Source organism: Parasteatoda tepidariorum, chromosome 1 (genome assembly GCF_982258835.1).
Source record: "Parasteatoda tepidariorum strain Cologne lab strain chromosome 1, Ptep-v5.0, whole genome shotgun sequence".
Taxonomy (NCBI): domain Eukaryota; kingdom Metazoa; phylum Arthropoda; class Arachnida; order Araneae; family Theridiidae; genus Parasteatoda; species Parasteatoda tepidariorum.
The window spans coordinates 22,673,720-22,784,297 of record NC_141755.1 but is presented as its reverse complement, the minus strand read 5'-3'; the positions used below and the strand labels follow the sequence as shown (position 1 = coordinate 22,784,297).

The window sequence follows — 110,578 nt, the reverse complement described above, 5'->3', positions numbered from 1 at the left end:
CGAGATTAAGTTCATTTTACAAATTATTATTTAAGTTAAAATTTCGAAGTTGGTATATTTTTGACAAGGTGTTTTATGACGAATCGTTTTTTCAAATGGCGATTTTTAGACACAAATAATAAACCAGGTAACAAGTACACATATATAAAAAATACTACTCAAGAGAGTCTCAAACTTTAATAACTTAAAACTAAATAACTTAAAAATACACCGGAAACAGTAACTCCAAAGTATAGGCTGTAAAGAACACCATCCATTTGACGTTGACGTGATAATTCTATTGTTTTTATAATCAAATTTTCGGATATTTCCGACACCTAGAATTTTTTTTTTATATTCAAAATCATCAAAATAGTTAAATGATTTAAAGAAAATCATTTATTACCTCTAATAATTACCGTATACAGAGTATTACAGTTTATATTGCAAGAAAATTATTTAAATAGAAATCGGCGAAATTTTTAATGCCAGGAAAATTACAAAGAAGTTTAGAATTAGAATTATTAGCAGATGTGTGATCATACTTAAATAACGTACCACATACACAATTATAAACCATAAAATAATTTTCAAATAAATAAAATACAGTTATATTAGAAAATTTTTATTTAAATAAAAGATATTTGGGAAGTTATAGCAATTTTATTACTAAGTTGCTAAATCGGAACTGTGATCTTTCGTTTTCTTAGGGATTTGAGGATATTTTCTTCCTCTTTTTTTTTAGACCTTGTCGAAAATGCCTTCTTTTCTAGAGCCAATTCAAAAAAGTTCTTCTTTCATCATCACACTTAAAATGCCGAGATGCTGTACGACTTTTTTTTCTGTGTACAAAGTATAACTTTCGCTCATAATTTACTGCGTCCCACACGCACATTCTCCTATTTTAAAACTATTAAAATGAAAGACTGGAAATAAAATAGTATTATATTCATATATATTATTACCAGGGGCGGATCTACTTAAGGGCTTTTTGGGCTGCAGCCCAGGGCCCCGTGGATACAAAGGGCCCCAGTCCCCACTGAAAACAATAGGTGATATTTTGAATTAAAAAAATATCTAATATTAAAAAAAAGATATTATAAGGTTGGCAACCCTGAGATCAATCAACCCATGCATGTGCGCGTCTATAGAACGGAACGAGGAATTACCTGGCGTTTGTTTTTGGTCAGTGTATTTTTTCGCGTCTATTACGCCCGACGTAATTTTGTTTTTTTCCCCCCGCACTTCTGCTCTCGTCGTCAAAATGACAAACTTGTTTAGTTTACTAATAACTGTCTTGACTACCAGAAACCCTCTGATCCCACTGAAAACTATATTGGTATTCAGCAAGAGGACGGTAATACCAAGGCGGAAAGAAATTTAGAGAATATTAAGTTTGAGTTTGAGAAATATGTTGACGTGGGCTTGTGGCCAGAATTGCTAAATAATGATTTTATTAATGACATACTCTCACATGAAATGACTGACTTTTAAAATAAAGATCCGAAAAATATATATTCAGCTTCAATAAAGAAATACAAAGAACAAAACAGAACATTTTCAAATAGGTATTTCATTAGGAAAATGAAAAATGGTCAATCAGTGGAAAGATCTTGATTATATTATTCAACCAGGATTGGTACTGTTTTTTGTTAGACTTGCAAACTTTTTTCTAAAATCCCTTCTCAATACACAACCGGATTTTCTGATTGGAAACACATAGGAACTTGTTTAGAAAATCATGAAAATTTTAATGAACATAAGAAATCAATGTTAGTGTGGTTGACACGTGAAGGCAACAAGTTATTTGTGAAGGCAACAAGTTAATTGTATCATTAAGACTTCGTGAACAACATAAGGCACCAATCAGATCGGAAGCTAAAAAGTTAAGTACTAGTGTGGGTATAGATTACAATGACATAAACAAGAGACGCATTACTCCAAAATTTTCAGATAAGTCTACAGATAAATTCTCAGTATACGGCGCAAAAAAAATTTAAAAGAGACACGCTAAACGTTGCGTTGGATAAGCTGATTATGGATTTAAACAAAAGGAGCCAAGTCTATGAGATGTATAGCAAGAAATTCAAATTTGTAATGGATTTGCAAGAAAAAAATATGGAAATTATAGATTTGGAAAGTGTACGTAATATTGTTGATTATCATCCAGATGACGTAGACGAGCATTTTGTGAATGAGTGCGTTCAGTTAAAATCTTATTTACTTCAATCTAAGCCAGAGTCTTACACCTCTTGCAGTGAAATTTTTATGCTAATTTATGAAAAGAAATTTGTTGATGTTTTCCCAAATTGTTACCCTATCTTGTTGTTGTAGTTGTATTTCATTTACGTCGCACTAGAGCTGCGCAATGGGCTATTCGCGACGGTCTGGGAAACATCCCTGAGGATGATCCGAAGACATGCCATCACAATTTTGTTCCTCTGCAGAGGGGATGGCACCCCCGCTTCGGTAGCCCAACGACCTGCACGCGAAGTCGAGCACTTTAAGGTAGCACAGTTTAACGAGGACCAATACCGCACACCCTCGGTCCCTACGTATCCTGATCCAAGTGGTCACCCACCCGCACCCTGACCGCAGCCAGTGATGCTTGACTTCGGTGATCTGATGGAAACCGTGTCTTAACGATCAGTCCACTGCGGGACGCTACACTATCTTAAAGATTTTTTTTAACTTTGCCAATCACTAGCTGTGAAGCTGAGCGCTCTTTCTCCAGGATGTCATATATAGAAAACAAATATAGGACAACAATGTCGAACCATCGACTAAATCATTTATCAGTTCTTTCCATAAATTGTGATTTAACGAAGGACTTACAATGTGATGAGCAAATAAAGGAATTTGCAGCACAAAAATGCAGAAAGATTGCTTTATAATTTATATAACATAGCTACACATAACCTGTCAATTTCTTTTGTAACAATGTTGTACAGTTGCTGTTTGTATAGACAAATAAAAATAAATAAAACTATTTTATTGTGCTATTTTTTTTTTCTATATACTTATCTACATCACTATAGAAAACAGTTTTTTGACAAAATGGCTATTAGGGCCCCAAAGTAGTTTCAGCCCAGGGCCCCACAAATTCACGATCCGCCCATGATTATTACTCTTCTTTTACACTCATTATACTCATCTTTAATATATATATATATATATATATATATATATATATATATATATATATATATATATATATATATATATATATGACAACATAAATTCCTACTTGCTTTTTTATAAATGGATTTTCCTCTGAAATTCTCTTTTCTTTTCCTATTGGAAGATATGTTCAAACTAAATGGCTTACCAATCATGCATTTAAACAAAAATAATTAAAAGGTAGCGCCATTTACGGAAGTTATGTAAAAATTATTGACTGAAAAAGTTATTTTTCCGAAATATTTTGGAAAGTATTCCTTATGCACTTACTGACGAAGTGCTTTTATAGTTTAGATGTAAAACATAGAAAAGAGTAAAAATGTATATGGATTTTTAAAGCAAATAATTATTATAAATATCGTTTGTGGCATACCAGAAAAACGACATTTTGAAACTCAACATATATTTTTACTTGTGTTTAATTCTTCAAGCCAGTGTAAAACCTTTCTTAAAAGCTATAATTAATGACATTAAATAAAGTTTAAAAATATTTACCATTCTACAGTTTAGACTTTGATCCCTATGGCGAATACTGTAAATTGTCGCATTTGGTGAGAATTCGGAGAGCTTGCCCTTTAAGTGTGAGGGTGAGATAGAGTGATATGTTTTTTTTTCTCCTTAAAATAGTTTCGCCCATTTTCAATGTTTCGTACAAATGCATTTTAGAGCCGCGATGGCTCAAGGGATAGAGCATTCGCCTTTCAATGAGGTGAACCGGGTTCGAATCCCAGTCCATACGAATTCCGCATCTGGCTTGCACCGACCACAGTGCTGACGTGAATTATCCTCAGTGGTAGACGGATCATGAGTTAGAGTCCCCTTGTCGTCAGGCTAACCGTGGGAGGTTCTCGTGGTCTTCCTCTATATGTAACGCAAATGCGAGTTAGCTCCATTAAAAAGGCCTCCACGAATGCAAATTTCCCCAATACTCGTTCCAGGAGTTCCCTTGTCTTTTGGATTGGGTTCAAAATTACAAGGCTACGGAGTTGAACATTAGTAGTCGTAAACCCATAAAATTGGGTTGGCTGTTCAACGACGGTTACAAAATAAAATAAAATGTATTTCATAAAATTTGTTTCTTCAACTGTTGCATTATAATATAAAATTTAATTTTAAATAAACAGTATTTTTCTTGCTCTCATACATAAAAAATAAATAAAATGAAAATAAATAAAATAAAAATAATTGAAATGAATGAATAAAAATACAATAATAGACAAGAGACCTGACCATATTTTACAATTTGAAATTAACAGTTACTTCGAAATAATACTTTATTGGGATTTGAGTATAAGTTGGAGTCGGATATTTCGACTACCGATCGCCTCTTTTCACTTTAAATTTAAAGAAATAAAAAATTCTACTAAAAATAGTCTATTACTATTTTTATTATTAACCATTAAAGTGAAATATTAGTTAGTTTTACTTCTCAACAATAGTTTACTTTACATAAAAGCTCATCGTGCAAAAAAGATGAAGTTTCTAGAGCATAGCCTGCGGGCTCCAGGTCATTGCGTACCTTATATTCCGCCAGGTGGCAGCACCAAAACTTCGTCTTGAGGCCCATCTAAGAAGCTCCAGCTTTTCAAAAAGAACAATCTTGTAGAAGATTGTCATAAAGCTACAATGGATATCAAAGCGGAGGAATTAAATGATTCTCAGGTACTTGCATTTTTTCATTAATTGTATAATTATATTTTAATCATTATTATGATTTTAATAAATCATTCTTTCTTTATTTTAATCACTAATTCTTTCTTTTCATGATAATAATTTTATTAATAAAAAAAGCTAATTAATTTTATTATATTTAATTTAAGGAGCTGAGATTTGTAAAGGGATGTGTAATCAGAGATAAATTTATTTAAATTTTACTCTTTAACTACATTTGTGAAGGTATCTTCCATTATTTATTATTTGCTAAAATACGATTTTTCTTAAAACATAATTAGTTCATAAAAAAAAAAAAAACTAGCTTATTGATTGACTTAAAATCTTAAAAATTATTTTCCCGGGAAAATTCTAGATTAAAAATAAATGCTCTTGATATTCTGTAATTAAAACATTTCTATCTCTAAATATATTAGAGCGAAAGTCTGTCTGTCTTACTCTAGTAAATCATAAACGGGAGCACCGATTTGTATTGTTTGTCAAATCTGAAAAATACTTTGAAGTTCAAGATCTGAAAGTGTGAACATGCGGCAAAAATGAAATACACTATCATGTGTTAATGCTTACACTAGGGGGCTAATCCCTCTGCCGCTCATCTACCCCGATGATTGCTCCGCCACGATTGCTGTTTCTTGGAATAAACGGTTTTTTCAAACGGTCAAACGTTGAAATTCACTCAAAGTATATATACTAAACAGAATTTTGTTTGCTTACGCTTCTGTTCTCACTTCTCATGTCCAAACATTTCCCTGGTGATTCTATTAGGGAACATAAATAATTTTGCATAGCAATCATTTTTAAAATAGCATTTCAAATTAAAGGTATATTGATACTACAAATTTGAGTGCACAAGCGTAGTTTATTTTCGTTTACCAAACAATATGATATATACATTTATATTATTGCATATATCAGCATGCATTTGTATTATACTACTATGTAATTTATACTATTATATTAATGTAGATATTTTGCACCAAAAAATACCAATTGTAAAATGGTTAATAAATTTAGACACTGATTTAAATGAGATTATCTTAAAATGTAGCGTATTAAGGTGATCTGACAGAATTACAATAAAGTAGCAACTCTTTTAGTTTAAAACTCTTAATTTAGAAGACAATCCGAAAACAAAAAAACAGAGTAGAAAAAAAGGTATTACAGGTTAATATTTTTAATTAAGGAGATATTGAAATATTTCATAGCAAAACTATACCTTTCTGATTTTTAATACAACTTGAGGACAACCAAAAATATATGGAAATTAATGTGGGAGAACTAGATCCTTCCTTGTTTCCGGCTAATAAAAATGCACCGACAACAATAGAAAACCGTGTTAGACCATTCTGTTTTTAGGTTATATAAAGATTTATAGTTCGGTATATATTAAAGTAATAATTTCTGATTAGCTGGTTGATGCATTTAAAGCGTAAGACTTTTGTTTTGATAACAATTTCATTGAATCCTGCAATACAATTATGTATAGCTTATGCGATTTTTATATATAGCTAGATATTGTCATGATTTTTGACAATATGATTTTAAATATCAAAGTAGTACTTAACATTTTTTCTGTTTAAAGAGACTGACCAGCTGGTCGTCGCAGGCGGCTTATATTATATATATTGCAAAAAATATTAATAAAATAACCAAGTATTTCAAATTACTTAAGAATAGAAACATTGCTTCGATGCAATAAGTTTTGTTTAATTAACTATTCAAGAAGTAATGAACCGCTGAAATCAAATAAGTAACTAAATTTGAAACTTGCTAAAAATAAAATAAAATGGTATATAAAATAAATATGATATTAATTAATAGCATTAAAATTAATTAATAAATATTTAAAGGAAGTTGCAATACTTATACTGAGGCGTTTGGTTTCAAAAGCTTTTACATTTTACTTCTATTGGAATTGATTTAAAATTGTGCCTAATTGCCTGAGTTTTTTGAATGATTCTGAATAAATACAGTTTCTTTCTTTCATAACATGTTTTTTCATTTATTTTTAACATAAAGCATCTCTTTATTCATTTTTATAATCCCAAAGGTAGGCTAGATAAAAATATTTTTAAAAAAATGAATTCAAGTTTGTTAGTTTTTTATTTATTTTATTTGCGTTGAATTGCAGCTCAACACTGAATAGAGTTTATGCTCTTTTTCTTATCTTTTTTTTAAAAAAAAAATCGAAATTAAATGCCTGATTTAGTTTTTTAATTTTCTTCTTTATCCTCTAGGTAAATTTTCTGAATTGCTTAGATATTTGAAGAAAAAATAGTTGTAATGTATTTTGCAATATTACAATAAGTTTCTCTACTGATCTTTAAGTTAAATTTTTGTTGATCGTGTGTAAGCAACAAAAATGAAAACTTAAAGTATTAATAAATATTAGTAAAACGAAATTCAAACAATGAATTTTTTTTCAAAAAAAGTTTAATAATAAATAAAATCTGATGAGAAGTTGGCTGCTTTCAAATAACAATAATAATGACAAAAGAATCGCTGACTTTTTATATTTTTTTTGGAAATTTTATGAGAAATTCTTGCAACAGATTTTAATATAAACTTTTTATAAAATGCACACATTATCTGTGACTATATCAACTCAATTTTTATAAAATATTACCATTATTTTATTTATTACATGTTCGTGCAGAACCAGTGATTTAAATAAGAACCAGTGATTTAAATTATTTATTTCATGCTGTTTCGTCTTAGCCGACCGGTGTAGCGGTCAGGGAGCTGACCTCACATCAGAAATTTCCTGGTTTCGAATCCCGGACAAGGCATGGATGTTTTTATGTTCTCTGTATCATCTGTTCTTACCGTGGGAGCAACGTTGGTAAACCTAATATGTTGCCCATGAAAGAATGGCCAACAAATTTACGCTAATGAAAAAAATTCTGTAAGAAAAGAAACTGAAGCAATATCTTGTTTAGATGCTGAGGAAAGGAAAATTTAAATAGGTCAGTTTTAGCATTATTGGTATATGCCCTGCCGAAGTTGGAAAAAAAAATATCGCTGAGAAAAAAATGTCTTTATTGTTCTAAGTCTCATTTGAACTTTAACCTGATGGTACCAAATCTTTAAATAATGGTAAAAAATGCGATGTTTACTTAGAAATATGTAGTTTAGAAGAAAGTAAACTCCACATCATCAAAAATAAATTAACTCTAATGATCTTACAGCTTTACCATATTTTCTAACATTTGGAAATCATTAATTTTTTTCTTATTAATTTTTATTCTACAAGTTTTATGTTCTCACTTTCAACTGTATAATTACCTCTTTAATAAGACTTAACCTCCGTTGAATTGCAATGCTCAGTTTCGTCATTCCCCCCAATTATCTTTCTGATGAAGGTATATCAAAAAGACATCGAAGTGCGTATAGGTTTTAATAAATTTCACTATTCATGATTTTTAGAGGTTGTAATTTTTAATCAAATTCAATTTTATCTTCAAAGGTTTACTCTCATTATTTGATCATTACTTTTTATTGTATAACTAAAATTTTGATTAGTGATGACAACTTAGAGAATAATACGCTATGTATTAGTGTAAATTTTTGATCGTTAAGACACGGTTCCCAGCAGATCACCGAAGTCAAGCATCACTGGCTGCGGTCAGTGCGCGGGTGGGTGACCACTTGGCTCAGTCTGAGTAGGGACCGAGGGTGTGCGGCATTGGTCCTAGTTTAACTGTTCTACCGTAAAGTGCTCGACTTCGCATGTAGGCCGCCGGGCTACCAAAACGGGGTGCCATCCCCTCTGCGGTGGATCAAAATTGGGATGGTATGTCTTCGGATCATCCTCAAGGACGTTTCCCAGACCGTCGCCAATAGCCCATTGTGCAGCTCTAGTGCGACGTAAATGAACAAATCAAATCAAATATAGTTTCACATAGATTCACATAGTTTCGCATAGTTTGACATAGTTTCGCATAGTTTGACATAGTTTCACATAGTTTCGCATATTTTCACATAGCTTCACATAGTTTCACATAGTTTTACATAGTTTCACATAGTTTCGCATAGTTTCACATAGTTTCTAATTTCACATAGTTTCACATAGTTTTACATATTTTCACGTAGATTCACATTATATTTCGTGGTCCATAAAATTATTTTCAATTTTAGAGTAGAGAGTACCATTCTGAAACCTGTTTCAATGGTTTCAATTGATTGTTCAATTTCAGCCCAATGAAATTTTGAGTGTATAAAGCTTGGAGAACAAAGAACAGAACCTTAGGTATTCTTTGGCCAAGGTATAAAGTTTCAGTTTTTTGAAACATTGTTACTTTCCGGGCCTTTGTCGTTGTCAGTGGTCGGAAGTAGCGAGCAACGAGTAGCGAAACTACTGTAGTCGCTACAGTAGTTTCGCTACTAGTGTGTTGTTTTCTTTAAAGAAAGTAGTGTAGTGAGCAGTGTGATACAAATAAAACAGTAGTTTGTAGTGATCACTTGTAACTAGTTTCAATATTAGTTTAGCAAAGAAACACGACTCTAGTGCTACTAACTTTTCGAATTTGATGAGTACAAATCTTTGCGGCTTCGTCAAGGGAGGCAATGAAAGCCCCTGTAACTGCAGTTGAGCGTTAACCGAAATTACATATTTAGAATCACGTATAACTAATATTCAAATTAGTTATAACGAAAAATAGATAATTAATCACTTTAGTCACACTTTGAATGTACACTCTTGAAACATTGATGTTATTTCAAGGGAAGGAAATATATTTTCGATGTACTTAATATCTCAGAAGAAATAAAAGAGCATTAAACAATCAACAAAATAGCAAGTAATTGATAATTTCCTAAATTTTTTTTTAATTAATTATTAGATGTCGAGAAAGGCATAAAAATTTGGAGGTTAAATTAACAAATTCGAGAAAAAAATTTTTTCGAAATAAACTGGTTCATGTAAACATGGATTAATGTATCTTAATAATTCTCTTATATTTAATGTAAGCCAATTTTTTTTTCAAAACCCTTTTTAACATGGGTATACATTATGTTCGTCTCATTAAAGTAGTGAAGTAATTTTACAATTCCAAAGTAATTTGTAGTCACTACATTAAAAAAGTATAGTTACAGTTAACTACATTTGTAACAAAGTATTTGCAGTAAACTAAAAAAATAATTTCGATTTTCTGACCACTGATCATTGTTCATTACACTGTTCAAAATCCCTTCCTCTGCGGGATGAACAGTTCTTCACCCACATCTAAAATGTTGGAGAGAATTACATTATTTGTCATTCTTCCATTCCTTTCAAGTTACTTCAGAAATTTTAAATTTCAGCTGCAAAATGATGAATAATTAAAATGACAAAATCAAAAGGTTAAACATCTGAAAATTTCCATAAATGACTAAAATGGGAAAGTTTAGCTCCTGAAAAGTTTTAAAAATAGACTAAAACGGAAAATATTTTAAGCTGGGGGGATTTAACTCCCGTTTGCTGATATTTCCCAACACTCGAAAATTTCTGCGCAATATACGGTTTGCTCAACAAACGTCTCGCTCGGTACTAAATTAAAACTATTTGAAATACATTCTAGGGTAAAATTTTACAATTTTAAATTAATTTTTAAAATCTTTAAGAATAATTCCCCTGTAAAATAATAAAATTTTTAGTCAATAAGTTATTGAAATAAAATTTTTTAAATTGAAATGAATGACATGCAATAGAAAAACTCGAAGAAACAAAACAAATAGTATTATGCCTTTGAAAAAATAGTTACTATTACAGATTCACAACTTTGTTAAAAACACAATTATAAATTTCAGAACTTTGAACTATCACTGTAAAGCTATTATTATAATTATTATGAATTAAATTATAAGCATTGAACATGCGTAAGTATCATTAAAACACAACATAGAAAATTTTTTTTTGTTGATAAAACTATTCGCTTTTAACCTTTCAATTCTTTCCAACTTATAGCTCAGTTTGAGATTGTTACAGTTTTTCATTGTCTAAGCATGAAAATAGGTTTTATTCAGAAATTTGTAAATATGTACCTTTACGCTTTCATCCTTTTGATGGCTTATACCCTTGATATTTCAATTCTTTGTTACCAACACGAAAAAAAATAAAGACTTACTTTGTCACCCTGCAAGAGAATATATATATATGTATGTAATTTTTTAACGATAAGAGCTCAAAATTTCGTTATAAAAAATTTCTCTGTATGGAAACTTTTTATTTATTTTGAAATCATTAGATGCATACTTGATATTCAATCGAGAGCACAGTTAATTTAGCTTCCCTAAAAAACTGGCTGTATATCATTGTAATTTTCACAGGGCTGTTGGTTCTCACGGTTTGTTTACTTATGCTCGAGGATAAAAATATTTTTTTCTCATGCATATTAAATAGATTAACAATTGATAATTATTTAATTGTTACATATTCACCGTTGAAATTCATCTATATATAAACAGGAATATGTCTGCTAATTGTATGGCAAAAGACATACATATTGACCGATAACATGTTTGTTTCAGGAAAAATAAAAACACATGTAATGTTCTACTTACCATTTTAATTACTCCATCATAGGTGCTCAAAATTCAGTTCCCACCATGTTGAGTTTGGTTTACTGGGAAGTTATTTTTTCCTCTTCTCCTAAAGATGTTTTAGTGTATAATTATCGTTATTCAAGTATTAATTTATATGTCATTCATCGAAACCACAATCAGGATATATATTATTATCTTTCTAATGGATTGATAACATTTAATTGTAGATTAGTTGACAATACAACGAGTATCTAATTAAATTGCATCCTCCTTATTGTCATTGTGTGTCATGTGACTTTAAGTTAGTGCAACTGAAGCGGTTGCAGTCGTAGTTAATAAAATAAAGACTCGATTTGATTCGGAACAGTAGAGTAAAAATTTTTTGTAGTAGAATTTAAATTTGCCAGCGAAAAAAATAAATAATAATCAAAACAGGCGCATAAAGATTTAGTTATTTTTTGAAACAAAATATTGATTTTAATTGGTTTTTAACGAATAAAATTTATCAGCGAATATAAGTTTTAAATGTTCAATAGAGAGGCGACGGCTCAGAAAATTAAAAAGGTTTGCCAACCGCACGCAGTGTGATCACCCTCCCAAGTACTGACCGCGCCCGATGATGCTTCACTTCGGTTATCCTTAAATCGAAGTTTTATATTGAGTTCTCTTAACTCTGTCATATTAAATAGATCCCAAGTAAAAAAAGACTCTTTTCCATGAACCTTATACTTTTTTCTTAATTAATAAAGTTATAATTATAAAATTTAATAAAGCTAAGGTGGAGCGTTCGCTTTCCAATGAGGTGAACCGGGTTCGAATCACACGATGGCAGGTCGATACGAATCCGCATTCGGCTTGCACCGGCCACTGTGCTGACATGAAATATCCTTAGTGGTAGACGGATCATGGGTTAGAGTCCCTTTGCCGTCGTTCTATCCGTGGGAGGTTCTCGTGGTTTTCCTCTCTATGTAACGCAAATGCGGGTTAGTTCCATCAAAATGTCCTACACAAAGGCAAATTTCTCCCAATACTTGATCCAGGAGTTCCCTTGTCTTCTGGATTGGGTTCAAAATTACAATGCTACGGGGTTGAATATTAGTAGTCGCAAACCCAACAGTTGGGTTGGCTGTTCAACGATAGTTATAAAATAAAAATATAAAATAAATGTTCAATACTGTGTTATTTTTTCTGAATGAACTGTAACTTTTAAATTCTATTTGCCAACTTATGTAATATTTAAACTGTAATTGCTCAAAACCTCCACTCGCAAACTTTTAATTTGAGTTTAAATGTCGTTTTTGGGGTTATTTTTTGGATAATTTCGGTGTTGGAAATATACATTGAATTTAAAAATTTAATTGTATGAAAAATATTTTCAATGAAATTAAAATAATAAATTGTATTATCTTTGTTTTTCCGTTTAAATAATTAAGCATGGTTTTATATGGTTTCCGATTAAATAATTTTAAGCATAGTTGAATAATTAAGCATGGTTTCGGAAAGTCATTAAGCATTTTTAATGAAATCATATTCAATTGATAGCATTTGTAACGAGCTGGAAAAAAAAAGAATTTTTCGGCATTTTTTCCCCATATGATTGGATTTTAACGTACTGAGTGCCATTCAAAGGGTTGACATCAAGCATATTGGTTAATTATAACGCTAACAAAAACGACAGAAAAATGAACTTTCTCTAAATAAACGTAACGTACCCTTCGTAACATTTATTCAGAGAATAAACATAATAAATTTTATTCAGATTGCGTTTTATTACATTTATTTATCTTTTACTGCAGATTCGGATATTTGATTATCCAAATATAGCGGGGAAGAGGAATACAAAATTGGGGTGAATGCATAGAAGTATAAGGCCTCATATTATGCCTAAAAACCACTGAAAAAAAATATTTTTTCATTGAATAACTTTTGATCTAGTGATCCGATCTTCACGCACTAGGGCAGGGGTGGCGAACCTTTATACACCAACGTGCCATTTTTTCCAAAAAAATTGTTTAATGAGGTCATAGACGTGCCGTCGAATGATTTTGCCTTCGTGATTATTGGGAAAATAATAATACTAAATACTATCAACTCAAAACTCTTTAATTACATTGAAAAAAAATATTTTGCAATGTCTGAGTTATACACGTAATTCAACTTAAAGTAACATCAGTGTGACTTCTGTTGTTGTAGATCAGATGACAAATAATTTATATTAGGTTGTAAGATGTTAGTTTAAGCAGGACTGTTTATTTTTTGTTTTGTTAGTTATTTATTGTTAGCTTGTTTTTTATGGTTATTAATTGCTTTTTAGCATTAATTGTTAATTTTTTTCATTAATAATTGTTTATTATTTTGGGTGTTTTCTGTGAATTTTAATTTAATTGTTACATATGCTTCATAGTGTAATAGCATTTGAGTAATAACAATTCATAGTGTAATAACAAATGTGATCGGTGGCGTGCCCAAAATATTGTGTCGGGTGCCATAAATGGCACGCGTGCCATTGGTTCGCCATCCCTGCACTAGGGCTTAATCTTAATGGTTTAAAGGGGTGATCTAAAGTTTAATAAATTAGTAAAGACAATATTTTAGGTTACGAAATCAGAACCACAAACCAGTATTTTGTCCGATTAAACTTTCTTTTTCATCTGGTACGGATTCTTGTCTCTCAAAATATGAGGGAGGGGGGAGAAATATGGTCCCTGTAGTTAGGTCAGGTGTTCTATCGAAAGTTAGAGCCCCCTTTTTTCTTAATATCACTCATTTCACATGTCGCCATATCTTGAAAGCTTTTCAAGCATATCGAAAGCTTTTGCACATAAGTATAAAACTTGTTTATTCAAAGATAATTCGTGCAAAGAGTAAATTTTAATAGTTATTCTTTCTTTTTTATATTTTACTTTATGATTGACGAAAAAATCTTGAATTGTACGGCTCTTAGTTTTTCACGTAATTTTTTACTGTGCAATTTTAAATGATAAAATATCATATTTAAATGAAATCAAATAGCTTTAAAAAAATAAATAAAAACATAAGAACACTGAATACATCTTATAATTTTATTTTTCCATTCACAACTTTTCAAAATAAATTCACAACTTTTTTTTACTAGCCAAAAAATAAATTTTTTTTTTAAATGGTTTTTGTGGCGAAATTTTAAATGGAGATTTTACACCAAATCTTTTAAAAGATTTGGTGTTTAGTCTGTTAATAAAAATGTCTTGCTTTTAACTTTTTTTCACGTGGTTGTATCAGCGCTCAATTGTTTGGACGTAGAAAACTTTTGTCTTACGATTGTTGACATCTAATTTAAAAGGAAATATGAAAGATTGCGTTTTGACAGCAATTAGATGATAATTTTTTTAATCCTTTGATGACAAGCTATATCTTTAAATTAATACGAAAATTTTTAAATTTATTAAATGGAGAAACTTGTAAAATATACACAAACATAAGGCAAACATTAAATTAGTATGATATCTTTTTGACAGTAATTCGATGCAAATTTACCTTAATCCTCTGATAACAAGTTTGGTCTTTATTCAATACATTAGATTCTTTTAAATTTATTAAACTGAAAAATTTATATAAACTGAAATCTCAAACAGAATGTAAATGGTACGGCCTAAATACCGATAAAAAGTCTCTAGCCAGGAGTATTGCTGTTAAAAGAATTAAGGAATTATTTCGCATCTCATGTGGAACCATATAATTGCAGGTCTTTGATCCTAAGTCCACTTTTCAGGAAATGTTACAAAGCTTGACTTTAAATGGCTCATTTTTTTTTCTCGGCTTCATTTTTGATATGCTGGTTCTATTAAACCATACTAATCTTTCTTTTTTCTCCATAAAGTAATATGCCAGAAAGTAAATTTTCCAGCTTGATGCGATTTAGGTAGATACGTATATATAAATTTGTAAGCAAAAACAATTCGAAATCGTACATTTTCTTGCTTTAGTAAGTAGTTTTATTACAGTTGTATTAATTTTAGAGTTCAAAGTTAGCTGAATTATACAAAGTACTTGCCTTGCATGTTCTTACTATACGTCATGTACTCTACTAAAAAATTCCTGATCAAATTACGATCTACCCCTGAGAGCCGATACGAAGTGTCGGCTCTCAGGATACCAGTACAGTACTTTTTGCCGGAACATATTATGGACCATAAAATCTGATATTCCGTAATTTTCACACTTATAACTACTGTAAAATCACTGAATCACTCTAATTAAATAAATACTGTGGCCCTAGCTAGATCTTGGGGGGTTTAAAATAAGGGCAAAAGCTTAGTGCCAAATATTTTATTAGTACACATATAGCACACGAACAAACAAACATAAATTTAATTATTTGAGAAAAATAAGAGGAAGGTCCATTCAGTTCGATGTCTGAGCATCCACTGCCTTGTACATGGTGGCGCTGTTGTAGCTTAGTTATGTGGTTGCTACAATACTGTAAAAATTACGGTATAATGTTTTACGGAAAAGTGGACTTCACTTTAAAAAGGAATTTTACGATGATACACCTAAAGTAACAGTACTTTATACCGTAATTTGATCCGAAACTTTCAAGAATGTAGATTGCAGATTAAATATATTGGAAGGCACTACGGATCGTTTAAATATCATTGCTGTAATTTAATTGTGAAAGTTTAAAAAGAGAGAATCGAAGTTTAATGTTGAAAGATTGGATGTAAATTTTGATTTTTGAAAAAATTATTGTGATCTCGTTATGTTTGTCTAGTTAAATTTTGGATAATAGTTTACAGTCGGGGTCCCTTCTCATTTTTGGCGATTTGGTGATATATGTAAGTAAACCAATAACCAATCTCATCAAGGTAAACAATAAAAGTTGCTGGAACCCGAAGGTGACGTCTTTGAAGGCAAAGATCGTAAAGTATATAATGGTAAAACAGTAATTGGAAATCAGCACAACTGAATGATAACTATCGCCAAATCAAGAGGCCCAGATTCTACACTAGAGCCAAATTTTGAATGATTATGTGATTTTCCACGAAATGGTGCAGTGAGTGGTCTCATCTAGCAGCATTCCTCATCAAATTACTATAAAAAGTACCGACACTCAGGGGGCCGGTACTTTTTACCGTAAAATCCTATTTTACTGAAATATGATACGGAACAAAAAGTCTGATATACCATGATTTTTACAGTAATAATTCCAGTAAAATGAATGAATCACTCAAATTAAATAAATATTACTGTAAAAATTACAGTATAATATTTTACAGTAAAAATAGATTTTAGGGTAAAAAGGATTTTAACGATGATGCTCCCAAAGTGTCGGCACTTAATACCGTAATTAATCATTTTATACATTAATTGAAAATAAACTTAATACAACCACTTAATTTTTGAGTAGCAAGAGTAACCTCTTCGTGATAAAATTGAAGATGATTAAAATCAAATATTGTAAATATTATTAAAAACTTAAATGCGTTTCGATGTCCCATAGGTAGTTCACTTTCATCAGCACGCTGCAAAAAATTTTCGTGTATCTAAGCACCAAAGGCAACTGTTTTACACCAAAGTGATGTAAAGAAATACTTTACATCAAATCACAGGGATATTTCCTGGTACAATGGAACACCTAGAATGTACTTTTACACTTCTTGGTGCAAATAAACACTAACTACTATGTTTATTAAGCAACACTGAAACTTATCATTTCATTAAGATATGATATGCGTCAGAATCAGTAAAGTTATTTTAACAATATAAAGTAAGAACAAAGTAAGAATTGGTAATTTAGGTTGCATTCGTAGTAGTCTAATTCGTTTAATAAAATAAGTTTCGAAATCAATCATATACGTAGCAGAGAGAATATTAAGACGAATTCGAACTAGGCTTAACAGAGCAAGAGTGGTTTGAAATTATACGTCATAAATTATTTAATACAGTTTAGAGAGTGTTGAAAATTAAAATATAAATATCCCCTTCTTACATAACTAAAACACACGTAGATCAGCGAACTTTATTTTCTGCAGATGGAAAACCAGACTGAAAACAAGCACTCTCCACCTCGTTATTGATTGCAAGCAATTACAGACGAAATTCAAACACGTCGACATTTGAGTTTTAGAAAGCAAAATTATTTAACATATTAAAAAGAGAGGTTTAAAGGCGAGTGGTCTCAGTGTAAAATTTTTGCATTTTCGGCGTTTACAGCTTTCATACATCTTTTAAGGTTTTTTATCGAAGGCTCCGTCGTATTATGAAATTGTGCTTTTTGTGAATAATATGTTATTTTTATAACTGCTGTGAGTTTGCAACTGTTACTCACGACTGTGAGGTCAAGTTTAGCCAATCTAAAGCCAGCGCTGTCTACGATAATTTTGAAAATGTCGCAAAACGTCAATGTGGAGAAAAGCCACAGTTTTGTGAAAGTGAAAAGCGTTTGTGCTCTAATTTTTTAATATTTAAAAACTTACGCCAATGCTGCATTACTTGGGCTCTTAAAAACTTGCATAAGCTGAGAGTAAGGCTGTGAGTTTGATCATTTTCATCAGGGTGGAAAAATGTCGCCAAATTGGCGATTTTTAAAGAAGTTTAATAATTTTTAAAATATTTAAGTTATTTTCCGTTCTAAAGCCCAGAAAATTCCTTACGTCAAGATTATATATATAGTTTTAAAATAATGGCATTGCTTCAAGGGTAAGGCACCTCACTTTTTACAGTGTTGGACAAACAGCTGGGATGGCAAAGCAGATATAATTTGAGAGAAGTTATGTCACAAAAACTGAAATAAGTATACAGTAAAGAGTAACAATGATATATTCACAGTAAGAATTGACAATTAAGAAAAAATCTAATTACTCATCCCTGCCATTTGGGATACAGATGAAGGTGTACCTAAAATATTACCGAACCACCTTTAAGTTTTAACAAATTCTTACTATTTGTGATTTGAAACACCATTTTTTATTCAATTTCATTCCTTTATTAGTTATTCTTATTAACTTTATTCTTCCTTGGTAATTAAGGAACATAAAAAGATTTCCAATATGAAAACTAAATATAAAATAACTTAAGTTACGTATCTTATTGAAATTATTTTAAACTAGGCACAGTTTTATGTTATTTGAAAGTAATTAATTTTATTAATTTATTAGTTTGAAAAAATGAATACCATAAATATAAGAATAACTGGGTTTAATTGTGTAAGTTGAAATAAGTGCAATTAAATTAAACCGCCAAGCGTATTTCAACGAAAAACTAAAAAACGATAGTACACAATGATATTTTAAAATGAATAAGATATTTAAGGTTCTAGAATTAGATACTGAAGCTTTATTAGAGAACATTTTAGAATAAATTGAAGTATTTGAAAGCATCGGTATAAATTAAATATATGCCCTAAATTGATTGAATATGTAAGAGAATTCATAGATACAATGTCACTCAAAATACTCGGACATTAAAAGCTATTCAGGGGAAATTATTACGGACATTAAAAAATGCAGGTGAGGTGAAATTTATTTGTTCTAAAATACAACCGAATATTCAAATTGGTTAAAACATCAATCAAAGTTCAGGTCATATGAGGACACTAAACCAAAACAAATATTATTTTTTATTCAAAAAAGTCAAAATGTAATGAACTCAAGTAGACAACGATGTCATATTTCAAGTTGCAGAGAAGTTGAAATCCACTTTTATGATGAACTCTGCAGCTGTTTCTTGATTTTCAATTGGTCCATTCAAATGAACCATGAACGCTGTTGTCAATTGAGCTAATTTTGGTTAAAAAGCGGAAATGATCAAGAGAACGAATTTGTTTCGTTTTTTTTTTCAAGCCTTGGTCTTCAACTTAACTTATGAAACATAAAATGTATGGGTTGATGTTTAAATAACGGAATAATCCAGCCATCAATCAAAATTTGGTATACAATGGTATTTACAAAGTGCTTTGATGAAATCATTGTCCCGGAAACTTTTGAAAAGAGAGTGCCATTCCAAAAGAAAGCTCAGCAGGGAACCATTACTAACCTTAAAATTTATTCTGTCTTTTTTATTTTTGTAAATACAACTGACCTGCTTTCAATATCGTAAATTATGAGACAATAGGTTTGTTTGCAATCAAAAGAGTTGTACTCAATGGATTTTCGAGACTGACATTTTCAGTTTGACTTTCAAAAAAAGAAAAAAAAAGAAATTAAAATAAAAATTATTTTAGTTTTGCCTTTTAAAAATACGGAAAAAAGAACACATTGTAAAGGTCATTATGTTAAGTGAAATTGAGTGAAAATATAATCTAATTACAAATCTGTGGAGATATTTTACATACCGGTAAAAAAAGTAATGTCAAAGTTATGAGAGTATGGTAAATTTCACTGATTTCTGGCTATATGAGAACACTAAAAACTCGGTAATTTTTACCGAATCGCTTTGTTAATGACTTTAGTAAAATTGACACTAAAACATTGCTTTATAATGGGTGATATTTGATAAATGTAGTAAAATTTGGTAAGTCTATCATGATACCTTAGAGCATTTCATAGAAACCATTTATTTCTTTATTCCGTTAAATTTACTTTTCAGTTTTGTATTTTTTACTACAGGTGTGGTAATAAAGTATGTATTTCTGAACACTAGAATTTCCTGTAAACCGTTACCACATGAACGCAAAGATTAATAAATAAATGGTTTAAATATTTATATTTTGGTTTTATTAACCAGAATTAAATTTTTTTCCAGAAATGTCTATACAGTATGGTAATTTTACTAAAATTTTTTCTTCGTGTTAAAAGAATGTATCCTAATTTAAATTATAACTTTTTAAACTTGTAAGATAATTTGAAATTTCTAGAAAACTTGGATTCCATAAATTTTTACAGTAACAATACTGTATTAAAGTAACGTAGTCAACGTCAATATGAGGGTTACAAAGGGTTACGAGGGTTACGTCAATATGAGGGTTTAAGGAAACAGAGCTATATAGTACTCGAAAAGATTATGGCATCCCAGTTTACTATAATTTTTCTAGTTAGTACTGTAGTTTTTATTTACAGTCTAAATTTCTGGTCGATATTTTTCATCCGTTTAAAAAGCCTGAATTTTTTATTTGCATAAAAAAAACTAATATTAAAAAAGTGTTTTTTTTTTTAACTAAATGAATATATTTTTCCGTTAGCTACTACTCAATTTTTGAAACGGATAGAAAACATTTGCTTGATGTAAAAACAATCTTTTTTCAGATCCGAAAAATTCTCGTAGAATTTTTTCAATTAGCGTGACGTATCAGGGCTAAAGAGAATAGAAGGGCTGGTTCACTCCTTTGAAGTATCTCTTGCCGCGCCGTTCCTCCAACGTCACTCTAGTGACGTCACTTTGGCGCAAAGCTCGCACTTTTACTTCAAGAACGGAGCGTTTGGCCTTACTAGCTCTAACTAATATTGGATCATTTCTTTTTGCGAGATATTCTAAGACATTTGTTATTTTCTATAATGACTTTCCTCAGTTTTTGCAGTGAATTTACAAGAATTTAAAACTATTATCGAAATGCCAGTTTGCGCGATTGCAACTTGCAAAAATTCTGATATAAAAACAAAAGGAAAAAGTATAATTTTTCGCGTGTTCCCTAAAGTAAATGAACAACTATGTAAAGAATGGATTCCGAAATGACACAGTTAATATAAAACCGCAATACGTTTATTCTGTCGTAAAGAACTTTTATAAAAATTCATTATCTAAATAGAAACCGCCTCGCTATTTCATAAAGAAAGGCAGGTGAAAAGAATTAAAAAATAGATAAAGTCAAAGAAAATTAAAACGTAAGTAAAAAGTATAAACAAAATATATAGTATATAGTTGAAATTCTCCTAATTTCATAACATATTTTTTAATGTAGTTATTCTAAATATTTATGATTTTTTTAAAAAATTATATTCTCTTCAATTTAAATATCTATGTATTATATCATCGTAAATTTAAATGCCTATAAACAATTGTAAAATTTCTGATGTCATTATGAACCTAAATTATTATTTTGTTTCAGTAATTGGCGTTTAAGGTTGATGTTTCCTAATGATTAAGTATGAACAAATTGCTATTAACGACATATTTTAAAATCGGGGATTCTAAATTTAACTTAACTTATCTTTATAAAAGAATATGTAGATAAAAAAAGTGTCGATATATGTCTTCATTTTTCTTAATAGTTAAAGTTAAAACTGAACTTTTTAAAATAAAGTATTTATCGTGTCATTTTCACCAACTAGCAAAACATTTTTATAAGTTTAAAATGGTATTTTTTTAATATAATAACCAAGAAAGTTTTTTTTGAACTATGTTTATGAACGGAAATAATGTGTTAATTACGTAAAGTTTGAAGGTTAATAACCAGAAAAAGTCTAACTTATTTTTACAAGAGAAAGATGCAAAGTTATCATATCTTTGCTTGCGATCTCCGAGATCTGTAGACACAGTGACGTCATGAGGAGGGAAATCGTAGCTTCAGCTCTAAGAGCGGAGTGAACTAGCCCTTGTATTCTCTTTAGCCCTGGTGACGTATATGAAACGAATATGGGTTAAAAATTTAAGAAACTTTCCTCGAATGGGTAAAAGTGAATGCTTTAATTTTCATAGAAATTGAGAGAAATATTTTTTTTCTTCCATCAATGGATAAAATGTGAAAACGATATGAATTTTTTTTCCATAGAACATCTAAAATTTTTAATAAAAATAGTTTCCTTCACAGGCTGCAAAAGAAAAAAAAACATTGTATTTTGAAGTCAATATGTTAGATTGTACCTGAATGAGCTTTAAGATAAAATCCAAGTATAATCCTGTGTTTTATAAACTTATCACCTTAGCATAGAACGTACAATAATCGTAATACATTTTTTTTTTTATAATTTCATTTGTTAACTACAAAAGATCAGGTAATATAAATGCATTATTAAACTGTTAAAAAGAAGTCTTGTCTTAAGTTAAGATGTAGTGTGCTATGAAAATTGTAGAGTGTTTAGGAAATTTTTTTCTTTAAGATATTGTTTTCCTAAAAAGTCACAGCTAATTTCAGAGATGAGTTGCGGCTCTGATTTATTAACTTGTTAAGAATTCTTTCAAAAATACAAATTTGAAAAATGCGCAATAAAACTAGCAATCCACGAAATGACAGTATTACGATGTTACAAAGAAAAAGATTAATCGTATGAATTTTTATCTTGGATATCAAACATTGTAATGAGTTATAGTAAATCTAGTTTGAACGCAACGCATTTTATCAATTCTGTTCCTATTTTGCTTAAGGTATCCGACTACCTTCGGGACAAAATTTTTGAAAAATAAATATTTTTCACAACATTATTGCAATTTATATTGTATATTAATTTAAATAAACATATTTAATAGAGAAAATTTTAATATACAGGAAATTTTTTGTTTAAAGAGTATTTTTTAGATAATTTTAATGAAAATAACTCATTAACGGAAAACACTCTACACAAAAAACTATTGTACATGCAGCTATCAAACTTTTTGAGCCGTTTCGTATAACCCTCTGAAGTGTTATGAACCTCAACTTAAATGATAGCATGAAATTAAAAAAATTTATGGAGTGTTAAGTATATTTTTCCATTTTTTTCACATTTTCTTCGCATTATCTACTGAAAAATATCTCATAAAACAAAAAATAATACAGTTATCTGAATTCTGGAGGTCTGTTACATAACCACCAATACAAGAAACAATCTCTGAAAATTTGAAGACAAATTTATTATAATTAGTTGAGTTATCTTGTTTTCCGTAGACAAAAAACAGCAAAATTGTCATTTTGAGAAAAACACAATTAAAGTTTATAATTACATTTTTTCTAAAAACTATGAATGTTTGTCAGTAGGAAGTTATTATATTTTATAGGGGGCACATTCCTTCACACATTTTCTTAGTTTTATTTAACGTAGCGATATTTTAACGTATTATTTAGCGATATTTTAAAGTATTATTTAGCGATATTTTAAAGTATTTAGTGAATAACATCAAAAGTCTACTACTTATAAAGCATTTAACACAGGAACAATTTTTTATTAAACAACCATCTTACTGTATTTTCACACTTTAATATATGTGTCTAAATATAGTTTTTACTTATAATTAGAAGTAAAAAATATTTTTTATAATATTTATAATAGCTCAAATCTAGAATTTTCTTCTAAATGCAATTTGTTATCATAGTAAACCGGACAACATAATGAAGCTAATATCACCATTAGGATCTCAATATCAATTATTCGATTGCCACACAGATTGTTTTTATCCAAAGGCATCAGTTCTTTATTGACATCCATAGAAATTGATAATTTTGAAGAGCTTGAATTAATAGATTCATCTGCTTTACACAATTTTGAATAAATGGTATAATCAACTTTACTCAAATCATCGCTTTTGGTGGCATGTTGATTACCGTAATATTTACGTTTCTTAGATCGAGAAGTACGTCCTTTACCCATTTCAATAAATTCATCAAATTAAATAACAAATTTTTTTGAAAGAAATCAATAAATTTCTTCAAAACAAATCAAAATCAAGATATAGAAAGTACGCTTCAAATGTAAACAAACTATCAGAAAATATGCTAACTTTTCATGTTACCCACAAACAGTAACCACGAAACGTAAAATCTAATTAAAATATAATTCAGATTATTAGCCGTGAGTTTAAGAGCTTTTAAAAATTAAATATCTAAGAAAAATAAACACACAAATAGAAATGGAACCGAAAGTATTACCTACTACCGGCTTCATTTTTGTAATTTCCGGTAAGTTGGACAGCTGTCATCTGTTACTAAAATAGCTATAACTAAAGTTCTGCTTGACGTGCATTAAAAAACAAAACAGTTTTTAAAACTAGAAAAATTGGGCATTATTACAAAGCAATAAAATAAAAAAGTGATTTTTTTGGAAAATCCGCTTTTTTAAGGTAGTCGGATACCTTAATGTGTCCAGCGATCCTTGACGGATGTCCATTTGCCTCTAGAGATTAGCAAAATGGCATTGTCCGAGGTACTTCACATTAGATTGAACTTTTGTGATCCATTTATGCTTATAAATGAGGTGGTGGATGTGAAGCTTTATTTAGTAGTTTACTTAGCTTTACTAAGCTTTACTTATTTTACTTGGTGTTCACTCTCTTCGATGTAATGGAATTTTTGTCATAAATGAATGAAAGTTAACTTTTAGAAATCTCAGTGAGTTAGGATTCAATTTGATTTCTCTCTCCCTCTCTCACTCACTCTCTCTCTCTGCTCTTGTACAATGCGTGAAAAAAACGGACCACCCTGAATAACTTTTGATCTTATGATCGGAACTTCACGTTCTAGGACTCAATCTTAATGGTTCGTTCTGTCGGATAAAGGCAATGATCAACATGAACTCAATGGTGTCGTGAAAATAACTATACCATTTTTGTTGCCAATGATGATTGGGATGATGATGATGAAGATAAAAGATCAAAATCGAGCTAATGGTGCTTAATTAATTTTTATAATAGACATTATTAATATTATGGTATTTGGTGCAGTTTTTTTAAAAAGCTTCAAATATATTAATATAGGTACAAAGTATTATATTGGTAGAGTTGGTGCCTACTGAAACTTCACCAATTTTAGGCAGTTTTAAGTTTCTTGCAGCTCCCTCGAAAGGAATAAATATCGAAAAAAAAATTGCTAGATTGTGGTAAATGTCAAATACCATGAGTTTTCTTATATCAAATGTTACTGAATACAGTTAATCGCTATTTTGATGGGATGAACTACTTAAAACGTGTTTTGTTAATTCTGTTAACGGAAAACCACTGGGATGGGCAACATATAATAATAAATTAAAAAAAAAATTGGAATTATTTTAGCTTTATTGATTGTTTTGGTATATGTCTTTCAATTTTGAAGATAATTTCGTAATAGTGTTGATGAATACCAATTTATTGTTTAAATTTTTCCACCCCGTACGAAGAACCTGCATTTAGCTGCAGCTAGCTTAGTAAAGTAATGGTTTTAGTTCATGTCTTCTCTACGGAGGATATAAATAATGAATATGTGTTGTTCTATAGTTTCACCGTAATTCTTAACGAAGTAAAAAAAAAAAGTAAAATCTGGTTCTGAATTTTTGCACATGAATGTTCGATTTTCGTATATTTCACTCGAATTTTTAATTACAAAATAGTCGGTTTGGATATTCTTTATGTTAGACCATTGTTGACAAAATCAATTTTCATTGTTTAAAAATTCTAATACTAAATTACTGAGTATTTCAACAATTTTCTAATTTAAAAGCACATATTATTGTTTAACATTGCTTAAAAATGATAATACCGAGATCTGGAATGTTAGAAGCATCCATGGAGTTTGTAGTCAAATGTTTTAATTCTTTATTGTTTAAAAGCGATAATTCCGGAATCATTATTGGAGCGTAGAGGCGGATTATTTTTTTTATTATTTAAAAATGCTAATTCATTATGTTTAATAGATGGACAATCGTTAAAGTTTGAAATCGGATGATTTTTGTTTTTTATTTTGGAAAAATGATTATACAAGAGTATTGAAGATTAAGACTACTGTTAGTGTTTAAATGCAGATTGTTTTGTTTTATTTTGTTTAAAATAATTATACCATAATGTTGGATTTTAAGACCCTTGCTGAGGTTAAATTCTATTTGTTTTATTTTCTGTTCTTGAAAAATTATTATACTAGCATATTAAATATTCGAATCATTAATGTTAAAATGAAGATAGTTTTTTTTAAATAAACTTTATTTAGTGAGTGTAGATAATCATAAGAAATAAACTATTCGATAAATCCTTCATCAACTGATGGACTAAGCCTGCTAACCGCCCAAGGCAACTAATTTTATACATCCAAGCGAATTCTGAATTTTGAAAAATATCCGACCTTGAAAGACATTGTTTTTTTAAACGTATAATAAAAATAAAAATGTTAAAGTTTTATAAAATTAATAATAATAATAATAATATTAATACAAAATTTAAAAAAAAATCGTTTGAAAACAAACTAAAACGGTAATTAAGCTATTTTAGATATATTATTGTTGCAAAAATTAAAAGAACTTTGATTGAAAACAAACAAAAATGGAGATAAAACTATTTAAGAAAATATTATATCGATAGGTATTACCAATACACTTGAATTATTGAAAATCATGGTTTTAATGTTCAAAAAAGCCATTTTGGAAATTTCTATTTCGAACTTTAAATTAGAAGTCATTATTCGTAATAACACTTCATACTAGGAATCATTAAGATTCTAATTAAGACTTCATAAAAGATTGGCCCACTTTAATTCCTTCTAAAATAAAATATTTCAAATTAGAGATGCTACATTGATTGCATTCGTCTTTTCACTTAGACTGCTGTGACCTTTTACATAACTCCACAATTTGCACAAGTGCAATAAACCCTCCATAGACCCTCTCTCTTCATTACTTTCAACAAATGGCACAACAGTCTCTTCCAACAAAATCTAGGCCGATACGAATCGCTGCCTCGTGCTGAGTTGTTTTTCGCCTGATGTGTATTTTTCATGTTTCTTCTGAAGTTGCTATTTAGAGTGCAAATCCCTCAGTGGAAGTTTATTTAGAATATCGAAATTGATCCACGCTATTTCACGCACCGTGGAGGCGTCTTTTTTCCTTTTGCTATTCGGACGAGCGATGTCCAATGGGTCTCTCTTTTAATCTTTATTTTATTTTTAACTTTCCTTGCAGAGAAAATCACTTTAGTCACCAGCAAACCCATTAGGTGAAAATTAAAGGTATTAAAAATGAGTTATTATTGGAGTAAATATCCGCGATTTTGTTTATGTGACTCTTAAATGTTCGAGGTTTAAAAAATATATATAATAATTTCAATCAATGGAAGTTAATTTCAAGTATATTTTTAAATTCCTTTACTATAGATGAATACCGTTGTTTCTCATGAAAATTGCTCTAAATGTTAAAACATTCTATAAAAATGTTCACTGTTAAAATGAAGATCAAAGTTTTTCGTAAAAATAAAATTTTACTACTACCTGGCAATTACGAAATGAGCCCTCTACCTAACTGAGAGCAGTTTCCCTGAGGGCTTATCTCGTAATTATCAGATCATATATTAGCAACTATTAGCTCTAAAATTCGACATTATTGATATTTGGAATTTTTTCAGTCGGTTTTAATAACTTTTTTTTATTCCTATCGCCAAAAAGATGACATTTTGACGTTTCAAAAGAAACTTTCACCGTCAACCAAACATTTATCTATGTAAATTTATATTTATAAACAAAATGGTGTTGGTGGCTTTTTTAAAACTTTTTATGCTGCAATAAATGTTTCATACTAATATTTCCGGAACGCGAAATAGAATTATGCACTGCGTGTTTGATAGCTTTTAAATTGCACCAATAATAAGTTTTAATGAGATCCAAGGTAGTATTTTCCTTCATGTGGTTTTCAAAAATAATTAGATAATCATATGAATAAATGAAATTTTTCAAAATTTAATTTCTTCATATCATTATCTAATTATTCATTATCTAATAATCCATATCTAATTATTCATTACCTTATAATTTATATCTAATATATCATTTCGAATAATTCATTATCTTATTTTTTAGAATCAGCAGCTGCTCAATGGTTTTCTAATACAGATAAAACTTAAATTTAAGTAATAGGTTTTTGAAGAAAACAAAAATGGAAACATTTGGAGAAATCTGTCTTTTTTTTAAATGATTAACAAAGAAAATACAGGGATGTGATTACTATTACTATTATTATTGCTACAATCTGCAAACATGCAAGCAATTTTGCATAAAACTGTTCCTGAGTTGTTCCAATTATATTCTAACTCATTATCGGTGTGCACAATATGATTCTCGAACAAATATTTTTCTAGAAAACTTTAATCAAATGTTCCAACAAAATAGGCATTTTTCTCAAAATTGTCTTCGAAAACAAGATCAATCTAAATATTCTGATTTCCCTAAAAAACAAATTTTTATGACAAAAGAGAAGAAATGCATTATTTGATATCATTGATAAATTATTTATGATGATTTAATAAATTGTTTACTATGTTATTGTTTATGATGACTTCAGAAGCTAGTTGCCGGGTAGGGGTTGCATGGGGGTAGACTCTTTGACGCAGAATTCTTATTAAACATATTTTTCAAACTTTTTCCATTATTTTGTGCTATTTTAGCTCAAAATAAGTGTAAAATATTATATTTAGCACATTAATAATTTATGGTTATGAAATACAGCATGAAACACCGTTAAAAGTAAAATCCTCCAAACACAGCTCACTTCCAAACAATAATTTTTCAAATTTTAACTATTAGATTTTTTTTATAATCAAAAATTGCCAAAATATATTTTTACTTGTAATTAGAGAGTCAGAAAAAATATGTAAAAGGAAATGTCCCATCTTCGTCAAAGGGTTAAGACTTCGCAGTTTCGTGAAAGCTATTCGGAAAAGAGTGTAATGTGCTAAGCAATGCGCACCGGCCTCTTTTACTTCACAAAATTTGCTGGTACCTTTGTATCTGAAAGCTGAGGGATTTTTAAGTCACCGAACCACCGTGGGGTATAGAATCCGGGTCGTTCATAATGGCAGAGGTCAGTGTTTTATCAATTGATACCCAATTATGGGAGATTATTACGCAATTAGATTATTACGTAATTAGGGGGCTCTATGGGAGATTAAAAAAACAAATAAAGAGTAAAATTATTTTCTTAGCATTTTGAAAGGGATAAATTTTATTTAAAAATTGTTTAAAAAAAAAGAAAAAGGAAATGGCCGCTGTGTTTTTATCACAAAATCCTTTAAACTCTATAATTATTATAAAGCTAAGTCGAGTAGGAAGTGGCGTTGGTGTACTGCCTAAGGCTAAAATTTTAACTCGCGATGTATTTTATCATAGTTGTAGAAAGAAATAAGATTTCACTTAAACATTTTTTGAAAAATTAATACCTATAAAAAGGTAGTTAATAAGTATACAAACATTCAGAATTTAGTAAGGTCATTAGAGAAACTAATTAAAAAAATCAGGCGGCCTGCTATAAAACTAGAATAATTTTACAACCTTAGTTTAAAAATACTCTCTCACGAATATATATATTATTCTAGACCAGCTCCTACTGCACTTTTAAAGGGGTCATCGATCTTGTCAAGACTGTTAGAACTTTCATTTTAACAGGAGGCCTCTCTTTTAAAAGCAGGAAGTACAAATATTGAAGTTGTAATAACTCAGTAGTGGTGAAAATTTTTTTCATCGGTCACCTACTGTTTTTGTCGTTAAAAAAATATTTCCTCTTTCATAAGTTTAGAAAAAATAGAGACAATTCGAATGATAATATGCGAGTTTTATAATTAATTTATTAAACTACAATTTTTTTTATCAATATCAGTTATTTACAACAATAAAAACAAAAAACGCTCAAAAATAGTTGGCTAACGGTGGTTCATCTATAAAATCTGATTTTAGAAATTCTATCAGGAAGTGATCAACATAATTCTAAAATTTCGATTAAGAGGAAATCAACGCAATTCTAATTCAACAGTCAAATCTAAGAATATTTTAAGTATTTAATAAGAGAAAAGAAAAGAGATTACATTTTTAAAGCTCAACAGCTACATGAAATTCTAAACATCGAATGAATATTAATATTCAGTTCTTTTTTTGTTTTTGGCAGTGCGCATGCGCGTCGTTACTTCTACGTAAGAAGAAAATTGTTACTTGACGGGAACATCCCGCCCCCCGTTGGATGTTAGTCCAACATCATCCGGTAGTGGAAGTATGTTAGAGATGGCTCGGCGAAAAGTTCCTCTAGCTGTTTTGACGTCAACCACTCTGACAAGATTGTCTTCTCCAGGATAAGTTTTCACAATTCTAGCCAGATTCCACTGCATTGCTGTCTTACTAGGATCTTTAAGAAGGACTAGTTGATCAACTTTCAGATTTTCTTGTTGACAAGTCCATTTCGAACGTGTTTGTAGTTGACTCAGGTATTCATGGCTCCATCTATTCCAAACGCTGTCTTTCAGACGTTGAATCAGGCTCCACCTAGAAGAAAGAGAAAAAGAATCTGGAGCAGTATGATGTTCAGGAAATGACATAATCGGAGCTCCAACTAGAAAGTGTCCTGGTGTCAACGGCTGCAGATCGTTAGGGTCTGATGACATGGGCGAAAGTGGGCGTGAGTTGAGAATACTTTCGATCTGCACTACGAGCGTAGTCAGTTCTTCAAAATTTAGTAAGTTAGATTTTGTGACTTTCAAGAGTATTCTCTTCATGGATTTAATATTAGCTTCCCACAGACCACCAAAGTTAGGAGACGCAGGCGGTGTGAAATGCCACTGAATTCCCTCTTCAGCACTAAAGTTCTTCACAGAGTTTGACTGGCAAAGTTCAAGCATTGAGTTCAAAACATTTCTTGCACCTTTGAAGTTAGATGCGTTATCACTCCAAATAATCGACGGTTTTGAACGTCTCGAAATGAATCTTCTCAAACAAGCTAAAAAAGCATCTGTTGTCAAGTCTGAGACAACCTCGAAGTGAGTAGCCTTAGTACTGAAGCAAATAAATATAGCGATGTAAGATTTAATTACAACCTTAGATCTCTTCAAATTAGGTTTTGTTAATATGGGACCAGCAAAGTCTAAACCAACTTTATCAAAGGGTCGTGATGGTACGATCCGATCTTTGGGCAAGTTACCCATCTTTTGATTAATAGTTTGTGTCTTAGTCTTGAAACAAGTCAAGCATTTATGTATGAATCTTCGGACTCTATCTTGTCCAGAAGGTATCCAGTAAAATTGTCTAATCAAATAAAGTGTTGTCTGAACTCCCGAGTGTAATGATTTGTTATGAAAGTGTTCGATGATTAATTGTGTAAGGTGATGAGATTTCGGTAAAAGCATTTGATATTTTTGTGATTCTGTTAACTCGGAGAATTTCAAGCGACCACCAACTCTCATAAGTCCATTGTCGTCCATAAACACATTCAATGATATGATTTTGCTATTTTGAGGAATTGGCTGTTTGTTTTTTAGGCATTTAATCTCAGAGCTAAACTCTATAGATTGCACACATTTTACTAACACCTGTGTAGCATTTTGTAGCTCGAATGTACTTAAATTATCCCTTTTTCTATTTGTATCTTTACAGTTCTTAAGAAATCTTAAACAATAAGCTGTGATTCTAACCAACCTAGTGAAAGAGGAGTATCGATTAAGGAAATTGTTGATGTTTTCGTTTCTCTCTGCGACGTTTGTGTTTAAAGTTAAAACTTTCCGAATTTCTAGTGTCTCTGGATTTGCAATAAGTTCTTTGTGTGTTTCTAAAGATTTTGGCCACGACGATTCATCTTCTTTCAGCCACAGTGGACCCTGCCACCAAAAGTCGCTGCTTTCTAATTCTGAAACCGAAAGTCCACGTGATATTAAATCAGCTGGATTATCCGTTCCAGGACAGTGAAACCATTCTGAAGGATTACTGTGTTTGTGAATTTCCTGAATTCTGTTCTTTATGAAAATTTTAAACCTATCTCGTGAACCTCTTATCCAAAAGTACGTAATAGACGAATCAGTCCAAAAAATTCGCTCAACTGGAAATTCCAAACCTTCTATGATTTTTTCACTCAGTCTAGCAGATAAAAGTGCTCCCATAAGTTCTAATCTATGTAAAGAGAGCATCTTTAACGGCGCAACTCGTCCTTTAGAGGCAACAAAACTAGTAATGATGTTTCCATCGTTTAGCTTTACTCTTAGATAGGCAACCGTTCCATAAGCTTTGATGGAAGCATCTGAAAATAGGTGTAACTGGATATTGTCTATATCTTTAGGTAATGCATGTGAGAAATAGTAACACGGTAATCGAATGTTACTCAATTTCTTTAAATCATCACACCATTTATTAAATGCCTCAATGGTTTTATTTGGTACAACCTCATCCCAATCTAAGCCTAAACACCATATTTCTTGTATCAGGCATTTGATACGAATAGTAAATGGCCCAATGTATCCAATAGGATCAAATATGCGACCTGCAATTTGTAAAATATATCTTTTAGTCCCCTTATTTTTCTTAAGGAATAATTCAACATTTCGAGTATCAAAGTAAAAATAGTCTTCCTTGGGATTCCATGCAACTCCCAGGACCTTCGAAGATATTAAAGTTTGATCAAAAGAATCAGTTATGTCATCTACTTCTAATTTATGTTCTTTCAACTTGTGAAACAGTTCTGGGGAATTTGTTTTCCATTTTCTCAAACACATGCTAGCATCTTTAAAAATGTCATAAATCTCTAAACAAGTAGTCAGAGCACTTTCTACCTCATCTTCGCCTATGAGGCAATCATCAACATACAACGATTTATTTAACAGTTGAACAGTATGAGGAAATTTCTGTACATACCTCTTCAAGTGATGTTTTATGGTGGCATTAAGTAGAAAAGGAGAAGATGTCACACCAAACAGAACTCTTGTCATCCGGTAGGTCTCATCAGGACTGAAATCGTCTGGGCTTTTGTTCCAAAGAAATCTGGTGTAGTCTCGGTCTTCTTCATCAATTTCAATCTGCAGGAAAGCTTGCTTGATGTCAGCAGTCACAGCTACAGGATGAAGTCTAAATCTAATCAAAAGAAGAAAAAGATCAGGTAATAAATTAAGTCCAGTATACAAGCATTGGTTTAGTGAAATCTGTCCAGCAGAATGCGATGATGCATCAAAGACGACTCGTAATCTACTTGTACTCTTGTCATTTCTGACCACAGCTCTGTGAGGCAAGTAGAAGCAATTCTCTTCATTCAAAGTTTCGTTTTCCTTTGTAACAGGCTCTATAATGTGCTCTTTTTGATAATCTTCTAAAACTTTGTTGTATTCAAAAAAATAGACTGGATCGTTGATGAAAGATTTTTTCAAAGACTGAAATCTTCTACTGGCGACTACCTTATTATTATGTAACATACTCTTTAATTCAGGTTTCCAGGGCAACTTCACTTTGTAGCGATTATTTGCATATGAAATTCCTTCTTCAAAATTCTTCATTATCTCTTTTTCGACATTATCTTTAGTTTCTGTGTCCACATTAATCCCTAAGTTTTCCAGCTCCCAAAATTCTCTTAGTTGATCGGAGATGGATTTTTCTTCGACGATAATTTTGAAGCTACATAGATCTTTATGAATGCTTCCTTGTCCCTGAAGACACCAGCCAAAAATGGTTTCTGAAGCTACCAGTTTATCGTTCAATCTTCTAATTCTACCACTGACAATGTCAAAATAAAAATCAGCTCCAACTAAAATTTCTATCTTATTTTCTTTAGAGTCATAGGAATCAGCTAACTGTAAGCCTCTCAACTGCTTATATGCTTTTTGAATGTTGGTATCAGGTGCTGGTAAATTAGTAGCAGATATTTGATCGGTGACTAGAGCTTCAAGTTCAATATTTAAAGAAGGTTGATCCCTATTAGCTAATCTTATTTTAACAACATCATAAATTTTCTCTTGAGCTCCATCAGCTCCGAAGGCATAAACAGATAAGGTTTCCGATCTTACAATGGGAAGTTTTAATCTTTTTGAAACTTCTTCTAAAACGAATGTTCGCATGGATCCATTATCTAATAATATTCTAACAGGTGAAGTTTCTTCATTTAATGATGATTTAATCATAGCGGTACATGTTTGCAAATAAATTCCAATAGTGGATTTAATCAACGAATCAGTTTTATAAACTTCATGGCATTGCGAAATAGCAGTAACAATTTTAGTTTCGTTTTTATCCTCAGCTTTACCAAATTGATAGCAAATTGTTCTGTTGTGTTTATGATTACATATATCGCAAAATGTCCTTTTCTTACAGTCTCTAATTCTATGATTCTTTTGAAGGCACAAAAAGCAACGAGCTTGTTTTCTTAACAAATCCTTTTTTTCATCAATATTTACATTGTTGCAGTGTTCCGAACTATGAGTTTCTTTACAAAAGATACAATTACTTTGTGTGACAGGAGCTAAATATTCTACTGTTTTGTTTACATTTGAATTGAAAGGGCGATTTTGATTTCGAGGTGACTCACGCGAATTGCCAAATTGTTGTTTTGCGACAGTATTATGATTAATGAAGTTTTTCTTTCTATCTACCCTCGAGTTTTGGAATGAAACAGATTCCCTACATTCTATTTCAATTTTTAGAAAATTTATCAGTTCCATTACATCAAAATCACTTAGATTTGCTTTATCTAATTTTCTACGGTTAAAGCTTAAAGCTAATTCTTCAGGAATTAATTTCATCAAAATGGGGTACAATAAATGTCCATACATTCCGGAAGTTACTTTTAAAGAGTCCAAACTTCGAATTTGTACTTCACAAGTGTCATATAATTTTCTTAATCCTAAAACATTATTAGCATCTTTAACAGGATAGAGATTTAACAATTTGTTCATATGAGCATTTATAACTAATTCATCTCTACCGAATCTTTCTTTTAATAGTTTAACAGCTTTTCCATAATTTTCCTCAGAAAGCGAAAACCCATTAACAACATTAGCTGCAGCACCTCCTAAAAGTGATTTTAAATACGAGAATTTGTCTATTACAGATAATGTTTCATTTTTATCAATTGTACTTTGAAATTGATTCCAGAATTCTATCCAAACACACGGATCTCCATAATATTTTTCTATCGATAATTTAGGAAGTTTAACATTATTATTTATTTTCCGATTCAAAACTTCTGTGGCTATAGTATTGTTGGAATGTTCTTGTGCCTGAATTAAATTTACCCTATCATAATTATTAGCAGTTGCATTACGAAGAAATGATTTTATCTTAGAAGAAAGTTTCGAATTCCATAAAACAATTTTCTGACCATATTCCATTGCAGATTCAATTTCTGCATCAAAATCATTTTCATCTACAATTAGAGATTGTATAGTATTATCTAAATCATTTATTTGTTTTAATCTACTAGTCAAAAAATCTAAATGTTGTTCTAGTTCAGCATCAGTATTTATTTCATCAAATTCTTGTTCTAATTTGTTAATATATTTTGTTATGCTAGAACGTAAAACGCCTCTAATTTTTCTCTGTTTAGTTAATTCTTCCATATTTTAAAAATTCTTATCAACACTAATAATCAAATTTATAATTTGTATGATGCTTCAATATTTAGTAAATATGTAAACAAATACTGCATCACACAATCAAAACAAAACAACTTTTAACAAAACAACTAACAACTGCTTTAAATTTGAAGCATCAAATTATCTAAATCTTCATATAGATCAAATTATCAAATATTCCTACCTTTCTTTTCTTTACACTTCCTGATCAATCCGAAATCGAAACAATCTATAACAACAAGAATGTTGTTTCGCGGCGGCGATGCACCAAATGGCTAACGGTGGTTCATCTATAAAATCTGATTTTAGAAATTCTATCAGGAAGTGATCAACATAATTCTAAAATTTCGATTAAGAGGAAATCAACGCAATTCTAATTCAACAGTCAAATCTAAGAATATTTTAAGTATTTAATAAGAGAAAAGAAAAGAGATTACATTTTTAAAGCTCAACAGCTACATGAAATTCTAAACATCGAATGAATATTAATATTCAGTTCTTTTTTTGTTTTTGGCAGTGCGCATGCGCGTCGTTACTTCTACGTAAGAAGAAAATTGTTACTTGACGGGAACAATAGTTTCCCTTCGACTTTTGCTTCATAAATTATTTTCAAAATATACATACGAAGATTTTAAATTGCGGTTTGTATTAAAATGAAAATAGATTCTCGGGTTAGTAACAAACTAAAGAGAATTTTAAAAATTACTTAGAAAATGTATTCAATCATTTAAATTAAAGTGTAAAAAAGTCTCTTATTTAAAAATTCGATTTCTAAGAAACTATTAGATTGATTTCGCTCAAATTTTGACTATTGTCATGTAAAATAACATTCTTTAAAATGATGTAAAAAATTGTATACCTTGCAATTCAAAATTTTTACAACTGTTGTGAAATAAAATAATAATAAAAAAATAATAAATATTTACTAAAAGCTTTTTTTTGCATGATATTATCGTTGAATAAAAATTTTTATATTAACATTAAGGGTCCAAACTTTGGACCGCTCTTTGACCAAATTATCGAAAACATATTTGCCAAATTGTGTCTATCCTTTCTTAACATAATCTATTTTGGGGGATAGAAATCTAAATCCGTCGAAAGGGACGTATGTTTATTCACGGAAAGTACGTTTTTGTGTCTGATTTCTTAACATTAAAATATCGTCTAAACCATTGGTTCTCAACGGGGGCGATACCGCCCCCCTGGGGGCAGTGGGACTATGCTGAGGGGCGGTGAACTTGTTTTGGGCAGTAGGGGGGCGTTGAGTATGTTTTGGGCAGTAGGGGGTGTTGAGCATGTTTTGTCATTCAAATTTAATTTTAAAACTTACAAATAAAATTATTAAATTAAGATTAATTTAATAAAAAAAAATTATAATAAAGAAAGAAAGATTAAATTAATATAATAAATAAAGATTATCCTATACATTATTTGAAACAGCAATAAAACGAACTTATACGACACCTATTTTTCGATACGAACCAACACAGCTCAGCGCATAAGCCAGTAGTTTTTGCCTCTGACTCATTTAAGCCATTTGGTGGAAATTGCAGTACATGCGCTTTCAGTATGAATGTTTGATTGAACCCGTGTTTCTTATAATGGTTTTCGTTAGCTTTCTAGAGGTTTTTTTCCCCAGTTTCGATTAGAACTCATAGTTTATTTGGCCAGGTACGTACGCGAATTAGTTCTTTATAGTCTCATAAATAATTTATTAATTTTGAGAAATAGTTGATTTTCTTTCATCGTTTGTATTTTGCTGACACCAACAATGTCGGTTGACAAAAAGAAGTGTCATCAATACAGTGTCACGTACTTGAAGTTGGGATTTGTTCAATTACTGTTGAACTCTCAATTACCCATGTGTTTACTTTGTAATAAAGTTTTATCTAATGAGGTAAGGAAATCTTACCGTTAGCAAGAGCATTTGCAAAAAAACTAGATATAGATTTGTCATTTTTGACGAACGTCTTTTTTCACGTTTCTGAAGGCACCTTCGGTCTCAGGGTTACTAGTAACGTCATCACAAAAATGCGACGATGGTTTGATCGCTTCTTATAATATATCAAAATTTATTGCTAAATCTGGGAAAGCTCAAACCATCTGAGTAGAGTTGATACTGCCATTTGTCAAGTAAGTTTCAGAAACAGTTTTACATCATCCAATGTAATAAAAAACTATCCCATAAGCAACGATTCAGTGCGGCGACGAAATGATGAGATGGGTGAAGACGTTGAAATTTCTTTATGCAAACTTTTGATGTCCAACGAATTTTCCCTTTATGTTGATGAATCTACCTTGCCAGGTAATGCAGGTTTTACTGTAGGCATAGGTCCGGTTTGAAAAGGAAGGGAAAATTATTCAAGTTATGTTTTTTGCAGGAAGCTTGATTGTAGATATCAAAGGTAAATCTATTTTTAGTACTATCAAAGATTATTTTAAAGAGAAAAACATTCCTCTTGCGAATGTTATGTCCATTGCCACTGATAGGCTCCTGCAATGGTGGGTCGACATCGTGAGTTTATCTCCCTTTTGGAAAGGGAGGTACCAGATATTTTAGCTGTTCACTGCGTGATTCACAGACAGTATTTAGTAAGAACTAGTGACTGTTTCAGTGACTGTTTGCATCAATCATTGCAATATGCCGTATCTGCTGTGAACAAAATTCACAGTAATGCTCTCTAAGATCGATTATTTAGACAACTGTGTAAGAAAAACGACGAAGAATTCAATCGCTTGCAATATGCACCGAGATTCACTGACTTTCCAAAAGCTCCTGTCTCAATAGGTATTGGAATCTTTTCGACTCTGTGCTTGAGTTCCTCGAAAACAGAAATGTAGCTCTAAGAGACAGATTGCTAGAATTTAAGAAAGACTTTGGCAGATTTATCTGTAAAAATTAATGGCATTAACTTACAACTTCAAGGCGACGAGCTCAATTCGATCCCTACAAAATAAGTTATTTTCGCCTTTCTAAAAAAACTGATTTTGTTTTAGCAGAATTTTGGTTGGAATGAGTTCAGCCATGCAGGCAAAATTCTCTCTGATGATGCACATGCACAAGAATATTGTCAACACCTTGACTCTTTGCACATGGACTTTTCTGACCATTTTAAAGATGTTTAATCCCTCGAAGTCCCTCAATGGGTTTATGAACCCTTTTGTAAAAATTGAAACAGCAGAGGTTCAGATTTACGAGGAATTGGTCGAACTTTTAACTAATGAAACTTTGAAATGGTGATCGTGTCACAGAATTTTTACTTAACACTAAAAAGACTGAAATACCTATATTGCTCAAAAGCAGTCAAAATGACTGCATAGAATAACTAATGAATAAAGAAAGCATAACTAATGTATAAAGAAATTTGTTTAAAATAAAATGTAATATTTTTGTTATTATTTTCAGTTATATAACAAGTTATTTGTAAATATTAACGATAAAAAAATTATATGTTGTACAAAAAGTCACAAAATTCTAAGAAATTGTGTTATCATTGTTTTTCTAATTGAAATTAAAAAGCAGTCAAAATGACTTCCATGGGCAATCTAGTGTTAAAGGTAACAGTCGTCTCTATCTTGGACTGTAGACTATCGTTAAAAAATTTTTAATTGCTTTCCCTGCCTCCTAACTTATCGAATGTGGATTCAGTGCTGTTACGGATCTTGTCTTTAAAAGAAGAAATCGACTCGAAATTGTGCAGATGTGGGTATTTGCATCTTCATCTCACTAAAAGTATTGAACCGAGCGTTAAGGAATTGGTTCTAAACCATTAAGTACAATCATCCCACTAACATAGTTACTTGAATGTTTCGTTGATACTACTTTTTAGTGTAACAAAATTATTTTGGGTGTTATTTTAATTATCTAATTTAGAATATATTATTCTTTTTAAGCATAGGTTTCTTAGTTGTATTTTTTTCTCTCCATTAAACGTATTTATTTTGATCATAACAAATAGACGGCGATTACCTGCCGTAAGAAAATTATCGAGTTAATTCATTCTTTTTTGAAAAACCAAACAAATTCAAAGCGTAAAATAATTGCTTAAAAAATTTGCCTCCTATAATTCAGCACACATCCCTCCGTCCCCATGCTCAAAATAACAGGATTTTTATATAGGGGGGCGTTGAAATATTTTTTGCTCCTTAAGGGGGCAGCAACGTTAAAAAGGTTGAGAACCTATGGTCTAAACTAATTAATTAGCATATTTGAGGTTACTTCCTGGAACTATTATTGAGTCCTAGAACGTTAGTATACGATCATTGGATCAAAAGTTACTGAAAGTGTTCCGTTTCTTTTGCTCATTGTACATTGCAATAATACCCAAAAGTACAGTCAAACCCCGCTATAGTGAACCTTCAAGGGACCGAAATTTTGGTACACTATAACCGGGAGTTCACTATATCCGTTCCGCAGGCAATTTAACTAATGGTTCCCAAACTCCTTCCGTTTATTACACATTATTTAAAATAAATGACTGAAAAATATTATTTAGTAGCGAAAATTTTTTTATTTTTCATTACTTTTCGTCTTGCTTACAAAAAAAAAAAAATCATTTAGTAATCTTTAGCTGATGAGCAATCCGGACAGAAAAATCATATTGATCCCACTGACACCTTACAGGTGCACTATCTGCCAGCAGGGTTGGAAATATCTACTTGGCTTGTTTAGGGATGGGAAAGTGGGATAAAAGAAGCTTATCGCTAAATTCCCCTTTATAGATGGCTTTAAAAATCGGTATATGTATTTATTTTAAAGTAAAAATTTCAAAATTATTACAAAAAAATGAAGAAAAAAATCAGTTGAAGACGGAAAAAAGTTCATTATATCCAGCTTCCTCATTTTTTTCGGTTCACTATATCCACAAAAAATAGCATTATACGTGTATAGCAAGGCACGGAACCTAACATTTCGTTCACTATATCCGGGAGTTCACTATAAGCCGTGTTCACTATAGCGGGGTTTGACTGTATTTGAAAAGTAAAGATTTTGTGCATTGCAATAATATCCAAATAGGTAGAATTAAGATTGTGCTGGTAGTAAAATGTAACTAAAATATAAGACAAGTTTATTAAAAAAACGATAGCTAAGGTATTATATTTCTAGATAATATCGAAACGTAAGAAGCTTGTTTATTATAATGTAGACAAATTATAAATGAAGCAAAAAGTAACTTAATTAAAAACAACACATTAAGCACTGTTATGAGCACAAATGAACAGGTGTATTAAGTAGATCACTGTTTTCATATTATTGTATAGTACTGCAATGATGAAGGTACTTTTGTGTAACAACTTACAACAAGGTACTTTTGTGTATGTTGCCTGCTTTATAAATCTTTAAAATCGTGTTTATTACGTTTTGATTTTATCATTACGAAGTTATTTTAAATTTCTTACTAAATCTTTTGTTTTATAAATTAGGTTCACGTAGTTTTAATTCCGAAATGATGAAAGTACTTAAGCATAGTAACTTTAGTATAGTACTTTACTTATAGTACTTTAGCATTTGTGTTTATTGCGTTTATTATTATTATTATTAAACGTTATTACTAATGTTTAACGTAAACATAATGAAGTTATTTTAACTTTTTTATTAATCATCGTGAACTTCATTACGAAACTTTTTGTACTCTTTTTTATATTATAATTAACGAGAATTTTATTCTTAAACATTGTCTATGACGTCATCTGCTTCATGAACAAGTTCATAAAGCAGACGTTTGCTCCAGTGCTATGCAAAAGTACTTCCGTCATTTCATTATTAACAAAAGTACCTCTGACAAAGGTGCTTAAGAACCAAAATGATTATTTGAGTTATGAATCTGTATATTTGTACTTATTACGTTATTTTTCCTTAATTTAACAGTAATATCGTTTAACAACACGCATTATAAATCAAATTTGAAGTAAAGTAAAAAATAAATGAAAATTTCACTTTTCAAGAAATTCATTCATTTACTTCATGAAATTCACTTTACTGTTACTCATTTTAAAGCTTAAGAAAATTAACATTTGGAATGATTGCCAAAAATAATTTTTCCGCATAAAATATGAGAGAAAGGAAAATTCTCTCATATTTTCCGCATTATATTCCTTATGAATGAGTAATGATATGGCGTTAAGGGTAACAGTTTTATTATTAATGTATCTGCTAAATTTTGTAATTCTCTGACAAGAAGAATAAACAAAATAATTCCCACGAGGTTTTCGCAATAGTTAGAGTAATTTTAATTTTTAACGAAATGCAGGTAAACTGCAATAACGAGAAATTTGTTTGACGAGATGATGATTGCTTTTTGAGGTAACTCTTGAAACATTAAGCTTCGCTAGCGCTGCACTTAATAACAGTAATTCTCTTTATTAAAAAGTAAATACAATGAAAAAACAATTCGATTTCTTTCTATGCACTTGCAATTGTTTTCTGTATTGCATCATATTTTACTTAGGCTTATACTTTGACTAATGATGCATAGAAGTTTAATAAATTGCTTTAAATCTTTCCTTTTTGTGTCGAGATATTTAATAGGGGTGATCATTAACAAATGGCACAAGTGACTTGATCACGAAATATTACAATGCTTTTTTTTTTCTTTTAAAATGGAATAAAAATTACAAGGATTCGTCAGAATTTTTCGATGTTGTTATTGGCTCTATTAACTATTATATGTATAAGCTTTCCAACAGGGGTCATGGGTGGGTTAAAATTCTACTTGCTATCGGTTTCGCAATGAAAAAGTTTTGCGATTTTCTGGGCCAAGTAACAATTCGACTTTAGAAGTTCCATTGTTTATCGACTTAGAATCAAAACTGAAGAGTGCCAAGCGAGTGTTTCATACGAAAAAGAAATTGCTCAAGTGTATATGGGCCAAAATATAAAGTTTTACTGCAGATCGTTAAAATATGTTAATTTGTGCGTTAAACTTCTTTTTTAAATATAGACTTAAATAACGGTCTAAAAATTTTTTTAATGAGGTTTTAAAAAACTTTAATAAAATTGAATTTACGAAAATTTTTAGGGCCCCGTGTGCCCAGCGACGATTTGCCTATGCTTATTACTTCATTTAACGTTAATAATTAAGAATTTACTTCTACAAATCTTAGAATTATTCAGACAACTGTGTTATAGAAAATAACGAAAAAAAAAAAAAGAGTTTAAAATTGTTCTCTAATAATGTAAATAGAAAAATGGTAAAGAAGAAAAAAAAAGCAACGAAAATGTAAAAAGCAACGAAAAATGTTTCTCCATTACCTGTGTTGAGAAACAGTATTCATTTATGTTTGCTTTGTAATTTGTCCATCAAAGTCTTTTTTTCTAAACATAAAATTCTGTTCCAACTTCTTGCTTCGTTGCTCATTATGCGTGAAAACATTTTTTTCTGTTAGCATTTTTGTCACTTCGCTCACTTTGTCATGACAACTAGTCTTTTTTTTTCTTCACCTTATTCATGCCTTCTATTTAAAAAAGGAAAAAGAGTCAAATTGTTCATTCGAAATGGTTCGTTTTTCAACGCGATTGCTGTTTCATCCGCACGTATTTTTCCTAAGTTTTATTATTTAGTGCTCACATTTAAAATTCCGTAGTTTAACATATGAACATTTTGGTTTAACTTCTTCACAATTTTGGAGCACGTGATCTTATTTGTTCACAATTTTTAACTGCAGCTAACGTTCAAACTTATTTTGAATTTGTTTGATTTTGAAGGGGGGGGGGAACTTCACAATTATAATTTTAGTTAAAAATCTTCTGTTTACTTTAGGAGGAAAATATTGTTTTATTCAATAAGGTCTTCGAGTGCCTTCAGATATGTGCCAAATATTTTAAACTTATGCTAATTTCTAACATACTATAACTAATATGGTTAATAATGATTAAATTCCGAACTTCGATAATCAAATAGGGGTGTATATAAACTGATATGCATAAATTACTTTATAGTAAAGCAACGCGAAACTAAATACGCATCGTTACACTCCTTTAAGCTGATTAATTTATTTTTGATGTTATATTTTTTTCTTTGATAAAAGTGGGAGATAATATATCAACCCTGAAAGTTACGAGGTTATTCTTAATTGCATTATTTTTAAAAAGTTTGTCATTTTCTATTGCGCAATGAAAAATGCTGTTTCTTAAATGATTCGCCCATTCACTCAATTCTCCGATTCACTGATTCGCCCATTCACTAATATGCCCTTCCAATGATTCTCCGATCCTCTGATTCATCTATTCATTAGTACGCTTATTTAATGATTCTCTGATGCTTTGATATGCCGATTTTCTAATATGTTGATTGGATTACTTACGAATACTCTTAACTGAAATCTTAAATGTAAATGTTTTAAGATTTTCCAGATATAAATTTCAATCCCCGCATGTTTCAATGATTTTAAGAAATTCCTTAGGTTGCTGCTTTAAAGTTGATTAAGTGACAATTTTTTTTAATTATATAAATTAATAATTCAGACAATACATATGTTTTTAAAAATGCGTTGTGATAGAATGAATTTGATGAAACAGCCGAAAATATAAAATAAATACAAAATTACGGTGCAATTGTTTTAAAATTAAAGAACTGTGTGTTGTTTAATTAAAATAAAAGCTGCAAAATATTAGTAGTATGATAATTTTTTTCAAATATTCTTTTTGTTGCCTTTTCTGATTGCTTTTACAAGATTTAATTTTAAATTTGTTTTATAATATTTTAACGCGTGAGATGCTTTTGCATTTGAAAATTAAATACACTGGTGGACAAAATTAAGACAACATCAGAATTGGACACAGCTTCAATGGGCTAATGTGCTCTTCACCGATGAGTCCAGATTCAGTCTACAACCTGATTCTGGACGGTTATTGATATGGAGGGAACCTGGATCCCGATACCATCCCAGCAACATTATCGAAAGGGACCATTATGCTGGTGGAGAACTCATGGTTTGGGCAGGGATCATGCAAGATACCCGCACACCGCTCCATGTGTTTGACAATGGTTCCGTGAATGCCCCGAGGTACAGGTAGGAGATCCTAGAGCCCTATGTGCGTCTTTTCAGGGGCGCTGTTGGCCCTGAGTTCATTTTTATGGACAACAATGCGCGACCACATAGGGCTCTCATGATTGAGGTGTATCTGGAAAGCGAGGATATTCAATGGATGGATTGGCCAGCCAAATCCCTTGACCTGAATCCTATTGAACATGCTTGGGATGCTCTTGGGAGAGCTATTGCGATGCGCCACCCCCCCGAACCATTCTGGAGTTAAAAATTGCTCTGGTGAAAGAATGGGAGGGTCTTCCACAAGTCCTCCTTAACTCCCTTATTACCAGCATACATACTCGTTGTGCATGCTGTCTGTCTGTCAGGGGTGACCATACACCATACTAGAGGCAACACACACTGTACAAGCCCACTTTTATTGTCATCTTTTATCCTTAAGTTCAGACTACATTGGACTTATTGGCAATAGGTCTTACCAGTGAATGGCACTTTCATTTTTGTTTTGCATACTTTATTATCATGGAATAAGCTATATCCATACCAAATTTCATTTATTTATATTCAGTATTTTTTGAGATATTTGGGAATATGTCTTCCATCTCTTAATTTTGTCCACCAGTGTATTTGTAATATGAAAACATTTTTCATACATTCTTTTTGTTGACTTTTCTGATTGCTTTTACAAGATTTAATTTTAAATTTGTTTTTATAATATTTTAACGCGTGAGATGATTTTGCATTTGAAAATTAAATAAATAAAAGATAAGGAAATAAAATGAAATATTCGTAGGTTACTTATCAGTTCAGTGATTCTCTATGTCAAGGTTACGCATTTTCTCTTCCTTGTTTCGTTTTAGAGTAAAAAGGAAAAGAAAAAAGAAGAATAAAACCAAGATAGTTTTAAATGGGTTTCAGTCGAATGTTGAGGCTGTCAGATGCTTAGTTTTTTCTTTAGTCTTTTCTTTTTCCTTCCAAGATGTTCGCTTTTTTGGACGGGTGAATGTTAAACTGGATTAATACTGTGTTTTTACTTCCTTTTTTTATGCTCTCAAAGAAGAAAGATGGCTTTGTTCGTTTTATGCCATAAAAAATATTATGCTTGGAAACTGTGTCAGTAAATTTCGCAAGCTCGGAAGTCGAGTCTTCAACCCGGAAAATATTAAACATAGATGCTGTGTTAGCTATTCAGTTCCGAAATCGGCGGATATTTGTTTATTTGTAACACAGTGTGAGTTAAAGATGATTAGATAATTTTATTTTATAACCCTCGTTGAGCAGCCGACCCAATTTTGAGTTTACGTCTACCAATGTTCAACTCCGTAGCCTTGTAACTTTAAAATTAATCCAGAAGACAAGGGAACTCTTGGATCAAATATTGGGAGAAATTTTCCTTCGTGGAGGACTTTTTGATGGATCTAAAACGCACTTGCGTTACATAGAAAGGAAAATCACGAAAACCCTCCACGGTTAGACGGTGACTCCAACCCATGATCCATCTACCACTGAGGTTATTTTACATCAGCACAGTGGTCAGTGCGAACTGTGTGCGGAATTCGTATCGACCAGCCGACGGATTCGAACCCGGTTCACGCCATTGGAAGACGAACGCTCTATCTCCTGAGCCACCACGGTTCTGATTAGATAATTTATGTGATTGAAAACTACCTGCAAAGTTAAGTAATTCATTAAAACTCGAAAGTGCGTCCTTTAGTCATTTGTCAACATCAATTGGTTGCCTAATGCAAATGATCTCCAAAATGTTTTAAAATCTATAACAACTGCAAAGTGCACAAATGTATCAAAAAGTCCTCCAAAACGTCCTTAGTTACACCGCTAAACATAATGGTGTCCATCCTTTTTTAAACATTACTGTTCAATTTTTACATTCGTTCTATTTTTCTACTACAATGTAGAAATTTCTACAATTCTGCGTTCGTTATTAAAGCCACCTTGCAATTGCGTTTCTGAAAAAATGATTTCGAATTCTATGACTTAAAAATATTAGTAGGCTATCTATTTATTAGAAAGTCATAAAAAAGAACAAAAAAAGGTATAAAAAAGAATTTTTAAATCGTTTAAGAAAACATTGAACTTTTAACAACCATGAATACTAAAACTAAAAAATATTACAATGTTACTTTTGCCAGTATTAGAAAGTAAATTAATTTATTTCAGCGAAGAGTAAACAATGTCAATGTATAAAAAAATAATGTTTTTTTTTTTAAAAAAATGGTTTATTTTGCAGTTACACTGTAACCGAAATAAGGAATTAAATTGAGGCTCGTTTACGTTAACGTTGAACCGATAACAGGGTACCATTTGGTACCCTATCAAGGTTGCAAAAAAATTTGCATTATTCTATTGCTCAATACGATACAAGATTTCCTGCTGCATAAATTTAAAATCTAACTATGAATTGTAAACTAATTATGATTAAAATTTAAAAAAAGAAAAAGAAAAAAAGAAAGAAACAATTTAACGTAAAAGTAAGACAAAGCAGGCAAAAGAAAGCTCTTGATAAGTTTCATCTGATTTGTAACAATTTCTGTGAAGAATCTTTGTATGAAAAATTAAAACGCGTAAATAAATAGTAATTATTCTTACGTAAAAATAAGTAATTAAGTAAAGTAAAATTATCAAAAATGTTATAATAATTAAGTTAAAATTTAGTATTTCGTCAACACTGAAAAATTCTAGTAAATTTTCTATCGGCGTTTACACACTCTCAGAAAAATTGGTACTGCGTTGATCCATAACACCGTGCAAATATGCTAAAACCTTAATAAGGTGCGAAATTGAGCTATGTTTTTATCCAATTGGAACTTAATTTGCAATTAAGTTTAAGAAGCTTTGATTTACCTATGATTTTACTTACGATGATAAGTTATCGTAATAAACTAGTTTCACTGAAAGTTTTCAATTCCTTAATTCGATTTTCGAAAATGCATATTTTCACTTTCATTTGCTAAACATTTTTAACTGTTATCAATAGTTTTTAAACATTAAATTTGGATAATAAAAATTTTAATTTAATCAAACGTTGCAATTTTTAAATATTTTTTTCTCCATAAATTCTGAAATTGTCAATCTCTAAATTAAACAAAAGCAAAACTGCTATAGCGATGTTATTTAAATGACGAAATTTATCCCTACTTAACTAATAGATTTAAAACGTTAAACTCGTTATTAAAGCATAAAGAACAAATTTAATTGTAACAGTTTTTACATCAAAAGAAGAAGAAGAAAAAAGTCACAAATTTATAATTATTGACCCACATTATGTTGCACAAAATAGATATTCAATTCATGACAGTCGATTACGTCACTTGTTAAACAACTAAAAACGAAACGATAATGAAAACAAACATAACCAAACGATCCACGTTTCCTTACCTTCACCCTTTAGCCTGACTCACCAGAGTTGTTCAGTTTCAAGTGCAGGTCATACGAACGATGCGCGGTCATAGTAAAAAAAAAATCTTCAAAACCTTGTAATCATTATGTAATGATTGTATGAAAAATATACCTATAAAAATGGGTCAATCTACTGTGTGATAAGAAAACTTGCCTTGATCTTAATTTGTGTGATACTATATTAAAAAAAGGCTGAAAACATTTCGACAAAAGGTCATCAGGCTGAATATGATGGCATAAATTATTCATTTCACTTTGTTTGTTTTAGATAATATAAATAATAACTTTTAAACAAAGATTTATATAAAAGAGTTGCATTAAATCAAAAATAAAAAGCAAAAAGCTGTTTGATTTAAATTTTTGTGCTTTTATACATCGTTAGCATCATATTGAGCCATACATGAAGATCAAGGGGGAAGAACGGTTTATGTCCATAGAAACTGATTCTGATAATAATAATAATAAAAAAATTTATTTTCAAGTTTTGAGAGATTTTGGTCGCAAGTATACGACTGAAATCGCAAAACCATGCACCGATGTTACAAATATTTACTGACACCCCCTAAAATTTTCAGAACAATTCTTATAATTTTTGATGTTGAAAAAGAATAAAATTTGAAAATCGAGTTTGGACAAGTACCGTTTCTTTTCCCAAAACTCCTCCCCTATCAATCGTATTCTCACTAGTATTGTATATATCTTCTTTCATTATATTCCACCATTCTACTCTTCTTAGTTCATAAAATTCTCGTTGTCTCAGATTTCTCGAAAACGTTTTTCAAGAGCTGTGAATCTTGATCTTTAGCAGCCTTTATGGGGACACTAGTGTCGTAGAGTTTTCTTTTGGGGACGATTTAACCTTGTGTTATCTTTACTGATGACTTATTAATATTGTTTTTCGCGCCTTTAAGCAGCCTTAAGGGCTTAAGAGATAAAGAAGCCAATTTCTTTTTTCGGAGGGTGTCATTTATGCAGGTCATCAAACTGATTTTCCACATTTACTGATTTATCAATACTTAGTCATCCTTAAAATGCAATCAATGGCGTTCCTCCCTTTTGATCTTCATATAATATCGATCAAATTTTCTAAACCACAATACGTTGCCAAGATGAATCGTATTATAGTGCAAGAGCGTTCGCCTTCCAATGATGTAAACTGGGTTCGAATCCCAGCGATTGCTGGTTGATACGATTTCCGCACCCGGCTCTCACCAACCACAGTGCTGCCGTAAAATATCTTCAGTGGCAGACAGTTGACGCGTTACAGTCCTCCTGCAGTCAGGAAAACCGTGGTCGTGGTTTTCCTCTCTATGTAACGAAAATGAGGGTTAGTTCCATAAGAAAGTCCACCACGAAAGCAAATTTCTCGCAATATTTGATCCAGGAGACTTCCCTTGTCTTCTGGATTTGGTTTAAAATAGCAAGGCTACGAAGTTGAACATTAGTAGTCGTAAACCCAAAATTGGGTCGACTGTTTAACTACGGTTATAAAATATAGAAAAATTAATACTTTTAAAACGTGATTACATGAAAAAGTGATTTAACTTGAACGAAGCACTGCTAAATTGAATGTCTAACCAGGTTTGCTGCAAATTTGCACCGTATTATGGTTAAAATTACCCATATAACATACCTGCCAACTCTTCCGGATTTTCCGGAAGATTTTATTTTCATATTTAAAGTGGTAGTAAATATATACTATTTTTTCTTTTATAAACTTAATATTTAAATGATTTTGATCACCACTATTCTTACAAAAATTAAGCACACATATTAATATGCGTTACTATTATGGTTGTCAATTTAAGTTTTTTCAAATGCAACGTATTTGTTTGCTTAAAATTGAAGTTTTAATTTCATTTTAATGCCACTGGGAAAAATGCTAATGGAAGGGATTAAAAGTTGGCAGGTATGATATAATGGTTTTATGCTGAATCAATTTTTCTGGAAGTGAAAGGTACCATAAATTTCTATTATTTTGAATTTTTGTGTTATATGTGAGAATTATTAATAAGGAATGACCTAAGTAAAGCTTTCAAATAAATAAACTATAAAAAAAAGTTATTTTCAATATTTTGTTACAAAAAATTATAGATCTTTGACTTGTCTACGTTTTTGAGAACAAAAAACACATGACATGAAAAAAAATACATTCATTCAAAAAGCATTATAAATATTTTTAATATCTATTTTTTGTTTAATTTCCCCCCTTTTTTTGTTGAAAAGGAAATTAGTTTTTGACTCTAAAATTGCAATAAATGTTTTTTTTTTAACTGGGATCGAAAATTAAACGGGGAGTTGAGATTTGCCAACAATTTCATTTTGTAGTGTTTTTTTTACAGCCTATTATTTTTCGTATTATAAAATTAAATTAAATTTACTCATTAAGCCTATATATATATATATATATATATATATATATATATATATATATATATATATATATATATATATATATATATATATATATATATATATATATATATATATATATATATATATATATATATATATATATATATATATATATTTATATATATATATATATACAGTTTTACCATTAAAAATAATATAGTTAAACTGCATTTTTTTAAACTCTACATAATGTTTGTGAGGGTGGAATTCTGAAATCAAAATGTCGATTGTTTTATGACACAATCTAATTTTTTTTAAAAAAAACTACATTTTTTAAGGTGGTTAAAAAAGGAGATTTGTTTTTGCCGGATCTAATACAGAAAATGGACCACTTTTGATATTTATCTCCTATCGCCCACCGACAATTTTTCACCCCCACGTCTCTCAAAATTGATGCTCAGTATGCGTTTTTCGTTTTAGGTCAGACAAAAATAAAATTATTATCTTCTTCTTAATCTGCTTAAAAAAGAAGTTTTTTTCGATATTTAGTTTATTTATTATATTACAGTATTTTTCCTTAAATGGAAATTTTAATGTAAAGTGTGATTACAAATGATAGAATTAACTAATATTCAGTTTTCTGTGATCCTGTACTGATCCAGGCTATCACTAATTGCAGCCAATCTCCTGTTTTTGCCTCAGTAAAGCTGCGTCAGTCCGTACTGTATTTAACCTTCACAAAAATCCCAAATCAGTTGTCTGAGTCATGGTGGCTCAGGGAATAGAGCACTCGCCTCCCAGTTAGGTGAACCGAGTTCGAATACCAGCAATGGCTGAGAATCGAATTCTGTATTCTGCTTGCGCCGAAGAATGCAGACGAAAAATATCCTAAGTGATAAATGCTTATCCATCATGGCTAAGAATTCCTTTACCGGAGGTTTTCGTAGTTTTCATCTCCATGTAACGCAAATGCGGGTTAGTTTCATCAAAAAAGTCCTTCACGAATGCAAATTTCTCCCATTACTCGATCCAGTAGTCTACTTGATCCGGTAGTAATACTTGATCCAGTAGTAAGTGATCTTTTCCCCATGCCTTCTGGATTGGGTCCAAAATTACAAGGCTACGGAGTTGAACATTGGTAGTCGTAAACTCAAAATTGGGTTGGCTTTTCAACAATATATATAAAATAAAATTAATATAAAATTAAAATAAAATCAGTTGCCTAGCAACATATTCCGTCCCACAACGAAATTCCAAAAAATAATATCCCAGATAAATTAGCAAAAAAAAAAAAAAAAAAAAAGACGTAACATTAAACAAACCTCTTTTGAAGAAGTTTTCGAATGACGACCATGCACGATTGCCTCTATATCCTCTTTTGCAGAGAGATTTCTTTAGAGGTACCCATCTCACTAGAAAGATTCTATCGCTATTGGGGGGCTAGGAAACTTTTGTTTAGTTTAACAGTCTTTCATACAGTCTTTTATTGTTCTGTTTTGTTTGTTTGTAATCTGCTTGTTATTAGTCCTTTTTTGCGATTCTTTTTTTTGGCGAATGAATTTTGTTTATGTTTTTGTTATTCTCGCCTTGCTGCATTAGAATTAAAAGGAAAAAAAAGAAACTAAAATTTAAAACGACTGAAGTAATTATGTTACCACGTGTTGTAATTGATTTCGTTTTTTCTTCTAGTTTTCAGTTTTCAAACTCATATGTATTACTCACGTTTTCTTTTTTTTCTTCAAATAACTAATAGTTATGTAAAAAGAAAACAAACTTCCGATTGTAAAACTCGTGTTGCGCAAAGAAGTGTGTATGGCCTCTTGGGCCTCATCTTTGCCCGCGGTCTACTTTCTCTTGAAGAAGAATGTCCTTGGAATTCGTTACGGCCTGGCTCAGTAATTGACCCACTTACGTGATTGAAAATATTATTTTGAGTTGCTCAGGAAAATATCTGGGTAGTTTTAAAATAAATTTCAATAAAAAATTATTTAAGGTTATGAATAAAGAATAAGGTATATTACCAACAAAGTTGGAGGACTGGTATTGTGTACAATGCCAAAAATCGACTAGCAAAGTGATTAAATGTCTTTCACATTGCTTTAGCTTTCTGTTTAATTTCAAACGAAAAACCGGCAATTTAGGAAATGTCAATATTTCATACTTTCGGCATCAATGCCTGAACCATTACCCAGTATTCTCTACTCAGATGGATTCTTGATATGATATTTATATATTACGAAGGGAAAAAAACCCGGTTAAAGTAAAAATTATGTGTTCATAAAAAATTGATTTGGAGTTGGGTGTAAAAGTTGAGTTAAGGGTTTCCTAAGGAAGCTGATTTAATTATTAAAGAAAATGCTACTTTTCTATGATCTTTACCTATGTAATACTTCATTTACAAAAATGAAGGAAGGACGGATTAAAATGTGCGTTTTTTCTTTATCCGAAGTTTCAAATAATTTCAAGTTATCAAAAGTAATGCTGGTGTGTAATATTTAGCTCGTAACATTATCATCGATGGCTTGTGTACATAATTATAGTTAGATAAGACTGGCATATGTCAATCGACGTGAAAACTCAGAATCCACCAAAAACTAACATTTTCCAAAATTTACATGGGACCAGAGAGATGGCGGAATTTGGCAACTAACAGCTCTCTTTGTATTAGGCTGTAGTACTGCTGATAATATTGTTATTATTAAATATGAATAGATGATAAGAAATATTAATAGAATAAAGACTAGAAGATATTCTATGTAAGTTTTTCAAACTGATCATAATCTACGTTGAAGAGGAACTGTATGGATGAAGAAGAGCATGGAAGAGGAAAATGAAATGCAAGATAATATTAACAAATTAATGGGGTAGACTATATGTGAGGGTGTCCCTTGATTCTCGTCAAGTTGTGATGGTGGATGATTGCCAAGCTGGGCGATGTTGAAACCCAATCGTGATTCTGATTTGTTTAGATTATACCGTTATTTTTAAATGTTCAACGGTACATGTGATTTCAGAGGTTCGTTAGTTCTACGTTGGATACCGGCTGGTAAGGTTACATTTGTTACTGGTTCTAAAAATGACTACATTGTGTCATTACTACTGTGATTTGCATTTTATTGGTTTTATTAATTTTGCTTATATTAGGTTCATTGCAATTTTATAACGTTTTGGCCGATGCTTCGTTGAAATTCTCCAATGTTTTATTGAAATATCATTATGTTTTGGCCGCCATTCCTGTTATTACGGTGTTCCGCGCAAACAGGAATGCAGCCAAGCACAAGTCGCCAATTTTGCCATGGGGCACCCTCAAGTATATTTTTACCATATTAATGCTAGGGGGTTAAGTCCCCTGTTTGCTGCCGCTCGCCAACTTCGACGATTGCTTGTTTGTTTGATCTTTAAAATGAGAAAAAAAAATTGGAACCTTTTTTTTTCAAAAGAAAATGTTAAAATGTTTTTTTTTTCTAAATTTAAATTTAATTTAAAACTTATTGAAAGAAAATGCTTACATATTTTCTAAAATTATGTATCACAGCTTAAACTTTTATGTGATTTGCAAATTTAAAAAGTATGTGATATATAATGAAGCAGTAAATATAGCTTTGTTATCAGTATGTTTTAAACAAATCTAGTTTAAATTAGATTTAGCGTCAGGTGTGTTCTACTTTCTTTAAAATAAAAATTTGTTCCTGTTATAGAAAATAGCTTAATATTTATTTTCACCTCATTTTGAGAAAATACAATTTTCATTTATTTAAAATAAGGTTTATATCGTCACTTCTTATTGTTAGATCTGAAGTCATTTAATTGCTTACGTTCCAACGTATGTTTATTGTTACGTTCAAATTAGAGTCACGCCCAAATATCAAAAGCAAACTCATATCGTTGCAATTAAGATTTGAAAACACTCACAAGAAGAGAACATCAGATAAAGAAAATTGTAGTTGCATATGGGGAAAATTTCTTTTGTTATATTTTCAAAAATTGAGTTTCAAAAACGAAAATGAATAAAATTTCGAGAACATGATGTTGTTATATTTTCTATCTTTATATATATATTTCGTCTGTTCGTGTGTATGTCACTGAACTCCTCCTAAACGGCTGGACGGATTTAAATGCAATTTTCTGTGTACCTTCAGAAGGATTCGAGAATGGTTTAGATTCACAATAGAACATTCTGCCACAAACCGTTCCAGCGGTATCAGCGAAAATCGAAATGGAATTTTCTGATTGGTTAAAAGTTAGTCATTGTTTTAAATTTTGCTGTACACGAATCAGTTTTCAAATATCTTGAAGATAACAACAGTGATATTTTCTATCTTATAGCTCTATTCTTTTAGAAAAGTAAATTACATATACTTTAATATTTAATCATAATTCGATTCTTTATTTCAGGTGAGCACAAGCACGTAAAATCAATGAGAATAAGTTTCGTAATTGGGTATAATATAGCCTACGTCACAGGTTGTGTTGTTCCTACCAAATTTAACCCATGAACGGCATTTTCTGCGAGCCTAACTTCAAGCCACAAATAAACAAGCGAAGTGTTCGATCGTTTAAATAGCTGCTCGCCAGATTTTATTGCATTATAAAGAAAAGCTATTGAAACTAAATACAACTAAATAAACAACAACAACTAAAGCAAATAACAACAACTACTAATAACAATAACTAAATAAACAACAACTAAATTCCATTCGTTTAGCATTGCGTCATATGGTGTTCCTACTAAATCGAAGTAGTTGTGTTTTTTTCATATTATACCCAATTATTGGTCGTATCACGGATTTAGTATTGTGAAAACTGTTTTATAAAAATCAAGGCAAAAGCAAATTTTATTCATCTTGCACGCTTTTAATAATTATTTATATTTAGTATGCAATTTTAGCTCAATTTAGTATGCAATTTTTCATTGCTGACAGTTGTCATATGAAAACTATTAGATTGTTTATTATTACAAAGTTTGCGAATTCACATTCATTTTAATTATTTCATTTAAAAAATAGGAGTAGACTATATTTGAGGGTGCCCCTTGATTCTCACCAAGTTGTGATAGCGGTTGATCTCCAAGCTGGCCGATGTTGAATCCCAATCGTGATTCTGATTCGTTTAAATTTCAGCGTTATTTTTAAATGTTCAACGGTATATGTAATTTCAGAAGTCCGTTAGTTCTATGTTGGATACCGGCTGGTTAGGTTACTTTTGCTTCTGATCAATAGGATCGAAGGTATGTGGGCAGTCATAAAAAAAAGGACTTTAGAAAAAAATGTCACCGCCATTCCGATACCACAGACGCAATTTTCAATTCATATTTCGCCGAATTTATGTGGCGATGGAGGAACACAGATTCTATTCATGATAAATTTAGACCGTATCTAACTGCTATTAGAGAATTCTGTGCACCTAAAACAGAGGAAATTCAAGCTTAATGAATAAGTGAGATGTTTTTTTTTCCTTTTCTTTCTGTGCTTACTCCATTAATTTTTATTTCGATTCAAAATGCATTTTATTGGGTTTTTTAATTTTGCTTACATTGGGTTCATTGCAATTTTATAAAGTTTTGGCCGATGTCTTGCTGAAATTTTCCAATGTATTATTAAAATATCATTATGTTTTGGCAGCCATTCCTATTACCGCGGTGTTCCGCGCAAACAGGAATGGTGATAAACATAAGTTACCAATTTCGTCAAGGGGCACCCACAAGTATATTTTTACCAAAAATAGATTTTTGTTTTAAATTTTATCATTATTATATTTCTTATTTAATTTATTTCATTTTTATTGCTTTTTTATTATTTAAAATAAATACGTGAATTTTCGAATTAGCAAATTTGCGACCACTGTCAACTTCTACATTTCTTTTTGTTTGAAAGAGAATATTTGAAAAAATATGCCGCCTAAACGAATCGCTCTTAGTCGATCAACATCTCAAGCACGCAAGAAGAGAACTAACCGTGTTTCAGAAAAATCGGAGCAACGGGAAGAAAGACTTGAAACTAATCGAGAACACAATGCTTTAGCCCGTTCCTTAGAAACGTCTGAGAAACAGGAAAGAAGACTGTTAACAAATCAACTACACGCTTATCAAGCCCGTTCGTCGGAAACATCAGAGCAACGGGATGCAAGAATAAAAATCAATCAAGAACGCACTTCGCTATTCAGACGCTGCCAATACTCTGATTTGAATATCAGTGCATTTCACTATGATCCGACAACCAACTATAGTCTTTCACCCAAGCGTCATCATCGAAAAAATGGATCAATTATGTATGTTTTGTAGTGCTCTCAAATTTAAGAATGAAACAGCTGGAATTTGCTGTTCTGGAGGCAAAGTGTAACTACCAGATTTAACGTCGTCAGCCGAGCCATTATCAACGTTGTTATCGGGTCAAGCAAATCAATAGAAACTTTTTTTGGCGAATATAGGTCAGTACATTCGTGTTTCCAAATGACTTCATTCGGTGCTGCTACAAGTATCGGTGCGCATATGGACAGCTAGAGTTATTTATTACATTCACATGCAATCCTGCTTGAGCTAAAATTAAAGAGCTTTAGTAACTTAGGCAAACATCATCGGATCTTCATGATGCATTATCACACGTGAGTTAAAACAAATATTAAGCTCTAAACTTGGTTTTATTGCGAAAAGTCATGTTTTTAGAGAGACACGGTGTTTGATTGAACGGTAGAAAAAGAGAATTGCCACATGATTTGGCTTATTGAAAAACTCACACCAGGACAAATTGGTCAGCTCATATCAGCAGAAATATTCATGACGCCATTGATCCAGAATTATTTCAGGTCATCATCCAAAATATGTTTCATGGTCGGTGTGCATCACCATACATGTCTGTTTGAAAATGCACTAACGATATCCTAGAGAATTAACTGTTGAGACTATCACTGGTTTTTTCACCATTAAATAAAATTCTCTATTCAAATCATAATCACAAATCTCATTTACACACTTAAATATAAAATTTAAATTCAAACTGAAAGCTTTGCAACGCACGCAGGGTACAGCTAGTAATTATATAATTTCTGCAATGAAATAATTTGCTTACGCATTGTTTTGACTTGTTAATAAAAGGCAACTGGATTTTTGTAAATTACAAAGATATTGATCTTCCGAAAAATAATAAATTTAATTTTGTTTCTCAAAAATAGCAATCGAAATAGCTTTCAAAAATAGCAATTGTGTTCAAAGTATGAGCAAATAATGTTACTAGTTTTACAAGTCTGTAGCTGTGTAAACAGATAGTTCTTTGCAGGTAATTTTGACTTGTTAATAATAAGATGCAACTGCTTTCTGAAAAATCATATGAAAATTGATCCTTCAAAAAATAAGAAATTTAGATATGTTTTCGAAAACTGATCTTTCAAAAACAGCAATTGAGTAAAAATATGAACCCATGTTGTTATTACTTTACTCGAAGCTAGTAGTTGATGTAAGCATACAGATTATTCAAATTGATTTTGGCTTGTTAATCAAAAAACTGAGCTGGTTTTTTATAAATTAACAAGAAACTGATCCTTCAAAATATTGCAAGTTTAGTCTTATTTTCTAAAATTGATCTTTCAAAGACAACAATTCCGTTAAAAAATGAATTCATGAATTTTTATATAAGTATGTAATTTATGTAACCAAATAATTTTTTAAACACAGATTTCGACTTGTAAATAATAAATTTGTAAATTAATAAATTTGTTGTTCAAAATTCTTTTGAATGATTCTTGAATGATATTTTAAATGATCACTTTGTTAAAAAGCGTTTTCTGAGACTGATCAAAAATGCGTTAAAATAGCTACGAAACAAATAATGGTAGAATTTAAAAACCTCGTGTATTCAAAATGGGATACCTGCAAGTGACGTAGTGTGGGTATCTCAATCCTGATTGGTTGTTGAAACGGGGTAATTGTTTACGTTAGCAACTGGTCTTTTCATTCTATTTCGAGTAAGCCAAGCCTATCAAGTATCAATTCTCCTAAGTGACACATTTTATATTCTTTCACAAAGATTACTTTACCAAGATTTCAATTCTTTCACTATATATATTTCTCTCTTAACATGAAGACTGGCATGTAGACTGGCAACTTTAACATGACTAGCAACTGTTAACATGGTAACTCTTAACATGAAGACTGGCAACTAATTATGCATCGAAGTTGCCAGGTACGCAAAGCAAAAATATATCATGGTTACAATAAAATAGGTAAGCAAATAATAAATCTATATTAAGTGAAAGACGTAGACGAGAAATAATTATATTTGAAAAAATTCTATGAGCGATACGGTGCTGAATTTAATTAACTTCACGTTAATCAACATTCTAACTTATGTGGAGAAACTTAGCTATTTTGCTTATAAGCGATGACGCTGGCGTTGACGTCATAGGTCACATGTGTTGGTATCCATGATTTTCCTCCTCTTGAAGTGCAAGTACCCAATTGAAACAGCATATATTCATTTTTGAACAAAATGCATAGCCTCAAGAGTGACAAGACAAAGAAATGTGTAAGAGAGATGTTCGTTGGTTGGGACAGGATACGAACCAAGGATCTCCAGGTTTGTAGTAGGATGATTTCTCTCACACACATTTTATCATATCACTTTTGAGACTATAAATTTTAGCCAAAAATGAGAATATGCTGTTTCAATTTTGAATACACAATTTTAGTATTGTTTCATTTAGAGCTATTTTGACACATTTTTACTCAATTTTAGTGCTGAGTCCTTTCTTTTTACAGTGAAGATACTTAATTTATGAGTATAAGGAATGAATAATTAAGGTAAAAATGCATCATATTAATGAAAAACGTTGTTTGCGTAAAGTGAAATTCAAACGTATATTGTCTAAATCTTTTGACTATGATTGAAAAGAGCATCGAGTCAATTTTTTTGCTTTTTCTTACACACATAATTCATATTTTAAAAAATTATTTTATTTATGTGAGTTTAATTACTTTATTTTATTTCATCTTTTTTTGAATTTTTGTATATAAATTAAAATGTTGCTTGTGTATTGACCTGTAAATACATATTAGTTATAATAGTGTAAATAGACTTATTATTTGACTTTATTCCTTTTTTTTCTTTTTTAGTTATTCGATGATGTGTGGGAAAATGATTCAACAGAAATGTAAGCATTCATTTTTATATTTCTATTTCCTTTGCTTAAATAAGATATAAGAAGAAAATAATTGCGTGTTAAGCATCAATTTATAATCACAAATTTCTATTATTATATTATTCATTGCAAAACACTCAATTATGAGTGTACAGTGCACAAAATTAAAAACGGAACTCCTTAATAACTTTTTATCTAATGATTGGATTTTCACATGCTAAGATGCAATCTTCATGTTCCAAGGTATAACCATAATTATGTTTAAATTTTTCTCGCCGAAAGTATTTTAAGTTATTAAATAAATCATAAAAATAATTCTTCCTCTGATTAAATAAATATTTTTCGATATACTTACTCGCTAGAATTCTTGACCAGCAAAATATGGGAAAATAGTCGTAATCTTGAAAATATGGTCCCTTTCCCAACATTTTAGGCATGACGGTGGTTGAAAGCTTCACCTTTTAATTCTAATTACACTTTTTGAATATTTTGCCACAGTTCTTAAGCAAATTAAGAGGTTTCAAAATTTTTGGACCTAATTGTAAAACTTGTTTATCTGAAATTTTTATAACATCTATAAACGTTATACAATGTTTAATGTAAAATGAAATGTTTAAAAATTATTTATTATTTTATATATTTTTTGATTTAATAATGTTCAAAACCTTTTTTACTTCTAAGGCACACATTTTTAATTAATTTCAAAATTACAGAATTTTGAATCACGAAATGAAAAATGAGTGCGAAATCGACCGAATAATTTCTGACTAATGAAAATTCAACTAAGTCATATATTTTTTTAAAATTTTCATTTCCTAAGAACTATTCAACCATTTCTGTTCTAATTTTGAATATTATGAATCAGAAATAAACACTATAAAAAATTTAATACGTTATGATTCAAAGATTTTTCGAGTTACTGAAATAATAAAAAAAAAAAAAAAAATATAATGAATTATTTTTGACATTGAAATTATTTTTTGATAAGGGAGTTTTAAAATTATGCTTAAGATTTTAATATTATCTTAAGTGGTTTAAATAGTTCAAGTAAAATACAAAATACTGACTCAAAATGTATTTCATATTGCCTATGTACTGCGGGTACCTCAGTCTTTTTTTCATTCTTCTTTTTTTTAAACGTCGTTGAACAGCCGACCCAATTTTGAGTTTATGACTACTAATGTTCAATTCTGTAGATTTGTAATTTTGAACAATATCAGAAGACAAAGAAACTCCTGGATCAGTACCTCCAGAGGTATGAGTTGTTATGGGAACATAAAGGACTTTGTGACTCGACAGATTTAACGCATATCAGTCAGCATTTACTACGATGGGAGTCTTCAGCCAGCGGGGATCGAGCCCACGACCTCTTTGACACGGGCCCAGTGCCCTACCAACCAGGCTATCCCGGCCCAACACCTCCGCAGTTTGAAAAAAAAACATATTTCTTCAGAGAAAGTGAGATTTTGAGTCTGATATCGTAACTTAAAATATCATTTTCCCAAATTTATTCGAGTATTTAAAATTAATCTATCGAACTATTGAAATTGTATCTTAGTTCTCAATTAAGACATCATTTGATTAAAAGTTATTAATGTGTTTGACTTTTAATATTGCCCACTTAGAAATAAGCTACCCTTAAACTTTTGAATAACGTATTCCACAGTCATTGAAATGGTGTCTAGACATAACAAAATGGCTATGAGTTTCTCGATGAGAACACTGTAGAGTTTCTCGATGAAACACCTAAAATATGAATTAAAGTAAGGTAAGGGTTTTAAATACAACGCAGAAAGCAAGTATTATTTTGAGCTCAACTTCTAAAAAATTTTTCTTTACAGAAGGAAAAAAATAACTACATCAGTTTTACGGAAATTAAACTTTTGTTGTTATGGTGCCATTTCTATCATTTTACTTCATTTTTATGGTTCTATTTGCTAGCTTTATTACTTTTTACTATTTAACTTAATACTTAACTTTACTACTAAGTCATTTTGAGTACGAAAGTAAACACTTTTAAGTTCAAACCGTTCTTCAAGTTTATGAAGTCCTAACTCCTTAAGTTAGTGATTCCATAGTTTTGTAAATAATGACCAAAAAATACGTCTTTTTTGGCGCATTTTTAACTTGTAACTTAAATGCAGATAAAGAGTTTTTGGCATAAAAATAAAGACACTGTATAAATTAAAAATTGATTTTCATTTTCTTGTATCTTCTTAATCTTAAACCAAGATCATACTTTTGCATCGAATAGTTATATTTCTTACATATAGCCCTTTAAAGTGTAAGAAATAAAGGTTAAAAAATATATTTAAAAAAAAGAAAGTAAATGAGGTTAAAATAGTTAAATGAGGTTCTATTATTTTGTGTTGAATCACACTGTTAGAAATTTCTCAGAAAAATGGAAAAACAACAATTTTATTGCTATTAAGCCATATTTAACCAAAACAATCAACTAACCTTAATAAATATGTTATTCAAACTGTTAAGTGTAAAAAAAAATCGCTTGTTGAGTATTTCCCCCTATAATAGTATAAGGACCAGAATTTTATCTGCGCCAATTAGGCCCACTTTATGAATCCACTTAGATCCATGCAAGTGGGTACGCACTATAGCCGAGAAGAGTATTTTACCAATCTCATGACCGGCTGAACTGGGGTCCGAATCCCATCGCTTATATAATAATTTTCCGTTTCTTCAACACATGAGTTTCAGTGTCTTGCACTCTTCAATTAGTGATCCTGGACAATTGGACGTCGAAACTCTGACGTATATACAGCAACCTCACAGAGGTGCTTAACATAAGAAAGTCTAGTACAGAATAGTTTCCATCTCTACTACAGAGTATACTGCCAAATAAATTAACTAAGCAAAAGCCACATTCCACAGTTCATCAGGCAAAACACAACTTACATGTCTCACTCCATCGCACAACTTCAATGTCTATAACCAAACGAGAAACCTGACATAAAACTTCTAAGTTCAGTTAAATTTTATTTCTGCGGTTTTGAAACCGTATAGATTTGTATTAAAGTTTTTTTAACCACACCAGATGCAAACAGTTTTAAAACTACCGTAAACCTTACGGTTGTTTAAATAAACAGACTGCTGCTGTTCATTTTACCGTAATTTTGCAAATTAAATTCTAAAAGTGCATAACAAGAAAAAATGAAATTGTTTAGGAATAGTAAACATAAGTAAAAATTCTTATGGATTGCTGATTGTATTTTTAAAACATTTATTAAATAATTTCTGAATAAAGGGGAAAAAGGTTGGCAGTGAAACTAGAAATGAAAATAACTACTCGCCACCGGCCTTGCGTAGAGTAAAAAAAATTTTAAAAAATAAATAAATAAAAGGAAAAGTAGCTACTTAAATTAACAAATGGATTTTTTCTTATAAAAATCGCTTAATGGTCAAAGTACATCAATATACAGGGGTCTGTTTGGTCCGTAACGGACCCTTCACAAAATATATTTTCAGAAAGATGGACCCTTCACAAAATATATTTTCATAAAAACGGACTCTTCACAAAATATATTTTCATAAAAACGGACGCTTCACAAAATAATAAAGCTTTTAATCGGATTCTTCACGGATTTGTTTATCTTCATTATTGTTTTGTAAATCGAATAAACCCTTCCGGGGAGGGGGGAGAAAAACGGTTCCAGACAAACTAAGTTTCCCTAAGTTTAAATTCCAAATGTAGTATTCTAAGAAAATATTTCTGCTTTTACAAGCATCGTAGGCGCATTCTTATAAATATTAAACCATAAATTTTTTTGTGAATAAATAATTGATCAATCTATATTTATTCATGAAATTAATTAATAGAATATTATGTAAATAAAAATTAATTTCTGGCAGTTTTTTAAATTAAATATTATAAATTTAAGAATTGTTTAAGTTTACTTAATGTGTAACACAGTAAAAGTGATACATTACTAAGATATGTTATTTAAAATATGTCAATTGAAATTATTAAAAATGTGAGTGATTTTGTTTCTATTATTCGTCCGAAATGAATATTCTGTGTTGAGCAGTATAGGCTAAATACCAAATATTTGTATGATGCGTCTCTAATTTAGTAGCAGTTTTGTTGGGCAGAATCTTGTATCTATTTACAGTTTAAAAACTTCTTGAAAACGTTTTTAGCTATTTTTGCATTAACAGGATCCTATTTGCACAAATTCACAAAATCAGGACCCGGGTTGAAAGAATGTGACTTAACGCTTATTTTATAATCACAAATTATGAATAGTTTTTTCACATTTTCACAAAAACAGGACCTTTCACAAAATGCCTGGACAGTCCCCTGATACAGAAAGAGACTCTAGGTAACAGAATTTTCATTAAGATGTCCAATGTCTCTATTCAAAATTTCGATCCTTCAAAATTCATCAAAGGATTCATGGGGAAGGAGAGTTCCTTAGCAATTCACATATTTCAAAGTTGTAATGTGTACATTAATTGTATTTTGACCTCCCCAAATATTTTTAAATAAAGTTCTTTAAAGTCAGCATTTCTAAATAAAATTTTTCACATATTTATTTATTATTTCTATTGTTAAATTAACTTTTTATAGACGTACATTATTTCTAATACGAATTTTAAAAAAAAAAACTAATTTCATCCAAGCAAGAAATATAAGTCTATTCTTTAATAGTCGCAAAAACCGACTATTAAATGAAAAGGACCTATCGATATTAGTCACCGACTCAATAGGTTTGACAAAAAATGGCTTCTAAATTACAAGAGCCTACCCGCCACTGGCTACTAACTGAAAATTTAAATTTTCATGTCTACGTGAAACTATACTTAGATCACCAAGAAAAGAATGGAAGATGAAGCTAGGTAAAATAATTCATTGCAAAATGTGTTAAGATATAATTTATTATTTTAAATTATAATATGGATAAAAAAAACAACAAATAACTCAGTTTAAATCCTCAATGTTAGTCCAATTTCATATTGTGGGAGAATAATATTGTAAATTACGTCTATAATATGTTCGAAAATATCAATTATGTTTCGCTTTTACTTTGTGAGCAAGTAACTTGAAGTATGTATGTACTAAATTTTTCTTCTTCTTTAAAACGGGATTATTTTTTTCTTTACCAGAAAACTGGGATGAACTAAACTAACACTACATATATAAAATAACTGTTACGCATAATTTTTATAGCCAAGTATGTTTATAAACATACAATGGAGATGTTCACTAATATTTATTGTTAAGAAATCGAGTATTTCATTGTAATTTTTCCTTATCAATTGTAATTTTTTGTAATTTTTTCTTTTAATACTTAATTTTGTGTCAAATATATTTGAAAATAAAGTTTTTCTTTTTGTCTAAAAAATATTTTTACTTTTCAGTGAAGCGTCGGAAGAAAAACCGTCTGTACGAGAAAGTATTGAAGAAACTCTACAAACCTTAGACCTGTTTATGAATAACAAATTTAAAGAAGCACTTGATCTGATGGAACCGTGGTATGTATGTTGGTTGACTAAATAAATAAGTAAAAAAGGTGGAATTGCAAATTTACGATGTCGTTAAATTTTTATGCTTGCTAGCTCAAAAAATATGTATATAAAGTCGAATGAATCTGCAATTTTGTTTTATTAATTTTTTGAAGATTATGTTTTAAAATGATAATTAAAATTCATGAAATAGTTAGTTATATACAATGTGCTACGTTAACTGTACCCTTTATTACACTACTTTTAGAATCCTTATCAAACAGGAAGGGAAAACAATCCATGTATTAGGATTTGCAAATCACTATTATATTTCTAATAATAATGTTGTTAATAATATGATATTGAAAATATTAATATTTGCAAATAATTAAATTACAAAGAAAAAAATATGTTTTGAAATTGAATTCTAACAAACCGTTATTAAGGAAAGTTGGATCAAAAATATCAGAATTTATTTCTTATAATCATCTTTCAAATATTTTTTATTGCCTTCGGATAATCACTCACTTAGATTTTGATGTTATCAATTTCACCTACATAGAAAGGTTTTCTTTGCGTTATGCTTGCTCTCGTTCAAATATTATTTTGTGATCTCTAATACGTTTAGTCTTTTTAAATTTCATCTCTGAAAATATTTTTAATTTCATTTTCCATTTCTTAAAAATATATGTTAATTAAATATGGTAGATACGAAAAGATAATCTTTAAACCGTTAAAATTATATCTAAAAATCATCTTTAGTAGTCTTAATATAGAGATTTATTTAGAATTCACATATTAAAAAAATTACATCAAATATATTTTTAATGTTTGCCATAAATGCTTAAATATACTAAACAGATATGTATCAAGAAAAAATAATTTTTTTAAATAATATTAAGAATAATATTTCATAATTGTAAATAAATATTAATAGGGAGCTTTGCCCCCCTGATCACTGCGCTCGCTGATCCCTAGGCTATATTCTCAGTTTATATCGTATTGCAAAGAATAGTTTCGAAGAAATCAAACGAATTCGGAGAATCGATATAACACCTTTAGAATTCATTTTTTCTGGAATTATTCGACAGATGTGGTTCAATTTTGTATTTTGCATTCTGAAATTACATCCTAAAAATACATTCTTTTTAATAATGTAAAAATGAGTATGTCTAAGTTTTTTCGACTATTAGTAAATAAAACAATAATAAATAAAACACTAATAAATAATTAATAATTATCAAAAGATATATTTTGCACGGAATTATCTTTGGATAAATGAGTCTTAGAGTTGTGTGCAAAATTTTTTAAATTTACTTAACTAATTTCCGAGATATGGTGCAGCACACAAAAGTAAAATTTAACATTAAGGGGTTCAAACTCCTGACCAAACTATTGGGACCATATTTCCAAGATCGGAGCTCCCTCTATACTTTGGGGGTCTGAAATCATATTTTTTTTCGTTTCAGGGATTATTAAAAGTGATTATTCAGTATTAAAAGTTACGTGAAAATCTGATCATGAAATTAAAAGTTATTCAGGTTGATTCGTTTTTTTTCTTCTCTTTTTTGCTCACTGTACATCATGTGAAAACTTTGATTTAAACAGTGCACTTTATCCAATTTATGGGTATTATGATATATTTGATTTGTATGCGATTCAATACTAATTGCGTACACTATTTTAACTATAGACACTCTTAACAATTCAGTGATTTGCGTAATTTAATAAGCATTAATGCAGCTTGCTTGCTTACATGAACAGTTAAGTTAAAAGTTTTGATATCTGCCCAATTTATATCTCTAGTTTATTTCAGTTCTTTTTTGACAACGTGAACGTTATTTTATCGGTTTTGGGATTGCATACACATATCACATAAGTATAAGCGTTTTATACGACATTAGGGGATACCAACCCCTGATCGTTGCCATCACAAATCCGTTCGCAGTTCCCTTCGGATTTCTTCGCAATTCGAGATTGCTTTCACCACTGATTCATTGCATACTTGGGCATTTAATTCTAACTTCAACTATCAGTATGCCTGCTGATACTCTTTTTAAAATGCTGTTCGAAAAATATGAACCATATTGTTTCATTTAAACCTTTGGTATAAATACATTTCCGCAATTCTACATTTCTGCAGGCCATAAATATCTATTACCACAACACCTATATTAGCATTTAAGGTATCTACTTTCAAGAATACCTGCAGTACCTAGTACAATAGTCAATTAGTATTCACTAGCGTCAGTAGTTTGGCGATTTTTTTACGGTGGCAAATACTTTACACCAGATTGGTGAAATGAAAGACCATAGATAACTCTTGGTTTTTGGGGCTTCATCTCACCAGTAGAGTGTTTTTTTACACTAATTGATGAAGAGCCACCATTTTTCGTTTACCGTAACACTAACATTTAGAATTACAGTAAGATATAAGATACACATAAGAGTCAGTAAAATTATTTTCACTAGGCAAGATAAGGTAACCAATTTAGGATGCATATATACTGGAATTCTAAAAAAAAAAGAAAAAAGATTGGCTAATCAAACATACGCGTAATACAGAGAGAATAATTAGAAGAATTCAAACTAGGGATAACAAAACTTGGATAGGAATATAATAATTTAATGCTGTTCGAAAATACTGAAAAATTTAAATATTATTATTCCTATCGTACAACTGAAGGCGGTTCCTTGGGGTATTCATCCACTTTTCCTTCGAGGTTAATATCTTCCTTACCTGTACTATGCGTGATTCTTTATCGCCTTACGAGATCATCGCCAACAAAACCAATTACTTTTATTTTTTGAAATGCTGGATGCTATTTAGGCAAAGTATGAAATAATCGTCCTCATGAGGTTATTATGTAAATGATGTGCATGTTACTGTGAATGCCCGAAATCGGTGGTTGTTGACTTTCACCGGTGAATGTTGACAATCAAATTAGACGCTTTGATGAATGTCCGAAGCATTTATTACATCCGATTTTATATTAATTTATTCGTGGATATAAATACATTTATTCGATATTTTAATACTTACTGACGATAGATTAGAACAAACATCAGTGTTTGGAGTATCGGGCAAATATATACCGGGCAATGGCTCTTGACCTTAAAAAAACATCAGTGTAGGGTATACCGGGCAAATACATACCCGACAGTGGCACTTGACCCTAAAAAAACATCAGTGTTGGGTATACCGGGCAAATGTATACCCGACAGTGGCACTTGACCTTAAAAAACATCAGTGTAAGGTATACCGGGCAGTGGCACTTGACCTTAAAAAACATCAGTGTAGGGTATACCGGGCAAATGTATACTGGGCAGTGGCACTTGACCTTAAAAAAACATCAGTGTAGGGTATACCGGGCAAATGTATACCCGACAGTGGCACTTGACCTTAAAAAACATCAGTGTAGGGTATACCGGGCAGTGGCACTTGACCTTAAAAAACATCAGTGTTGGGTATACCGGGCAAATTTATGCTGGGCAGTGGCACTTGACCTTAAAAAACATCAGTGTAGGGTATACCGGGCAGTGGCACTGAACCTTAAAAAAACATCAGTGTAGGGTATACCGGGCAATGGCACTTAACCAGACCTAGTATGACTAGACCTTTGGTAAATGTCCGAAATATATACTAGGTCTAGTGCCACTTTTGCTATAGCTTAAATATTTAAAAAAAAATTAAACAAAGCGTTTGAATCAATTTTAAACTGATAACGAAATTATTGCTTTAAAATTAAAAAAAAATAATAAAAACTGCGCCAGATAAGAGTAATTGAAGTAGTTGCTTTATACAGCGCATGTGCGGAAAAAAATTAAAAAAAAAAATTATCCAGGTGCATCTAAAAGTGGATGAATATCCCAAGACACCACTGAAAGCATACATACATATTTTTACCGGCATACATTTATGTTTTAAATTTTTTTCAATAGACATTGTGCGGATATCCAATTTACTGGCGATATCCAAAGAGCTCTAACATAGGTGTTTTCGAAAGCGAAAATAATTTAAGCATGGTGTGATTGCGCGCATAATTAGAAAATTAGCGTAAGTTGTTTTCCACTTTAGATACTTAAACTTAAATTACACTCTTTAAATTGTATATGAATGCTCGATTAGGTGTTGAACTTAACATAAAGAGTTCTTTTACACAATCTTTTAGGATTTTCAACTTCATATTCGAAGAGATTACACCAAAGTTTTTACAGTGTAGATAATGTTATTTAGTTGAGGTATTTAATTAAGATTTTTTTTGTTTTTATTTTTCATGCTCATGACTGCTCAATAACTTGATATTGGAGTTTTCATTTCCTTTTTGCCAGCACTAAAATATTCATGGTTTTTTCAACAGGCAATCAACTTTGTACCTACGCACTAGTGTTCAACATAATAAGATAGATGCATAATGAACTATTTGAACTTAAATAAATAAATAGAATAGTTTCTTTTTATATAATTTACTTAAATTTTTTTAAAAAAAGTAATGAGTTCTTTTTTATCTATCTAGGGCACACTGCAGTTCATATCATGCTCTTGGAAAAGGAACAGTGTGTTTTATACAGTCTATATTATCATTTGATCCGGTATGTAACTTTTTCTTTCTATTTTTGTCCTCTGATTCATTACGATGGCATAATTAGAAAACACATGGTGTTGCATAACAGCTGCCTTTAATACACATTAAGTTCCTTGTAAAAATGATTGAAGGTCCCCAAAATAATATTCAAACGGAAAACGGTTTCTAAATCTGTTGAAATATTGAGGAAAAAGACGCGATTAAAATTGTCAAAACTTGTTTAAGTCCTGGAGAAAGCAGTTTGAAAATGAAAGGAGAATATTAGGAACACCTTTAAGCTTTATCCATGCTCAAACCGGTTATGATAATTTTTATCCAGGCTTCCTACATCTGTTAGATGTTCCTGTTTTTTCCTCACGGAAAAATTAATTTACCACTCCTAATGCTTATAATTTTTTTGGGACAAAGATTTTAAAAATAGGACGGTGCTTTTGGATCAGCCTGTGTTACATGGTAATGACGGGTAAAGCCACTGCTATCAGGCCTGATGAATTACGTTACCTTTTCGATCACTAAATTAATGAAATTATAAAACGTGCAGCAATAGTATGTATAACTCACTAAGCTTCGATTCATATTAATTTATTTTATTAGAAAAGATACATGCTATGTAGAAGAAGCCTATTTGCCCATATATATCGGTGAAATAATCAGGTTCTAATTCGTATACGTACTTAGATAAATCAGTAAATCGCATTCAAAAACATGTCATTACAAAGACGCCACTGAAGAACTAGTGACATCAGACATCCCATGGAGAAAATTTACTCTCTGTAAATGCAACCCAGATCACTGTTCTGTCTTCAGAAATGAACTTTTAGCAAATGTAGATGATAAGCCCATACTGATTGAAAGGAATTTTGATGAACTATGGATCTTACTAAACAGCTGTTGCCTGCAACATCTTATTATTGGATTCTTGTTGGCATTAGAGTCGGTACAGCTATGTTACAGAAATTACAGATTATTTCTCAGCAACGGGTTGTATATTTTCAGTGGATACCGTCTGTTGTGGTTCTTTATGGCAACGAGATCGTGGACAAACTTACACAGGAGGGCAGCGGCCAACGAATTTATTCTTCAAACCTATCAAGAATTATTCTTTAAGAAAAAAAGAGTGCAACTCAAGGCTGAGTGATTAGTTCCCCAGTCCATCACTTGCATTTGGGCAGAAAGCCGAGGTGTGACAGATCTGCCCTCTTACGGCTAGTTAGTAGCCACATTAAATGTTGGTTAGTGGCCACACCACATTTTCAAAAATGGTGGACAAATCTTCGACATTTGCAAAAAGGTCACGATAGAGGCTTCTTAACACATTCTAGGAAGCTAAGGAGAAAATTTATTCAAATCCATTCCTGGTCATTGACGTTCTGTAAGTCAACATTCTTTTGAACCTTACCTGACTTCAGGAAGAGATTAAACATAACAAGAGCAGTAAATCATGGAAATACAGAATATGAACAGAATTTAGCCAATTTAAGCGAAAGTAATGCGCATTAAAATTAGCTAATAGTTTTTAGTATCGTGAATAATCTTTGCACGCTAAAGAAAACACTATTTTGTCATCAATAATTTATCAATACAACATTAGAAACAATCCCGGTTTGTGAAATTGTCAATCAGTTTCGTTATTTTTTTTACCTTTTCTCCATTTGTGTTTTGTATGCAAAACCGATACTCATTACTAAGATTTTACGAATCTTATTAACTCTCCGTTCTTTAGTCGTAAAAAGTTAAAATTTTAACATCTGACCAATCTGACATTATTTAAGAGCCTTATCATGTTGATCAAAAATCTAAGAATTATTGCGATATTTATTATTATAATATAACATTAATTATAATAATATAACATTAATTATAATATCATAAAATGAATTATATTATTGAATTAATTGTTATATTATAGCAATAATTTTTTTATTATAACATTAATTATTACAATATTATTTATCATAGTTGTTTTCTTTTTATAATTATGGATAAAAGTTTTAAGAAAATTCTTGACTTAATACATGATGGCTTATTTACAAAAAATTTACCATAAATTATAATTTTTAGAGTTTTTTAATAAAGCTAATAACTTTAAGGCTATAACTAGATCATTTATCAATCACTTTCAGAATATTTTACTTAAATTTTAAGTACGTAAGATGTTGGTAATAACATTTACTGCGCAGTTAATATTTTAAAAATACAAACACGCTGTCTACTTACCTTAATTTTACTCAAATAAAGCTTTCAAAAAATATTTTGAAGCCCCAATTAAAATGCCGAAACAAAAACCACTTGATTCTTAGTAAAATTTAATATCCCTGATGCTTTTAAAATTTAAATCGAAAAATACTCCTGGAAAATACCGAGTAAAGCTTCTTTTATGTCATAAGTTTATAATACGGAGTTTGAGATTTATCCTATAAAGAGCTTTTTTTAGATTGAAGTTTAGGTAAATGGACAATAATCCTCTTTTGAGAAATATAATTGAATAATCAAAAAGAAAAAGCTTCTATAAGAAATAAGATAAACGATGCAACGCCTTTTATTCAAATGAGTTTAAAATAAACTTAAATATATTAATATTAATGCAAACACCGAGCTTCAAAAACTCAATAAATTTTTATATTAAAAAAGGTGAAGTTATAAAATGATATTAAAAAAGTTTTTTTAGTTTTACACTGAGAAAAAAGTATGGTTTAAACTACCAGAATATGGCAATATTTATCTAATATTAATCAAAATATTAATCTATATATTAATCTATGGGAACAACAAAAAACTCGGTAATCCAACCGCAGTGATAATGATTTTGGTAAAATTAACATTAATATCTAGTTTTATGATGTGCGTTTTTGAATAGTTTTAGTTTTTTAAAATGAGTTTTATCATATCTTAGAGCATGGCATAAAAATAATTTATTCTGTTAAATTTATTTTTCAGTTTTGTATTTTTTACTAAATCTGTGGTAATAAGAACTATAATTTTAACATTGGAACTATAATTTTGAAAACCAAAATTTTCCGTAAACCGTTATTATAAGAGCGAAAAAATGTCTATATAAAAGGTTTAAATACCATGTATCCTTGTTTGATTAAACCAGAACTTTTTTTTAAAACTGAAACGTCATCACCCTGCAGTATGAGAATTTTATTAGAATTTTTTCTCCGTACAGGTGTAAAAAAGGCAGTTTAAAAATTATCATATAACTAATTAGAATTAAGTTTATAGAGTTTTAATTTTCAGTCTACCATTCGTGAAAAAGATACAGACCTTAAAAAAGTTTAATCTTCATATGGTTAAAAGTTCTACACCAAACCTAACACTACGAATTTTTTAAAAATATGTTTAAACTCTTCTTTACATTCTTCGTAAAAAATATTTTATTCATACATTATTATTTACAAACTTTTTTTTACGTCAAAAAACATTTATTTACATTATATTTTATACTTCAGATGATATAGTGAAAAAAATCTATGTTATCATGTAAACTGCAAATTAGGTTACACTAGAATTGGTAAGAATCGGTTTTATGTTGAACCACAATAATTATTTCTTGAGCCTCAATACCAAGCATATATTAAATTGAATCATGTCACCGTTGATATTGAACCACAGTATCGCGTAATCAAATTAAAGACATTTTAATTTGAACGATAATATGGTTAAACTTAATATGAACGATAACATGGTTCATGTTGTTCTCATGTTGTCGTTCACCATCAAGGTTTTATGTTGAACCACAATAATTATTCCTTGAGCCACAATATCGTGCATATATCGTGTTCTAACTTTAATAAGTTGTTAAATTGAATCATGTCACCGTTGATATTGAACCACAGTATCGCGTAATCAAATTAAAGACAGTTTAATTTGAACGATAACATGGTTAAACTTAATATGAATGATAACATGGTTCATGTTGTTCTCACGTTGTCGTTCATCATCAAGGTTTTATGTTGAACCACAATAATTATTCCTTGAGCCACAATATCGTGCATATATCGTGTTCTAACTTTAATAAGTTGTTAAATTGAATCATGTCACCGTTGATATTGAACCACAGTATCGCGTAATCAAATTGAAGACAGTTTAATTTGAACGATAATATGGTCAAACTTAATATGAACGATAACATGGTTCATGTTGTTCTCATGTTGTCTCTCCTCATCATGGTTTTATGTTGAACCACAATAATTATTCCGTGAGCCACAATATCGTGCATATATCGTGTTCTCACTCTAATAAGTTGTTAAATTGAATCATGTCACCGTTGATTTTGAACCATAGTATCGCATAATCAAATTGAAGACAGTTTAATTTGAACGATAATATGGTTAAACTTAATATGAATAATAACATGACTCAGCTTGTGGCTCAGCGAGTGATAAAAATTCGAATAATGTTTTAAAAGTTATAATACATTTTCAGTGATGTAAGTTTCGTTGTGGTTCTGTTATTAAAAAAAATGAGAAATTAAATAAACGAAATTGTTCACAAAAATAAAAGAAAATTGATTTGGACTAAAGAAACTTTTATTGATGCGTATCAATGTGATGTTTTTAAATTTTATTTACAAATAAAATTTTCGTGTTAAATTTTATAAAAATGCATATTACAAAGTGTTTGTAGTGTTGCTGTGTTTGTAGATATAAATTTAACTGTGTTTTCGTCCTATGGCATGATATTAAGAAAGACGTAGAAGATTGGACGACGAAAGCCGTAAATTGGAATGTTACAATCCGAGAAAAACAAATTGATTAGAATCACTTAAAATTGATCATAAAATTAAATTTATTGATTGAATGTATGAGAAACCATATTGAAAGTAAGGCATAACTTGTTGATATAAATATTTAAGCTTTTTACATCCGCGGCAGCATGATGTATGTTAAGCAATCGAGAACCTAGCAGAAAAAAGGAACTGGCCTTTAAATTTCATTATCAAATGAAATATTCCATATATACATATATACAGATTTTTTCTTTGAAAAATCATAATACAAATTATTTAAAATTTGTTTATATATTTTTTACAACAATATGACGTATACAACATAATGAACTAGTTGCAAACTGAGAAAGAACAATTCTGATTTAAATTTGATTAAAAAGTTAAATTTAGCAATAAAATGCATAAAAATTTGTGCGAAAGAGCCATAATATTTGGGTATAATTCAAAAGTGTTTAGTTCCCACGACATATTGATATAAGTAACATAATGCAAGCCAAGCGTTAAAGCGTGTTATAAGCTGATAAAAGAACAACAACTCTAATTTAAGGTATCTTATCTTACTATTGAAAAAACACGATTTTAGACAAAATTCTCGAAATTGAGTTTACTATAAATTTAGAATCCATGTAGTCGTAGTTTTTTAAAAATACTTTACTTTTGTTTGTACTCCAGTTATTTACGAAGCTATAGCAGTTTTGTGCAAGGTAATGGAGTAGTGATTTTAATTCTTTAAATGCGGTTATCTCAAAATCAGGTTTTTTCACATTTTACGCCACCTTAAATACGATATCTCATATTGTTTTTAAAATAATTGTCTACAATTTTTCATGTGTGTTTATGGTTTTAGAACACATGTTTTGAACAACAGACTAAGAAAAAAAAGTAGAATTTCATTTTTCATGTATGTTTTTTCGCAAAGACACGTGCAGAATTGTTTAAAAATGTACTTTTTTAACTGCATTGATTCCTAACTCTGCAGTACATGCGCTTGCTTTAAAGATAATAGTTTAAAACATAGTTGATAGCCTTCTAAAAAAATTTTGAATTAAGGATTTTTTGTTTTGGGTGATGTAATATTTTAACAGTGTTTAGCATATGTGCAAAAAATGGTTTATTTTTACCCAAAAATGGCTACTTAAAAAAATTTTTTAATAATTTTTTTGCTACTTTTGTAAGTTTTTACACATGTTAAAACATATAAACTAGTTTTCTAAAATTTGATATTAATATTTAAAAAAGGAGTTGTCGAAACTAGTCGGTTAACTTAATTTTTATAGAAATTAAAATTTTTGAAATAAAATTCAAGACAACTAATATTGTAAATAAGTCATAAGTTGTAATTATAAATTCAAAGGGCTTTTTTATCCTTCTCGGCAGGATGATATCAGTAGAACGATGGAAGTTTTAAAGGAAAGCGTTACGACTTGCAACAGGCTAAGAAAAAAAGGAACTTTGCTTTATATAACTCGATTATTAAGAGGAGTTGATTATAATTTGTATACAACTGGTAAGTTACAATGTTTTCAAAAAAAATTATAGTTTTGACATTTATATTGCATTGAATGCATTTTGCACATTTAAATCGCAGTAGTGAAATATATACATGCATAAAAATTAAATAAAATAGTTAACGTTTAATTTATGCATCCAAGGAATTTATTGTGCACTAAAATTTTTTATAAATGTAATCTGTATTATAATTTACTTATTTTCAAATTATAGCTCAAGTAATTTATTCTGACTTTAAAACTAGTTATTTTAGCATATATAATTCTGTATATACGAATATTTTAATATACGATGCGAATATCATACGAATACGAATATTAATAAAATATGATAGAATAAATTAATAATTCTATTATTTTATAAGAGTAACGTTTAGAAAATTAGTTTAAAATACATTCATCAAAAATTAATGTAATTTCTATTGGAATAACCGAATATTGTTAATGAATAACAGAACTTTTACGAATATGGGAATCCATGTTAAAACTGTTATTCTTTATTTGTTTTAAAACTATACTTTTTTTTTAAAGTAAAAAGTAACGTTTACTTATTTTTATAAAAGTATTTTTGTAGGAAATATAATAATTCTTTAATGTTTATGGTTATAAAATAATTTATAACTTTTAAAATGTATTGGTGATTAATATTTAATTCCTGAACAAAATGTAAAGAAGAAAACTAAAAGTCGGTTTCAGAACTCATTATTTATGTAACCGTTCACTGTTGGATTTGAAATCTTTTCCAAGCTAAAGAATATTATTTTCAAATAAAATGATATGCAGTCAGATTTATTTTACAGCCACAATTTTATTTTATTTTATACGAGCACTTTGTTTTTAATGATGCGTATTCAGTTTTCACATTTGTTATTAAATAATAATTTTTAAACTAAAAAATGATTTGATGTATCATATTCCAAAACAAAATGTAAAAATTAGAACTAGAAAACGGTTAAAAAATTCGTAACACTTAGAATCGTTTGCTATTTAAATTGAGATTTTTTTTCTCTGTTCCAAGTATTATTTTTCAATCAAATAAGAGGCATTAAGTCTGGTTTTACGTCATAGCTTATATTTGAAAGACAATTTAAAAGTTATAAAAATTTTAAAACATTTCTCATTAAAATATGGATGTAGAATTCTTCATTATTTTGAGTTAGGAAGAATAATATTATTTTATTTGTATAACGCTATTACTGCAGATTCGTTTTAAGATTAAAAATAATCATGAATTTGATCTTTTGAGTTCGTTTTGAAATTCATTTTACTGATATTAAAAGCGTAAATGTTTGTTATATATAATAACTTAAGTTTATTATAAATATTATTTTTTTAATATCACTATTTACAATAGAGGTACTTAATATAACATCGTATTACTTTTTTCAGAGGAAGTTCATGCTGAGTTATGCTATGCGGAGTGCCTTCTGTTGTCAGCATTACTTACCTTCGTTGCTGATAATTCTTTCGTGAATTTTATTAAAGGTGGCTTAAGGATTAGAGCTTGTTACAGAGCTTACAAGTAACTACATTACCTTTCAAAAAGTATTCTTTTAGTAAAAATAAAGTCGAAGTGATGCTCTTAAAGTAAAGTTTAATTCAACTTATTTTAAAGGAATATTTTTATCATTTGTGGCAAATAAGTCTCTCATTAAATTCTCCTTATTAAAAACTTGTTCTGTTTTAGAGAAGCTGCTTTAATCTTAGAAAACAGAAAATGGGAAGACGAAAACGACAGGCGACACTATGAAAGTGGAGTTCGCATGGGATTAGGAATATTTTATTTGGTAAATATCTCTCGGCTATTTAGTTTACTACAAGAAAAAGAGATATTAGAGGATTGTATTTGTAGCAATGCTAGTTCAATACTGTTAATAATACAGATCTTTACAGAGTTTCATTTTAAAATGCAGGCATAATCTTAGAAATTCCACTGTTATAATATCGTTGATCAAACAGAAATTATTCATGCTTAGAAGAAATTATTTGAATTTAATTTTCTGTTTTAATTAATCAAAAATATTATATATGAATCCATAATTTCAAAAGTAACATTCGCAAACTTTAAATGCATTCAACTTTATATTAACGAAGAAATCAAGTTGTTTAATTTTTTTAATTAAAATAACTTTTGGTATTGATTACAATACCTTCAACTTTTTATTAATATCGAAATATTAAAAATTCTAACTTTTTTTTAAACTTCTGAAAGTCAATAAAAGTAAAATAAGTGTAAATAATGTGAAGGTGAAATCCTAAATAATTTAATACGGTAACTATTTTTTCCAAATTTAATAAAACTCTATGAGAGAAACAAATTTAAATGAAGCAATTAATAAAAATATCTATCGTTGTGTGAAAAGAATTTCTACAATTGTTTGTGTTTTTTAAATTTATTTACTCACGTTTATAAAGTATCGTGAAAGTATATTTCTACACAAAGGAAGAAAAAAATTTGGACAAGCTATTTTTAATATAATTTTATTAAAAATGAATAAAGTAACGAAATATAAAAAAATAATAAAGAGAGTAGACTTTTACTAATAAATAAATTTAATTGGTTTCAGATTAGCTTCAGCGATGTAGAGGCGCTTATTGAAACCAGTGGGTCGCAATACCTTAATATATCTCATTCCAGCCAAAGCGATTGTTTTTAAGAGTCCTAAACTTTATGTACAGTGCGCAAAATAAAAAACGGACCAACCTGAATCACTTTTGATCTAATTATCGGATGTTCACTTTGAAGGGCTCAATTTCAATGGTTCGAGGGGGTAATCTCAAATGTGCTAATTAATTAAAGCATACGATAACTTAAGACACAAAAACGCACTTTCTCTGAATAAACATACCTTTTTTCCTGACAAATTCGAATTTATAAACCCCAAATTGTGAGAAAGTGACCTCAAATATGCTAATTAATTAGTGCAGATGATGCTTAAAGCTACAAAATCGTACACAAAAGCGTATTTTCTCTAAATACCTTTTTTTCCGACGGATATGGATTTCTGATCCCCAAAATATAGGGGGTAGCCGTAATCTGGGAAATATGATCTCTATAGCTTGGTCAGGAGACCGGTCATAAACTTGGACCCATTAATGTTGATTTTATTTTCTGCGTATTTCCCCATATACATCTCGAGAACTTTTCATACCAATTAAAAAAATTTTACACGCGATTATAAAATTAGTTTTACCAAGTATAGTTCCAGGCAAAATATAACTTTTAGTAAATTTTTTTTATTTTTAATTGTTTTTTGTTTAATAATTGTCAAAAAAATTTTGAATTGTAGGGTTTAAATATTTTGTTATCATCTTAAATAATGTAACATGGCAATTTGAAAGTTAAAATTTAAATATTCAGCAAAATCGGTTGAATAGTTCCTGAGAAATGGCATTTAAAAATATCGTATTTTTAAAATTCAATTTCTAAGGATCTGTTTGACTGATTTTGTTCAAGTTTTGTACTTTATTATGTAAAATTACATTCTTTAAAATGATATTACAAATAGTATACCTTATCATTCAAAATATTTTCGACTATTACTAAATAAAATGATAAAAATATATAATACTTACTAAAACTTATTTTTTGCATGGAATCATCTTCGGATAAACGAATTATTTAAATTTGTGCAAAAATTTTTTAATTCGAAACGTACTCAAGATACAGTTAAATGTGCAAAATGTAAAATTAACATTAAGAGATCCAAATTTAAGACCGCTCTTCTGATCAAATTATTGCAACGTGTCTTAAAATATCGTTTGCACTAATTAACATATTTGAGGTCCTAGAACGTGAAGATCTGATCATTAGATCAAAACTTACTTAGGGTGATCCGTTCATTTTTTTGCGCACTGTACAGACCAAACGAACTGTTGTTTTCCTTGCATAAAAAACTTTAACCAGTAGATCTTTTGCTTGACATTGTGACGAGGGCCATCAAACAATACTTAAACTAATAGTCATCTTATAAAATATTTGATATACAGTAGTATCTAAATATTTATTTGATTTGTTGTGTTGCAGGTGGTTTCTCATCTTCCAACGAGAATCATTAGAGTTTTAGAAATGATTGGTTTTTGTGGAGATAAAGTAAGTAATTAGTTTTAAAATGTTACACTATCATAATTACAATAAATACCTTATAAGAAAAAATATTTTATAAATTCAAGGCATTATGAAATTTTTTTTAAAAATTTTTCTTAAAAGAATCTATAAAATTCTTAATATTATTCTCGAATAGCACCATATGTTACCACAATATTTCTTCCATTCCTTCAATACATTAAAGGTATCTGGTGTTCTGCACTCCTAAATCTTTGTCCCTAGATCGGAGCAATTATCATCGATCAATGGAGCAATTATCATCGGAGCACCTACAGAGCTCCGATGTCTGCTTAAGTTTTATTTTTATAGTTCAGAAACTATGTTTTTTGTAAATGGTTACGAAACCGTATAGCTTTGAATTCACGGATTCTTAACTGTACCTGTTGTAGACGGTTTTAAAACCGTAAAGGTAAAGAAATGATCCTGTCAATAAACTGTATGGTTAATCTAATGAACAGACTGCTTCCGGTTATTTCACCGTAATTTCAGAATGAAAAAATCCTAACAGTGTAACAGACACAGGCTACATACTTCAAGGAATGGCATAAATGGTATAATTTCAACAGACATTATGTGAATATTGCGCACTACAAAAATATTTAATGATAAATGGAGACAATTTGATTTATGAATCGAAAAAAAAACTATTTACAGATGATCAAGTTCATTCTTTCTTTTTTATTTTCAGGAAACAGGCTTGCAAAATATGTATGACTCTGTGGCCCTAGAAGGTTCTTTAAGGTCACCTCTCACAGCACTGTTTCTTTTATGTTACAACACAATTATAACATATTTATTTGGTAAGAGTGATGCAATCGGATTATACATTTATTTAATGATAAAGTACTAGTTGTGTTATGTATAACTAAAGAAAGGTAGTACAAATAGAGGTAGTGAAATGAACATACTATAGTTTCGGTTTTACAAGATAAGAATCTTTCACAATGTCTTTACGCGAAACTTTAATATTTTTGTTTTCAGGCAACGAGGAAAGTTCTTGTTTATAGAGCTAAAACATTTTTATCTTCTTATTTCTCTACCTTTACATGTTTTATGCTGGTTCTTTTGCTTAATTTATGTACTAATATTCGTGAAACGAATTTACTGCTCTTAGAGTAGAATAGAGATCAACGGGATGATAAAATTCATCAAAATCTTGATTAATTGTCGGATAGAAAAGAAAAACGTTAGCGTTTTGTTAGTTTCCTATAATAAGTTAATCAGATTTTGAAGATTTCAATTCGCCCTTCGCTTTGTTTGATTTCGATGATTATTCATCAGATTTCTCTCTCTCTCTGTATATATATATATATATATATATATATATATATATATATATATATATATATATATATATATATATATATATATATATATATATATATATATATATATATATATATATATATATATATATATATATATATACAGCACAGCGCCAATTATCCGGATCGTTCAAGGACCGAGTAATTTAGCATAATCCGATAATCCGGATTTCTCGTTATCCGAATCGACTTTGGTCTCAATCTGTCCGGTTAATTGGCATTCTACTGTATATGTATACATTGTTTTCTTTTTACTTGAATCTTCCTTTTCGTCAAAAGTTCTAAAAATATAATGTAATGAAAATATAATTGTTTAGAAAAATAAATTTAAATTTATTAAATAAAATACTTTTTTGTTCCAGGTTTGGCTGATGGAGATTTAATATCTTCTGAATACATTGTGAAAAATATGTTGAAGAGATATCCAAGGGTGAGATTTCACTTTATCTGCTTTCAGTTATGACCACCTTTTCTTTAAAAAATTTTTTTAATGATATTTAGGAACGTATGGTAAATGCTTCGAATTCAGTACTTGTATCGGTACCAGAGGTACTCGTATTATGTCTCTCAATGTAAGGGAGCATTCGAATTCCTGACAACAAAATCCTAACTTTTCAGTATTTATCGTAAAAAAGAAAAAAGGTTTTTTATTTATTTAAGATAGGTATAAGCTAGTTTCAATAAGATAAATTCCATGTCTTACAAATCCTCTTTTAATTTTAAAGGCGCGAAATACCCTTGGGGCATAACTAGTAATAATAAACTTACAAAGCAAACTTTCGTGTCTTTATATAATATAAGAAGAGAGTGACATGATAACACATAGCCAATCACAGAAGACTTGCGGTTAGTAACGCACAAAACAGCGAAGCAAAATGCGTGTGAAAGAATAATAATTTTAAAAAATGCTGTCTGCTGAAATATTACAACTAAACTTACTAGTTAAACTTACCTTTGTTTTGAGTATGTCTAAAGATGGTGTCGCGGTTTTCCATAGTCGTCCGCGCATTTTTATTGGCCGGAAAATCACTTGGTAGGATCCAGTTTTTCCTCATTTATTTCCAGATTGTTGTGGTTGTCATCAGCTTAAAACTAACGAAAGTCTTAAAGGTGTTGTTTTTCTATTCGCGATCGCAACGCTCGAGTACGCCGTCTAGCGGGGGCCTGTAAATATCAGACATTAATTTATCACGTTTTCATTTAGTTCCATCAAAATCATTGACTGAATCAGACGCCATTTTTTAGCAGCAAATAAGAAACAAAATTTCCCTAAGGAAAAGGCCGAAGAACTTGAAAAAAATCTCCAGAATATTAGTAAATCTTTCAGGAACAGAACACGCCAAACATTTGAAGAAAAATTCCTCGATAATTTTTAATTTCTATTATCAACAAACTTGCAACTGATGACTTCCGATTTCGGATACTGTTACAGATGTGTGTATTAAGGTAAAATGCATTTCAACTGTCTTCAATTCATTACGAATTAAAGTGAAGTCAACATTGCTTTCGTCATTCCAGTGAATAAATATGAATTCAGAACATACAGAATTGTAATAGTTATAGCATATTCTTCTTCGTTATGGAATAGTATATATTTCTGTATCCATATAATTCGGAAAACAACAATAAAAAATTATCCAAGTTACTTGAAATAGTGCCATATGAGCTGATTCTTAATTAATTTTAATCGTTTTCTTGGTAAGTATTTTTTAGTTTTGAAAGAATAAGTTCAACTAGAATTCAGCTATTCTGTTTTCAGCTACATATTCAAATTCATATCAATTATAAAATTTTGCTGTGTAGTATGTTATCTAAAAGTAATGAAGGGATAAACTATGTATCTATTACTTGAGAATAAAGTTTTCAAACAAGGAACTCATCATTTTGGAATTCTCCGGGAATTATAAATCAGGTAAGTGCAATGATTTTTACAATAAAAAATTTGCTTGTAAATATTTTTTTTTCATTTGATGATGGTTCTCCACAGAATGGTTTCTTACGTCTGATTAAGAATAATAAAAAAAGAAACAATATGAAAGTTTTTATTTCAATGTAAAGAATTCTTAAAATCGTTTTTTTATCCCAAGAATTCTTTATTTTCCGTTTTTTAGTTTATAATTTTTTGATTAAAATTGTTCTCAAAATACTTTTTTTGAAAAATTAAATGGTATAACATTATGTGTTTATGTATACTTCTTGTATATTCCAAAGTTTGAAGTAATATGATTCAGAAAAGTATGGAATAAAAATTCGGTACTTACGTATTAACGCCACCGCCGCTGCAGATTTGGCGGTTTTTAAGTGCAGCCAATCTGCACTTAAAATTTTTGCGACAATTCATAAAATAAAACACTTTATTTAAAATCAAAATAGTCAATCGGATTTCGGTGGAAAATGAGCCGATATAGAGTTTAGCATAGATTCAAAACAATCATATCGCCATATGAACTCTGATAAATAAGATTCCAAATGAAATAACATTTCCAAAACGTACGTTTACCAAGATAAAGTTTTATGTTGTGGGAATTGGTACATTTTCGTTTTTTCGGTAAAATATTTCCCTCCTAAAAAAATACAATTGCATCTTGTTTTGTTTTTGGCAAATCCCAAAGACGAATTTTTGTAGCACTAAAAATGGCGACAAAAAAGAATTGTTCATTTGTTTTTGTTTCGTCAGCATTCTTTATTTTACGTTTCTTAGTTTCTGAATAATGATTTTTATTGAAACTTGAAATTTTTTGATAAAAATTGTTGTCTAAAAACTTTGTTTACAAACTTGAATTTCATAAAATTATGAGGCTTATGTATACTTTTTGTTCATTTAAATTTTTGAAGTAATATGATTCTTAAAACTATAGAATGTAAAGTTTAAATGGGCCTTTCATGTTATATCATTAAATTTAGTAAAACTATTTCTCGGGCATTAGGTTTTAACTCTTATAAGAATATACATATTTTTTTCTGTTAATGTACAAATATTTTTCCGATGTGTTTTGGATATTCCTTCTCTAATAAAAAGAGATACCATTTTGTTTTCGTTTGCATAAGAAAGAATATCAAGCATTTTTCTTTTTTAAATTTAATTAGTCACAATAAAGAAGGAACGTTACAATGCTACGCGTTACATTAACGACGTCTCCAGAGTAACTGAATGACTGTTCATATAGAAATCGCAGGTATTCGTCTCATACAACAACGCCCCATATAGTTCGTTGCGATCGCGAATAAAGATTTTTGTATCCCTAATTTAAACTTATTTTCCTGTATTGATATTATTACGTTTTCAATTTAATTTCCGAGTTTAAAACTAAGAGAATAGTTGTATTTCTGTATTATTGTTATAATGTAATTCTGGACTACATTTTAAGATAAAGTTAGCTAAAAAGGTCGTCAAATCTTATTAACCGTTTTACAATTATTATTGTTGTGCAAATAACGTTAATATACTGTAATAAATTGCTGTTAAAGAGATCTGTTAAATATTTATAACTTAATGATCAGCTTCGTGCACAATGAGCTGCAAGCAAAAATAGTATTTAATATAATCCGCCCATTTGGTAAGCAAAAATATTAAATTACGGTTGTAAACTCATCAAATTTGTTTGAACGATATATTGTTACAACTATATATTCTTATAACAATATAATTGTTATTTTAAAAAATGATTACTTCGAAAAATTACTTCTGCTTACTGATAGATCTAAATATTTATAATACTAATAGATAGTAAGATTTGGACGTGGGAAGTAGAGGCACAAGAGTAAGCAAACAGAATTCCTTTTAGTACATATATGTTAAGTGAATAATTTTAGCTTTAGTAGAAAAAACTGTTTTCTTCCAAGAAACGACAATAATTGCGAAGCAATCATCAGGATTGGTGAGTGACAGCGAACAGGGGGACATAGCCCCCTAGTTTTAAACTAAAAATGTATTAAATAAGTTAATAAATTATGATATTATGAACATTTTTACCTTTTAAAGACGCAAAAATTAATAAAACTTGAGTTTCAGTAAAGTTTATAAAATTTAATGCCTTGTAAGAACTTTTTTTATCTTAAAACCTCATAAAGAGGATTAGAATAAAAATATTTTTCTATAATGAATAAATAAACTTTTTTTAAAAAAATCGAACTTATTAACGCTTAAAAGTATTCCTTTTTCCCTTACGTGCTAATGAAGTATTATAAATCCGATTTTAATTGGGTTTTTTACTACGCTGGCTAATTAAGTTAGTTATGGTTACTAAAAATGGTGAAATAAAGAAAGATATTTTCGCAGCTTATTAATTTTTATGAGTTATCTGCAATTTTATGGTCTTAAATAAACTATTTTTAATCATTTTACATCGGTATTATTCAAGCGTTAAGATTTTTATAATATGACTTTGAGGAATAGGAAATGTCAATGTTTGAATTTTTAATTATCACATTTATGTTGCAAACAGTTTCTGCAAGCTTTGATTTTTGTTTTACTATAATCTCTTTAAACTATATTAAATATTTTTATGGTGTATAAGTTTTTCTTCTGCGGTTGCTCGATTAGGCCTAGTTTGAATTTGTATTAATATTCTCTCTGCTACACATATGTTTTATTTGGTAACTAATTTTATTTTAAGAATTATTATATGTACGCGAGATAAATTAGTGATTCTTACTTTATACTGTATCGTAAATATAACTCTGTGCATCATATCTTTCTGCAATTATAAGTTTTAGTGTTACAGAAAAACAAACAATGTGGTAGCTTTTTTTCCACCAAGTAGTGTAAAAGAACAATCTAGATCCTTGGTTTTTAGTGTAGTGGAACACCACTTTGAAATGAAGATTTTTGGTGTTCAGGTATCATTTTTATGTACCTGAAAGCCACCATTTTTAGTGTTTAGGTATATGAAAATTATTCACAATGCATGTGTTGACATTTTGACATGTATGATATTTTTACATGTATATTTAGAAATGTATACACTGCCCTAAGTTAAGACATAAAAGCATTTTGTATATATTTTAGTCAGTGTTTATGTCATGAACTTTTAAAAATAAAATGTATAAAAATGATATTAAATTGGAATATTTGAAAAACATAAACATGAGTTTATGACAATTATTCGGTAAATTCCCAGCTTAAGATGAAATGGACTAATGTAATATTTCATTCGAAATTATTAGGCAAGTTACTTTGAAAATAATATTGTAAATAATTTGTAATTACTTATATAATTTTATTCTTTTGCTTTATATTTAAAATTTTTGTTTTATTTCAGGGAGCTTTATATCTATTTCTTCATGGTAGATTATTAGAAGTTAAAGGAGAATTAGATCAGGTACTCCATTTATTTTATATACTATTTTTAATAAATTTCTTTCCATAAATAAAAGTCTGAAATACCTGTACCCTGTACCTGCAGGGTATTGTTTTCCTTCATTCAAGTTTAAAACATTATGCGTTATTAAACTAACCTATTTCTCATATTTTAAAGTAATAAAAATGATTACAAAATTTCTATTATTTTTTATGAAGATTTATGGATATTTTAAACATTGTTTAAGCGCTTTGCATTTTCTACCTTGTTGTTATAGTAGAGAAATGTATAGACATGAGAAAATATGATTAAACTTTTTCTGAAAAAGAGGAACCTTAGTTTAAAAAACGTTTTTTTCTTCTTCATAAATTGCTTTAAACGAAGAGTGAGATATTTTTTATTTCCTTTTATAGCTTAGAGTTATTCATTTTAATACTTTGCTAAAATATGGAAGAAAATTACGTGTTTTTGAGTTTACCCATAACATTTTCAATGTTTTTGAGCTACTTTTATTTTATTTTATTTATTTATTTCTGTTTATAGGTAAAGCTACATTTATTATATTTAAATACTTCCAATTATTGTTAACATTTAAAATAAGAATAATTAAAAGTAATTAAAAGTAATCATGTGTTTTATTAAGCAATTTTTAGTTTTCTTTTCTTTAAAAAATGATTTGGTGCTCTTTTGATCAATAATATAAACGCATAAATAAACGTTTTGCTTGAAATAAGCATATTATAATTTGTATCATCCAATTTCCATATTATAAAAAAATTATGAAAAAATATAAATAAAAGCAAAGATAATATTTTTTGCTTAATTTATAACGATTCTCAACTAATCCGTTGTCAATTTGTACATCTAATCTTTTGTCAAATTTGAAATCAAACCAACTCTGCTACTTCACATTGTCTATTTTCATTTTGTTTAAGATTTAGTATTATGAATTTTTGACTATTTTAAACAATGTTTTCTCAAATATTTATAATTTAGCTCCTATTTGTACAACACTTAATAATAATAAGAAAAAAACTAAGATTTAAAAATAATAATAAATGAATACAAAATATTGATCTTTCCACAACCAATGTTTTGATACTTGCATAATTCACAAAATTAAATCTGAAATGCACTTTATTTAAAATAATTGCATATTTGAAAAGCTGAGGTGAAAATTGAAAAGCAAAGTAACGATAACCGACATTTTCACCGAAAGCGGTCGGCGCCTATTAAAATCACACATTCGATTTTATAAAACGGTTGATTTTATCTATATTGGAATGCCAATCTATGATTAAAAAAATTAAAACGAAGAGAAAAAAATGTTTAACTTAGTTTCTTAAAGTTTAAGTCTCAAAAGTTAAACCTAAGCTAAATCGATTACTATATTTATATTTTATTTTCACTGAATTATTGGCATTTTAATTGAAGATTAGCTACATGTTTACATTTACAGAAGGGTTTTAAGATATCAGCATATCTGTCTGATTATCAAAATTTAAAAGTAAAGATTCAACATGGTTGGACAGCTTGTATTTTTTTAAAAATTTATAATATATTCCATTTTTGCTGCTGTGAAGTTACTTTTAAACGAATCAAGCGCTTCTCTGATATTTGTTGAAGATTATAACTTAAAGAATGAGTGATGATCATATAGGCTTTTCTAAAACTTTTCTTAATTCATAAACAGTTCTCATTTGTATTCCTTTACGCTCACTGTTTAATAATTCTTTAAATCTCTCACTTCTATTTGCAAATTGATTTTAAAAAGCGGAAGATTTTATAATCCAGTGTAAAGGTGGTCACTCCTTGAACTATAGGGGGTAATCTCAATCTGGGATATATATGGTCCCAATAGTTTGGTTAGGAGAGCGTTCCTAAGTTTGAGCATTTTACTCAAAATTTTACTTTTTGAGTATTTCTCTATATCTCGACAACTTTTTAAGCGAATTGAAAAACTTCTTCTACGTTATTATAAAATTAATTTATCCAAAGATAATCCCTTGCAAAAAATAATTTTTAATAATTGTTTAGCGTTTTATTTAATAATAGTCGAAAAAATTGGAATTGTAAGGTATACAATTCCTCATATCATTTTAGAGAACTAAATTTTACATGGTAATCTGAAATATAATAAATCAAAAATATAATTTTTTATAGTATTTAAAATCAAAATTGATCAAATAGTTTCCGAGAAATCCAATCTTAAATACATTACTTCGAAATCGAATTTTAACGAAGTCTTGTAAAGATTCGAAAAAGTGGCGTATCATATTACCTCAAGGCCTTCAATTTTAGTTTATAAAATGTCAAGTATGTTCTTTTTATGTCTATTGCCTACAGATTTGTAAAACTTATTGACCATATTCTTCCAACATGAAATATTTTTTATGTTCGTTACTTAGGTTCTTTACCAACAATGTCATTAAGAGCAGAAAGTGTGTCGAAATGTTATTATAAAAAAAGTTATATTTTCTCTTTTAAATGCTGATATATGCATTTATTTTATTTTATTTCTTATACATATTTAATTTTCTAGGCTATTAACTTGCTTTTGGATTCATTGACTGTACAAGATACTTGGAGACAAATGAGAAATCTCGGCTCTTGGGAGCTGATGTGGTGTTACAGGTAAAACTAAAAATCTGAAAATATTTAAAAATAATTGGTTGACAAAAGCATGAATAAAAGTAAAAACGTTAAAAAAATAACGGGCTAGCAAAGAGCATGAATAAAATAAAATAAACACATGAAGAGATAAATAAAAAAATAAAAGCAGACGATAAAATTAGAATAAAATTTTTTAGAACAACAGAGTTGTTGATTTTTTTAGAGATTAATTTTCGTTGTGGAATTTGTGGTTTCTTATAGCCCGTTACGGGCTTTTCTAGTTTGCTTTATAATATTTTAACTATCCCGTTACGGGTACTTCATATTTGTTACTGTTTGTGTGTTTGTGATTAAAAGTTTTTTTATTAAAAAAAACTGAACTGTTATTTATATAGCTTATGATACGTTACAGTAGCTAAAACTAATATATCTTTATGCCCGCTAACATTTTTCATTATAAAAATTTGTCTCATTGTGGATTTTACATACAATATCAAAAGAGCCTTTGTGGCTCAAGGAATAGAGCGTTCTCATCCCAATAAGGTTCGAATTCCAGCGATGGCTGATTGATATAAATTACGCTCCCGGATCGCACCGTCTACAGTGCTGACGTATAATCCTTAGTGATAAACGGATCTGTTGCTGTAGTTGTAGTTCATTAACGTCGCACTAGAGCTGCACAATGGGCTATTGGCGACGGTCTGGGAAACATCCCTGAGGATGATCCGAAAACATGCCATGACAATTTTGATCCTCTGCAGAGGGGATGGCACTTCTGCTTCGGTAGCCCAACGACCTGCATGCGAAATCAAGCACTTTTCTGTAGAACAGTTTAACGAGGACCAATACCGCACACCCTCTATCCCTACGCAGACTGAACCAAGTGGTCACCCGCCCGCACACTGACCGTAGCCAGTGATGCTTGACTTCGGTGATCTGCTGGGAACCGTGAAACTGATCTTGAGTTAGAGTCCTCTTGCCGTCAGGCTAACTGTGGGAGGTTTTGGTGGTTTTTCGGGCTAGTTGCCTCAAAAAGTCTTCCGAGAAGGCAAATTTCCCCAATGTTTGATCCAGGAGATCCCTAGTCTTCTGGATTGAGTTCAAACTTGCAGGGCTACGGTGTTGAACATTGACAGTCGTTAACTCAAATTTTCAAAACTGTTCGACGACGGTTATAAAATAAAATAAAACAACATCAAAAACCACAGATGGTGCATTGTCAAATTTAAATAAAATCATTTTATTTTTAAAGGTAATAGAAACACTAAATAATGTTTATGGATTTTCAGAGATTTTTTTTCAGGGATTTTTAAGGATTTTCTGAAATTTTAGGAATTTTCAGGATTTTAATGATGGAGATTTTAAGTATTAGGATTGCTTGAGGAATAACGGAAATTTGGACGGCATGCATGTGATGAGAGGAAAGAATTGACTAACATAAAATCTGAAATTACGATAATTTTTTCGATTGCAATATTAAGCATATTCCATAGCTACATTTTATTTCAGAAGTGTTCTGTATTAATAAGTAGCAGAATGAATGGTTATTTATTTTTTCCAGTTTTAAGTTCGAATGGAAAAATGCACAAAAACATTTAGATTTCTTGAGAAAAGAGAGTAGATGGTCACCTGCAATTTACACTTATGCTTATGCCCTTACACTGTACATGCAGCACATAGAAGAAGGAAGGACCGATGATGAACGGCTATTAGAAATTCATGATTTAATGAGGTAAAAAATTATAATGTTTTTTGTTGTACCAATTTTATAAGCAAAATATTATTTCCTTTCTCATAAGCATTATAATACTTCATGTATAATTTCTAAATCGGTATTAAGTGAAATATTATTAAAAACTAAATAATTTAAGAGGCAAAAATTTCTTTCTGTGGAAAAAGATAAGAATTATGTAAATTTTATGAGGTTGCTCTTATATTGTTTAGCTACATTCCAATATCGGTACTTATTCCAATATCGGTACTGTTCTCATAATTAATAATTATGAGAACCGTGCATAGGAGAGTTAAATAGGCATTATATCTTTTATAGGGGCGAAAAAAATAGATTTCCCTTGATTCAGAGTTCATAAACGAGTTAATAGGTGGCAGCACGAGATATTTCAACAAAAAAGATTTAGGAGAAAATTTTCCACGTAATAGAGAAAAAGAAAAAAAAGAAAAAGAAGTAAATATATAATTATATAAAATTGCATTATTTTTTATAGTTTATTTTATTTTATACAATTTTTTTTAACAAAAACAACAATATGCAAACCAAGGTGAAATAAAAAACAGTCAACGTTTTTTCTTCTTCTATTTTTTCCGAAAGTTTATATTAATTTATTTAGCTTTTTCTATAAATAATTTGTCTGTAGCACGCAGCAACATTTTTGAAAAACGAAAGAAAATTATTTTAAAATTTCATTTACACATTTCTTTTTTATTTAATTCAAATAATAATATTTAATATATATTTTGCTTTATTTAATTTATAACCATTGATTTTTATGGTATAATAAATGCAGTCGTTTTAATTTTTTTTAAATAATTAATTAATTTAGATCCCGTTAACGTCCACCATATCAACAATATGACCCAGTGTCAAAATTTCTTTATCCATGTTTTAAAAGACACAAAAATTATAAATGAGGATTATGGACAATGTTATATAAGCATATATTTATATTTTCAGGAAAGTACCTGGTCTGAAATTGAAATTAGCAGGAAAATCTTTTCCACTTGAAAAATTTGTTGTAGCTAAAGCTAAAAAATTTGTTTCTCAGAATGATAGGCTACTATTCCCCTTTTTCGTAAGTATAGTACATTAGTGTATAACGCAAAGTGTATTAGTGTTTTGTTGGTGATCATCTGCCATAAAAAATATCTTTTCTTTCGCATGTTTTCTCTTTTTATACTATCATATTGCGGTGTATGAACGTTTATTGTAAGGTATTATCATTTTTATTTAGTTTTGTTTTATGATAAAAAATAATATTTGTAAAAAAAACCTTATTATACTGCGTTTCTTAAAAAAAATACAAAAACTACTTAGAAAATTGCTTGAAACTTTAAGATTTCTAAGATATTCAAATCGGATTTTTTTCATCGGATTTACACCGAAAAGCCATTACATTATCACCACCCTGCTAATAGTATGTACGACCACCTTTAGCCCTCAAAACTGCTAGCACCCGCCGTGGCATTGATTCCACAAGGTGCTGATAGGTAGTCTGAGGTATCTGGTACCAAACGCTCACTAACTGGTCCTGCAATTCCCTCACATTGCGAGGGGGTAGCGTGGCAGCACAAATTTGGTTTTCTAAAAAGGACCACAAATGCTCTATTGGATTAAGGTCAGGTGAATTTGGGGGCCAAGACATGACTTGAAAGTCACTGGAATGCTCCTCGAACCAATCCATGACGATTCGACCCTTATGACATGCTGCATTATCCTGTTGGTAAACACCATCCCCTGCAGGAAAAATGCCATGAATGGGTGAACCTGGTCTGCAACTATGTTCAAGTAGCTTACAGACGTCAGGGATTGCTCTATGAGGATTATGGGTCCTAATGTGCCCCATGAAAGCATTGTTCTTGGGCGAGAAACCGTGAAAACCCGGGCGAGAAACCATGAAAACCTGGGCGACCCCATTGTTATCGATAGAGGGTGGTCATAATGTAATGGCTCTTCGGTGTATGTCAAATACGATTCACTACAAAATTAGGAAGAAAAAATTTGATAGATTTTTTCCGCTCATTCGCAATATAAAAGAACCACTTTAATTATGCATATATTGCACAGTTTTCAACAATTTGTTTTTAAATTTTAAGGAAAAATTTTTCTAATTAATTTTTAATCGCTTTTAAAAATTTTGTTTAATTTTCGTGAATATTTTTCAAGTTATAGCAAATAAAACGTAATAAATAAAAAAGAATTATTTTTTTTTATAAAAATGTCCATATTTCCACAAATATTTAAACTTCGCATAAAATTTTTTGTGCATTTGCTGAGTATAATAACCAAAGTAATTGTTGCAAGTTTCATATTTATTGTTTCATTTTTTGGAATAGGATATTCAAAAATACTATTTTAATTTGTAATTTATTGTTGGTCCCTCAAACGTTTAAAAGTAAACTTAGTATGAGTAACTTAGTAACTAGAGTAACTTAGTAACTAGATTTAGTAGCAAGTAAACTTAGTAATTAGATAAGTATGAGAAATCGCATGATCTAAACACTTATAAAGTTAGAGAAAATTACTCTTCAAGTATTTCTTGAGAAATATATAAAAAAATGTTTTAGATCAGAAGTGTTTCCTTTATTTTGTCCGCTTTCTGTATGTCCATTTTGTTAAACGCAGAATTTATGCTACGTCCAATTTCAAAAATACTCAATTTGAGCATGTCCATTTTCTAAAATATGCATTTTGAGCTATGTCCATTATGTTAAAATGTAATAAAAATGTCAACAACAAAAAAATGTAATAGTATCGAAGTGTTTCCATTATTTTGTTGATTCCCACTGTTTTTATGTATAGCTGATTGAAGTTTTGTTTTTATTAAAATTAACTAGGGCTACTTTGCGTAAGTTTTCAAAAAACTGTGCACTTTTGCGTTAGTTGAAAACAGGAAAATTACCTATTGAGTTATTTTTCTGTCATGGAGTTGATCATCAAAAAAAAAAAGCAAAGAAAAAAAAGAAAGAAGGAAATATAATTTCGCAGTTAGAAAAAAAATTGTGAGGAACCTGTTCAAAAAAAGAATATGACTTGTCGATTTCTTGAGGATAAAGTTTTGAAAACAACGTCGGTCAGAGAAATGCTGAATTCAGGATAAGCCAACGATGTAGAAATTCCGTTGGTTTTCAGGTAAAAAAGCTCCACCATCACAATAAAGATAAACACCATCACAAATAAGTGACAGTTTTAGAAGGTAATGTTTCAAATGCTTTATCTTTTAGCTGCAATGAGAAGAATGCCATACAATTTTCTGCTCGGTTAGACAACGTGGACAGCGCCTGAGCTGGTACTCCTCCCTCACCAAAATTTCGTAAAACAATCAACTTCGACAAGCGACTGTCAGGATAGACTTAACGTGCACCTTGCTGCTATATGCCAGTTGTTTAGTAGAATGCTGGAATCGAACTCATGACCCCAGTTTTCCACTGTCTCCAGAATAAACATATACAAATCGCTGCTTTATTTTTATTATTTAAAACATCTGAGCACTTTTTTCTACCTGTGTCCGTGATATTTTTAAATTAAAATGTATTAGTTTTAAACCAATCAAGGTAGTAAAAACAAAGCAAGACAGGGAATAAAATTGTAACATGATTTCGTAGAAAGTACACGAAGCTTAGGAACCATTACTTTAAAAAATTGGTTTATAAATATTGGTATATTACCATAAATTTGGTAAACAACATAATTACGAAGAAACACTATGATTTATTATTTAGCGCAGACATAAAATTATTTTCTCATTACATACTTATCGTTATTTTTGAAAATGAATAGATCTAATTTGTGACATAATTTGAGAGGATAGTTAGTGATATTTTCTGACAAACTATTTTAGTAGAAATTTATGTGAGATACAGCGGCAATAATTTCAACAACACAATTATTACGTATAATTAAGTTTAGAGAAGAATTATTAGACAGCTTAATTAGCTTAAAGCTTGGCGTGACGTTATTATTCTCCTTTTATAATCCAATGGTTTACTTCGTATTTTGTATTCAAGGTTTTTGGTACAAATTTATTCACAAATCCATCTATTATCAAGTACTTTTTAAGATGTCACATACTTTCTTTATTAAAATAATATTTGAAATATTATTTAAAAGTTTATAAATGATCATTAGTATTTTAAACATGTTTTACAAGTTAAATTGATAATGATTATACTATTGGACTCCGCCCCCTGCTCGCTCACATTTCCCTAAGGATTCATCTGAACAACCTTTCCATTTTTTTTTTTTTGTGGTCTTCCTCTTGGTCTGTTTGTTGCAAGGGGTCGTATTAAAAACCCTCAATTTTGTTCGCTCTGGGTTCATTCTAATTAGTTGCCTCTCTACCCCATTCTAATTAGTTTTCTATAGATTTAATAATATCCTCTCTCTTAAAAATATTATAAATTTCGAAATTATGTCTTTTTCTCCAGATATTATTATTATCGTCGAGAAAAACTGAGATCGCTGAGATCTTCTCCTCTCTTTTTGTCAACGTCCATGTTCCTGAAGAATAAGTCAAGACAGATTTTGTACAGCATGATATTTGTCCCCTTTATTAAATCGGATTTCAATAATGATCTTAAACCGAAGAAGCAGCGATCGGTTACAATAATTCTTTTTCTGACTTCAGGACTTACGTTATTTTAATAGCGTATTTTATGGGTTTAAGTATTTTGTGAGTGATTTCCTTCTTATCAGAATATATATAGTGTTTTCTCCACAATTACCTTTTTAATACCCTTTTCTTGTTGATTTTTCCAGTGCCAAAAAGGTTTCACCCAATGAGCACACAGCCATAGAATATCTGCATCATCCGCGTATGCGTTTTTCACACTAAGTTCATTTGAAAGTTGAGTTTTAAATGTTAGGAATCAATTTCGCTTATTAATTGTTCTTAATCACTACACATTTATATAAGTAAAGAATTAGATGTGCTTATAATTGCCTTTTATATTACTTACATTAATGGAAAGTATTGATTTAGTTGTGTTTATTAGTTGTGTTCAATCTCATGCTACAGTCATCAAATTCTGATAAAGTAAGGAATCAATTGTTCTTATAATTATATGTTATATTTATCACTTTCCGATTATTCTCTCATTCACATATTGTATAAAATATGTAGGGAATCGATTATGCTTTTAAAGACCTGGTTTCTTAGGACAGGACGCCGTCAGCTGGAAATCAGCGCTAACCTTTGATTGGTCCATTTGTGACCTTGATAGTATACGTCATCGAACGCTCATCTTGAACTACAATTGCCGTCCAACTCAACTGCAGTTGGATTACAACGTGACGTTAACCACAGAAGCAATGGCGGACAACATCCAACAGCACATTGAAATCAGCCAAGATTTTGATTTTGATATTAAACATAGCTTCTTCATTAAACATAGCACTCTTCATTTAGCTCAGCTATAATGTGTTTTTTCTTGGACAAAGTCATTATTTGCTCTCTAAAACACTGGTCGACAATAACAAAATCAATATAAATTCAAAATAAATATTTGTTTACGTTATTAACGCATGCGCAATGAGAGATAATGTCTGCGTTGGACCAACTGCTCACGCTGAGCTAACAAAAAAGTATTTTTTTGGCGTCAGCTCTACGTCAACTTTCCGCTGACGCCCAGATAAGGCGCTAGTTCTAAGAAACCAGGCCTTGAGCTAACAAACCAGTATTTTGTTGGCGTCAGCGGGACGTTGACGTCACGCCGACGCCCAGATAAGGCGCTTGTCCTAAGAAACCAGACCTTAAGGTGTTGAAAAGAATAGTTATTCAGAATTTAGATATTACCAAAGACTATTGTTATTATTACAGATAATGTTGAGTTGACTCCATCGTAACATATTTTAAAGGATTTGTAAAAAAAAAATTAAAAAAAGTACAAATCTTGCGCTAGATAAGGGGTACTCAAACTAATATTCTGTTAATCTTATTCTGAAATATGGTCTTATTTGATGTAACGTAAAAATACAAGCTCTCTTACAAGAATACTGTAATTAGATAGTTACAAGAATACTGTAATTAGATAGTTACAAGAATACTGTAATTAGATAGTTACATAGAATACTGTAATTAGATAGTTACAAGAATACTGTAATTAGATAGTTACAAGAATACTGTAATTAGATAGTTACATAGAATACTGTAATTAGATTACATGGAATACTGTAATTAGATTCACGAATACTGTAATGTTATATGTTGATTTTCAAATGTATACTCTTTAATACTAATCCTTGCAATCAAGTCGCAAAAAAATTTACTTTTTTCTTTTTATAATTTTAGGAAATGATGTACGTTTTTAACGTGTTTCCAATGTTTCGAAACCGTCCAGAAATTATGCGAAAAATATTGTGCATTTTGGAGAAAGACTCCCCACAACTTAACGCTGGTCAAGGTAAAGCGGAAGAAATTATCAAAATGTTTCAGTGAAAATATTATTTTCTTGCATGCATTTACTGTTGCTTCATTATAAACATTTATCGTATTTCTTTTTAAAATGTGAAATGTCTAAGTCAAATATCTTTTTTAAGTAGGGGAGAGGGGGGCACATGTGAACAGGGGGCACATGTGAACATGGTATGTTTTACCAATATGATTTGAAATAAAAAATCTCGAAAAATTTTCAATTGATGGCAGTACTAGTCCTACCTCTCTGAAAAACTTTCAGAACAATGAGACATTTTGTTGGTCTATTCTGACAATTTCTTTGTATCAGCTGGTGTTGCATATATTATAATCGCTCGCTTCTCCAAGTGAAAGCATAATATAAATCAACTAATAAACTAAAATTAACTATTGCAGATCATTATATGAACATTCAGGTAAGTTTATGACAATTATTCTTTTTTTTTACTCAATTAAAAGTTCTTTATTTTTCAAGTTAGGTTTAAGAAGGATGATGGGGGCACTTGTGAACAAAACATCTGGGGCAGATGTGAACAGTTCACAAGTGCCCCTACATAGTATTAAGATTATTATCCTCATGATATTATAAGTTTAAAAAATATGTATGCATTTAAAATTATCATTATTTAATTTTCCATAATTAATTTATTAATTTTTCCTTTAAATTTTTTTTATTTTATTAAATGGCTGATCGCGCATTACGCATATTAACTGATACACCTGAGAAAATAGAATTGTTAAAGCTACAAATGAAAAAGAGAGAAAAAATGAAAAAAAAAAGCATGAAAGAGTATTAGAGAAGAAAGAAAAAGGCCCATTACAACACCCGTGGAACATGAAGTTGCGAAAAACCCAATTACGGATAAATTATTGTACAGCTGAAAAATTATTTTCTTATTGACAGTACTGTTGTACAATTTAAATTCACATAGTAAGCTACAACCCCCTCAGTATAATGCGTATCTATATCTGTTATATTAAAGATTTTTTTTCTTTGAAATATGATGATTGCTTTGTGTTTTTAATCTTGTTCATATGTGCCCCAGGCCTGTTCACATGTGCCCCCAATAGGGGCACATGTGAACAATTGAAGTCATTTTTCTAAAATATTATAAAGTAAAGAAATATTTTATTGAAAAATCTCAAAAAATTCCACAAGACAAAGAAAATACTATTTAAACATACGGACTTTTTTACTATGAAAAATTGATGATATTTTTCGAAAAGTGAAGAAATAAAAAAATTTGTTCACATGTGCCCCCCTCTCCCCTATGTGTATTTAACAACTTATTTGCTTTCGTCCTTAAACTCTTTAAACAATGAATTACGTGACGTTAAACAGTTGATAAGGAATGTATATTTTTTAGCCTGGGATAAAGTAGTTTGAAGTTTTGATTCCAAAAAACGTTAAATAACCCAGAAAAATTTTGATTTATAGTTGCCGATAACTTTCCCGCTGTGCCCGATTATTTTTTTTTTACATCAGTAACTTCAATGAACAGTGCATTGAAAAATATATAAATAAATAAACGGACCATTCCGAATAGATTTTGATCTAATGATTGGTTCGGTGATTGGTTCTTTAGTTCTAGTACTCAAGCGTAATGATTCGAGAAAGTGACTTCAAGTATGCTAATTAATTAATGCAGACGATTTGTCGTATTTTTAAATTTGATTTCTCAGGAACTGTTCGGCAGATTTCGGTCATATTTTATATTTTGCCATGTAAAATTACATTCTTTAAAATGGTGTAAAAATTGTATACTTTACAATTCAAACTATTTTCGATAAATATTAAGTGAAATATTAAAAGTAATAAATATTTTCTAAACGTTACTTTTTGCATAGAATTATTTTTGAATAAACGAATGAATGGCTAGGTGCAAAATTTTTTCAATTCGCTTAAAAAGTTCTCGAGATATGGCGAAATACGCAAAAAATAAAATCAGCATTAAGGGTTCCAAACTTTGGACTGGTCTCCTGATCAAGCTATTGGAACCATATTTCCCATATTGCGGCTACTCCCTATATTTTGGGGATCAGAAATCCATATCCGTCGGAAAAAAAGGTATTTAGAGAAAATACGCTTTTGTGTACGATTTTGCAACTTAAAATATCATCTGCACTAATTAATTAGCATATTTGAGGTCACTTTCTCACAAATAAGACTGATTCCTGGAGCGTGAAGATCCGATCATTAGATCAAAAGTTAATTACGGCAGACCATTTTTTGCACATTGTACATTAAATGTTTTAAAGGCAATAGCTCTTTTCTTGTGCTTTAATGAATGTGAGAAGAATAAGATAAGTGAAAATTTCAGATGTACTAGAAAATCAGAAATTTAATCATAAATTTTAGTGAGTTGGGATTTTGTCGAAGTTCATAGCTTTTAAATTAATCCATATAGATACTTATAGGTTTTTCATATAAAAATATACCTCGAAAGAGTTTTAAATTTCACAATAAAAATAATAATAATCATCATCATAGTTGGCTAGACAGCCCAATGTGAGCCAGTGTCTTCCTCTGAAGATTTCTCCATGACGACTTCCGATTTATCTTTGATCTCCAATTTTTTTCATTAATTGCGAGAAAATCTGACTCCACTGAGTCAGTCCATCTCAACCGTGGCCTTCCTCGCTTTCTTTTTCCAATGGGTCTAAAAAGCAGTATCTTTTTTATCGTGTTGTCGTCACTTATTCGAATCACGTGCAATGATAATAATAATAATGATAATTCAACTTGTTTTTATCTATTCGTTTCTTTGCATCGAAAAACGCATAACATTAACTTTCTTCAACCATATTTTTTGATAGATCTAATAAGTGAAGTGGTGGAAGATTATTGCTTATCCTTACTTCTGAAAGCAGTATGTTGCAAAATACTGGGCGATACAGAATCAGCATGTACTTATTTAAAAGAGTTACTCAAATAGTAAGTACAATTCTGAAATTCCCATTCAATTAATTAATTGTACATACAATTTTACTAAAGATATTTTTCTGTCATAGTGAAAACCATCTCACTGATGACATCTATTTGGCAACATATGCTATGGCTGAAATGGGCTATATGGCTATGGACAGAGGACAATACGAAGAAGCCGTACAGTGGTTAGATAAATCATGGTAATTTATTTTAACTAATTTAATTACAGTTTTTTTTATTAATCTAGGCCCATATAGCATACATGGTGTAATCGCTGACAACCTTGCTTAAGAAGGTTTAAGTCATCCCATCCCTTCTTCTACAGAGCTGACCCACCTAGGGATACTTTTCCGAATAAAAGCACAAAATTGGAAATCCTGGTTGTCACCTCCCCAACATCACTGGTTTATGGGTAGGTAACCGGATTTATTTCGAACACTTCCTTGCGATCGGAGGTCCAACACCAGTCTCTCTCTTCTCGCCAGCGGCCACATTAAGCGCCTACTATATTCTGAGGGCAGAAAGACCTACTGTCAATGCCTGCATTACTATACCTGAACACATCTTAGACAGATCCTGACTTTTATGGGAAGACATCTATACTTCCCCTTGAGCCGTGACGGTCCAGGGGATGGAGCATTCGCCTTTTAAAGAGGTGAACCAGGTTCGAATCCCAGCGATGGCTGGTCGAAACCAAATTCCGCATCCGCTGAAGCAGTGCTGGCGTAAAATATCCTCAATGGTAGACGGATCATGGGTTAGAGTCTCCTTGCCGTTAGGCTAACCATAGGAGGTTTTCGTGGTTTTCCTTTCCATGCAACATAAATGCGGGTTAGTTCCATAAAAAAGTCCTCTACGAAGGCAAATTGCTCCCAAAACTTGACCCAGGAGTTGTCATCCCTTGCCTTCTGGATTGGGTTCAGAATTACTAGGCTACGGAGTCGAACAATAGTTGTCGTAAACCCCTTAAATTGGGTCGGCTGTTCAACGACGGTTATAAAATATATTTCCCCTCTCTGGTTATTGATATTAAGCCTGATAATGAATTTACAGAGCTGATTTGACTCCGTCAGGCTGGATTAGAGATTAGTGACAGCAACAACACAGATGGTGTTCTGGAATGATCACATTCAAAATATATTTTTGGACTCCTTTGTCAAAAATAAAGTCAAGAAAGTCTATACAAATTATTAGTTTTTGCAAGTCAATATTTCAACGAAATAAAAACGTCATCAAAATCAATCAAATTACTATTGAGGAAGAAAGGTCAGAAGACATCAAAACATGTTGGTTGCTGAAGGAAACAAATAACAGTTGGGAGGAGATTGTTAGAAACCCTTCCAAGTTTCGTTTGACTATCTGACTGGTTGTGATGTTTACTGTCTTTTGTCTTCTTTGCTAGTGTTTCGATAGCGTTTCTTCTGCTAATAATTCGTTAACGTTACAATAATATTTTATTTATTTTATTTATTAAGGATTTTAAAAGTGCATTTTAAGTTACTTTCTTTCCTTCATTTAAAGCTTTTTTTTTCTTCTGGAAAAATCTTTCTCGTTGATCTTAATCTTAATAAATCTTAATTAGTATGAATTTGCAAATTGATTTAGCAACACCTTTTCGACTTATTGTTAACATTTTCACGTACTGGACATTTTTATAATTTAACAGAATGATCGAAAATGCAATAATCAATTAGTGCTAACTATAAATTAAGTTACGCACTGGGAACATTAATCTCAAAGAAAGACAAAGAAATTTAGACGCAAAGACGTGCTTTCATTGAATAAACATGCCTTTTATTCGAAGAATTTAGAATAGCGTTCCTCAAAATATAAAGAGGAGAGAGATGAATCCGTTAATTGCAATTTGGAAGATTTTTAAATTGTTATTTCTTTTTAAATAGTCTACCAATTTATTTCAAATTTTAGATGTATTTCAGTTTTAAGTACGTAGTTTTATATGATAAAAAAATGTTTTTACTTGATAATTGAAACTTTTTAAATATTTATAAGCCCAACTAGTTTCATAGAAATAACGTGAAAATAACATTAAGGAGTTTAACAATGGATCACTTTCCTAACATCACATTGGGAACACATTTTTATTTACGGAATTAGTTCCAGAAATATGGTGCAAAATGTGAAAAAATAATATTAGGGATTTTAAGCATAAGATTGATTTCTTAACCACACATTGGGACCCCATTTTTATATACGCAATTATTCCAGAAAGATAGTGTAAAATGTGAAAATAGCATTAAGGAGTTGAAACACTGGATCGCTTTGTTAAGGAACCACATATTTTTATTCAATAGGGCGAAGTGTGATAACAACAATAAGGAGTTTATCAATGGACTACACATTGGGACCACATTTTTTAACGCAATTAGTTCCCGACATATAGTGTAAAATATGCAAATAATATCAAGTAATTTAAAAACTGGACCATTATCTTGAAAACCTCAGTGGGGCCACATTTTCATTCGTTTTATTACAGAGATACAATGTAAAATGCAAAAAAAAAGTCAAGTGGTGTAAACACTGAACAGCTTTCATAAAAACCACATTAAGGCCACATTTTCATCCGTTTTATTAGTTTCAAAAATTAAGATATAGTGTAAAATATGGAAATAGCATTAAGAATTTTAAACAATAGACTGCTTTCTTAATCACGCATTGAGGTTACTTTTTTATTTAGGGAATTGGTTCCAGAGAAATAGGGTAAAATATGAAAATAACATTAAGGAGTCTAAACACTGGATCGCTTTCCTAATAACACATTGGGATCATATTTGTTTTACGTAATTCATTTCAGACTTATAGTGTAAAATTTGAAAATAACATTAAGGAGTCTAAACACTGGATTGCTTTCTTAATAACACATTGGGATCATATTTGTTTTACGTAATACATTTCAGATTTATAGTGTAAAATTTGAAAATAACATTAAGGAGTCTAAACACTGGATCGCTTTCTTAATAACACATTGGGATCATATTTGTTTTACGTAATTCATTTTAGACTTATAGTGTAAAACTTGAAAATAACATTAAGGAGTCTAAACACTGGATCGCTTTCTTAATAACACATTGGGATCACATTTGTTTTACGTAATTCATTTCAGACTTATAGTGTAAAATTTGAAAATACATTAAGGGGTTTAAACACTGGATCTCCTTTTTAACGAATCACATATTTTCACCCAATTACATCTCGAGAAATTGGGCTAAATGTGAAAATAAAATTAATAAATTTAAACATTGAAGCGTTCTCTTAATCGTACATTGAGTCCACATTCTTTTACACAATTATAGTGTAAAATATGCAAATAACATCAAGTAGTTTAAACATTAGGCCGTTTTCTAAAAAACCACAGTGGGGGCACGTTTTTATTCTTTTTATTTGTTTCAGAGATATTGAGTTAAATATGAAAATAAAACCAAGAGGTTTAAACACTGAACCGCTTTCTTAAAAAACCACATCGTTTTATTAGTTTCAAATGTGACATAGGGATACATTAAGGAATTAAAACACTGGACCTCTCGTCTAACCATATGTTGTGGTTATATTTTCGAGATAATCCAATTTCGTGCTTAATTCTTCAGAATGCTTTATTTTCCATTGTTTTCACAAAGGGTATATTTTTATATCTACAAAATTAATTTTAACGATTTAAAAGTATCTGTATCATGCTCATCGTTGATAAACTAGCTATATTTCAAATTTTATATAAAATTTAGTTCTTTTTTTTTCCTTCAAAAATGTTTTTATGTGTTTTCAGCCACGCGCACACAGACTATCATCTGGAATCATTCCTCCACTACCGAATCCACGCTGCCATTCGCCATATACAAACTCTGAGCTCACTTTTGGAACGGACCCACCTGACAGAAGACATCCAAAAGAATAAAGAGAGTGGATTGTACACTTGTTCCATGAGCCCCTCCAAGCAGAATGGTTCCATAAATATTTATGACTCGCCTGTGCCACCTTCCGTGACTTCGTAGTCGCGCACGTTTGCTCCAGTGTCATGACATAAACATTCCGAAATGTACATTCCTTGCAGAGATTGTGTTTTTGACAAGTTGAGAACTGTGACGAAGTTTTTCCTTCAGTGCTGTGCTTGGCGACATATCTGTATTACCCCTCCTATGCGTACATAATATAAAATATTTTATTCGCCAAAGAAGAATACTCTATCCTTCAGAAAAAAATATTTTGTGTTCTTTGGACTGGAGTATTCTGAAATTTTTTTTATTACTGATATACCGAAATACATTTAGCGAAAATTCAAAACTTAGCTATTTTTTTTCAAAAGAATATGAATAATTTAACTGAAGCTTTATTTCAGAAAGTTTCATTTTAAACATATACTACTACGTTTTTGTATGCATATTATAGATTTAAAAAGAGTAATTTCCAATAAAACAACTCTGAATGAAATTTTCAGTCCGAACACAAATTAGAAACGGCGATCATAATATAAGCAACGGTATTGATGAGATATACCTCTTAGAAGATCATTTTTAGCTATCTATTTCAAAACTCTGCTTAGAAAACCAGATAATTTATAATCATCAAGTTCAAAATATATCTGTAAAGTTCACCACCAGATGGCGCGGGTAACCGTGAAAAGCAAAATAGCAACGTTTTCAAAATATTCACAATTTGCAGCAACCACATGGTGCAGTATTAGGACGAAATTAACAGACGCCCGTACGAATATTTCAATTTAAAAGATTCAACAAATTGTAGAAAACATTGTTATAATGTATTTTCAATTAGCAAGGCCATCTTTTGATGAACTTATAAACTAACTTTGAAACTCGATAAAAATAAGTCCGTAATTTCTTCTTTCCAATGACAGGTAAAATAAAATTTGTCTGTTGATTAAATTTATTTTCGTTATAAATGAATATTGAAGTACGTCAGACGTATGCAAAAGTTCATCAAAAGTATAAAAAATTTGAAGCAGAACATCTTCTGACCAATTTGCAGCTAGATGATAAATTATAAGTAACGCATGCCCACCTACCCCAGAAGGCTTTCAAACACATAATATCTTTCAGGAATCGTATGTGTGACAGACGCTACTCTTCACTGATGAGGAATTGATCTTCAATGAAGAATTAATTTTGGGGAAACAATTGGTTAAAGATATCTGCAAATATGTTATATAACTAGACACTTTTTTTATTTAACCTAAATGCAAAACTATCAATCTTTTCTTCCAATAAGATTTTTGCATTAAGTTTATAAGCAGTTCTTAGTAAACCCAATATAATAAAAATATTATTAATTATTTCATTGTAATTCAAAAAATTTGACTGTTCGCCAACAAAAACAAAACCTTTATTTAACCCTTTTCCGTAAGAAAACAGAAACTTACAAATTTTTAGGAAACCTCAAATTTTAAAATACTTAATAGAAAAATGTTTAAAATGTGTTCATCAAAACTTTGTGATTCGTCCAAAATATAACAGTAATTTTCACCTTTTTCATCTTATTTATAATATCTGCAATGTTTTCATTGCTTACATTTAAACTCCCTTAAAGCTTTGTTTACGTATTAAAACGTTAAAACATTGCAATGTGTGTCTTGTATGCAAATTTAAATTTTTTTTAATAAGTTTCTTAATTACAGGAACTATTTGAAATACGTGTTAATATATTAATACCATAACACTATTTTTAAAACTGAATTAACACCTTAAAAAACTACCGAGAATTAATCATGAAAAAAGATAAGGTATTATTTAATAAAACGTGATTCATCTTCACCAACTTGTTTTATTTTATATCTTTTTAATCTTATTTCAAAAAGCATTAAAGTGTCAAAAAAGTTTTCGATTCTGAGCATAAAATAGTTTTTTTATACGAATTAAAAAAATGTGATGGTAGTATCTTTAAATATGCATGTCGTTTATACGTTGTTGTTGTGTGTACATTGTAAAATATATACCATTTTGTATGTTTATAGATTGCAAAATATAATATAGTTATAATCTCATAGTCAACTGGATTAAATGTATTGTTTTTACTAAATAAATTTATATTTACAGAAAAAAAAAGTATCTGTTTATATTTATCGAAGGAGTATTTGTTAACATGAAAAATCAATCTTAAACTGCAAGTTTAACTAAAATGTTTTAAGTTGGGTTCGTGAAAATAGACCATTGAGCATCTACCGGATCCGGTCAGTTGCCAGCTCATTTGCTTGCGAAGTACGTTCGTATAGTTTGTCTAAAATAAGTACTCCTCCAGATAGTCGTCTGGACCTGTGGCGGTGACTATGGTAACAAGGTATGACTATTTAAAGTAGGGGTGCGGGGTCACTGTTTTGGAGTGGTTTCGGATCGGCTCGGCGAGAGAAAGAGAATCTCTTCGGTCTGTTGTGTTTGTCCCAGAGTGAAGCTACCTTCCCAAAAATGCGCCATTCTTGTTTCCATAGCACCAGACGGTCTCAGACTTTGTGGCGGGAGGAGTTCTTTATTTTCTCCCGATAAGTTATTTAACAGACCGGTAAGTTTATCTGATAGTGTGCCCATGTAAGGGTAAATTAGGATAAGAATATGCATAACTTTTCCGCAGAGACGCAGGATATATCCCAGTTGGTAACAGTGAAACCTTTTAAATTGGGCTGAACTACTCATGATGGTAAGGAAAGTACACCCGAGATTTAATGATTGCTTATGAAGGCTATAACCATTTTCTCTGCTTTCTTGGGATCTTCCATAATTTTTAATTCTTGATAGCCTTAAACAGTTACTTACTTTTTTTATTATACGCTTTATCAATAATTAAATTTTTTTTTTTTTGGATTTTTAACCATCTCCTGCATATAAGCCTCATAAGAGGACATATATAATTTTCTTCATTATGTTATTCAGATTCGCATTTATGTTGTAATTTGCATGTAGTCCTCATTTGGAGAGCCCAAACACTTATTGGGAGACACATGAAGTGGCAGGCCAATCAAGATAGTTAAAAAAAATATGATCTTTGGAAATCGATGGAGGGTGTATTACATTATATTGGAAAAGTTGGTATTTAATTAAATCTTCTTATATCATATAAATGAAGTTTTGAATATTCAGTTTTTCTACGATTAAAATTATATTGATAAAATATACCACAAAAACACGTAGACTTGGACACCTGGACACCATTTTTTAAATATACCGCACGAAAATTTTCAAAAATTAATTATCACACCACAATTCTGAGACACAAAAGGGGTTTGTAGCGTATCTAAATATTTTTTTTGTAGCTCAAATGCGAAATTCATGCATGAGAGGGTTTAATATCTTTGTTTTATTTTTCGCTCCTATTATTCATGATTATGTTCATCAATTATATTTGTAAATCAGCTAGGACAACGTGATCGGCAGTTATCGAGCAAACGTACCTCTCTCACATTCTAAAGTGTCTGTCAGTCGAGCGTGGAAGAGGGTTGCCAGAGCCACGTCTACAGGATGTTTTTTAATTTCTTGATCCATTTTTGACTCATTACCGATTGGTTTAAAATACATTTGTTTTACAAAAAAAAAATCAAACAATTAAAATTTCAAAATCTGAAGTTATAATTAAAGCATTTTTTTAAAGTTCTATATTTTAGCGCTTGGTAAAAAAATTGCAATTTATTAGTAGTTAGTTATTAAGTAAAGTGTGCTTATAATTCTTAAAAGCACTACCCTTTAAATATTTAATCAATTTAATATCAAAGTTATTTGTGGAAAAATTACAACTCAAAGCAAAATTATATAGCTTTACTTTACAGTGCTACTCTGGAGGAAAGAATTTATGTTCAAAAATTATACTGCCGTCCAATTGAAAAAAAAAACAAAGTAAAACTTTTCACGAAAAATTTGAAAAAAAGCGCCTTGATAACTATTTTCTTTCTTTTCCTATTGCTATCAATGCTGAAATATAATTTCAGAATACGAATAAAAAAAGTGCTTTGTTGAAAAAAATTTTTTTTATGTGAAACTCATCATACAAATATTGCAAATACATTAAAAATTTCAATTTTGAATTTTTTTGTAGCTTCCATTGATTTTTATAGTGCACAACAAGTTTTCTGAATTAGCTGTTAGGTGCCCCCAATCTATTAATTTCTATTTCTTAAATATTTCCTTAATTTTGTTTTAAATCTTGCCTGTAAATCACAAGTTTTTTATTCATCTATTTGTAAATTCTTTTTTCTCGTTTTAGGAACTTTTTTGCTTCTTAAGTTCCTAAAACGAGCAAATTTTGCTTCTTAATTTTTGCTTCTTTGATTGATTTAAATAAAAATTTGGTCCTGAGGAGGGCCACGGTGAAAGCCTCTCGAGGCGAGCTGGTGAGGTACAGCGCGCACGAGAACAAAAAGTGAATAATAAATAAATAAAAATAAATAAAAAATAAAAACGAAATACCATAAATTATTAGATTTTCACTTACAGTTCAATCTTAATAGTTTGAGGGCGTGACATCAAATATGCAAATTAATTAATACAGACGATATTTTAAGATACGAAATCAGACACAAATAACTGACTGTGAACAAACATAACGTCATTCGGGGCTACTTTGTGCAGGATTTCGCAGTTTTTGAACTTTGACATGTAAAAAAACTATGTTAATTCAAACTTTAGTAAAATTTATCGATATTATATTCATAACTGGACTCAGACGAGTGAATTTGATCAATATTGGCATTATTTGTATGTAATATTTACGAATAATAAGTCAAAACATACCTTGCACAAAGTAGCCCCCAAATGGGGCTACTTTGTGCAGCGATAGGAATTTAGTTTAATAATCATGTTTTTAGCAAAATATTGATATAAAATTGTTAAAAAAGTTAATTGTTGACATTTTTAAAGACAAAAACATCAAGATATGTAAAGATATTACTTTGAAAATAATTTTCAGCGTTAAAAAAACATTTTTTTTGAAGAATTTTTTCTTAAAAAGAATGTTTATTTCAAAACATTTGAGTTTAAACAAAAGGAAACCATATACATTTTTTAACATTGAAATGGATAATATTTCAAAAATAATAATTATTACATATTCATTAACATTTATAATATTGATAAATTTGAACATAACATGCTTGAATGAACACGACAGAACTTGCTCTTCAGTTTCTGTCAAAATCATCTGATGTCCTGTAAAATATATTTTTATGTGTTAAATCGTTTGATTAATTCATTAGAAGGAAAATAATAGTTTACCAGCACGTTTCACGTGTTTCTTGTGAATTTTATTAGAGATAGTATTTCTGTGGATTTTGTACTTCCGAGAAGCTTCTGCAATCGACATACCACCAGCAACTGCTTGCAAACATTGTTGCAGCTTTTCTGAAGTGTAATCAAGGTAATTTCTCGTTCGAGGTATTTTTTTTTATAACGTCTGACAATTTTTCTATCGAAAAAAAAAAGGAATGTAACTTTGCACAAAGTAGCCCCACAGTGCATTTTTTTTCATTTTCCGTTTATTTGTTATTAATTTAAAAATTTTTTTAACGCTAACATGATATAATTGTTTATTAATGTATAAATAAAAAATTTTGCACTTACGACAATTGTTTTATCAACGTCTTTGCATTTCACAGCTAAAGTTTCCACGCACACTTTTCGACATCCGACGTCCTCGAAAAATTGTTGACATTGGATGAACGAAACACACTCTGAGATTGTTTTAAAATTCGAAATTTTTTTTGTAGTAATAGAAGAGACTTCTATCTTCAAATTCCACACATTTTTAACGTGAAATAAACATAATAGTGAATAGCAGCACTTGAAAAATACCAAATTCGAATTTGCACAAAGTAGCCCCCGCTGCACAAAGTAGCCCCGAATGACGGCACCGTTTTTCCACAGACGGATTTTATTTATGACCCTCAAACAGGTAACTGCAGTCTGGGAAATATGGTCCTAGTCAAGAGAGTGGTCGAAAGTTTGGAAACTAATAAAACCAAAATAAATTTAAAAAAAAAAAGGCAGATATTAAAAATTTGATTTCTCCAGTTCTCAAGACCCATTCGACCGATTTCGTTCAAATTTTGTTTTTTGCCATACAAGATCACATTCATTCTTTCAAATGATTCTTTCTTAAAAATTTGAATACCTTTCAATTCGAAAATTTTTTCATTACAGTTTAATAAAATAATAAATAATTATCAAAAATTATTTTTTGTGACTAATTATCTTTGGATTAGCGAATTTTACAATTTTGTGCAAAACTTTTTCAATTTAAAAAGCTTTTGAGATGCGGTGAAATAAGCGAAAAGTGAAACATACGAGACACAATATTTCGAGAAATATTTCTGTCTAAAAATTATAGTTACAATGATTATATAATTATATAAAAGTTATAATTATTTCATAATCGCCTACAAAGAAGAAAAAAAACGTTGAGGTTCGTAACTGACTATTCATGTACCCAATTAATAAAACATTTCTAGCGCCAGAAATTGCAGTGAAATGTCTTTACCATCAATAAGCTTTTATA

General features: G+C 30.1%; 1 protein-coding gene across 1 annotated transcript; it reads left to right on the top strand.

The window, feature by feature from the left end:
• Positions 1-4,718: 4,718 nt before the first annotated feature.
• On the top strand, positions 4,719-106,149 carry LOC107450847 (tetratricopeptide repeat protein 39B-like). Its single transcript, XM_087160309.1, has 18 exons — positions 4,719-4,821; positions 59,348-59,385; positions 64,750-64,863; positions 69,351-69,426; positions 75,529-75,658; positions 77,049-77,181; positions 77,347-77,446; positions 79,687-79,752; positions 80,456-80,567; positions 81,455-81,522; positions 86,354-86,413; positions 88,935-89,026; positions 90,567-90,737; positions 91,698-91,815; positions 97,030-97,141; positions 99,970-100,087; positions 100,165-100,281; positions 103,860-106,149. Exons 1-18 carry the CDS (start codon positions 4,786-4,788, stop codon positions 104,083-104,085), a joined length of 1,887 nt encoding a protein of 628 aa, XP_087016435.1. The 5' UTR covers positions 4,719-4,785; the 3' UTR covers positions 104,086-106,149.
• Positions 106,150-110,578: the final 4,429 nt, after the last annotated feature.

Bases quoted from the DNA above. Each gene is read 5' to 3' on its own strand.
- LOC107450847 (XM_087160309.1), top strand. From the start codon at position 4,786: ATGGATATCAAAGCGGAGGAATTAAATGATTCTCAG. The intron at 59,386-64,749 runs GTAAGCATTCAT...TTTACTTTTCAG, and splicing joins GAAAATGATTCAACAGAAAT to TGAAGCGTCGGAAGAAAAAC. The intron at 97,142-99,969 runs GTAAAGCGGAAG...ATTTTTTGATAG, and splicing joins ACAACTTAACGCTGGTCAAG to ATCTAATAAGTGAAGTGGTG.